Source organism: Mustela putorius, unplaced genomic scaffold, assembly GCF_011764305.1.
Source record: "Mustela putorius furo isolate JIRA1106 unplaced genomic scaffold, ASM1176430v1.1 tig00000139_pilon_pilon_pilon, whole genome shotgun sequence".
NCBI classification, from domain to species: Eukaryota; Metazoa; Chordata; class Mammalia; order Carnivora; family Mustelidae; genus Mustela; species Mustela putorius.
In genome coordinates this window covers 6,783,926-6,917,623 of record NW_025421293.1, presented here as the reverse complement: position 1 = coordinate 6,917,623, position 133,698 = coordinate 6,783,926, and the positions used below count along the sequence as shown (strand labels likewise).

Genomic DNA, 133,698 nt, shown 5'->3' with positions numbered 1-133,698 from the left:
CTGGAGGCACCACTCGCTGGAAGTCAGACTCTAAGGGTGAAAATTAGAGCCAGTGATTCTGTCGTGGAAAGAAGGGTCATCTGTGATGCAATGATTCTCGTTTACAAAGTGTTTCTTCCTGTTTTCCACATCATTTTACAAAGAGCTGTTGGGTTTGGAGGGTTCTGCCCCCTAAAATGCAAATGATCCTTTTCTTAAATCCCTCTGTAATGTGTGTGCATGTGTGTTGGGCGGAGGGTCGGTAATCAGACCCTGGGATTTTCCTAGGCGGTATTTGAGTGTCTTCCTGAATTAAAAGGTCTCGTTCTGGCTCTCAGCAACGGCCTCTAAAATACGTCTTGAGAGAGAAACGGATTTGGCCTGACATCCATTCACCTCTCTTCCTACAGCTGTCAGAAAACTCGGACCGGTTGACATGAGTGGAATTTTTCTTTCATTTGGTTAAATGTGTCACTGTCGGGTAGGGTGGTGACAGATGGGAAAATCCTATGTAGGGCACGCAGGAAGGACTGTGAGGGGCCGTCTGGCACAGGGGCTTGATAGGAACCCATCTCGCCCGTCAGTTAGTCTCTTAGTTAATTATTCGTATGCACTTCCTGAAAAGAATGTTCCTGTATGAACAGCTCCCTAGAACAGCTCGGTCTGGTGGACGCCCATCAGGGGCCAAGTGAGCTGCACGCGGGTGAGGACCCCGCGTGTGTGGCTGGTCCTGTGGCTTGGGGGGGTGGGGTGGCCGGCTACAGTCCCCGCGACCACCTGACCGGCTCCGGCTCCAGCGTGCGGTGTGCAGCACGCGGTCCACTCTCCAGCGGGTGTGGCTGCGGGAAACTCCCTCCTCCCCACTCCAGCCACCTCACCCCTGCGGCCCTGTGGCCAGACAATGGGATACCTGTTCCCTCTCCCCGCAGGGTGTGCCCTCCTGGCCTCTCCCCAGCCCTCCACAAGGCCCATGGCCCGTCCTGGGCATCCTTTGGGACTCACCCTGGGGACTCCGTGCTCGCTTTGGGCCAAAGCGTGAGTACCCAAGGACCGAGTACTCGAGCAGGCCGGGCACCTGTTGTCCAGACCCAGGGACCAGAGAAAGCGCGGCCGTGTCGTCCGCCCGCACCACCGGGGGAGAAGGAAGGGGGTGGTGAGAGCGAGGGATGCCCGGGCTTCCCGCCCCCGCCGCTGCCGAGCCAACCCGTGTTCACTGCGGCCCACGGCGCGCCCGCGGAACCGGAGAGATGCGCACCTTTCGCCAGTTTCCGCTCCCCGGCTTCCGGCCCGGGTGGTCCCGGCCAGCAGGTCCGCGCCACCGGGGTCCCCCAGGAGGGGCAGCGAGTCCCGCCCCGCCCTTTCCCCCCTCCTCCCCTCCCGGCCTGCCAGGTCACGTGGCCCGTGGCGGCCCCCATGGGCCAACCACGTGATGGCGGCGCGCCGTTGCCTTGACAGCGGCTGCGGTGGCCCGCGGGGGCGGGGCAGCCGGCGGGGGCGGGGCCGGGAGGGGGGACCCGGCGGGACGCGCGGAAGGAGGGAGGGGGCCGTGCTCAGCGCCCCGGCCGGGCCACGGGGCCACAGGGCAACGCGGCCACGCCGCCCGCCGCAAGCCCGAGCCGGAGTGGAGCCGGGCGGGCAGGCAGAGCAGCTCGGTGAGTGCTCGCCGTGGGGGGTTGGCGGGGTGGGGGGGGTACCCCGCCCTGCCGGGGGACGGAACGGGATTGCACCGGGAGACTGGGGCGGGGGGGGGGGGGCGGGGATGGGCTTTCTCCTGGGCAGGCTCGGGATGGGGTGGCTGCGGGCGTTGGAGGGTGGCCAGGTGGCCCCAACCCCATGGGATCCTGACGGGGTGCGGCGCTGAGAAGGCTCAGAGGTCGGGGACAGGGGCGGAGTGTGTGTCTTGCGGCTACTGAGGCTTCCCTAGGGGAAGGGACTCAGATGCATGTGGACGCCTCTGGGAGACCCCTGTGGGGACTCTGCGCCCCCTCTCCCCCGTGGGTGTGACAAAGACGGGAGTCAGAAACAGACTCGCCATTGCTCATGCCCCAGATGTTTAAAGGAAGTTAAGACAGGCAAACCCCAAACCTACCCCCTGGAAGAGATTCAGACAGGCCTGCCAAGGAGAATAGCTCATCTTCAGAGAGTCACCGTTATTCTACAAGAGCTTTTTTCTCTAACCCGTATATATGAAAAAACAAAAATCCCCTGCAAAGTTCAGCCAGGAGAGCACCTTTTGGAGCCTCTGCCACCTGACCGAAATGTCCGGTTCCGTCTTGCCCCATACCCCGTCCCAGAGAGTGAGGACCAGACTCTGCCTTCCTCTCCCAGGGGTAGGGGTAGGGAGAGGAGGCCTGGCGCAAGGTGGGACGCTGGGGCTGGGACGGTTTGGATGGGTGGGAATCCGGTCCGGGCGGCTCCCTCAGCAGGAAGTGGCCTTCCTATCCCCGGGACCCGCAGGCCTGCCCGGAGACCCAGACTCCAAGCAGACACACGGCGCGCCTTTCCTTCGACTCCCTGCCACTCTGAGGACCTGTGCGGGGCTGCGACTGGCTGGCCACTACCCAGAGGCCCCCGTCGGCCCTCACGGCCCCCAAAGCCCTCTGCCTCCACTGTCCATCTTGAGCCCAGCCTTCCCCCTGCATTTCCTGGACCCCTTCTGCAGCCAGCTGGTCTCCCTGCCACGGCCCCTGCCTCTCAGAACCCTCCCGTGCGGGCCGCATCTCATCTTTGAGGGAGGGTCCCTGTTTGCCAGGGCTGCCTTTACTAGGTCTGTTCTTGCTCCCCAGCAGGGACCGTCTCCCTGAGGCCAAGGCAGCCAGCCCCTCCTCTGCTCCTTGACCCTCCCCCCTCGCCACTAAATCAACCTTTAGCTCACTGGGTGATAATCAACCCCCGAAGCTGCTCCCCCACTGGGAGCAGCGGAGGGGACCCTCCCCACTTCCATCTCTGAGGCCTGAGTACCAACTGCAGCCTGACCTCAGAGCCGGGTAAGCATCTACTGGACGGAGTGCAGAAGACGGACCCTCTGAGCGGGCGAAGCCTGTGACTTTCACCCGTCCACTCACTTCTGTGATGTGTGGGAGAAGGAAAAAGAAAAGGAGGAAGGCGCCCCAAAAGAGAGAGCTCTTGCCCACCTCCCGGACCTTCCCACAGAACCCTTTTAGAGATTGACATGGATAGATCCAACTTGGCCCCTTCCCACAGCCACGGACCTTGGTAAACAGCCCGTACTCTCTGTCCCCCCCAACCCCGGCCATGCTCCCTGGGACCTGGAAACACTGATCTGTTCATAGTAGCTTTAAGTAGGCTTTCGGTGGGGCCTGTGGGGCCCTGGACGTACAAGTAATATCTGATGCCAGGCAAGCTGCGAGGTGCCTGTGCCCTTGAAGTCTGCCCTACAGATTAATTAGAGCCGAGCCCGGCGTGCTGCCGTGTGGGCCGGCCCCTTGGGCCATAGGAGACGGTCAATCCCCTATTTGGATTACTGGAGATTTGGGTTTAAATTCACAAATCTTAGCAGATTGGTCCTTCCGATCTTCGTGCCATGTTATTGTCAAACCAGATACCTACCTGGGATGACCGCAGTGCCGCCGGCCTCCGCTGCTTTGTGGAACCCGCTCCTGTGGGTCGGCTCAGTTTTCCTTTTGCTCACCGTTTCCATCAGAGCATTTCCCGAGTATTTCCGGGGGGTGAACTGCGCCGATCAAAATTCAAGTTGGATTTGAGAAATGAGCCCCGGCGTGGAAATGGGTATTTCATGGTTGGCGCCTGGGCGTTGAAAAGCGGTTTTGAGTCTTCGGGTCTGATATTTTGTTTCTGAGCCCTGTTGGGGTAGAGATGTCCCCCCTGGAAGATGCTTGGGGTCCGAACGTGCAGAGGTCATGTCCAGGATCACACCGTAGGAGCCAATCCCGGCCTAGTGACCGGGTCCTAGGATCGGTGTACAGGCCGTAGCTCCCTATTCCCCCAAGAGAGGAACAATTTGGAGGATTCCTTCCGTGCTTGTCCAACCACAAGCCACACTTGCTTGGAGCATTTCTGACGCGGGGGTGGAAGCCTGGGTCATTAGCTTTGTGGAGGCACGATGGATGCAATGTGGGTGGCTCAGGGCAGGGGGTGTCCTAGAAATGCCCTCCTGACCTTCCTCCCCTGCAGATGGGCCCCACACACAACACTGCCCCTTGTGAAGGATGTGTACAGCAGGTCCCAGAGAAGGTTAACTTGCCCAGTTTCTGGCTTTTCCAGGTCTCGGGGACCCTCTGGGATGCCTGAGAGTGTCTCTCTCCTGCCCCCAGCCTGGCTCCCACCATGAGCGCCGAGCTCAACGTGCCTGTGGACCCCTCCACTCCCGCCTGCTCTGAACCCGGCCACAAGGGCATGGATTACCGAGACTGGGTCCGCCGCAGCTACCTGGAGCTGGTCACGTCCAACCACCACTCCGTGCAGGCCCTGTCCTGGAGAAAGCTGTACCTGAGCAGAGCCAAGCTGAAGGCCTCCAGCCGGACCTCTGCCCTCCTCTCGGGCTTTGCCATGGTGAGTGCAGACCCGTGGCGGCACCCGCGGCCTGCAGGGTGGGCTTCTGCTGTCAGACTCCTGCAGCGCTCCAGGGAGCAAAGAGCTCTCTCTGGGCCCTATTGGCTGTCAGGACGGACCCTTAGGAAGTCTCCCCAAGGAGTCCCCAAGCCCTGGAGGCCACAGAAAACTGCCTTCTGTTTCTTTTTCTTTTTTTTTTTTTTTTTAAGATTTTATTTATTTATTTGACAGATCACAGTAGGCAGAGAGGCAGGCAGAGAGAGGAGGAAGCAGGCTCCCTGCTGAGGGACCTGGGATCCCAGGACCCTGGGATCATGACCCGAGCCGAAGGCAGAGGCCTTAACCCACTGAGCCACCCAGGCGCCCTGAGAAAGCCCCCTTCTGACATTCCCACAGAGCAGTTACCTGGCAGGGAAGTGGAGCTCGACTGAAACAGCTTCAGTGCACAGGGAGGAAAGTGCCCACGTCCACCCCAGCCGAGAAGGGAAGTCGGAAGGACGGAGCGGGATTGGGATCGATTGGGGTTCGCTTGGGTTAGCCCGGCTCGGGACACAGATCACCTCCCCCGCCGTCCCACATGTGGCCTCCTGGTGATGAAGCAGAGTCCCTGGCCTGCCTCCAGGCTCTCAGGCTGCAGCTTTCCTTCTGAGTCATTCCCCAGGACAAGAGTCGCTCTCGGGCAGAACCGCGTGCCCTAAGCCAGGGTTCAGAGTATGAGCACAGGAGGGACCGCCCCTCTTTCTCTGTTGTATGCTTAGAGGTCCTATCTGGTGGGAATAATGTTTTTCTTCATTTAAAATTTCTTTTAAAAAGATTTTGTTTATTTATTTGAGAGAGAGCGTGCACGCACAAGCAGGGGGAGCTTCAGAGGGAGTGGGAGAAGCAGGCTCCCCACTGAGCAGGGACCCCCCCCCCCAACATGGGGCTCGATCCCAGGACCTCAGGATCATGACCTGAGCCGAAGGCAGATGCTTAACTGATTGAGCCGCCAGGTGCCCCAATTTTTTTTCTTAAATGTAAAAAACAATTGTTATTTTTCCAAAGCCCAGAGCGTTTGTTGTCAGGTCGGTAGTACAGAAAATAAGCCGTCAGAATGAGCCACTGTGACCGGGTCTGTGGCCGGGGCCTGCTCTCTCGCTGGTACAGGCCACCCTGGGAAAACCTGTGTGGCCAGGGCGTGGCAGAGGCCACCAAGCTAGAGGCTAGAAGTTTGGGTTTAGACCTGTAGTTTAAAGCGAAGGCTTCATTTCGGTGTTGCATGGTATTGATTTACTTATTCTTAACGTAACTTCAGAAGGGTACACTCGCGCGGGGCACAACGTTGGTTTAGAGTGATTTTCTTCCTATGGTTTCCATAACGAGCAAAAGACAGAATGCTTTCTCAAGCTTCCTTTGAAGGGACACGTGTGAGAAGTATAAACAACACTATGAAAACGAGAGCTTGTTTTCTCCACCATGGAATTATAGGGTTGCGTTACGCTCGTCTGGCCCGCTCTTAGGATTATTTTTGGGCCTGTGGAAAACAAACCGTGGGGAGAATCATGGATGTCGGGTTTCCTTCATGTGGGGGACCCGGGTCTCACAAGTCTTTTCCTGTCTTCAATGTCTTCTTAAACCCTGGCCTTCCGGACACTTGGATCTGCAGACTTAGAGAAGCTCCGCTGTTTTCCCAGCCCACAAAAGGGCTCACCCACAGAAGCCTCCAGAACCACTCATTTAAAATTGGAAAATGGGGTGGAGCGGGGCGCGTGAGTGGCTCAGTCGGTGATGTGTCTGCCTTCGGCTCAGGTCACGATCCCAGAGTCTCGGGATTGAGCCCCGCATCGGGCTCCCTGCTTAGCGGGGACTTCTGCTTCTCCCTCTGACCCTTCCCCACTCTCAGATGTGAGCTTTCCCTCTCTCTCTCAAAATAAATATAAAATCTTAAATAAATGAAATCAGGAAATTGACCCTGTTAGGTTATAATATAAAGAGTGGATTCTGGAGGACGAGTATGAGACTGAGTGGCAGCCCGTAGGGTAGGAAATTGTCTTAGAATGAAAATAGTGACCACAGGGAGACAGGCATGGGAGGGCCCGGATGCACCCACAGGGTGCCGCTGTCCATCCCTAGCTTGGCGATGGCGGTCACCCTTGCCAGCAATAATTCCTTTCTTCAGCATTTACAGAGCGTCTCCTCTGCCTGCACGTGCTCCCTTAACGCAGTCTGGGCTACATTTCAGGAGCTGTACCGTGCCCTCACCCTCCCTTCTAGAAGGTTCCTCTCAGGGTGGCTGCCACAGCCTAATACACACCAGAGAGTCAGCCGTAACGGGGAAATGGAAGGCAGTAGAAACAGCGGGGTGCAAAGACCAGCGGTGGGGACAGCAGCTGCCGACCCAATGGACTAGTGTAGACCAGGTCAGGATTCGGAGAGTGGCTGAGCGCGGGAGAAGGCAGACACACACACAGATGGGCAGAGAGCATGTCAGCCGCAGACACGGTGGCCCACGAGGGGCAGGGCCGAGCACAAGTGAAGGGGCAGTTTGCTAGGTGGTCTCTCCCTTCGTGTTCTATATCCCCTAATTAGAAGTGCAAAGCTGTTCTAACGGCAAAGCACTTCTGCCCGCGGTGAGCCTGTTTTCTTCGGGTTTATCCTTCTGCAAACACACAGAACCAGTGATCCGAGGCCCCCTCATAAAATCTTTGCATAAACACATTGAAAAATGACCTTTTGGCCCTTTCTCTCTTGAAAGCTGAGCAAAACTGGTTTCTTACTGTAGGCCTTTTACTCTTACCTCGGCGCCCTCTGTGGTTTACAACCTCCTCTTGTTGAGCCATGTCCTTTGTGGTAGCAGGAGCCTGCCCAGGCCACAGGGGGCACTGAGAAAAGACCCGTCCCTCAACTCGTGTGGTGTGGCAACTGTCTGTATGGAGCAGTGACCACTTCTGAGTTTCTGTTCAGCTGTGGTCCACTAGGACTGCCTTATCTTCTTTTTACCTACCAAATGTTCCATCTCTGCTGAGACTATGAGTCACTCACTCTAGGAGGCGGTAGTTGCTGAAAGTTGTGAAATCTTTCTTGTAAAATTTTTAAAACGGATGGCTTAGATCTCGGAAGTAAACACAGCCTTCCTCCGGCTTGGTTCCACCTTCCCTCCCCTTTCCTTGACTGGTCTGGTTTCTTACCTCTGGGTACCCGGGTGAAGGCCCTTGGTGAGCCCTAGAGTCCTTGCCAGGCCTGGACTAAACTGTTCCCTGGGGGAAGTCCACAGTGCCGGGCCACAGAGGGAGCCATTCTCCGTGGACTGGGTTCTGCCCTGGGGGAAGCAAAGCAGGAGCCCGTGTCCTAGTCTGAGGTCTGAATGCCCTTTAGGCCTTGGGCTGAGCAGGTCCTGCCCTGCTAGCTATAGGCATCCACTGCCACAGAAGTAGGCTGGGGCTTCTGGTTCCCTCTGAGGATTTTCCTTCCTTCCTTCCTTCCTTCCTGAGAGAGAGTGGGCACATATGCACATATGCACATGAGTTGGGGGTGGGGGAGCAGACAGAGAGGGAGAATCTCCAGCCGACTCCCTTGAGTGTGGAGCCCGGATGTGGGGCTCGACCTCACGACCCTGAGATCACCACCTGAGCTAAAACCAAGAGTCAGACGCTCAGCCAACCGCACCACCCAGGTCCCCCTTTTTTCTTTTGTTTAAAACTCATTTGGGGGCTGCCTGGCTGTCAGTCCGTTGAGTGAGTTACCCTTGATCTCAGGGGCGTGAGCTTAAAAATTTTTTTGGTTCAAAAAAGATAACAAAAACGGTTTTTATTTTATCAAAGTTCATACATGCTGGCAGTTTACAGACGAAGGAGCGCCTGAGGCTCTAAGCTGCCTCCGGTCCCCGCCGCCGCCGCCGCGGTGACTGCAGGCCCCTCCTTTCGGAACAGCTTTCTCCAGACTGCGGTTTCTGGATTTATCCCTTTCAGGCCTTACCTGTTGGCCTTGTCTCCCTTTGACTGTGGGTGATGACTCAGCTCTTTGCCCAGCCCAGCCCCCTTCCCACAGCCCCTGTCACCTTCGCCCTCATTCCGGTCACCATTCCTGGCCTTGGAGATGCGGGCTTCTCCCTAGGACGTCTGTCTCCACTGCCTGATATGTCCATGTGAGGCTGTCCAGGTTTGTAGCTCAGTCTGGGCCGGCCAGGAGCCCCCAGCACCACCTTTCTCTTGTTACCCTTTGAAAGTGCGTTTTTTTACAGGTATTTTATAGATTTTATTTTTTTATTTGACAGAGAGAGAGAGCACAAGCAGGGGGAGTGGGAGAGGGAGGAAGCAGGCTCCCTGCTGAGCAGGGAGCCCTACACGGGACTCGATCCCAGGACCCTGGCATCATGACCTGACCCGGAGGCAGACACTCAACCGACTGAGCCAGACATCCCAGTTTTTTATTGTTTGAAAACAGCATTGTTTGGCGGCTAAGCCAAGCCATGGGTTCCCGAGGAGCGTGGCCTCTGTCCTGGCTCAAAGCCCGGTACCCGGAGAACCCCCTGCATTTGGTGCCAGGAAGGCCCCCCGGAGGGGTGAGCCCCGCCGTTCCCCACCCTGTGCCTTCGAGCTCCTTCCTCGGTGGGAGGTCCTTTAGCGCCCGAGAAAACAGAAGCTGAAGCGTGCGCAGGGCGAGGCGGGCGCCCCCTGCCCTGCGCGGCCCCAGCCCAGCGCCCCCCTCCCCGCTCCCCACCCTCCCACTCTGCCTCGCAGGTGGCCATGGTGGAGGTGCAGCTGGAGACGCAGTACCAGTACCCGCGGCCGCTGCTCATCGCCTTCAGCGCCTGCACCACGGTGCTCGTGGCCGTGCACCTGTTCGCCCTGCTCATCAGCACGTGCATCCTGCCCAACGTGGAGGCCGTGAGCAACATCCACAACCTGAACTCCATCAGCGAGTCCCCGCACGAGCGCATGCACCCCTACATCGAGCTGGCCTGGGGCTTCTCCACCGTCCTGGGCATCCTGCTCTTCCTGGCCGAGGTCGTGCTGCTCTGCTGGATCAAGTTCCTGCCCGTGGACGCGCGCCGCCAGCCCGGCCCCCCGCCCGGCCCCGGCGGCCACACGGGCTGGCAGGCCGCCCTCGTGTCCACCATCATCATGGTGCCCGTGGGCCTCATCTTCGTGGTCTTCACCCTCCACTTCTACCGCTCCCTGGTGCGCCACAAAACCGAGCGGCACAACCGCGAGATCGAAGAGCTGCACAAGCTCAAGGTGCAGCTGGACGGGCACGAGCGCAGCCTGCAGGCGGTGTGAGCTGCGCCCCTGCCCCACCCCCGGCCCAGGCCCAGGCCCGACACTGCCCACTGCCACGCGGATCCAGACCAAAGTCTTACCCCCATCCTCGCGCCGGGAAGCCTGGCCGGCTGGGCCTCCCGCAGAAAATGGTGACCTGGAGAAGAAAGAGAGACTCTGTTGCTAACAGCTGAGAGCAAAACCGCCCGAGGCCTGGGGCCTGGGGATGCCCTGCGACAGGAGACGAGCGTCATGGGCAGGCTCGGCGCTCGGGGGAGGGCTGAGGGTTTCAGAGAAGAGACTGCGCCGCGCCACCTGGGGTGTGGGTCTCACGGGCCACCCTGCTGTGAGGAGATGGGGTGCAGGCCCACAGCTTGGCCTGGTGCTTCCCTCCCCCATCCTGGGGGGATTCGGTGGCCGGGCTGACAGGGGAGTGCAGGAGCTGGGGTCCCAGGTCCGTTCAGCGGGCGCGGTGGGCGCTCAGCCGGGCATCGGACTGGTCTCGCCCCCGGGAAGACTTCCAAGGACGGAGGCCTGGCTGGGCCAGGAGGTGCGTCTTTGGGCATCCCCTGAGAGATGCCCACCTACAGAGAGCTTTAACTGGGTGCTCTGGGGCACACTGGGCTCAAGTTCTCTCTGCCTAGCCAGCCTGGAGCCCTGGGCGTATTGACCCAGCAGAGTCGCCAGGTTGGGGAAAGGGCTCACAGTCCAGAGGCCTCCAACTACAAACTGGCTTCTGAGCCCAGGTCAGCGGCCCCTCCAGGCTACAGCTGCCAAAGGCCCTTGCCAGAGAGCGGAAAATGCTTCCTATCTCCCCCAGGAGGAGGGAGCATGTGGCCTGGGGGCTTCCTCTCTAGACAAGGCCCATTGGCCTGACCTGGCCAAACGCCAGGCCTCTCAGCCACACGTAGGGCCCGGCTCACCCATTTCCACGGCTGCGCGTGTAGGGGCGAGCATACGGCACCCTGAGCTGCTTTCCAAACCCGCGCTTACCGCATCGGCCCGCAGCAGCCCGACAGGGAGCCTTCCTTGTTTCCGACATCGGGGGACGTCGTGCTCTGAGGCCGTCTCTGGGGGGTCTGGGTGGCCCATGCCGAGAAATCCCGGCTGGCCTGGCTGTGGCTGCAGGGAGCGTGACGTACCATTGAGGACATAAACCTTAACACATAACCAAAATGCCATGGGGCTGTCTGCGAGTCGTGCCGGGAGTCGCCGTGGTAAGTCGGGAGGTTATGGGAGTCCGGACGTTGGGTTCCGTGGAGCCAGACGAGAGCCTGGCGTCGTCCACGGGCGCGGCCCGGCTGTTCCGCAGACCTCTGCCCGTGCTTGCTTGCTGTCTAGTGCATGTCTGTTCTGTGCCGCAGCCTTGTTGAAAAGGCTTGTCTGGCTTCGTGTGTATTTGCTTGTCAGCGTTGCTGTAAGACGGCTGCTCAGCGCAGGCAGGCTCCTCCCCGCAGTGGGGAGTGGGCAGCAGCCGCATCCTCTAGCCTGAGCCTTCGGAGAGGGGCCGTGCTGGCCTCACTTCCCCGGGCCATCAGGTGCCCCTGCCCCAAGTATGCCAGACGTGCCTGGCTTGCCAGACTGGAAAGCACCCCCAGAGCCAGCTGGGAGGCCGGTGGTTAATGCCTGCTCCACGGACAGAGCTGCTGGCCTCACCACCTCGGGTGGGACACTGGGTAGATGCCACATGGGTAGCGAAGATGCCGCATCCTGTGTTCTTAACGCTACTTAGAACCTCGCTCTTGTTCCTTTGTCTGGAGTGTTCTCCCAGCTCCCCGAGGCGTGGGGCAAGCAGAGTTTCTGCGGGACAGAGAGGACCATGGGTCTGGGGACTGGCGGTCAGTGTGGAGTCTCAGGGTAGCCCCAGAGCTTTGGGGGAGAGGGGAGGGTCAGCTGCAGTTGGGAGCTGCAGACGCAACTCAGCAGGCGGGCTGGGGGACAGGGGAGGGCGTGAGGTGCCCCGGAGCCAGCGAGGGCCTGGCCTAGTTTCCTCCGAGCGGAGCCTTCTCGGTGCTCCCGAGCGGAGCGCCCGCGGGTGCGCTGAGGCCCTTCCCAAAGTGGAGCACGGTCTCCATTTAGTACCTGGCCAGAACACTCAAGTGTTTCTATTTTAGAAACTGCGAGGGCAGAGTGGATTCTAGCGTCTTCTAGGAAAGTCTGGTGGGGCTCAAACCGCGTTGAGTCGGAGTGCTTCAGGGCTCGTGGCGGCGGTCACCTGTCACCTGTCTCGCGCTGATTGATTGATTATGCACGACGCTGGGCCTCACGTCCGCTGAACATGACCCCTGGCCTGTGCGTGGGTTTTCCAGCAGTTGCCCGGGATTGAGCTGAATAAACAAGTCAATCTGTGATGCGTCCTCTCTCTTCTTGGCAGAGCGCCGTGGCTGAGGTGACAGGCGGGAGCCCCTGGTGCTCCCCCACTCCCCCCCACCCCCCCGCAGTGTCTGGTGCCTCCCAGAGGGCAGACCCATGCTCCTGAAGCCCCTCCTGCCTCTTCCAAATTGCTGGTCACCAGCCTCGCGTCTTAACAGTTTTCCCAGGCGAGGGCAGTGACCCCTCTGGAACGGGGAGGCGGGGTGCCCAGGCCCAGACATGCTGGGAGGGTCCCTCCAGGTGGGGCCCCAAAAGAACCGGGCGTCTCTGCCTGCTCTTCCCCAGAAGGCTCCCGCTTTTCTAGAAACACAGCAAGGGACAGCCCCGCGGGTGGCTGAGCACCCGCAGAGCCCATCTGAACAGGGCCTGCTTGACGGTCCTCATCCACACCCTCCAGGTCAGGAGCCACTGAGGCTCTGGTCCTTCGGTGGCGTCTCCTCTGTCCCCAGGTACCTGCGGCTCTGGCGTCAGGACAGGGACTCTCTCCTGCAGCCTAGTGACCCTTTCGAGAAGCTCCCAGACATTTCGGTTTTGTAACTGTTCCCCACTGAGGCCCCGTCTAGGAAAGGACGTCTGTCTTTTATTATTTTTAACTTGCAGGCGCTTCAACCTAGAGGCTCCTTAGGAGTCAGGTGTGCAAACAGGGACAAGTTCTGCCCATCCAGCCGGGGGGGGTGGCCCACCTGCCGCTGCCACCCAGGAGGAGGACTTCCCAGGCCCCTGGGTCTACAGGAGAGCTGAGCTCCGCAGAAGCCGGGTCCAGCAGGCCCCTGCACCAACCATCTCCCCGGGGAGTGCAGCCAACCCACAGAAGGTGGTCTCGACTCACATGCCTCCAGAAGGTGGCGAGGTAGGGTCCGCGGAGCCCTGGGCATGGGCCAGCAGGACAAGGGGCACAGGACTGAGCCAAGATTCCTCACTGGGCCCATTTAGAACCCGCAGACCCCTCTTCCCAGCCCTTGATAACCGCAGCACCCCCATAGTTACTGGGGACACAGTACAGACAGGTTCTACTTGAGTCTCAACAGGAGTGACCCAGAGGATGCTTCCCAGACCCGAGCGCCCCGCCCGCCGGGACCAGCCCCAGCTGCAGCAAATGGCCCTGAGTCTCCTTAACATCTTTCAAAGTAGGACAGGCTGTCGGCTGTGCTCTCCGTCCGCTGTGGAAGACGACGGGGCAGGAAGCCAGCCTCAGACTGGACGCTTCTGTGTTCGTATGTTCCCGTAAGGCCCAGCGCTCCCCCTAGCCTGAGGCCGCCAGACCACCGGGACAGAACGGTCTGTATGGCGTGTCTGGTGTGGACGCAGAGCGTGGGAACGCAGTAACGGCCACCTCAAATACAGGGCTAAGCAGCCACTATACTCCTCAGCCTGTGGCTGAGCCACCCCGCCCGGCCTTCCCAGCCCCGTCCCAGTGGGTGGCACGAGCGGCGGATGCCGAAGTGGGCACACTGGACCTGATGGTCTTCGTGTTGTAGCTTCAAGGACAAACCCAACCTAGAGTCACCAACTTGACCACGACACGATGCAGCATGTCCCGAGGTGGCTCCGGGGGCCGTATGGACCATGGCATGGAGTGTGTCCTGAGGGGTGCTCTGCCCCTGTCAAAGGTCTGGCCAGCACTGGGTGATTCTGGGGGCAACAGGCTTCTTTGCTGAGTGGCTCTCCCAGCCTTCACGGGCCTCCCCCCGCATAGACCTGGGGGTGCATTTCCCACACAGAAGTGTTGGCGGAGGATCGTGCAGGCTCCACACAGGGGTGCTCCAAGGCCTGGCCTGTCTGGGAGCAGACCCCCAGGCCTGCAAGCCCACTGAGCTGTTCACACGCAACAGGACTGGCCAGGGCCCCAGCCAGGCCTGCATCTGAAGCCCAGTGAGGAACCCAGAGCAGCGTTTGTGCGGGTCACAACTCCGGGAAGGAGCCGTCCTCCACCCTCCTGCTCCAAGTGAGCTGACCCCGGGGACCCCCCCGCTGTGCAGCTGGGCTCAGTTCCGCCACTAGAAACCTAGCAGCCTTTCCTGGGCGATGCCACTTCAGACAGTGCGTGGTGGCCAGTGACTGCCCTCCCACTGCCAACAATTCACAGAAGGTTCTAGAATGACTGAAGACCAGCATGGACCATGAACCTTTCTGGGCTCTGACAGGGCCCTGGTCCCAAAGTCTGGCACCGAGCCTGTGGCTGGCGAGCGTATCTGGTCTTAGGAGCAGCAGAAGAGGGCAAGCCGCCCTCTACGTGAGTATCCCGCATGGCACCAGTGTCCCCCTACTTTTTCACAGCATGAGGCAGGGGAGGAAGGTGGGACCAGACTCTCTGGAGATATCTCTGCCTCATGGCCCCCAACACCTCCGGGGGGATCAAGCGTGACAGAGCCTGACGCAGAGGTGGTCACCAGCTCTGAAGGCTGAAATAGTAACTTTAGGTGTGTCGATTCTGCTCTCCGACTCGCTCCCCAAATGAAAGGACCGGAGAATGGGGTTATCAGGGAACTTCATTGAGAGAGGGATCAAGGAGAAAGCGTTTTTAGGTGGTACTAACAGGTTTAAGTTCAAATGACCCCACTGCCCTCCAACGGTGACAAGCCAGCCACACAGGTGGCCACGGGGTAGGTCAGACAGGACTGACCCAAGGCCCGGTGCCATCCCGTCCGGCTCCCAGGCAGGGCCCACATCGTGTCGTCGCGTCAGGATGCTGCGCCGTCTTCTCTTCAAAGCTACTAAGCTGGGGAGGAAGCGCCCCCGTGCCGGGCGTCCCGGCCTGAAATCCTGGCAGACAGTCAAGCCCGGAGCCGGCGCCCTGGCCAGGCCCGGCCCCAGCTCCCGGCCCCAGCTCGGCGGCTCACAGAGGTCTCCCCTGGAAGGACAGGGAGATCTGCAGGAGCTCCTGCCCCAGCTCCTGCTGCCGCCCGCCGGGCCGGAACTCGGCCGACAGCTCCCTGAAGGTGGCGCAGACGCGGCGGGCCTCGATGTGTCTGCGGTGGATGGCGTGCTTCCACTGGTGCCGCGCGGCGCCCGAGAGCACGAGCAGCGAGCGGCGGGGTAAGGGGACGGCCACCTCCACCTCCTGGCACAGGACGGACCTGCTGGGAGCCATCACCCCTTCCACCAGGGCCTCCGGGAAGCCAGAAGGGGCCAGACAGAGCAGCAGGCTGCCGGGCGCCTCCCGGGACATGGACAGCACAGTCGGGGACAGGAGGTTGAGGCTCACCAGCCGCTCCCCCCACAGCCAGGCGTCATCCAGGTGGGGGTCGATGGCCGAGCCCCGCTCTGGGCAGTAGTCCAGGTTACACTGCTCCACGGGCCGGAAGTCCTCCAGGATGGGGTACAGGCCCATCCTCCGCACCACGTCCCGGCTGAAGCTGGGGAGGCCGCTGAAGCCCGCAGTCTTGAGCTTCTGTTTCCGGAAGTTGACTTTGGGGCCATAGTCCTGAAGGGTGAGGACAGAGAGGAAGTGGAGAAGTGCCTGAGTTTACAGGAATGGCTATCACGGGCCAGGTCTGAAGATCTGACCGCGGAGACCAAGAGAAGCAAAAATGCCTGGCTCTGGACCAGGATGTGCTCCCAGCGGGGGCGGCCGGCCCCAGCGGTAGACACTATGGGAAGAAACAAGGAGGGAAGGGGGTGTGAGGTGCCGGGGCAGGGGCTGTCTTAGGCCGCGCGCAGGCAGAGAGGGACACAGAGGACCTGCGCGCAGGCAGCGTGTTCTGAGCCGCGAGGCCGACGCAAGACGCAGGAGCCGCGAGGGAGCGTCAGCCCCAGGCAGCCTCATCACATGGTCAGAGCTGGGGATCCCGGGGGTTCAGAACCAAGACAGAGAAGTTCCGCTCCCAGCTACACACCCAGGGCTGGAAACACGGCCATGCAGACACTTGCCTATGGGTGTTCACGGTGACACTGGGACACAACAGCCAAAGGGCCGGCACAGGCCGGTGTCCGTGATGGGACAAATGGATGAAGGCGTGGGGGCAGGTCCGCACAAGAGGGCCATCTGGCCACAAACGCCAAGCGGCACTGTCGGGGGGGAAAAGCTGACACGGAGGGCCATGTGTTCTATAATCCTGCTTACGTTGAGATGTCCGGCACAGGCAAAGCCAGACAGAAAGATCAGTGGTTGGCAGGGGACGGGGAACAGGGAGCGACGGCTCCTGGGTACAGATGTCCTTTGTGGGTGACGGGCAGGCACTGGAGAAGGCTGCACATTCTGAACAGAGCGAACTGTACATGTTAAATGAGCGGATTTTATGGTCTGTGGATTCTGTCTTTAAACAAAAGCAATCGTTAGGGAGGAGGCTTCCAGAACACCCCTCAGACTTGAGGCCCAAGGGATTGAGCATTTATACACTGACTCCTGCCCCTCGGGCACCCCCCCCAACCCAGTGGCGAGTGGGGGTATCCGGTGCAAATGTCTTTCTCCTTCCAGCTTCAGTGTGTCAGCGTGGCTGGGCGCCCCCGGCAGCGGCAGGCGGAGAAGGAGGCTCGGGGTACAGCGCACACAGAGGTGTGACCTAGAGCGTCTCCGGAGCACAGAGGCGGCTTACAGGGACCCCACAGAGCAGCGAGGGGAGCGGAGGTTGGGATGGGGGCCTGGTGGGTTTGTAGCGGAGCAGTGGGTCCATCTGAGGAAGGGGGTCGGGGTCCCGGGAAGCTCCAGAAGGAATCCCAGCGGCAGAACTGGGTGGGGGCAGTGGGGGCAGTGGGGGTGCGGAGTGCCGTGTTCTCGGATTCCGGGCATGTTCTGAAGGAAGCAAGTGGACAGGGAAGACCAGGCCAAGGGAGAGAAATCTGGAGAGCTGCACGGTTTCCGGCGCGAGCAGATGGAAGGGGGAATTTGCCGCGCTGTGGACACTGCGGGGGCGCCGGGATGGGCCAAGACTCAGCGAGGGTCTGACGAACACGGGAAGCCAGCTGGAGACACGAACGTGGGAGTCGCAAACACACGCACGGTGTCAGAGCTGTGACTCACGGAGACCGGCCAGGGAGCTCCGGCAACGGAGAGGCCCCAGCGCTGGGCCTGACAACTGGCCGCTGGGAGGGGGTGCGGAGGCCGGGACCCAACACGGAGGCAGCGAGGGCGTGACGCGGGAGCAGGAGGAGACCCAGTGAAGACAGAATAGACGACACTACGGAGAGGTTAGCTGCAGAGCTGGGAGGGGGAGCTTACAGGTGGTCTGGGGGAGAAGATCCAGCTGAGGTAAGAATGACGTCGAGGACAGAGGGGAGCAGGGTCGGACAGCACCTCGGAGTTCGAAGGGGGCTTGGAGAGAAGCCTGGCTCCGAGGTTGAGAAGGGCACGGCCCGCGCGGCTTTCTCGGGGTGGGGGGTGACGGGGGAAGGTCCAGAAGGTCCAGTCTCCCCAGGGGAGACGGATGTGACCGCCGGAGCAGAGCAGCTGGGCGTGAGGCCAGCAGCCAGAGGAGTTGGACTTGCCCGGGGCTGGAGTTCAGCGGAAGGAGCAGGACAGTGGGGGGCGCCAGGGCACAGGAGCCCCAGAGGAAGTGGTGTGATGATGGACAGGCCTGAAGTCACTGAGAGGGAGGGAGGGAGAGCAGGCAGAGTACTGCCGGGAAGAGGCCAGGACCTGGGGGTCGGATGGGGAACGGCTTGAGTGGGAAGGTGAGCTGCGGCCTCTAAAAACCCTGAGAGCAGAGCATCAGTCTGCCCTACGGCCCTGCCGCACCGCAGCCGGTGAGTCTGGTGGGAAGCGGAGAAGGCCAGGCCTGCCTGTGCCCCTTCCTCCAACACACGCCACACACTGCTCCCCTGGCCGCCCAAGCCCCAGGGTCAGGGGCGCGCACCCCCTAATGGCCCTGGGGTGCTGTGGCTGCAGAGAGAGGCACTGGAGGGATGTGAGCCAAGGGGTGTGGGGCGAGGAGTCGGGAGCAGGATGACTCCTCCCTGACCAGCCAGCCCGTTCCTCCCCGCCTCCCGAGGCCTACCTGCTTCCTCCGTCCAGACTGGGAGAGCTTCCAGGGCTCCCGGTCCATCAGCTGCACCATCTCGGCTTCCTCCTCCCGGGTCACAAAATCCTCTATCACCGTCACTCCGGGGAAGGGGAAGGCCCAGCCTTCAAAGTCAGACTCCTCGGCCCCCACGGCCCAGCCAGTGTCAGAGTAGTAAATGAAACGGTGCGTTTTCTGCAAAAGAAAGAGGAGGGACCTGGAGCCCCTGAAGCCACACTGGAAAGCAGCTGGGGTCCAGAGGGAGGCAGAACCCCTCCCCGCCTGGGGCTGCCTCCTGGGAAGGGCCCTTTGCCTGTCCTTTCTCACTCTCCTCATCTTATGGGGAAGAGCATACACGTAACTACTGTCTGCTCTCTGTTTTAAAAATGAGGTGACTCAGCCCAGCAAAGTTCAGGAATGAGCCTGAGGCTGCACAGCGGGGCGCTGCCTGGGAGTCCACACTGCTAGTGTCGCTGTGGGGTGTCCTCCGGCCTCCCTGGCCATGGCGGGGACTGAAGGAGAGGAACCCAAGGCTGTCCAGAGGGCGAGCATACTGGGCAGCCAGAGGGGAGATGCTGTCCCCACGGTGGGGGTGACTCTGGGCTCCGCCCCCCTCTGCGGCTGCAGAGGCACTGCCTGAACTTTCCTTCAAAAGAGCGAACTTGCCAGCCATCCTCGAGGAGGGCCCAGCGCACAACCTCCTGCCACCTCAAGTTTGGGGCAAAGGCCACCCTGGTCCCAGGCAGCCCCCAGCCAATGACTCCGCACAGGTCTGGCTCTTTCTACCTGACTCGGGACTCCTCTCTCCATCAGTCTGCTCAGGGGCTCCCAGCTGGACTGGCCATGACTTTGTCCCAGCTGCATGGCAGTCTGAGGTCCGCCCTGTCCAGTTAATCCTCCTTTACCCCAAACCTCTTACATTTCATGGCCACTGCTGCCCACCCCGGCTGGGAACCATCGCGTCCTCCGTCTCCTGGCACCTCACACGGAACACATTAAAATCGGGGATCGCCCTGTACCTTCTGCTCATCTCACAGCCAGCAAGTCGGGCTACCCCCACACCCGCGGGCACGGGCTAAGTTCAGACTCTCGGCACTTCTCAGGCTTTCCTTGTAGCCAAAATATACAGGACATAAAACTGCCATCGTCACCATCTTTAAGTGTACAGGTAAGCGTTCAATCCAGTCACGCTGTCCTGCACCCATCCCCACCTCTCTAAAACTCTGGACTCAAAACAACGCTTTGCTCTTTTCCGCAAGCCCCAGGGACCCACCATGCTACTTGCTGACTCTACGAATGTGATTCCTCTACAGGCTTCCCGGAAGCGGAATCCTGCAATATTTAATCCTCTCGTGAGGGACCTTTCACTCAGCATAATGACCTCAGGATCTGTTCATGTCACAGCAGGTGTCAAACGCTCTTCAAGGCACATAACATTCCATGGGACACAGGCCACGTTTGTTTACCCGTCCAGCCACTGCTGGACACTTTCACTGCTTCCATGTCGTAGCTACTGGGAACCACGCTAGGAACCGTGCTAGGAACGGGGGTGTACAGGTCTCTCTTCAAGGGTCTGCTTTCGAGTCTACCCAGAACTGCTGGATCACATGGTAATTCTACTTTTCGTTTGCTGAGACATCACCAGATCACTTTCCACAGGACCTTCCAAGCTTTCACCGGGGATGCTGTGGGAGTTTCTGCACTGGCTTCCGAGATCCCATCCCTTCCCATCTGCCTCCCCACGTCCTGGGACCTTTCCAAAACTCACCCCTAACTTCCTCTAAAACCCTGAGCGGCAATCCGGGGCCCTCAGAACAAGTCCAGCCTACCCAGCCACCGCACACGGAGCCCTCTGGGTCAGGGCGGCCGGCCCCTGAAGCGTCACGCTCCTTCCAAGCCCCGGACCTGCCCCAGGCCTGGTAGTACCCAAGTAGTCCCCCAGCGGGAACGCCCTTCCCGTCCCCCACCCCAAACCCGACAAAGGCTCTGGATCCTTTTTCCTTAATTAATTGGAATTAATTTCCTCCTTGACCACTTCCGCTCAACGGTGTCTAGGACACTTTGCCCTGCCTGGTTTTCGGCGTCCTCTTTCTTTTTCCTGGTCGTCTCCCCACTCCGTGAGGCTCGCAGCCCCGGACGCAGGGGAGGGGGCGCGGGGGAGGGGCGCTACGTGGAGGTTTGCTGTCACACTCTCCCCAGGACTCAAAGGGGAGTTGTGGTCGGATGGCACCCACTCCAAGCCCACCCCTCAAAGCGCTCATCTCATCCTGCAATGCCCCCACAGCGAGGGCTCTTGACAGGGGTTGATCCGGGGCCCGTCTTCGAAGCCAGTCTGGGCCTCAGTTTCCCCGTATGAAGAAGGGAGTTGTGGCACGGCCCCTCCCCCAGCCCTCACCTGCGGGGGGTGCTGCCAGGGCGGGTCACCTCCGTGCTGCCGCTCGCAGATCAGACAGGTCCGGATGCCCTTGCAGCCGCATTCCCGGAGGACCTCTGGGGAAGCCACCGCCGCAGCCGCCATCGTCCCGTCTTGGCGACCAGGGCGCAGGCGCGGAGCCGCGGGGGCCGCTGGGAGTTGTAGTCTGCCCGGGGGACAGGAGGTCCGCGGGACCGCTTCCTTCCGGTCGTCGCGCGGCACCGCCTCCAGAGTTCCGCCGGGGGCGGACGTTAGCGTCTGTCTCCAGGAGGCACGGACTCGGCCGGACGCCGGTACCGCTAACCGGCCAGCGCGGGCCGTGCCTCGTCGCCATGGGCCCTCTGTCGGCGCGGCTGCTCATGCAGCGAGGGCGTCCCAAGAGCGACCGACTGGGGAAGATACGGAGCCTGGAGTAAGAGGCGGGACGGGGGACCACGGGGGTCCGCGGGGTCGCGGCCACACAACCCGCCCGCCACCCGGGCCTGGGTCGCCGGCCGGTCGGGAAGTAGGGCTGGGGCCCTTGCCCACTCCTTGCCCGGCCCCGTTATCGCCCTGTCGGTTAGGCGGAGGCTCCGACACTCGGGCCGAACGCTGGGCTCCCGTGAAGAGACGGGCGGGCTGGGCCCCGAGTGGCCTCTCCCTGGAAGGGCTCCCGGCTGTGGGGGAGACAGCCCTGCGGCAAGGGTGTAGAGCAGCCGGTTGAGCTAGTTCTTGAGGCCCTGGGCAGCACGGAGGAGCCCCCTTAGAGGATCGGGGAAAGCGTTGGGCGGGGGGCAGCTGTAGACCCTTGTGAAGTGGTTACTGCATTTTAACAAGGCGCGGCTGTGCGCGCCAGAGGACCTCTGCCGTACAAGCCTTCCCAGGCGCCCAGGACTGCCCCGGGTGTGAGGCCTGCCCAGCCCCCTGAGCCCTCCGTGTCTGCCCCCACCCAGCTTGTCGGGGCTGAAGCTGCTCTCGGAGCACTTGGACCCCAAGCTCCTGAGCCGCCTGACGCAGCTCCAAGAGCTGGACCTCTCCAACAACCAGCTGGAGACGCTGCCCGCCAACCTGGGCCTGTCGCACCTGCGCGTCCTCCGCTGCGCCAACAACCAGCTGGGGGACGTCACTGCCTTGTGCCAGTTCCCAGAGCTCGAGGAGCTCAGCCTGGAGGGCAACCCCTTCCTGACTGTAAGTGGGGGCCCCCCACCTGCCCCAGAGCCAGGGCCCGCACTCCAGCAGGGCTGAGCCACAGCTTGGGGGGACGCTGAGCCGCTCTCCCTCATCCCCCAGGTCAGTGACAACCTGAAAGTCTCCTTTCTCCTGCCCAAGCTCCGTAAGGTCAATGGCAAGGATGCTTCGTCCACCTCCTCTCAGGTGGAGAACCTAAACCGGGAGCTGACCAGCCGGGTAAGGGGGCGGACCCACGTCTCTGGAGCAGGCCGGGGGGCCTTGAGGAGCGAGCGACAGAATGGACATTTGGAGGACCCTGAGGGGGCGTTCCGGGGGCTCTCTGCCCTGACACTGAGTGGCATCTGCCCTTCGCCTGACCATGTTGCTTTGAGCCTGGCTGTGGTGTTTGGCCTCTTTCAAGGAAGGTCCTGCTCTCCGGGTGTGCAGGCAGGGCCCAGCCAGGGATCAGAAACTGTACCGAGCTGCTGCCGCCGCCTCCTCCTCCTTCTCCTTCTCCTCCTTGGGGCTGCTACGCGTGTGTCTGTGCACGCGCATTCTGTGTAGGTTTGTGCACACTGCCGCTAAGGCTGTAGTTCAGGGAGACTTCCAGGAGGCGTTGAAGCGGAGATACCTGTGCCCGTGAGATGGGAGGCAGGGGCGCCACGGAGGGTCCAGGAGGTCTGGGGTGGACTGGGGTTGAGTCTGGTCCCTCTTGTTCCAGGTCACAGCTCACTGGGAGAAGTTCAAGGCTGCACTGAGCCCAGGCGAGGAGGCAGAGAAGGCCCAGGCTGACTTTGTGAAGTCTGCTGTCAGGGACATCCGTTATGGGCCTGAGTCCCTCAGCGAGTTCACCCAGTGGCGGGTATGAGCGCTCCTGCTGTGCTCAGAATCTGTTTCCCCAGCTCCTCGATTGGCTCCAGCTGCCCTGGAGGCTTCTGGCCGTAAGGGGTGGTAGAGAGTGGGGTGGGTCAGGGAAGGGAGACTTATTGGTTGGAAAGGCCCTTTCCCGGGCGCCTGGGTGGCTCAGCGGGTTAAAGCCTCTGCCTTTGGCTCAGGTCACGATCCCAGGGTCCTGGGATCGAGCCCCACATCGGGCTCTCTGCTCAGCGGGGAGCCTGCTTCCCTCTCTCTCTGCCTGCTTGTGATCTCTGTCTGTCAAAAAAAAAAAAAAAAGAAATGCCTTTTCCCACCTCGGGAAGCAGAAGTTCCCTCTGCCGCAGCATTTGGGAGAGGGGCCTGGGTCCCCTAGGACTGTATCTAGTTCCCCAATGTCCCCACCCCACGTAGGTGCGGATGATCTCTGAGGAGCTGGTGGCCTCTGGTGGGGCCCAGGTGCGTGAGGCAGACATCCCGGAGAGGCCTCCGAAAGCCCCAGCTGCCCAGGAACCCAGGGTAAGTGTGGTACTTTGCAACTCCCAAGGACTGCCTAGGGAGACTGTAGGGAAAGGGGATGGGGCGGAGGGTCCTGGAAAGAAGCCCAGGAGACGGCCCCTGATGCCTGAGCTCGTTCACACTAACTCTGGGCCAGCCCTTGCTTTCCGCCCCCGTGAGAGGGTGCAGGCCAGCCTGTGATGCCGAGGAAGGAAGCGCCAGGCAGATGGGCCCGTGGCCCCCAGGCCCTCAGCCCAGCCCCGACCCCCTCCACAGGCCAGGCCGGTGGCCGTGAAACGGCCGGACGACGTCTCACTCAGCCCGTCTCCCAACAAGCGGGTGTGTACCTCCTCTTCGGTCTGCGTGGAGGGCAGCGCCCCGGGCTCTGATGACAGCCGGGTAAGCCAGCCGGGGGGGCAGGGAGCAGCCGGCAGGGAGCACAGGCTGGGGCAGCTGTGACGCCCCCTCTGCCCCCACAGCCTGCGCTGGACCTGGAGCCCCTGCACTTCCTGCAGTGTCACAGCAAGAACAACAGCCCTCGGGACCTGGAGACCCAGCTCTGGGCCTGCGCCTTTGAGCCGGCCTGGGAGGAGGGTACAGCCACGGCGGGCAGGCAGGGCCAGGGCGAGCACCCCAGGGAACCGGCAGGACCGGCTGTCTAGACGGGGGGCCCAGGGACGCTATCTGGAGGGGGCCGCCTCGGTGGATGGGGGTCCTGGGAGAGAGACCGCCCCTGGAGCACCGTCAGGGCCAGGAAGGACAGGCTGCAGGGGCGGACGTCGCAGACGATGTGTTTACTGAGGCTGACCCCTCAAAACAGGGCACGCGGGGGCCACCTCCCAGACGGTGGCCACGTGCGGCGGGGAGGCCGTGTGTGTGATAGACTGCCAGACGGGCATCGTGCTGCACAAGTACAAGGCCCCTGGCGAGGTGAGGGCCCGGGGCTGCTCCCGTGGGGCGAGGGGGCAGGGAGGGGGCGGCAGATGACTTGGTCCTGCTGGTTCTCGCTTCCACCGGCCGGAGCTCGCTGGCAGGCGCAGCTCTGCCCCTTAGCGACCCCACTCTCCCCTCCCCCCCGGCTCCCCATCCCCACCCAGGAGTTCTTCTCGGTGGCCTGGACGGCCCTGACCGTGGTGACGCAGGCCGGCCACAAGAAGCGCTGGAGCGTGCTGGCGGCCGCGGGCCTGCGGGGCCTGGTCCGGCTGCTGCACGTGCGGGCTGGCTTCTGCTGCGGGGTCATCCGGGCCCACAAGAAGGCCATCGCTACCCTCTGCTTCAGCCCCACCCACGAGACCCACCTCTTCAGTAAGACCCTCTCCCACGTCCCTGAGGGGGCCCCAGCACCCTGTCCTGCAGTCCGGGACGGGAGGGAGTGTGCGTGGCTGGTGAGCGTCACCACGGCCACTGGGGTCAGCTCTGGCCAGGCCAGACGCAGTGTGGCTCGGTGGACGACTGACCGGGCTTTAGCTCCTGCCTTCTCCCCTTGACCCGCTCTGTGGCCTGGAAGCCGGGTGGCTGGGCCACCCTGTGACCTGGGTGCTAAGTGTGCCAAGCCCAAGAAGGGATGTGTGGGCCTGGCGCGGGCCGTGGTAGCAGAGAGGTAGAGACTGGTGGCCCTCAAGTCTTCCGCCTCCCAGCTGTGGCCCTGCACACCTCGGCGGGGGCGGGTGGCCTTGCGACCACGGTCTCATCCTGGGACGGAGCCTGCTGGAGCGAACGGGTCTCCTCAGAGTCTCCTCTCCTCTCCACCACTCAGCGGCCTCCTATGACAAGCGCATCATCCTCTGGGACCTTGGGGTGCCCAACCACGACTACGAATTCCAGGCCAGGTGAGGCTGGGGGCTGGGCAGGGGGCGGCCAGGGCGGCCAGACCCCCGGGTCCGAGGCCTCACCACCTCCTCCCCGCCGGCAGCCAGCTGCTCACCCTGGATGCTACGTCCATCCCTCTGCGCCTCTGCCCCGTGGCCTCCTGCCCAGATGCCTACCTGCTGGCCGGCTGCGAGGGCGGCTGCTGCTGCTGGGACGTGCGGCTGGACCGGCCCCAGAAGAGGAGGTGAGGCTAGCCGGGGAGGCCTTGAATGCCAGCCTCCGAGCTGTCCAGATGCCTGACCCCCAGCACATCCGCCCCGGGGGTGGGACTCAAGCCCCGCCTCATCCCGAGCCGCCAGGGGCGGCTGCTTTCAGGGGCCTCTTCATGGGGCTGGCCTGTCCCCACCTCCCCTAGTCTCTCAAGGAAAGGTCGGTGCCCTGATCCTCACTGCTGCTTGGCTCTGGGACCGGGCCGGGGCAGCTCTCGGAGCCGTGTTCACTTCACCTTGGAGGGGCGGTCGGGGAGGGTCCGGACAGGGATGAGGCCCGGGGAAGGCTCCTCTGTACCGCCCGGAAGGCTTGGGCCCGTGCTTAGGCTGGCCCCGTGCCCTCGTGCGGCCCACGGCCTTACAGAAGGTGGCCCGTTACTGCCCCCAAAGCGTGGTGTCGGGTGTGAAGGGAGGAGAGGGAGGGGACGAGGAGAGGGGACGGGGCGGGTGGGCCCGAGCCTGGATCCCAGCGGGGGGCCTGCGGGAGGGAAGGTGCTGGCACAGGGGCGGTCCCGCCAGGGAGGTCGGGCCCAGCCTGGAAGTGGGAGGACGCGCCACAAGATGAGGGGGCGGCTCGGGCCTGGGGACACGGGCTCCATCTGCTGGGGCAAGACTGAATCTTGTCCCCAGTGCTGTGGACAGTCTGGGAAGACCTTCAGGGGCCGGGTGACAGCAGTGAGGCAGCTGTGACGTGGGGGCAGGTAACAAAAGCGTCAGGCCCAGCGGTGGCCTTTGTCCAGCCAAGTGCCTGTGTGGGCCCTGCCACAGCTGGGAGTGAAGCCCCAGGGCTTCCCCTGCTCAGCGGCTCAGGCAGTCTGAGCATGACCCGGTGGCGGTCACGCCGCAGAGGTGTCTGCTTCTCCTTGTGTTGACACGTGGCTGCAAGCACCGTGTGACCCTGCGTGCACCTCCGCTGGAGACCGTGCAGCAGCCCCTTGTTCCCCGGCCCTAAGTCCCTGCCTTTCCAGACCCTTCCTGTCCCGTGCCAGCCTGCACCCCGGCCGTGCTGGCTCCGTGGACGCGTCTCCTGGCGGAAGCGGAAGGCACATGGGCGAGGGGGGACCGAGCGGCTTCCAGGTGGCTCAGCAGCACCTTCTGTCCCGCAGGGTGTGTGAGGTGGAGTTCGTGTTCTCCGAGGGCTCGGAGGCGGCGGGGCGGAGAGTGGACGGGCTGGCGTTTGTGAACCAGGATGTGGTGGGTGAGTAGGCCCCGCGCGGGGGACAGCCTGGCCTCCTGGGAGCCGAGACAGGCCCTGGAAGGCCTCTGGCGGCGGCTTCTCCGGGGGCTGGGGGCTCCTGAGGGGGCCCCCCCGGGCACCATGAAGTGTCTGGAGAGGGGCCCCCAGCCAGCTCTGTTCCCTCCCCCAGCCTCCAAGGGGAACGGCCTGGGCACCATCTGCCTGTGGAGCTGGAGCCAGACGTGGGGGGCCCGCGGCAAGCAGTCCTCGCTGGCGGTGGTGGTGCTGGCGCGGCTGCAGTGGTCCCCCACCAAGCTGGCCTACTTCTCGCTGAGCACCTGCCCCGGTGAGCCCCCGCACCCCGCTGCCCCCTCCCCCCCTTTGGCTGTGCCCCGCCCGGCCCCACGTCTCACTCTGAGCCTCTGGCAGATGAGGGGATCGTGCTGTGTGGGGACGAGGAGGGCAACGTGTGGCTCTACGACGTCCGGCGCCTCCTGAGCCAGCAGGCGCCGCTGCCCGCCGCGCCGCAGGCCCCGACGCAGGTAGGTGCCCTGCCCAACCCCCCACCCGCTGCGGGGGCTGCTGAGCAGGAAGCTGGAGCCCCGCCCCCCTCTTTTGCCTCCCAGATCCTTAAGTGGCCCCAGCCCTGGGCCCTTGGCCAGATGGTGACCAAGACCATGGTGAACACGGTGGCGGCCAACCGCACCTGTACCTACCTCACGGCTCTGACGGACTCCAACATCGTCGCCATCTGGAAGAGACAGTAGCCAGCGCGGGGCTCCGGCCTCTAGGGAGGTGCACGAGTTCTAGGGACCCGACTTAACTTATTCCGCTCCGGGGCAAACGACCAGACTGTTTTTATCGGGGAATATTTTTATTAAACTCTGCTGTGTAAGAAGGCTGGAGGGCTGCTTGGGGCCCCGGCTGGCGCGCCGACGCGGTGGGAGGCCGAGCCGCGAGCAGAGGCTGCCTGGCTGCCGCCCCCACGCCTGGCCTGGGTTCCCGAGAGCTGGTCTAGAAGTTCAGTCCCACCAGCTCCTCAGCCAGGAATCCGGGGTGCAGGGCCCGACCACGGCCTCCGCGCACCCCATGCACCTGCTGCCGCCGCAGCACCCGGCCAGGCCTCCTGCTGCTCTTTATCAAGAAAGCAAAACAAACCGTGTGTAGGACATGCCAGTGGGGACGGGCTCACCAGGATGTCCCCAACCTTGGGGAAGCTGCTCTCCTCTACTGGGAGCTGAAAAAGGTTCCAGCGCAGGGTAGGAGCCGGCCCAGCAACACTTCCCGCCGCTACTCGATGCCTTCTTGCTTGTCTTTAATGGCCACCTGAGGGGACAGGGGCGGCGTCCACTTAGCTTAAAGGACCACGGTGAGAAAGCAGCCCCGTGGCCCTGCGCGCCCCCTACCCCATATGCCTGAAGGGCAGGGGCCACTAGTGAACATGGACAAGCCGGGGTGTCCCTCTACACCCAGGTCAGACTCTGATGCCCTCTGCGTGGACAGGTGTGACCACCCCCCACGGCCTCCTTAACTGTGGAGCACCACCCTGGGACAAGCTGCCCCCTACACAAACACCCCGGACACGGCCAGGCCTTACCAGAGAAGGCTCGGGGAAGCAGGCCCAAAGGGCCGCAGGAGCCCCTGGAGCAAGCACTCCGGTTCCCACCCGTGCCTGCACCCAGCAGGCCCCCAGCCTTAGTCCCCTACCCCTCCCTTCGTCCACGTCCTACGGAAGTGCCTCCCCCCACGCCCCCTAGAGCTCAGGACACTCTCCACGGGCTGTCCGGGCTGGGGGCACGAGGACAGCGCAGCTCGGGGCAGACCCAGCGCCGCTCCCCTGCACGCCCGGCCGCTCACCCGGAAGCGCTCCTCCAGCAGGGAGAGCTCGCTGATGAGGTCCGTGATGGCATTGGTGAAGGCCTCTTGCGGGCTGTAGTCCGGGGTGGTCTGCACCCGGATGATGATCTTGTGCTCCAAGGGGTGGGGGACTTTGTAGCCGGCGAACAGCACCTGCGGGTCCTTGAGCAGCTGTCTGTCGGGGGGAGTGACACGGGGTGCTGAGCCGAGCACCCGTGGGGATGACCAGGCTCTAACCAAGGCCTCTTCCCACTGGGTTGAGGCCTGGAAGCCAGTACAGCTGGGGGTGCTGACCCCAGCGGGTTCCCTGCTCTTGATTTCCCCCCAAAAATCTACCAAGTAAAACATTTCAAAAAAGATCTCATGGGGACGCAACACACACACACGCGTGCGCACAGCATCCATGAGGATCAAGGACCCCACCCCAGGCAGCCCGAGTCTAGTAGCCAGACAAAGCCCAGGACGAGCGTCTGACAGCAATAAGGGCAGCAGGCGGAGAAGGCTCGGCCCTGAGCAGGTGGTGAACGGAAGCTCTCCGGGCAGCACCGGCTGGCAGCTGCCGCCCACACCCCTGGGGCCCCATCTGCAAGGCTGGCAGCCTGCATCTGCATACCATGCCCTGGGCCCATGGGGTCCTCCAGAGCAGCTCGGTCAGCAGTAGGCACCATGAGGGAGGTCCCTTGCATAGGTGGGGACACGGCTCCCAAAGCAGGGGAGCTGCAAGGCCCTAGAAGGGTCAGGGGGCACCACTGGCGTGGCTCAGAGTGGGAGTCACCCAGACAGAAGACGGCCGACCCCACATGTACACCGCGGAAAGACCCGGCTTCACCCATGGTGTCTTCAGCACAGAAATGACAAGACCTTAGACCAGAACAGCGACCACATCACCAACCTCCTAGCTGGTCAGGGCTACACTGGTGTAAACACGCACCCACCAACCCACATCCGCTGTCCACCGGGGCACCCGCTAGCCGCAGAGCCTCTCCCACCTTCTCCCCTCCTCCCAATAACAGCCCATCTCTGGCACATGTCTGTGTGCGCCAGGTGTCCCAGAGATCATCGTCCCGAGGAGGGGTGGGTGGCAGCACGCCCGGACTGTCCCTCCTGCTCCTCAGCACAGAAACACAAGCAGGCTCGCATCTCTGTGGCTTGCCCCGGTAAATCAGACACATGGCGGTGTGATCGGATCGAGGTCAGCGTCATCTCGGAGAGAATGAACTGGAATGTGGGAACTGCCAGAGCAAGCCCCCAGACCTTCCTGCAGCTCAGAGACTGCGGGAAATCTTCCAGAATGTGTGTTTTGCCTCAAAGACCCCCAATAAACGCTTTCCTAGAGCCGCTGACGTGGAACTTACGATTTAATGATGTTTCCTAGCGTGTGGTCTTCTTTGTTGATGGTGAACAAACAGGCATTGGGTACCTTGGTGTCCTTGTTAATGGTAATCCTGGGAAGAGGGCGAAGCAACAGGTGAGGACACCATCTCTTCAGCCATAAAGACCTCTCGGACTCAGAGCAGCAGAGGGGCTACACCCTGATTCTGCAAGACCCTCACCTGCTCTGGACTGCTCCTTGGCACCACTGACATTTTAGGGTCGGTAATTCTATTCTGTAGGGGGCTGCCTTGTACACCGTAGGATATGAGCAGCGTTCCCCGGTCTGTACCCACGAGCAGCACCCCTTTGTGACTATCAGAACTGTTGGCAGACGTTGAAAAAGTCCCCTGGGGAGCAAAATGGCCCCAGATGCCAACCACTGTTCTCAAGGACGACAAAGATAGACCACAGAGCCCTGCACACCAGGCTGTTAAGAAAAAGCCAGTGTTGGGGCGTCTGGGTGGCTCAGTGGGTTAAGCCTCTGCCTTCCACTCGGGTCATGATCTCAGGGTCCTGGGACCGAGCCCTGCATCGGGCTCTCTGCTCAGCGGGGAGCCTGCTTCTCCCTCTCTGCCTGCGTCCCTGCCTGCCTGTGGTCTATCAAATAAATAAAATCTTAAAAAAGAAAAAGCCAGTGTTTCAGAGGGTCTTCTTCGTCCTGAGCCCTGGCCTAAGCACTTTCAGTAAATTACCTCGTTAAGCTCCCCTCGGAGGAAATCCCGTGATTGAATACAGCAGGAAGCCTGTTTACCAGAGAAGGAAAACCGGCCTCGGGCAGCTTAAGTCACTTGCCCAAAGACATGGAGACGTTAAGTGAGGGAGCCGGGCCCAGGCGGAGAGGCCAGGGGACCACATTCCCTTGCTCGCTGCAGGCAAGGAGCCCCCGGAAGCTTCTCACAGGCCAGTGAGGATCGGCCGTGAGCCGGAGAGCCAGCCCTTGGCTGCAAAGGCGGCGGCCAGGAGGCTGCCGGGCACCCCGGTTCCCATACGCAGCGCCACTTCCCGTGGGCGCAGGCAGTTCCCGAGCCTCTCCGCGCCTCGGGTTCCTCCTCTGCTGCACGGGGCCACTGACCACCGGCCCGCAGCGCCGGCTCAAGTCCGCAGACACAGTAAAAGCTCCTTCCGTCTCCCCGCTGTGGGCGAGCCCGAGAAGCCCTAGGCTCCGCCCGCGACCCCCGGCCCACCCCTCGCCGGCTCCACTTACTTTTTCTCGCCCTCGAAGAGCAAGAACGACTCGAAGGCGGGAGGCGCGTTCATCCTAGCGCCGCACCAACCTCCAAAGCCGAGACAGCCGCCACCACCGCCAGCAAAGCCCTATACCACCACCTCTTCCGGGTTAGCGACTGCTTCCGGGTGGCGGCTCCGCACGCCCCTAACGCCCTCCCCACCCGTGAAGTCCGGCTGCTTGCCCCCTAGCGGCTCGGGGGATGTACTGCAGGCGCGAGAAAAGCCCGGGGACGGAGGGGGGCGGGTGGGTCTGCGCATGGGTGAACCCGGGTTGCGTCTACGCGTTCGCGGCCCCGTAGCTGTGCTTGGGGCGCCGCTGGCAGCGCCCGGGACTGCTCTGTGCGCGGTGCGACGGCCTCTCTCCGCTCCCCGTGATCCTTCTTTGGAAATGTGCCCTTGGAACACCCAGCGCGGGGCCCTCAAGTGGAGAATGGAGCCGCAGCGCAGGGGGGCCGGCGGGGGAAGCCTCGTGGGCGTCCGGGCCCCGTGCGGGCCGGTGCGGATAAACCCCCTGCCGAGGCTGCCTGCCACCAGAGGCCCCTTCCTCCCCGGCCGTGTTGTCGCCGGCTTGCCCAGTGGGCATGTGGCCTGATGAGCCGCTTGTCCGGCAGTCAGCGGGTGAGGGCCAGGCAGGTGCACCTGGCGGGGAGAGAGGAGCTGGGAGGGCCAAGCGCAGGAGCCCGCTGGGAAGGCGGGTAGTCTGCAGACTAGTTTGTCATCAGGGCCCCGCCGCGCTCTCTGAAGGGGCTGGGTCTCCCACTAGCTGCTGGAGCCACAGCAGCTGAGGATTCGCGAAGGAAACCAGAAGCTTCCACACCACTTCCTGAGAAGAGCCATCCCCTACTTAAGCCTTGGTCCCTGGGCCAAGGAAGTGTCATTCCCCCGAGACCCACACCAGCCTTGACTCTCCAGGCCAAATGATGGGAGAGGGGGGCTCTTTAACTGGGAAGGGACAGAAGGCACTGAAGGGCATGGTGCCCTAGGGCTGGAATCTCCACCCTCCGGGCCATCCTGACCAAGTCTGGGCCAAGGATGCTATTAACTGGGCTGGCTGGGGGGAGGGGGCCTCACTCTCTGCCTGGTAGAACCCAAGGGGGCAGCGGGGGGTACACGGACAGCAGGGACAGTGCCAGGCACTTGCTGTAACCCCTCTTCAGGCTGCAGTGGCCACCCCACGCCAGGACCCTTCTGGAGGAGAGGGTGGAAGGTGTCGCCAGGGTGGCTGTGTGCGCATCCCCATCCCAGGTCCGGCGGCAGCCCCATAAAGGCACGCCTCTCTGCCCCTTCATGTTCTGTACTAGGGTGCAGTAGACCCTGGGGTCTGTACTTCCTGACCACAAGGTCCTGGAAACCCAAGGAGGGCTTGTGTGAGGCTCTGAAGAAGGAGCCAGAGAACAGGGTGTTGGTGATGGGGGAGGGGCGGCGCAGACTCAGCAGCCCCAGAGCCAGGAAGGGAAGGTGAGGCACGTTCAGGCTCTACCCTGTGAGGGATGGAGCAGTGGGACCCAGGGTTATGGTGGGGACAGCAGGTGGGGGGAGAAATGAGTCCCCCTGTGACGTGGGGGGGTGGGCAGACAGGACACACAAAGGCCAAGGCAGCAGTGCTGGTCGTTGGTCACCCCCAAGGAGCCACGGGAGTCCCCAGGCCCAGGCCCTCCACCGACCCCATCACAAGACCCCAGAGCCCAGCAGTCACAGCAGGTTTATTGTCAGCAACAGAGCACCGGCGAAGCTCTCCCAGGGCGCCCAGCCAGTGGCTGGAGGGGAGAGGGGGCGAGGCGGCCAGGAGCTAGGAGATGCTGAGGTCAAGGCCTGGGCGCCTGCGCTCCGTGTTCCCTCCCACCTCTCTGGGTCCAAGAAGCATCAGTTCCCCTGGGCTCGGCCCATCCTAGGGGTGGTTTCTTGCCAGGTCTGCCCTGGGCAGGAGGGAGGGTCCCTGGAGAGTCTGGGCTAGCGCCAGTGGCGCCCACAAGAGCTGTGGGGAGCAGCTAGGCTTCACAGAAGAGCAAGAGCGTGCTAAGTCCCCTAGAGACTTCGGGCAGTCAACGACGGGCCTTCTGGACCCCCAACTCACCCAGCCCACGACAGCCCTAAGCCCTGCTCCCCCAGGAGTGGGAGTGAAGAGCCGAAAGCGCACCGGGGGTCTCCAAGCACCTGGCAGGGGGCTCGGCGAGGGCACGGGTTGGGGGGGGCAGGCCTCACGTCTGCAGTGGCCCGGGGTGGCGGGGCTCCGAGGGCGGCGGGCCGGCCGAGCCAGAGCGGTGGGCCTCCTGGAGGTCCCGCAGCACCTGCAGAAGCTGGGCCAGCGCGTCCTCGGGGGCTGGAGGCAGAGGCACAATGAGGGCAGAGCAGTCAGGGCCAGAGCTCCTGGGGGGTGCGGCCCCATCCACAGCACCCCAAAACAGAGCTCAGGCCACTGTGGGAGCCCAGCTGGGAGGGACCTACCTTCCCCCGGGCCGGTGCGCGCAGAGCCTGCCTCCGTGCCCGCACTCAGCTCCCGGCGCTTCTCCCTGCAGGGAGGGCAGAGCTCGTGGAGCCCTTGCCAGGCCGCGGGGCCCCATGTGGGCCTCCTGAGCGGAAGGGATTCTGGGAGGGAGGAGCTGACCCCTTCAACCTGGGGGGAAGTAACAGGGGCCCAGGTCGTGGTCCCCTGGCCACCTGCCACCTGCCGTCCGCCAGCCTCCTCGGGTCTCCCCACCTCCGCAGTGGCGGGCCGGCGGAAGGCACTGTGGAAACCAAGTTCCAACCACATCACTCCTGTTTCAGAGGACCCTGGGGAAAAGGGCCTGAAAGTCCCCAGGATTAACTGGCCGTGAAACGACTTTCCTTCTTAGGGGAGTAGGAGACAATGACAACTTAAGCACGATTCCTAACCAGGGTTCACCGGAGATCGCCGAGCCCTCTGACGTACAATCCTGGGAGCTTCCGTGGAGGGAGAACCGGCAGCCACGGGGACCCCAGGCTTGAAGCTCCTTACTTAGGAATCCCACTGGCTTGGTCCTTTGGACGGTCTCCCTGATCTGTTTGGGAAGGGCTGTGTCCCTCTGCTGAGATCTAACACGCTCCTCCTCCCTCAGATGCCTTCTGGGCTGTGGGGTCGGTCCCTGACTCGCTCCGCTCATTTGCTAACTCAACCCTGACTGCAGGAGAAGACATCTGGGTCATTCCCAGCCCGGCGTCCAGTGATCCGTTACAGCCCCAGGCCACTGCGTCCGGGGACCAGAGGAGCCGGTGGCGCAGAAGGGCCGGGCCAGACGCTGCGGGACGGCAAGGAGGTGAGGCCGAACGAGAGGAAAGGTGGCCAAGCGGTTCCACAAGTGCGGAGGCTCTCCAGGCGGGGGGCTGTGGTCAGGCCCACGGCACTGGTCCCGTGGCGCGAACCACCTGAACCCAAGGTGGCCTGGGTTCGAGTCTTTGCTCCGCCGCTTCCTGGCTTAAATGGGGGACACGACTGTGGGTCCCCAGAACAGAGCAGACAGGGTGGTGGCTGTATCTGGTAGGTGGAGGATGACGTCCCCGAGCCAGGGGGCCAGACAAGGGGTGGAGAGGGGTGACAGGAGTGACCTGGAAGCTACTGGAGACTGCGGCTCCCAGGGGAGTGCGTGGTTCTCGTCTGACCCCCTGAGCCCCAGAAGGGTTTCTGAGGACGAGATAACACCCTGGAAAAGCTGACAAGGAACAAGGACAACAGCCACCACCCCTCCAGGACGCAAGCATGGGGGTGGCGACAGAAAACCGCCCCGATCCCAGCGGGCTCAGAGAAGCAGGGGGCTGCTCGGAGGTGAGCCCACACAGCACTGCACCTCCAGAAATTCTGAATCCGTGGGGGAGGCCGCAGGCATTCTGGTTGTTTCTGAGCGGGAGCCAGGGCCGAGACCAGGCATTAAGCAGCTGGCTGGGGGCAATCCCTGTGCTCCCAGGGCACAACGGGACGGCCGGACGGGCTGGGAGGCTGGGTCAGCCCAAGGCCGGACACAGCCGTGGCAGTGACCCGGGGCTTCTGTATCCTTGGGCCTTCATCCTCAGGTGAGCCTGCCTCCTGCCGCAGAGACCTGAGTGCCCCTCCCCCGGTGCGGGGGTCACGGGCAGGAAGCGGCCAGGCCTGATGTGCAGCCGGAGACCAGCCTCTCGGCCCAGCTCCCGCCCTCTCCCGCCACACTCCCCGGGGCCACACAGGCCTCCTCACCGCAGTGCGGCCTCCACGCCCAGCAGGTGCCGGTAAATGAGCTGGGCCTCCAGGTCATGGTCCAGAGGGTCATTCCACTCCTGGAGGGTCACCCGCGACCGGGTCTTGTCGCAGCCCAGATCTGGGGGCACAAAGAGGGCAGGGTTGCAGGCAGGCCCCGTGAGAGCTTACATCCAACCTCGTGGCAGCGTACGTGGGGACACTGCGGCCTGCAGAGGGACAGGAATGGGCTCAGGGGCCCCAGGAGGGCAACATCTCATCTCTGTCGGGTGCAGCCCCCAAGCCCAGAGATGCACAACGGCCGAGCACGGGGGCCGCACAGGAGACAGCCCGGGGGGCTGGACAGCTTTCCCGGTGGCTGCTGGCCTGGAAGGAAGGGAGAGGCCTGGGACCGTAAGGCCATGGGGACGGAAGCTGGAATGAGCTGGCATTACGACCTTGGCAGAGGCACTGCCCCCACCCCGAGAAGCCTCCGGTTTCTCCTCCATAGAATAGGTTACCGGACCCTGCCTCCTAGTGCCCTAGGGAGTGCCCCCAGCCAATAACAAAGGCCATCGCCACCAAGGTCAAAGCCAGTGGCTGCGGGTCAGGTCACCCAAGCAGCGACACTGGTGTACAACGCAGCTGCTGTCCCCTCCCAGACCCAGGGCCGGGCTGCAGCAGGTGCGGCGGCTTCCCAGGGACTCCCCATGTAGCAGGCTCCAGGGGCCGAGTCTCTTTCGAGACCAGGGAACAAGAGTTTTGTAAAGCCGATGAAGGTAAGAGAAGGAAGGTCCTAACTGAGCTGTCCCACAGGAAGCCAGCTGACGACATAATGCCACTTAAATGCAGAATCATTAAAATTACATAAATTAAAACAAACTTAAGTCTCAGCTCCTGGGCCACACTGGCCACACTTTAAGTCTGCCCACACCTGTTCGCGACAAGCACACGCACAGTTCTGGGCACCACAGCCACCATCACGGAAAGTTCTAGCAGCAGCTTGTCTCGGCCGTCCCTCTGGTGCCCGGGGACCGCCCCCACCCCCGCAGCTCCAGCATCAGGCCTCCAGGTGGGAACGTGAAGCTCAGGGGCCCTCCAGTGCCCTCGGCAGCAAGGAGTCCCTACGCTGTGTCCCTCAAAACCCTGGTTCACAGACACCTCCCTCCCTGGGCAACAGAGAGTCCCTGTCATGTGAGCGAGGGAGTGCTGTGTTACATAGCATGACGGATGGCACTCCAGCTCGTTTCCAGGCCTCCTCAGAGCCTTCGATGAACACACGCGTGGCACCCACACCAAGCAGCATTTCCCAAACTCCCGTTCCGGAACCCTTCCCGCCCAGAACCCCTGCAGGGACTGACCTGCCACCAATGACTTCCCCCAGGTGCATAGGTGGCCTCCCTAGCCGGGCCAGCCAGCCAGGGCTTGGAAGCCCCGTGCCCCGGCCAGGGTGCCCAGATGCCGTGTGGGGGAACCCAGGCCTCCGCTCCCACCTGACTTGTCCTTCTGGTGGCAACAGCTCCACTTGTCCCCACGGAAGACGCCAGGGTGGTAGGAGCCCAGCAGGCCGGGGTTGCTGATGCTCACCTTCCGCAGTGCAGACAGCCACTGGTTCAGCTCATTCACGCACTGCAGGGGCATGGGGGGACGTCAGCGGTCACCTTCTCCAGGAAGCCCGCCCTCCCTTCCTGGAGCTCCCTGGCACATGGCCTGATGAGCAGAGCAGCAGCTGGACGTCAGCTGCCACTGCCCCCAACGGCCATGCCTTGAGCAGTGTACAACCTTGCCAACCGTACAGGGTAGCCACCATTTTACCCTGTGGCTCTGGACAGTCCCTGCCGGGGATAAGCCAAACCCCTCTGATTTCAGCCTTCCTTCTTGCTCCCCGTGTGCTGCCCCTAGACGTTTTCCCCTTCACGATGCCCCTGTTCAGAGGCCACCTGCCAGAGGCCCTCCCACCCACACTTGAAAGAGCAGTAACCCCCTAATGAATGCTACTCGGTTCCCTCCCTCTCCCCCTTAGTCTCCTCTGTGCCCTTCAAGGCGCTGCCACCATCTGACATGTGAAATATTGACCTAGCAGTCAGTCCGCCTCCCTGGGAGACAGCCCCAGGAGGGCAGGGCAGTTTCACCTGCTGCTGAACCCGCCCCTCCACAACCCGCGCCTGGAGCCTTGTGGACGCTCTGTGAATACTTCTCAGATGAATGGGTGAGCTAATGCATAAAGAGACGAGACTTGGACAGCATGCACCCAGAGCCACACGCCTGCACAAACATGACGACTGCGTGTTGGTCGCACCGCAAACACACAGGCACCAACAAAGGTACTCACAAAACCAGTGTCTCACAAACATGCACAATGTGTGACGCTCCGATTGACGGGAACGTACACGTCCTATACCAGACCACGCAGACCTTAGGCCCAGGGAAAGCCACGGGCACAGGGCCCCAGGACCCCCAGAGCCCAGGACACACACACACACACACACACACACACATCAGATCTCATACCTGCTGGGCCTGATACAAGTGACAGGGGGCAGTAGGCTCACCAGGGCCTCCTTCTAGCTGCACCCCCCTCAGCGGCCATTCCCCCAGCAGCCCTCCCCGAGTGCCCCCCCACGGCCCCCACCTTGCACTGCAGGTACATGGTCTGGGCCTTGCCCGCATCGTCCTCGTAGATGACCTGCATGACATGCGAGCTGCCGAAGCTCTTCTCCTCCACCTTCTCCGCTGCCCGGATGTTGGCTAGCTTGATGAGGGCACTTTTCTGGAGTGGGCCGAGACAGGGAGACTCAGGGTCCAAGCTGGGGCCACTCTATGTCCCAGTTCTGGGCCTGAGTCTCCCCTTCTACAGCCTGGGGAGTTAGCATCAGGGACCCGGCTCTGTAAGTGACCCCAGTGACTCTGTGAGTGACCCAGTGACCACAGAGCACCGGAACTTCCTAGCTGTTATAAACCCCTCGGATCCCCACTTGGCCGCCTCCTTCCTCACCCACCTTAGAGCTGGGCGTCTTGGCGAAGCTGAGGGCCTCGGTGGTGAGGGAAAAGTGGAGTTTCTTGAAGGAGGACATGAGGTGGCCCTTGCCCTTGGTCCTGTGGATGAAGAGCGGCCCCTCCTTCACCGGCGGAGCCTGCAAACTCAGGGTCCGCTGCAGGTCCAGCTCTGCCGGGCCGGGGAGGGGGATAAAATGTGAGCCCAGGGATGTAGTGGGGGGGTGGCCGGAGACTCGAGGGGAGGGGCACAGGCAGCAGATGGTCAAGGCCATGCAAGCGTGATGGAGAGGCTGTGGGTGCGACCCAAGAGCCACAGAGATAAGATAGGTGGGGACCTGGGCCAGAGGACAGAGCAAACTGGACGGGGAGGCTGTGGGCGGGGCCGTGGGCGGGGCCAGTGTGGGTGGGGCCCCTGGGCAGGGGCGGGGCAAAGCGGGAGTGCTCACCCTCCTTCTCCCCGATGTCCACCAGTTTCGTGATGAAGTCCTTCAGCTGAGCCACGCCCTGGCGCACGGTGGGCTGCAGCGGCTCCATCCAGGCCTCCTTGGCTCTGGAAGCCGGCGTGTCCATGTTGCCCACGTTCTGGACCGCCTGCAGGGGACAGCAGCAAGGGCCAGGCTCTGCTGGGTCAAACCCCCCCACGCTGCAACCTCCCCCACCCCGCCACCAAATCGATGGCCACTCGCGTAGGAGAACCCGAGGCAGCAGCGGCACAAGCTCTGCTCACGGGCCCGGTCCATCCGCCCTGCGGCTCGGGGCTGATCCGATCCCGGAGTGCGAGGCCTTTCGGGACCGGACGGTTGAGGCTACTTGAGACCAACCCGCTGGCCTTGCTCGGCAAGTTTAGGAGAAGACTGCTCCCCTGGGTACGCCGGTCCCAGCCTGGCGGCAGGCAGCTAAGGGCCGCCTGGGAATAAGAGGCCGATCTGGGGGCCAAAGGGCCCGCGTTCACACACACAGGCTCCGGGCCCGAATCTCCTTCCCCGCAGGGACCCGCTTCCATGCCCATGGGCTCGGGTGACCACGAGAAAGCGTTGTCCAGGGTTAAGTGCGGAGCCACGGGCGACCCGGGAGCCAGTCGGGGACACGGTGCCGTGCGGGCCGGGCCCCGCGGGCACCCACCTTGGCCAGCAGCAGCAGCGTGCGGCTGGTGCGCGCGTCCGCGTGCCGCTCCCGCAGGTGGAAGAGCTTGGGCGCCATGATGGCGGGAGACAAGAAGCGCAGGCACAGGAAGCTGGTGACGGCGATGAACGGCACGTTCTGGGGGGCGCGGGAGAGCGGGGGCTGGGCTGCCCGCGGGCCTTCGGGGCTGTCCCGGCCTCTGCCTGTCCCCCTGCCCCACCCCCACCCCGCCTGCAGTTCTAACCAACCCCCCCAACGCCGCTTCCTTCCCTCCGCCCGGCCCCACCGGCAGGGGGCGCACCTCGTGCTGGGCGCCGGGGAAGCGCTCGCGCACGCGCCGGAAAAGCTGCCGGAAGGTGGCGCGGACCACGGCGGGGCAGGCGCGAACGGAGCGGCTGAGCGCGCTCAGCAGCGCCCCCAGGTGGATGCGCAGCGTCTGCGCGCTGTGCTCCAGCACGTCGGCCTCGGTCTGTGGGCGGTGCAACCCGGAGCACCTGAGTGGATCCCGCAGAGAGGATGGAGGTCAGCGCCCCTGCACCGGACTCTCGCGGGGGCTCCCGGAGACAGGCGCAATAAGGCGTCAGCAGAAGCGGGGACAAAGGCAACGCACAGGTGGGCAGAGCGACGGAAAGTAGACCCGGGCAGAGGAGCCAAAACATCCACTTGCAAAGAGGGCCTGGCACCGCCGCCCCCGCCCCCGGGGATCACATCCGGCCTCACCCTACGTCCTTGACCTCCACTTTGCTGGGGTCCAGCTCCACGTACTTCTTCTCCTCAAACACCCTGTCGATGATGGGGCCCAGGACGCCGTGCAGATACCGCATCCCCACCACCTGCGGGCCAGGGAGGGTGGCATTGGTCCCACCTCCCGCCTCCAGCTCCCTGGCCGTCTCCCTGCAGCTGCACCCCCCCCCCTATGCGCCATCTGCCTGCTGTGTCCGCTCAGGGTAGAGCCAGGCCCACAAAGGGGACAGCGAGACCAACCGCAGCTGCGCGAATGAACACACGAGTGGATGCATGAACTTCTTTATCTCTTGGCCCTTCTGAACCTCGGTCTCTTCATCTAGGCAACAAAGATGTATACCACTCAACCTCACCTTCAGAAAAGACTCCATGGACTTTGAGGCAAGAGAGTTGCTCCGGAACAGGGTGTTAGCCTCACCTGTGAGCAGAGGTTCCAGTGGGTACGGGGTTGGGGAAGGTAGGACCACGGGGCTGGGGGCCCTAAGCTGGCCCCTCTGTAAGGACCTTCCTTGGCCCCTCCCAGCACACTGCCCCACCTATGCCTTTTGCTCATTCCTTTGCCTCCTAATTGGACCCAGCAGCTTCCTACAGGAAGCCTTCCCAGATTTCTCTGCTCTCAGCATCTCTGGAGTCCTTGGCTCCCGCCTGCCCTCTCCACCACACCCTCAGACAGGCCTCCCCCTCCCAGGCCTCACTCGTGCGACCCAGCTCCAGCTGGAAGAGCAGGTCCAGGAAGTCTTTGGCCAGTCCCTGCCCCAGGAAGAGCTTGAGCAGGTTGGTGGCCACCTCCTGGCGGCACTCTGTGCTCGTTGTCTCCTCTATAAGAGGTATCAGCTGCCCTGGGCCCTGCAGGAAGCAGCAAGGAGAGACAGGGTTGGAGGGCCCACAGGGGAACCCAAACCCTTCACTCTGAGGACCTCAGAGGACCACGGGGAAGGAGGGATGCTTTCCCAAGGGTTGGCAAGGGGCCCTGGGTACTCGCTAGTTCCTTACCGTCCTGAGAACCGAGAGCTTTGCTCTTCAGAGCGGGTATAGGACAGGGAGGACTGGCCTGCTGGCCCCGGCCCCTCCCACCTTCCCCCGGGGCCCCCTCACCTGGGTGCCCAGCTTCACCTCACGGCACAGCAGCCGCACCAGGGGCTGGTAGCAGCCGGAGGGCAGTACCGTCTCGTCCCGCAGCCGCACCTCCAGCTGCAAGGAGCCCAGGCTGCCCCTGGAACGGGCAGCCTGTGACCTCTCCACCAGGGACCCAGGCCGCCTGCGCCGGGCCCCTCCCCGCTGGCTCCATATTCCCTTCTCTGGGCCAGCCTGTCTCTCGGCTCGTACCCTCCACCTGCCCACCCCCTGCACCGCCCAGCTCCCATTTTTTCCCCCCAAGCTGCTTTCCTTCCCTGCTGGGCAAGCCCTTCCTGCCTCCAGCCATCTCCACCGCCTGGCTCCGTGCCCCCTCTAGACCCCTTGGACTCCGAGCTTGACCCATGCAAACAGGCTGGGCTGCCCAGCCTCAGATCTGTAAACTCTAAGAGAACAGCTCCTTCGTGTACACGCTTTAAGCTGGAAGCAAGTCCCCGACGGTTTTAACAACCTGCCGGGGCAACTGAAGCTTGAGCAGGCTGGAGAACTTGCCATAACAGATCTAACTGCCAAGCTCCCCTGCTCGGATCCCTCCTGGTGGGTCCCTCCTGTTGGGGGTGCTGACCAAGCCTTAGCAGTCTCTCAGCACCCCCTCTTCCAGAAGCACAGTGCAGTTCACTAAGTTTGCTGCTCAGCACGGCCTCATCCCCAGAAGCCCTCCAAACAGCCCTGGGCAGGTTCTCTGGACATGCCTTGCGGCTGGACACAGCCATCTGCCCCCGCCCTGTCCATGGTAGGGATGGGGGGGGGTGTCTGGGACTTTCTGCAGAGAGACGGAGCTGAACCACCCACAGTGGGGGACACTGCTGACCTTCCACTTCCCGGTTGAGTGGTGGGCAAGGAAGCCAGAGAGCTTCCTTGATAGGTTGCCAAATTTAACCAAAATAAAACTACAAGACGCCCAGTGAAGTTTGAGTATCTTTAGCCTAAGTCTGTCTCCGACACCGCATGGAAGTACCACACGGAAAAATGATTCACTGTTTGCCTGAAATTCAGCTTTACGTGGACATCCTATATTTTATCTGGCAACCTCATTCCTGGAAAATCTGAGGGAGGGTCAGAGCTCTGGGGACTTGAACCCTGGTATGAGGTCTGCTGGGAAAGCCTTAAAGGGAAAAAGTCTGATGGCCTGTTCCAGAATCTGCCAGAAGGTAGAAAGCAGGAGACCCGTAGTGCCTTGGAGCTTAGAGGACAGGGCCAAGTCCAAGGCTGTGAGAAGGGCCAGGCGGCAGTACTGGTCAGGATAACAGAGTCTGGCCCTGAGGGCTGGGGTCTGCCCCCGACTGCCTGCTGGAGCCAATTGTCAACTCTCCCCGCACCCCCGCAAGCCCCCTGGGGCCCAGAGCCCACCAGCCCCGCGGCCAAGCCCAGGCACTCACTCTCCCCGCCGACTCTTGGACTGGTCGGGCTGCAGCCGGAACCAGCCCTCCTCCTGCTGGGCCGCCCACAGTCTCTGGACATTGAACACCACCTGGGGAGTAAGGCAGAGTCAACTACTGTTCCTTTGGGGGGAGTCCCTCCTCGGGGTCCCCGATCACCAGTGGCTGGTTCTGGGGAGTGCCCCTCCGGGGCAGTGGGGGGCAGGGGGAGACTGGGGGTGGTGCCGGAATGGAGGCAGGTGCAGCCCGAAGGAGTGGGGCACTCACTCTGCCCAAGAAGTCATTCCGGCTGACAAGGTCCCAGTCCCAGGCTTCCACACACACCGCCTCCGCGGCCCCCTCTTCCAGATCGAACTCAAATGTTTCATTCCAGCGTGGGTAGCATGATTTCTTCACAATCTGTCCAGAACGGGGCAAGTAGAGGTGGGCTGACCCCAAGGGGGGCCCTAAAGCAAGGCCCAACCAAGGGTACAGCCGCCCCAAACACCCCACTTGGGATCCCTGCAGGGGCCTTGCAACAGCAGAGGTGTAACCTTCCTGTCCAAACCCCTGCTCATTTCTCAAGGGGGAATGGAGGCCCAGAGTGGGCAAGGTACTTGTCCAAGGCCACACAGCACAAAGGTAGCAGCAGACTGCACTGAGAAACCAGGCCTCCACCCCTGGCCCACCCCAGGGCTGCGCCCACCACCCTGGCTGTTTCCTGGGGCAGAACAATGCCGGGGGAGCTATCGGATGGTGCAGCTGAACCCCACACCGGCTGTCTTGGGCCAGGAGGCCAGGAGTGAAAGGCAGCTGCGGCTGTAGGGGTTGGTGACAGAAGAGCGGGGACCTGCTATGCCCCAGGGTCACCCGGCCTTTCTTAAATGTCTTCTGTGAGACCACAGTCCCAGCCTGACCGCCCAACTGATGAGGGCTCCCCGCCCCCCTCAGCCCCCTCACCGAGGTCTCCTGTGTCCGGCCGTTGTAGCGCACTCGGACGAAGGGGTCAGATGCACCGTTCCGGTCCTTGGGGGCCAGGTCCCTGGGAGGGAAGCAGGGCATCCACTTCTCACACTCTGTCCCCAGACTGTCACCTGACCGCTGTGGGGTCACCCCCAGGCTGGGTTCATCTGTGCCCAGCGCCTCTCCCCGGGACACTGATTCCCCCAGTGTTCCCCCCACAGGCCTCTACGGGGCACCCACAGAAGACCAGGCCCCCCACCATGGCTCCTCTGGGTTGACAGCCGCAGGCGGGCTGTGAGCTTATCGTCTGCTCTGGGGAGCAGGGAGGCAAGTACACCGTGGAACAGCCTGGGCTGTGTCCCCCACCCGGCTCCCCGATTGCCAGCGCAGCCCTGAGCCGGGGCCATCTCTCCAAGCCTCGGTTTCCCCTTTGCGGAGTATAGAAGATAACCCCCACGACTGAGATCACGGGCTTCTAGAAGGCCTGCCCCACAGTGGGAGAGGTGCGTCTTGGGGAGCAGCCCTGCCAGGTCATCCTGCCAATACTCTGCAAAGCCCAAATCCGCTCACAGCACCCCAGCACCCCGCTCGGAGCCCTTTGTGGGGCAACAGCAAAGCCCGCCCCTCTTCTTTTTACTGTAAATACTGTTTTCTGCTCTTCTCTGTATTTTTAGTTTAAAGCCTCCCGTGCCGGCTTTTCCTGCCTCCTCAGAGCCAAGAGAATTCCAGGACATGAACTTGAGAATCTGCCCAGAAAGATGAGAAGAAACGTTCTTTCTGCACAGACAGCTTCTCGGGCCTCCCGGAATGCCAGTGGGGTCTGAGCGGGGGAGGGGGGGGGCGGTGGCGGCCGAGACCCCCTCCCCCCCCCCGCTCATGCTCTGCACAGAGGTCTGGACAGACGGCTCCTCCCGTCCAGGCCCCTGCTGAGTGGAGGCCAGGCTGGGCCAGCCCCCGCGTCCCCAGGAGTGTCAGCAGCACAGCAGCACGTGCGTGTGAGCCCGAGGGCGGGAATGGCTGGGTGTGAGGGTGTGATCGGCCCCTGCCCAAGTGCACATTCTCCCGCTGCCTCCTCATCCCCACTCCAGCCCCAGGACAGGGAATCCGGCCGGGGAGCCACCGTCCCCACTTGCCGGAGAGAGATCTTCCCCCGGCCCTGCTCCCTCTGCAAGCTGACAGCCCTCACCCCCTCACCCCTGCGGGGACCGGCTCCCCCACGGGCACTGGCCCGGCCCTGCCCTCCCACCCCAGAGGCAGCCAAGGGACCCTGTGGAGGTGGCCCGGAGCCACAAGGGAAGAAGCTCCTCAGGGAGCACGTGTGACTCACACTCAGGCCCCGACAGGAGGGGAGCCCGCAGCTAAAAATACCGCGGATGGGGAGGGGAGGGAGGCCTGTCGTAGGTGACTCAGGCCCACCTTTCTGCCCGAGTCACTGTTCCTCCTGGAGAGGACCGCACCCCACCCCCGCAACACACACACACACACACACACACACACACACACACCTGGAGAGGACCGCACCCCACCCCCGCAACACACACACACACACACACACACACACACACCAGGCCAAGTTCATACTGTAGTTAAACCCCAGGGGAAGCCCAGGCTTGGCACGCGGGCTGCACGCGCAGAGCTTGGGGTCCCCTCTCCCCTGCCTTACGATGCCCGAAGTCCCACCATTAGAAGATCACCCTGTCCCTTAAGAGACATGGCGTCCTCGGCCGGGTCACCCAGGAAACGCCTTGAGGTCAGGCAACCTCCCCAGCCCGCTGGCCCGCAGGGGCCTCTCCCGTCTCACCTGGCCTCCAGCACAGAGCAGCGCAGCCGACCCGCCGGCGTCCCCGGGACCACCTCAAGGCGCAGGTGGATCTCGCCTTGCACCTCCTCATCAGGGTCCACCTCCGTCAGGTGGGCCCAGCCGCTGAAACCTGTGGGACCCACGGCTCAGCCCTGCCGGGCGCCATGGCGCCCCTGCACTGGCCGCTCAGGGTCCTCTCCAGCTCCAGGGGGCAGGGGCCATCGTCCCCAGGGACAGATGGGGACACAGTCTCAGAAGCTGAGCAGCGGCTCTTGGAAGAAGCTTGATGTGAACCCAAGTCCGGCGACCCCTGTGTCCTTCCTCTCGTGCCCTCTGCCCCCGAACCTAACTTGTGATAGAACCACTTTCTCTGGCCTCAGCTTCTCCATCATAAAACAGCAGCTCTTGTCTGGGGCTGCTGGAGGAGGGGCCGAGCGCAGGTGGGGAAGCATTAAGGGCCCAGCATCCCCTGGGCCACTGGACCCCGAGGGGCCTGCGGGGGCCGTGGGCAGGAGAGGCCTGTGGGCCTGGCAGGGGCCCGAGAGTCTCCATGAGTCAGCAAAGTCCCCCACCCCCGCATGCCCGCCCCGGCCTCACAGACAGGAGCAGGTGTGTGCCGGGAAGGCCCGGGAGGAGTCACAGGGGCTGCACAAGCCAAACCTGAACCGCCCGAGAGCTCCAGGTCGGAACCCTCACTGGCAGCCAGGAAGCCAGCCCAGAGGAGGCAGCAGCTACCCCAGGTCCCACAGTGAGGATGGGACAGGGCTGAGCTCTCAAAACAGTGTCAGCATCCCAACCATCATCCAAGGGGCCTAGCCCGGCTGCAGGCCGACCACTCAGGCTTAGGGCCGAGCCGCCCCAGGGGCCCAGGCTAAGGGGACACCAAGGGTACAGGAAAAGCCAGCCCGATGGCAGGAGGGGTTTCCGCACCTCCGCAAGCGTGGAGAGGCTCCTTCTTGTGCCTGCAGAGGCCTCAGATCCCAGCACTGGCAACCCCTCTTTGCCCTAGGGACATGCATTTCCAGCAGGGGACAGAACGGGGCCCAGGACATTGAGGCTAGGGGGCAGGAGATGGGCCAGAGGCCCTTCTAGGGAGGGCACACATGGCTTTCCCTGAGCACGGGCTGTGAAGGAGCCTAGAGGAAGCATCTCTGAGTTGGGGGAAGGCCAGGGACGGGGCCACCAGTACCGGGAGACAGGAGGGGGCCAGGGGAGGGGAAGCAGGAGCAGGCCATGGGCTCCCTCCCAGGAATCTTACCCTTTGGGTGAGCAGCCAGGGTGTCCCTGGTAAGGCAGACCTTCCCGATAACGTCGTCCCGACTGGAGGATGGAGAGGGGGCCAGAGCTGGGCAGGGCTCCACAGGGAGCCTGGGAAACCACCCCACCCCCAACCACCCCACCGCCCAGTTCAGAGGCCCTGTGGGAAGCAGAGAAGCTGACACTCCAGTCACTTGCAGGAGCCGATCCGAGCAGGACCCGTGACCCTCCTGCGGGCCCTGCATTCTGGACACGCTCACGGGCATGTGCTAGGTTGCTACACACGGACGGACACACGGGCTCACATATATGCCAAGTTCGTCCTGGGTTCCCTAGCTCGCACGCCCCCAGGCACAGCCCAGCACACCTGTGCCTTTACTCCCGCATGTGCACGTGGGGGATGTGGTGTGAGCGCTGTGAACACCCCCGCCCCCGCAGACCCCGGCTCGCTCAAACCCGGAGCTCTTCCAGACCCTCCCAGGGCTCCCCCCCCCACCCCCGCTCCAGGCCACAAAGAGGACGCAAAGCGACCTGCCGGCCCGGCAATGACATGGGCCGGGGGGTCAGCTGGCAGGGTCGGGGCCCCCATTTGAAGGGTGGGGCACCCACCTGAGGGCGTCCTCATCCATGACGTAGAAGGCCACCGCGTGGAAGGTGGGCGGCAGGTGCACCTGGTACTCCTCGCCCCAGAATGGACACAGGGTCTTCCACACAGTGGCTGTCCTACAGCAAAGGAGCCTCAGTGCCTGGCGGGGCCGCCTGCAGACCCCGGGCCCGCCCACGGGATCTGACGATTCTCCTTGTCCTCGACCTCACTGCCCACCATCAGCCGCTCCCTCCTGACCGTCCCCTCTGCCCTGGGAGGGGCGCAGGGCTGCATCTAGCAGGCCATTTTCCATTTGGGGAAACTGAGACCACAGGGGGCCATAGCTAGCCTCAGGTCACATGAACAGGACGGTGGCAGAGCCTGACCCAGAGCCAGACCCAGGACAGAGTCTTCAGCCCAGGGGACTCAGCAGGGAATGCTGGGGGGTTGGGGAGCCGAAACCCCCAAGGTGGGCCAAGGACCCGGAAGAAAGCTCAAATGATCACCTTGACCCCAAGCACTTCTCCGACAGGCCACTGGAACGCTGGGGCCTCGGTTTCCCTGTCTGTCACAGAGATAATCAGAGCCATCCTGCCCGCCCCCCTCTTGGTATCGTGGTTTGCAAAGAATGTGGAAGAAGAACCTGAGGTCCTATTTGCAAGGGTGAAGAACCACGAGCCCGGCAGCCTCAGCCGGCCGTCAGCAACGGGCACTTCGGTGGGCAGAACTGCGGGGCAGCTCTGGTCACGAAGTCCAAGGTCGAGGCCAGAGACGCAAAAGGAACGGGACCTCAAAGAGCCTGCCCAGAATCGTGGAGCCCAGGGACAAAAGCACGTCCGGGGAAAGTGGCCCTTCTGGGAACAGGCTGGGGCCCCCTTGCCTGAAGCAGCCTTTCTGGGGTATAACCACGGTGGGCATCTCTCAGGGCACAGGAATCCCAAGGGAGAGCCAGGATAAGAGAGGGGGACGAGCCTCAGGCTTTGGGGTCAGCCAGATTTGGGCTCCAGTTTGACTTTGCCAACTCCGAGGTACGCGACCCTGAGCAAGTTAGCCTTTCTCGGTCCCCGGGTTCCTCCTCTGTAAATGCAACTTAATCATAACACATCAAGCTCCTTGCAAGTTATAAATGGGCTGCAAAAGGTTTAGCACAGGACCCGGCGGACCACACTCCAGAAGTGACAGCCGCTGTTGCTAATCATCACCCTGTCCCTTCCGAGGGCCGTAAAGATCACAGAAAGGAACAGCGCTGGCGAGAGGCCCTTGGATCCACGGCCTGGATGGACGTTCAGGTCAGTAATCAGCAGGAGTCAGAGGTGGATTTTCTCACCTCCCAGCAGGTGCGTCAGGGCAGGGGGCCGGCCTGGGGATCAGCCTGTCCCCTCCCCTACCCGGAGGATGTGAGCGGGAAGCGTGGGGAGGAGCAGGTGCTGGGTGGGGGGGAGGGGCCCATACCGGATGATAGGCTCATTGTCCACCTTCACGATGCAGTAGGGGTCGCTGCTGCCGGTGCTGCAAGACACAAGGGCAGGGCGGGGCTGACCGGCGGCCAGCGGCAGGTGGGGAGAGCGTCGGAGCGCCCAGGGGCTCCCAGGCAGCTCAGCCCTCGGGGACCCCAGGGAACGGACGATCAAGTCTGAGGCAAGGAGGCCTGGGCTGGGGTCCAAGGGCTCGAAGCGTGTACCCCACACCCCTCATCAGTCTGGGAGGCTGGTGGTGAGCAGAAGGCAGGACCCTGCACGAGGGGTTAAGGCCGTTCCTGCCTGCCACCCCTTTCCCCTCAACGCCCTGCTCTGCCCCAAGGAGGACAGAAACAGCCCCAGGCCAGGTCCACAAACCCCATCCTCAACACCCAAGTGGGCGCCTTGTTCTCTCTCCCTGGAGCCTTTGCTCCTGCTGTCCCCAGCCTCTCAGAGCCCGGCCCCGTCCCAGAGGCAGGGAGTAAGGTCTCCTCTGCGGGCCCGATGCCTGCAAACCCCCTGACTTTCCCTCCATCCCAGGACTGCTAGCGATGCGCTGTCCTCAGCTGCCACTACTGCCCCACACCACCTGAGGGAAGGGTCCCTTCTGTGTCCCCGGGGTCTAGGACAGGGCACAAGACAGGGGGCCCGGGGGGTGTTTGCTGGAAAAATGAACAAATTTAACAGGCTGGCCTCGAGCTCTTGGCCATCTGGGAAAGAAGGAAGAAGAAGACGAACCTGGGACTGCTCAGGTGCCCTGGTCTCCCTGGTCTCGGTTGGTAGGGGGTTCCTGGGGTGGGTTGGGGGGACATTCCCAGCCAGGCCTAGGGCTGGTCCCAGGCAAGAAAGGGGGTAAGGACTGTCTCCAGGAGTGCCTTTCAGGCGCAGTGTCCATAAAAAGGAAATGATTTGCATGTGGTAGGCTGGGGAATTCAAAGCCCCAGCTCTCATCTCCAAAGGGGCTCTTCCTGCAGAGGAAGCCCCGATCTCTGAAGGTCCTCCTGATGCTGACCGGAAACTGACCTGACTGGAAACTGACCAGAAACGTCTGCCAGGACTCGGTTCCCCACACAGAGCAGTGGGGCGGGGAATGACCACCCACAGGGTGGCTGCCCCAGGTGCCCGGTCTGACGGGAGGGCCCGCCCATGACAGATGTGCAATTCTGCCAGGACTCGGTTCCCCACACAGAGCAGTGGGGCGCGGAATGGCCACCCACAGGGTGGCTGCCCCAGGTGCCCGGTCTGACGGGAGGGTCCGCCCATGACAGGTGTGCAATAAATGTTGGCATGGCCCTAGACTCCCTGCTTTTCTGCCTGCTACCCCTTTCCCTGTCACTTAGGAGCCCTCTCCACCAGAGAGCCCCTTGGGAACACCTCAGCTTGCATCCCATCCCCCCAAATCCGGGGGACTCCGGACCTCCAGCAATCAGGCCCCTGTGCACTCCCAGAGCCGGGCTGGGTAGCAGCCCCCAGCAGCTGCATGCATATTTGCACAAGGAACTGGGAAGGAGGAAGATGTCCCTGTGCTCTGAGAAGTAGCGGGGTGCGGCAGGGGTGGGGTGGGGGTTGGGGACGGGCCTCCTCTCCCCTGCCTCTGCCTTCTGGCCTGGCAGCCCCGTGAGCCTAGCTTTGCTATGGTGCAGCTCTCACTCAATGAATGAATCTCTGAATGAACCGTGAGATTTGGGCTTTGGGTTCGGGGCCAGGTCATGGGGTGGGCAAAGGCCCAGAGGCAGGAACAGAGCTGGGTGTGCAGGGGCTACGAGGAGCTGGTGGCTGGATCAGAGTGCAAAGGGGACAGCGTCAGGAGCAGGCTGAGGCCAGAGGCCCACCCATGATCCCTGGTCAGCTGCGGGGATCTGTGTCCCTGCCTAGTGCCCTCTTGTCCTGATGAGGCCCCGGGACTGGTCCCCTGCCTCACTTCCCCTTCCCCAAGCCTCTTGGGGAAGCCAGCCTGGCTACTTGCAAGTCCTCTATATTTAGCCCCTTGGCGGTTTCCAGGCTGTGGAAGGGGAAGGATCAGTGTAAACCTTGAAATAGTCCTCGGCCCATCCCCAGGGCCACTGGGCGTGGGAGCCAGTCGGTTACCGGTCATTATGAGACTTAGCTCCTGTCTGGCTGATCCAGGCACGCAAAAATGGGAGACAGTGGATGGCAACAGAATGGGAACAGGTGGGCTCTGAAAACGGTCAGTGACAGGGAGCACAGCTGTGCTCTGTGCCCTTAAGAGAACTAAGAGCCCATGAGTGGAAATGGCAGCTGTGATGATGTGTCCCTCCTCAGAACGGTCTCTGTCAAGATGAGTCACTATGGAAAGGTGGTGAGATCCCCGTCCTCAGAGGTGTGCAAGTCCTGGCTGGAAGGGAGGCTGCTCAGGAGACAGGCTGATGAGGCACAGTGAGGCAGGCGCACCCCCTTCCCAGCCTCCGCCCCCTTCCCAGCCCTCTGACACCCAGTGAGGGCCTCCTGGGGTCTCCGAACCCCTGCTGTCCCTGAGCCAAGTGGTTTGTGTCGCATTTCCAAGGCTCAGTCCCCACTGAAGCCCATGGTAAGGCTGCAGCCTCGGCCCAGCTAGGATTCTCAGCCTGTCAACAGCAGTAAGAGTGGGTTTGAATCCCAGCTTCTCTCCCTAAACACTATGTGGCCTTGGCAAGGGACTTACACATCCTGAGCCTCAGTTTCCCCTTCTGCAAACTGAGCATATCTGCCTTGTAGAACTAATGCAAGGATTGAACGGAAGGGTCCTCCACAGCCCTTAGTCTCCTCTGCCATGGGCCAGGAGCCCCCCCAGGGCTCCTGGAATGCCAAGACGAATGAGTCACGGTTCCTACCCTTCATGGTCACACAGCATGGTGGCAACTGCTACCAAGAGTGTGCTCCTGACTCTGGAGGGCACAAGACAGGGGCACGAGCACCAGTGCTGCTGGAGGGCACAGGGAAAACCCTGGAACGGAGCCTAAGTTTGAGAGGGGTCCTGAAGGATGAACAGGAGTTTTCTGGAGGACTCCGAGTGGGAGTGTCTGAAGACAGAAGCCCCTTAAACCTGTGCAAAGGCAGGGCTCGAATGTGGGGGCCTGGGGGGGAGTTAGAGCTGCATTTAGGAACCAGATGACAGGAAGCCCTCTGACCAGAGGCTTCAGGAGGGGACAGAGGTCAGCAGGCAGGGGGCCGGGCAAAGAAAGAGATCCTGAAGGCTAAACCAACAGGACTTAGTGGCGACCCCCCCAGGGATGGAGCCCCAGGGTCCCCGGGCTGGGCCGAGAACCTGGCACCTTGGCTCCCAGGGAGACCCAGTTGGCAGCTTCACTGCCCTGGGGCTAGGGAAAGCCTAGAGCCAGGCACTAGGGCCTGCGGGGATGGGGAGGGAGGTGACAGACGGAGGGGCTGCTCCTCCCAGCAGCCACCAGCCAGAGGAGGCCAAGCTGACCTAGTTAGCAGTGCCAGCCTGGGGGGGGCTGCTTAGAGCCTGGGCCAGGAGGCTGAGACCCTCCTCAAAGCTCATCCGCCTGGCTCTCCGCAGAGATGGCTTTCCCGGGGTCCGCCCCACCTAGCCGCGAGACCAGAAACCCACCTGGAGATGGCCTGCCCAGCCCCGCCCCCCTTAACCATTGCCATAGCAACTGCTGAGCCTGGCCTCACCAGGCCCAGGGGGCCTTGAACTAGAACTGCTCAAGGCTTTGAGTGAGCAGGCAAACTCACAGGGGCCACTGTCCAGGTGAGAGAGACGCCCTCGCCCCGGCCTCCTGCACCCCGCCCCATTCGCCACCTCTTGGCATCCAGGAGCAGGCTGAGGAACCCTAGGGGGGCAGGGGAAGGGCATGGGGGGGGCACTCCAGACAGTGGACTTTGGACCCTATGCAGCCTCTGGGCTCCCCTTCCCCCATACCCTGCTCCAGGAGGCCAGTGCACCTAGAGCCTTGTACTTAAGGTTTTTTTTGTTTTGTTTTGTTTTTAAGGATTTCAGGGGCATCTGGGTGGCTCAGTCATTAAGCGTCTGTCTTTGGCTCAGGTCCTGATCCCAGGGTCCTGGGATCAAGCCCCACATCAAGCCCCACATCAAGCCCTGCATCGGGCTCCCTGCTCGGCTGGAAATCTGCTTCTCTCTCTCCCACTCCCCCCGCTTGTGTTCCCTCTCTCGCTGTGTCTCTCTCTATCAAATAAATTAATAAAATCTTTTAAAAAAAATAAATAAATAAGATTTCATTTTTAAGTAATCTCTACACCCAACCTGGGGCTCTAACTCACAACCCTGAGACCAAAAGTCCCATGCTCTACCAACTGAGCCAGCCAACATCCCTGTGCTTAAGGGAGTTTGACCTCCAGTCTACAGAAAGGGAAACTGAGGCTTCAGAGCTAAGATGCTGCCTAAGGCTGTATACAAGCGTGCCAGGGATGAGATGGGGAACCTCAGCTCTGGGACTACTGAGAAAGGCGCTGGGACAAGGGGCTCGGGAAACCTCCTCAAATCTGGCCAGGGACCAGGGAATGCCCTAGATGTCCACGGGCGTTAGGAGCTCTGGACCCAAGCCCTTCCTCTGCCATTTAGAGCCAGCCTTTTCAGGTCTCCCAGCCTCGGTTTCCTTATCTGTAAAATGGGATGATGAGAACTGCCTTGCTAAGTCCTTGTGACGAGGTAAAGCCACCGCAGGGCTCAGATAAAGCCCAGGGCACAAGGAACAGCTGCTCCCCGGCCACCCCATCTTTGCACGGTCCCAGCCTCCTGACCTACCGGTTCACGCCTCACTCCTGCGCACAGCTGGAAGCCCCGGGACAGGGGGACAGGCCCGGCCCCCCGGGGCTGGTTTCAGGTGCACACTCTCGGGTACTAAGGTTCCGGAACTAACGAGGAAGACCCCTCGGTTCCCAGGGGCACCCCCACCCCTTCCAGCCACACTCCCGCAGTTCACCGAGACATCTCCCTGCGAGGTGCCCCCCACGCTCAGCCCCTGTCCTATTAAAGCCCCTTCCCTTCCTGAGCGCCGTTCGCTGGCTCCCTGCTAGCTCAGGCCCCTTACTGACCCCCCCGTCCGCTCCCCTGTCCACGGACCTTCCTTGTCCCCCTGCCCCACCCCCGCCCCGTGCTCGCAACAAATCTTACCGTCCCCATTCCCTTCCAGTCCCCCACGGCGGCCACACTCGCCACACCCTCGCCGCTGCTCCACTTGCGGGCGGGCCGTGTGGACCCTAGAAAGGTGAGGCTTAAGGAAGGGGCAGCGCCCCTCCCCACAAAGTTGGGGCCCCCACCCCGGGCAGCGCTCACATGTCCTTGGCGGGCAGGTTCTTCCCCTCCACGATGCGGATGGACAGCGAGCTGCGCTTGGCCATCGCGGGTCCGCGGCGCGGGGTCGGCGCCCGAGGGAGCCGGACCGCAGGGTCGCGTGCAGCCGGCGGGCGCGGGACTGGGCGCCGCGGGGGACGGGCCGCGCAGGGCGCGGGAGGTAAGCGCGGGGGCGGGGGAATCGCTTCCACTACATTCACCCCCGCCCCCGCCCCACGTGCGGGGGCCTCAGCGCCGGGGCTCGCCAATCGGCGGCCGGGGCTCCCCCTGGGTGGGCGGGGCCGGATCGGGTCGCGGCGCTCATTGGCCGCCTGGGGGTAGGGGCGGGGCCTGCGCCCAGGGCTGTTACCCTGCTGGCTCGCCGCGGGCGGGTGGTCACAGTGGGGTGAGGGCGCGACGGTCGGCGCTCGGGTGGCCTGTGCCACCGGTACGCGTGGGCGGCAGGCGTGGTCCCAGAGTGCCAGTCTCCAGGTGCAAGGGGGCTACGGGTCCTAGTATGTGCTCAGAGGCGTGGGCCGGGGACTCGCGCGGCGGACCGCCCTGGCCACCTGAGCCTGGCGCGTGGGACACCCCGCGTGGGTGTAAGATGAATGAATGCACAATCGCACGCACTTAGCAAACAGTATGTCTGTTTGTGTCAGAGCCAGCTGGACCCAGAAGGAGGCATCGAGAGTCAGGGCAGTTCAGAGTTTTGGGGACCGCGCTTTTGAGTTTGAAAGATCGGGTTTATTTTGGGGACCCTGCCCCGGAGGAGGAGGGGTCTTTCTCAGTTGTCACCTCACTTAGGCCTCCTGCCTCCCCAGCCGTGGGAATTTGGATGAGGCGCTCAGGTTCACAGAGGGAAAATCACTGGCTAGAGGTCACCCGTTCGGCGCCGTCAGAGCTAGGCTTGGCCTTCCTGCTACTCCATGAGCACGGGCCTTTCCGTGAGGGGCACCATTCTTCTCCCAGACTCAGAGTCCAGAGCTGGGTTTCTAGAAGCAACCCCTTCGTGGTTTTCTCCCAGATGGAGAGGTCACAGTCCTGGGGCCGGCCCAGCCACAGCTGGCCCTAGGCATCTGTCTGCCCCAGAGGGCACTGCCCCAAACATCACTGCACACTTGGGTCCCAGACCCAGCTTCTCCACTCCCTTGCCAGTCACTCACTCCGAGTGGCTTTCTGATCTTCTGTGAGCTGAATCCATTTCATCACCTGCAAAGAGGGAGCAGTGGTACCTGCCAGGGACATCCAGGAAACACTGTATGTGTAGGTGCCTAGCACTGGTTCTATTTTTCTCTTACTTTGTTTTCTTTTCCTGTTTTGTTATGTATACAACACATGCACACTTGGCTAAATGCAAAAGATGTTGAATGTTTACCATGTTTTCAATGGTTACTTAAAAAAAAAAAGTGTGGGGGCACCTGGGTGGCTCAGTGGGTTAAGCCGCTGCCTTCGGCTCAGGTCATGATCTCAGGGTCCTGGGATCGAGTCCCGAATCGGGCTCTCTGCTCAGCAGGGAGCCTGCTTCCCTCTCTCTCTCTCTGCCTGCCTCTCTGTCTACTGTGATCTCTCTCTGTCAAATAAATAAATAAATAAAATTTAAAAAAAAAAAAGTGTGCCTGGCTGGCTCAGCATGTGACTCTTGGTCTGGGGATTGTGAGTTCGAGCTCCACCTTCGGTTTTTTGTTTTTTGTTTTTTGTTTTTTTGTTTTAGATTTTATTTATTTATTTGACAGAGACACAGCAAGAGAGGGAACACAAGCAGGGGGAGTGGGAGAGGGAGAAGCAGGTTTCCCGCCAAGCAGGGAGCCTGATGTGGGGCTCAATCCCAGGATGCTGGGATCATGACCTGAGCTGAAGGCAGAAGCTTAATGACTTAGCCACCCAGGCACCCCAGAGGTTACTTTTATTTTTTTTTAAGAGTTTTTATTTATTTACTCGACAGACAGAGATCACAAGTAGGCAGAGGCAGGCAGAGAGAGAGGAGGGGAAGCGGGTTCCCTGTGGAGCAGAGAGCCCGATGCGGGGCTAGATCCCAGGACCCCGGGACCATGACCTGAGCCAAAGGCAGAGGCCTTAACCCACTGAGGCGCCCCTAGACGTTACTTTTAAAAGATGCTTTTGGGGGTGCCTAGGTGGCTCAGTCAGTTAAGAGTGTGCCTTCTGCTCAGGTCGTGATCCTGGGGTCTTGGGATTGATCCCTACATGGGAGGGGTCCCCTGCTCAGTGGGGAGTCTGCTTCTTCCCCTCCCTCTGCCCCCCACCCCCGGTTCGTGCACTCTCTCACTCTCTTTCAAATACGTAAAAAAAAAAATCTTTAAAAATAAAAATAAAAATAGGGACACCTGGGTGGATCAGTTGGTTGAGCCTCCGACTCTTGGTTTCGGCTCAGGTCATAATCTCAGGGATGGTGGAGCCCCACGTGAGCTCCCTGCTCAGTGGGGAGTCTGCGTGAGATTCTCTCCCTCTCCCACTGTCTCTGTCTTTCTCTCAAACAAATAAATCTTTAAAAAAATAATAAATTTTTAAAAATTAAAGGATGCTTTCAGAGCATTTGGCTGACTCAGTTGGTAAAGTATGCAACTCCTTTTTTTTTTAAGATTTTATTTATTTGACAGACAAAGATCACAAGAAGGCAGAGAGGTAGGCAGACAGAGATGGGGAAGCAGGTTCCCCACTGAGCAGAGAGCCCGATGTGGGGCTCGATCCCAGGACCCTGAGATCATGACCTGAGCCAAAAGGCAGAGGATTAACCCACTGAGCCACCCAGGCACCCCAATGCGTCATCTCAGGGTTGTGAGTTCAAGCCCTACACTGGGTGCTAGAGCCCACTTTATATATACAATAAAAGTAAAAAGTAAATAAACGTTTTCGATAAAAAGTCAGTCTCTCATCTCTCCCAGTCACACACATTCCCTCCCCCAAGGCACCCACACGCCCCATTCCTCGCACAGCCTGCTGGAGACATTCTCCGACTACAGAGCGAGAGCAGACATATGGGTCTGCCTTTTACATGCAAATAATGGCTAACGGGTTCTGCTTACAGTTTCTCTTACTTTATCTTGGAAAGCCGTACATATTTATACATTAAACAGATTCTCATTCTCTGCCAAACTGCCCCATTTTCCAGTGTGGGGATGCACCCCCATCCCTTCCACAGCTCTGCCGTGCGTGGATGGGCTGTTCCTTTCACCAGACAATAGCCTGGCTCACACATCATTTCGTATGTAAGCAAATGCAGCCAAGGATAAATTCCTAGAAGCGGAATCCCTGGGTCAGAAGATCTGCCTACACAGGATGCAGGTTTCTGGCCACGGTGGTGGTTCTGAGGACACAGGACCTCCAGGAGCGTGCTGCCTCCCCCTTGTTGTCCCCAGCATGCCCCATTATCAATCTGTGATCTTTATCTGCATCATCCATGGGAAAATAATTGTTTCTCAGGGTACCCAAGGCTATGTCTTTAGGTAGTTTATCAGGGACATCTTCAGTCTTCATGGTCACTGAGATTTGCCCCCTCTGCCTTGCCATTCTTCAGGCGCGTCCCAACCCCCGGGTCACCTGGAGAGTGAGAAGCGGCTTTGTTGGCTTCTTGGTAGATGGGGTCTCACTCCCTGCCTCCCCCACACTGTGGGCTGTTATGGAGACCTGGTTGGTGAGTGGTGGACCACAGAGCTTCTGCCAAGTCTGATGTTTGGGGGTGACGCAGGCTGATCTCTCTCCTACCCTGGAGACCCACACCCTCAAGCAGAGCCAGGGAAGCCCAGGCTGGGCTCTTTTGTCCACTTCAGGATCCAGCCTTGTTTACCTCCAAAACTGGGGAGCTCACCTCCTCCCGAGGCGGCTCTGTCCATCTTCAAACTATTCTAGCTGTGAGCCAAGCCTGCCACCGCCCCCTACCCCACTAAAGTCCAGAGTGGACTTTTGGAGCCTAAACCATAGCTGTTCTCTCCAGAGCCTTCTGCCTACTCAGCTCCAAGCCAGGCTTCCTTCTCCTGCCATGAGTTCTAGATCCTATGCTGACCTGGTCATTGTCCCTAGAAAGCCTCCAGTTTGTCACAGGCCTTTCTGGAGTGTGGCTTCTGGAGAAGGGTTGAGCCTCCCTGCTGTGCTGTGCTGCACAGAGCAAACACGAACAGACCAAACCCTCCTTTTGTCCGGGCACTAGACCTTTAATGATGCCACCCACAACCCCCTTAGCTTTTTTGGGCCACGCTGCTCTGGTTTCTGGTTCCAAGCAACAGAAACCAGCTCTGACTAATTTAAACAGAAAGGGATTCTTTAGAAGGCTATGGAGTGTGTCACAGATTCTCCGGGAGGACAAGAACCAGGCCCAAAGGGTGTACCCAGCCAAGAACAACGCCTCAAAGCAAATGCCAAAAGTGGCTTTGTCAGGACACCCCTGGTTCTGGCCCTAACCACAGACCCCTTATTTCAGGCCGACACCGGACGCAGGGGTATTGCTGTCACAAGTACCTCTCTGTGGCATCCCCCCGGCCCTACCCCATCAATGCAGGGCTGAGAAGGCCAGTGACAGCGCCATCGGCACCTGCGCTGGGAGGGCCCTACCTCCGAAGATGGGGCAGGGGAGAGGGAGGACAACCCTGGATAGAGGAAGGGGGTTCAGGTGCCGTCACTCCCTTTCCCCTGAGCTTCCCATGGCATCTCGGCGGGGGGGGCTTGGCATCCAGCAGTGAGCCCCACTTTGCAGGAAGGCAGAGGCTCTGTGGGGGCTACAGCTGGCTGGCCTCCAGCTCTGCCTTCTGCCCTGCCATTCTGCCCCCCTCCCCACCTATGGTCCCTGCCGCAGACTCATGAGCACTGCCCCCCCCGACCTCCCAGCCACCACTGCCTCGGTCTTGGCCATGCACCCTGGGAGCACTGCCGCTGAGCACTGAGACTCCCCGGGAAGACCGTGGCCAACAGAGAGGATTCAGCCAGGGAGGCCAGCCAAGCTGTCAGCGTGTTCCCAGAAACCAGTCTCTAGGGAGGGGTGAGTCAGAGGGCAGGGCCGTGAGGGGAGCCCAGCCCTGGCTCCATCCCCCAGGGTCCAGACCCTTCCTCTGTGGAGGACGGCACAACAGACCCCTTTGTGGGGCCCTTGTTTCTTTTCTTTTTTTTTTTAATTAATTTTTTATTTTTTATAAACATATATTTTTATCCCCAGGGGTACAGGTCTGTGAATCACCAGGTTTACACACTTCACAGCACTCACCAAAGCACATACCTTCCCCAATGTCCATAATCCCACCCCCTTCTCCCAACCTTCCTCCCCCCAGCAACCCTCAGTTTGTTTTGTGAGATTAAGAGTTACTTATGGTTTGTCTCCCTCCCAATTCCATCTTGTTTCATTGATTCTTCTCCTACCCACTTAAGCCCCCATGTTGCATCACCACTTCCTCATATCAGGGAGATCGTATGATAGTTGTCTTTCTCCGCTTGATTTATTTCGCTAAGCATGATACACTCTAGTTCCATCCATGTTGTCGCAAATGGCAAGATTTCATTTCTTTTGATGGCTGCATAGTATTCCATTGTGTATATATACCACATCTTCTTGATCCATTCATCTGTTGATGGACATCTAGGTTCTTTCCATAGTTTGGCTATTGTGGACATTGCTGCTATAAACATTCGGGTGCACGTGCCCCTTTGGATCATTACGTTTGTATCTTTAGGGTAAATACCCAGTAGTGCTATTGCTGGGTCATAGGGCAGTTCTATTTTCAACATTTTGAGGAACCTCCATGCTGTTTTCCAGAGTGGCTGCACCAGCTTGCGTTCCCACCAACAGGGTAGGGGGGTTCCCCTTTCTCCGCATCCTCGCCAGCATCTGTCATTTCCTGACTTGTTGATTTTAGCCCTTCTGACTGGTGTGAGGTGATACCTCATTGTGGTTTTGATTTGTATTTCCCTGATGCCCAGTGATATGGAGCACTTTTTCATGTGTCTGTTGGGGCCCTTGTTTCTTATCCTCCTGGTTCACTCGGTCCTTTCCTCAGCCACCTGCTTATGGACTCAGCACTCATTGAGCGCCTGCTGTGTGCAAGGCCCTGGTCCCTGCCCTCGAGGGGTTCACAGTCCAAGGAAAGAAATGGGCATAGAGGGGTGGGTAAGTGCTAGAGCCGAGAGATGAATGAGGAGTACCGGGGGTGGGGGGGAGAGTATGGGGGTGCTCAGGAGATCTCACAGAGAAAGTGGCGTTTGAGCCAGGTCAGGGAGGACGAGGAGGTGTGTCCGCTATGTGGTCGCAGGTGGGAAGGTAATGCTCTCCATGCGGGGAGCAGCCTGAGCCCAGGTGCGGAGGTGCGAGGAAGCCTGAAATGTTCTGGAAACATCCAAGAGGGCAGAGTAGGAAGCGAGGGTCCGGGAGACTGGGAAAGCAGATAGGAAGGGGCTGACGGACGGCCTCGACTGTGGGGAGAGCTCTGACGGTTTCCTGGGCAGGGTTTGGAGCAGGGGAGTGACGTGGGTGGACGTGGGTGCTGGGAATACACAAGGCTGACGTTCTGAAGTGTTAGCAGGGGGGTCTCCTGCCCACCCTAAACGTACTGTGCCCCCAGCCCACTGGCTCAGTTGAATGGAGGGTCTCCGCCCACGTATTTTTAGGGACGCACAAAAATGTTTTAATTTCTTTTGAATCAGACGAAAACGTGCATATAATAGTGATTAACACGAGACAAAAGAATCCAGCGTGGGTGGTACTCACCATTATAGCAAAGCAGCGGAAAATACACGGTGCGATCCTGACCCCCGCCAGTCCGAAGTGCCCCGGGCTCAGACAAGCCAAGACGGGGGCAGGTTTTGAGTTCCAATTCACAGCTGGCATGTCAGGTTGGAAGAAGAACGTATTGGGAGTTACAAGGTCTGGGTCTTCCAGCTTCTGGGGAGCCTGGGAAGGGGCAGCAGGACCAGCTCCCCCTCCAGCTCCCGCAGGGATGGGGCAGGAGCCTTAGACAAGGATGAGCCCCTTGTGTGCTATCCTAGGTCGGGGCTCAGAGGTCATACACACCGTCCTCACTGAAGTTAACAGTACCGGGCTGTGAGTTTGTAAGGTCGTAAGAGAGTAAAGTGGACATCCCAAAAAAATAATAATTACGTGAGGTTTACACATATATCAGATCGTCATATTGTACACCTAACACTAACACAAAGTTCTAAGTCGATCGTATCTCAAGAAAACTGGAACAATGGGTGACTAGGGGGCTCAGTAGTTTAAGCCTCTGCCTTCGGCTCAGGTCATGATCCCAGAGTCCTGGGATCGAGCCCCACATCGGGTTCTCTGTTCAGCAGGGAGCCTGCTCCGCCCCCCCCCATCTCTCTGCCTACCTGTGATCTCTCTATGTCAAATAAATAAATAAAATCTTAAAAAAAAAAAAAGGGGGGAGCCTGGGTGGCTCAGTGGGTTAAAGCCTCTGCCTTCGGCTCAGGTCATAATCCCAAGATACTAGGATCGAGCCCCAAGTGGGGCTCTCTGCTCAGCAGGGAGCCTGCTTCCTCCTTCTGTCTCTGCCTGCCTCTCTGCCTACTTGTTATCTCTGTCTGTCAAATAAATAAATTTTTTTAAAATTTAAAAATAAATTTAAAAAATAATTTAAAAAAATAGTTAAAGAAAAAAAGAAAAGAAAACTGGAACAAAATGGATTAAAATGCACCCATACCAGTCTCCTCAAAAATTTAAAAATAGGGGTGCCTGGGTGGCTCAGTCATTAAGCATCTGCCTTTGGCTCAGGTCATGATCTCAGGGTCCTGGGATCGAGCCCCGCATCAGGGTTCCTAATCTGCAGGAAGCCTGCTTCTCCTTCTCCCACTACCCCCTGCTTGTGTTCCCTCTCTCACTGCGTCTCTTTCTGTCAAATAAATAAATAAAGTCTTAAAAAAAAAAAAAAGACCCTGTTTCCAGTTCTTTTTTTTTTTTTTTAAGATTTTATCACAAGCAGGCAGAGAGGCAGGCAGAGAGAGAGGAATAAGCAGGCCCCCTGCGGAGCAAAGAGCCCAATGTGGGGCTCCATCCCAGGACCATCATGACCTGAGCCGAAGGCAGAGGCTTTAAGCCACTGAGCCACCCAGGTGCCCCTACAAACAGGGTCTTTTTTTTTTAATATACTTTTTTAAGATTTTATTTACTTATTTAAGAGAGAGACGTGAGAGAGAGCATGAGCGAGGAGAAGGTCAGAGAGAGAAGCCGACTCCCCATGGAACAGGAAGCCCGATGTGGGAGTCGATCCCGGGACTCTGGGACCATGACCTGAGCCGGAAGGCAGTCGTCCAACCAACTGAGCCACCCAGGCGTCCCTAAAAATAGGGTCTTGAAAAGATATCTGCACCGCCATGTTCACGGCTGTGTTACTCACAATAGCCAAGATTTAGAAGCAACCTTAATGCCCATCAACGGGCGAATGGACAAAGATAATAGGATACACGCGGACACGTTCACAATCGCGCAATGCAATATTATCTTGCCCTGCAAAAGACGGGACTCCTGGGGGTGCCTGGCTGGCTGAGTCGGTAGAGCATGTGACTCTTGATCTCAGGATCCTGAGTTCAAGCCCCAAAATGGATGTTAGTGTTTACTGGAAAAAAAAAAAAAAACCAAGAAAAGAAAAGGAGGAAATCCCGTCATGTGCTACAACATGAATGAAGCCTGAAGCCATCACGCTCCGTGAAATAAACCAGTCGCAACAAGGCAAACACCGCATGCTTCCTTGTACATGGGAGACCTAGTCGTCAGGATCTTAGAATTAGAAAGTAGGATGGTGGCTGCTGGGGCTGGAGATGGGAGGAGAGGCAGACAACTTGTTGTTTGGTGGGTAGAGAGTTTCAGTTTCGCAAGATGAGAAAGTTCTGGAGGTGTGTTGCACAACGGTGTGAATGTACTTCTCACTGCTGAGCCCTTTCCTTAAAAACTCATTTGGATGGGGGCGCCTGGGTGGCTCAGTGGGTTAAGCCTTTGCCTTCAGCTCAGGTCATGATCTCAGGGTCCTGGGATCGAGTCCCGCATCGGGCTCTCTGCTCGGCGGGGAGCCTGCTTCCCCCTCTCTCTCTGCCGGCTTCTCTGCCTACTTGTGATCTCTCTCTCTCTCTGTTAAATAAATAAATAAAGTATTTTTTTAAAATGCAGATATACCCCAATTTCATGTGTGTATTTTGGTCATAGGAACGTTTGAAAACGATGTTATAACTTAGCTTCTGGAAACCATTTGGGTACCAATCACTGCTGTGACTTGCTGCTGGCCTGGATTTTTCTACAAACATCACGCATTCTTGGGAATCTTGGGAATTTTTCCCAAGTGAGAAAATGTGACCTACAAATTGTTTTCGTGCTCAGGGACATGCTTTGAAACACTAAATGTAACAGTAAGGGACGCTGACATGGTATGACATTTAGAAGAAATTTAAGTAAACTTTTGTGATCTTTTTACATTTGGGGGTTTTCTTTTATTTTTTCTTTTTTTATTTTTTGCCCCAACCAGACCATGTGCATTTGTGCATTTTCCTGAGTTGGAGGCCCCAAGCCCACTGTCGCTTGGAGACAACTGTCGCTGCCCAGAAGAAAGGCCTTTTGGTGACGCCCTACCATCCTCCCCCCTGAGGCTGTGACTGCTGGTGCCTGTCCAGTCCACTAGGAGGTGACAGGCCGGGGTATTACGCTAAGGTATTACCATGAAGGCATATTAGAGAAAGTGGGTCAGAGGAAGGAGCAGGGAACTGCGAGGCAGCTCCGCAGTTGTGCTGAAGGAGGTGAGGACAGCCCCCACACAAAGGTTAGAGAGGCCCAGCTGCACCCCCGGAAATTCTGGGCGCAGGACCCTGGACTGAACTCGGGGCCACCGGGAGCCCTAGCAGGCTGTGGGCTGGGTGGCAGCAGTGGGTTAAGCCTCTGCCTTCGGCTCAGGTCATGATCTCAGGGTTCCTGGGATCAAGCCCCGCAGCAGGGCTCTCTGCTCAGCAGGGAGCCTGCTTCCTCCTCTCTCTCTGCCCGCCTCTCTGCCTACTTGTGATTTCTGTCTCTGTCAAATAAATAAATAAATAATCTTTAAAAAAAAATAAAAAATAAAAAATAAAACCAAGGCCCACAGTGAAGAGGGTGGGTCCTGGAGAAACGACGCTGGGTTCAAAACCTGAATCCGCCGCTCCGATAGGATTTGCTGTGTGGTTCTGGGCAAGTAACTCTGTCTCTCTGGGCCTCCCTTGCCTAATGTATAAAGTGCGCCCCAGAGAGTGGCTGTCCCACTCATCAGAGCGGGCTGAGGTCACCAAACCTCGGGAGGCACCTTCTCATGCTGAGCACACGAGGGCCATTCTCTGTCATCCCCCATTCCTGACTGAGGAGACCTCAGAGTGAGCCCCGGCTGTGTGAGGGCCGGCCCTTGTCACCCCGGGTCCCCTCCATGGAGCTGCCCCCTCTTTGCACGGCCCCCACCTCCCTGAGGGGACCGAGAAGAGACCTCCCTCAGAGAGAAAGACAGAGAGAACTAGGGGGAGAAAGACAGAAGCAGAGAGAGACCGGAAGTCAGAACGGGGAAAGACAGGAAAAGGGGGAACATCCTGACCCCTGGACTGAGGGAGGGGCAGAGGGAAGGAGAATATTGTCCCTCCCCAATTGTCCCCAGGGACTCCTTGCTGATGGGGGGACAACAGCTTGCAGGCCTCTCTGGGCATCCCCAGGTGGCCAAGAATGGTCTTGGGCAGAAGTCAAGGTGAGCAGAGGCAGGCACAGGGCCGGTGACAAGTGTCCCTCAGGTGCCCTGTGTGCATGGGGATCCCAATAGCAGCAAAGGGTGGCTGCCAGCAGGGAGCTCAGAGGCCCCTTTCTGTTAACCCCCTCAGCCTCCACCCCTGTGGGTGAAAACTACTTTTCCGCCTCCCCAAAGTGGGAAACTGAGGCATGGCAAGACAACTGAGAAACCAGGAGCTTCCGGTGTTGAAAGCTGCAGGCAGGGAGTGCACAGCCTTGGGTCCGGGAGCAACCAAAAGCACAGCCTTCCTATGGAGGGTAGAGGTGTTCCTGGTGGGCTTCCCGGAAGAGGTGGCCCCAGGCTGGCCTTGAAGAAGTGGGGATGGGGCCAGGAAGTGCGGGTGAAGGCGCCAGTCTCAGGTCTCAAGCAGGGACAGCCCAAGGCTGCGGGGAGAGCATGACTGCAAGGAGACCCCGGCTCAAAGGGCCCTGACGGGGCCTCTCCGGGCTCCGAAGGGTCAAAGATGTCGTGTGAGGCAGGGACTTGGCGGCAGCCGGAACGTAAACCTGCTGTGGCTTCTGGCGCCACCGCCTCCCTGCTCCAGCTCGGCACAGGCCCAGGCCGGGCTGACAGGAACCAGGAGTCCTGGGGGACCGGACGTGGGGGCAGCTCCCCGGTCTGGGCCCGACTCCCGCGCAGAGAGCTCCCGCACACCCTTCCCGCGCCAACGCCCCTCCCGGCAGCGCTCCCCATCACCCCCTCCTCCACTCCTCTAACTCAGGGGGCCCTGGCCTCGGCTCACTGGGGTCCCCTGCCCTAGCCAACCCCAGAAAGACCCCCACCAACCTCCTATCTTCTGTATGACTTTCCCCCCTTCCCCTGCTGGACCCCACACACTCTTCCCGACACGGGCAGCCCGCCGATGGGTGAGGAGGGCGGGGGGTTGGGGGGTGGGGACCAGCTCCTGTCAGGGCAGGGCCTCCGCCTGCTGGTCTCTACGTCTGTGATGCTGATCAGTGCAGACTCCTTGGACGCTTACGAGTAAACACGGACCCTTTCTCAGGCAGTAAAACACACACGTCTTAACTGTACAGCTGGAAGGATTTCTACGCATGCTTACACCTGGGTAACCCTCCCCCAGGCCAAGGTCTAGAACATTCCCAGCCCCGAGCTGGCTTCCTCGTGCCCCGGTCCAGTCCCTGCCCCCCACCATGGACAACCTCTGTCCTGACAGTGAGTCTTGCCTGCTTCTGACCTTTATCTGGATGGAATGTCACAGAATACAGCCTCTGTGCCTGGCTTGCCACGATCTCCTTCTCCCTTGGCCCGTGCAGGGCCCCCTGTGCTGTGCTCAGCCTGGGGCTGTCATGGATAAGATGGCCATGAACGTGAGTCCTTCCCGTGTCTTCTGCGGGACCCTCGAGCTGTCTTCTCTCGGGGAAATACCTTTGAGCAGCATCGTGGGGTTCTAGGGTAGAATCCTGAACAGGTCAACTCTAAAGGCCCCGCCCTGGGCATTGCACACCTGTCCCCACTTCTCCCCAGTGGACCCACCAGATGGCCTCTCCACCTCCCTCCAACGGCCCTGTAGAGGAAACTTGAGCTATTTCCACCTTGTTGGGCAGAACAGGGCAGCTCTGATCTCGTCCCCACCGTCCTGTGGTCTAAGGGCCCCCCCGCCCCCATCATAGCTGAAGGGCCCACAGGATTGGTCGGCAGACACAGAGCCCTTCCTTACCTCGAACGGGACACAAAAATCTTCCCTGAGCATCTCCTGTGGCACTTCAGGACAGTCTACCTGGGGTCTTTCTACTTGGGGTCTGTCCCTCTGTCCTGGCCACCCTCCCTCGCATAGGACAGGCACTGTGTCTAAGCTGTTCCTGCCCCCAGAGCCCAGCACACGGCCTGGGGAGGACGACAAACATCTGGGGACAGAGAGGAAGGTCTGGAGATGAACATCTGCACCTTGGGGACCAAGCCTAAAGATGGAGACTAGGGGTCCAGTCTGCTGCTTTCAATGTCCTGGGTCCTTAACGCAGGCCTGGCATCCCTCCCGGGTCAGAGCTCCTTCTTCCCTTCCACCTGCCAACCAAGCCTTAGGCTCACGGCTGGTGAGTTAGGGACCGCCAAAGCTGTGTCAGTCCACCTCCCAGCAACCCTGGTTGGAGCAGGGGAGCCATGGGGAGAGAAGAGGTCTCTGACATTTTTGGAGACTCCCCAGTTGGAGGGGGGCGTGTCCCCTGGCCAGTGGGAGGGGCCGAGCAGTGGCCCTAGGGACACGGGCAGTCAGGTTCCGTGACCAGAGGTGCCCTCGCCCACCCCACCCTTGGCCTTCAGCCCAGACCCAGGTTCCTGACTTCCCAGAAGTGCATCTCCTGAGTGGAATTCTGTGCTTTGCTCTCATTAACCTCCTGAACCCTGCAGAAAGTGGTGGAAACGCCCTGCTTCCTCCTCCCACTACGGCAGCTGGGGGTGGGAGCCAGGGGAAGGTAAGGGGACCGTCCAGGCTGCTGTCCAGATCGGAGGCAGGGGTGGGAGGGCTGGGCACCCCGTCTCCCCTCCGAGAGCCCTGTGGCTCAGCTCTGAGACCTTCTCCCCCCAACCCCTGAGCTGGGTTTCCTCCCCTGATGGCCCTCACCATGCATCTATTTCTTCATTTCTAAAATGAGCCTATCACGGCCTTGCCTGAGGATTTGGAGGTTCACATGTGAATTGTTTGGTAGATACTTGGTAGTAGGTGCCGTGCAGGAGTCAGCCGGTCCTCTGACTCACGGTGCCCTCCGTGTGTGGTATCCGATGGGCTGGGCTGGAGGGGCCGGGGGTGGCCGACAAGGCTGTGCAAGTTTCCCGTCTGTTTCCACCACTCCCCATCTGTCTCTCCTGGCCCCTTCACCCCACCAGGGGTGGATGGGGTCCCCCCGCTTTGGGAGCAATCAGGAGATATTCTTGGAGTCCTTGAGATTTAGTCGGGGGACAAACTTGCCGTGGAAGGGGTCACAGGTGGCCACAAGGAAAAGGTCGACATTTAAGCTGGGCTTGAATGACGGGGAGGGTTTGGGCTCCCCGTGAAGGTGATGGGAGGTGGGACTAGCAGCAGGAGAGCAAGGGACACATCATGTGATGTGTGAGCCCTTGGCCCGTCAAGATGGCACAGGGACCTTGGACGTGACTCTGGGCAGCTCAAACCCTGCCACCCCAGGAAGCAGAGATTTTGGTCCTGTAACAGCACGTCCCCAGGGGGACCCCAGGAGAGCCTGCTTCTTGGCCTGGGACTCACCAGTGCGTCCTGGGACAGTGGAGGAGTCCTTGGCTGGACTGTCCTCCTGGAGAGAGGCCTCCCAATTAGGTGGCTGGGACCCCAGAGAGACCCGTCTCTCAAGTGGGGTTGCATTTTTGTGCCCCAGGATGGAAACACCCGCGAAGAAGCTTAAGTTGGTGGGGCCAGATGCAGAAGCAGCCCACGCCCGGACTCCAGGACTCGCGGATCCCTTCCTCTCCAGGGCCTCATCGCCCTTCCCACCTGCCTGGCTTCGGGCACACCCCTCGTGTGAGCCAGCATTCCCAGCAGAGCCCTAGGTCCCACGCTAGGAATGGGGTACAGATGCACACTTGCAGGGAGTGGGGGGCGGAGCCTCCTGATTTCCCATGACTGTCCATTGGGCCACCTGGGTTCCTGCTGTAGGGGACAACCGGGGTCTGGATGGGGGCCAGGGCATGGAGATGGGGAGGTTGGAGGCTGCAAAGGGCCCTGGGAGCAGGGCCCGTGGGCGAGGGGCTCCGAGGAGAGGCTCTGAGATCATGACCTGAGCCGAGACCAAGAGTCAGACGCCCACCCGACTGAGCCACCCAGGCGCCCTGGAACATCTTATGTTTTTGTAACATGTTCTGGTCAACCACACCTGAGGCCACGCTGATGGGATGACCTTCATGAGAGGCTGGAAGTGGTGAGTTCCATCACCAACGGCCAATGATTTCATCAGTCGCGCCTCCGTGAGGGAAGCCCCCACAAAGACCCTAGCCGATGGGTTCTGGCTTCGGAGAGCTTCTGGGGGGGCGGCCCCGCTGGGAGGGCGGTGCGCCCCGAAAGGGCATGCAAACTCCATGCCCCCGCCTCCCCCACCTCTCCCTGTGCATCTCTTCTAGTCTGCCCCCGAGTTGTAGCCTTTATAATAACCCGGTAATGGCAAGGAGACTATTTTCCTGAGTTCTGTGCGTCCTTCTAGCAAGTGACCCAGTCCGAGGATGGGGTCATGGGAACCTCCGCATCGTAGCGGCGTTGGACAGAAGTGGGGGTATCCTGGGCACCCAGTCCTTGATAGCGCTGTCTGAAGTGAGGGGACAGTCTTGGGGTGCAGTCCTCTGGCTTCTGGTTTGGTGAGGTCAGCTGGAGCCACCAGCGTGAGGGGTATTTCTCCCCTGTCCCCCTCCCCCCTTCTGGAGGTTGAGTTCTTTTATCTACAGCCCCTAGGTCTGGGGGGCAGACCCTCCCCCAGGACTCCTGCTCACTGGTTCTGGAAGCACCACTCCCTCCCGTGGGCCCCTCGGGTACGGGAGGGCTGGGCAGCCCCGGTTGTTGGCTGCCTTAGCACTCTGACCACACCTTTGTAAACATTTCCTGCAGCGTGCCATCTGTCTCCTGCTAGGCCTGACCCTACAGGACATTGATTTGTGCAGTGAGGAACTTAGTCGCCCAGCTCAACCCTCCCTTTTTACATAAGGGGAAACTGAGGACCAGAGAGGGTAACCAATAGGTCCAGAGTCACCCAGCCCCGGGGTTAGGGCTCATGGCTGCTCCAGAAAGGCTCTGGCGAGGCCAAGGCTGACCTAGGCAGGGCGTGGAAGCCTGTTTGTCCCCCTCCCCTCCCTGCCTTTCCCAGCCTGACTCCCCCATGGTCACGTGAGCACTTCCTCCAGAGCAGGACCAGATGTGTCTGCAAGGGCTAGTAAACCAGCGAGGGCCATTCACACCTCCCAGAAAGAGGCACCTGGGAACCCAGCCACTGCCTTCCTTCCCCGCCTCCAGCCCCCAGGGCACGCAGCACAGGCTGTCCTCCAGCTCCCTGCCAACCCTTACCCTAACCTCAAGCCACCCCAAACCTGCCCATCCACCAGCCCCTGGTGGCCCCAGGGCCTTTGCATATGCTGTTCCCCCCCAACCTGAGCACCCTTCCTGCGTCACCTGGCACAGGGCTGCTCCTTCTCCAACGCTACACGTGCCCAGAAAGCCTCTCCTGAAGCCCCATCTGGATCTCTGGTGCCAGCGTCCCCGCCGTCCTTGAAGGGCTGGTGTCCCTCTCCTCCCCGTACAGCACGGGGCGTCTTGAGGGCAGGACACTGTGTGGGGCATCTCCCGCCTTGGGGAGCCTGGCACAGAGCGGGGCTGATGGTCACAAATGCGGGACACCCCAGCACTCAGTTTGGAGCCAGGGTCGGCTTCACCGACGTACCCTGCCCCCCACGCCCAGAGTGAGCCTCTCGGGCTGGCCGGCAGCTTAGAGGTTCTGAGCCCTCCAGCCAGAGGGGCAGCCACAGGGAGGACGCTGGGAAGATGGGGCAGCCAGTGGCAGACATACGCAGCCTCCCAGGGAGGCTGGGGACAGGGGTTCAGGGGGACTGCTCAGCCTCTCAACAACTCAGATGGGCTCGGGGATGCTGGGGACATTTATTTCTGACAAGGACAGACCCAACTGGGGGCAAGGACCCCCTCCTCCCACCCTCACTCAGAAACGCTCTCTTCCCGGGGCTCCCGAAGAGGCAGGATCTGTAGCCGGGACCGGGGCGGAGGCTGAGGGGCAGACGAGGACCCCTCAGGAGCCCCCCGTGGCTGGAGGGCTGGTCACGTGGTGGGTGTCATATCTTCTCACGCACACCGACTGCTCTGGGCCCGAAATGGGAGTGGTCCCGCAGGTGTCATAGCTTCAGGGGAGGGGAGACAAGATGAATTTAGGGCTCACGCCAAGTCCTACAGCTTGGAGTTCTAGGCATAGGAGCTTTGGGGGAAACTGAGGCTCTGCTGCTCTCTTGTCTTCCCCAGATCCAACCCACACCGGCCTTCCCCTTTCCTCTAGGAAGCTGCAGGCACCGCCGGTTCACCAGGCCCCAGCATCCGAGCTCCAGATGAAGTTTGGAGGCAAAACTCAGGACTTGAACTAAAAGCCATTCTCGCCTTGGATGTATCCCACTGGGGTGTCGGCGGCGAGCCCCCCCACTCGCAATTCCGGCTGCCGCCGCCAGGGGGCGAGTGGGGCGCGCTCCAGTGTGGACACGCCCCTGCCCCCACTGTCTCCCGCGGGGCCACGGGCAGGCGAGAGGGACAAAGGAGGAGTTCAAGCCTGCGCACACACACCCGCCACCTGCGGTCTTCTGGGGAGGGAGGGGGAGGGACATAAGACGTGGTTCCAGCCAGAGACCCCACCCCTCCCAGGGGGCCGAGACCCTGTCCACTTACCAGGTGTAGATGAGCAGCGCCAGGAGGGCGGTGAGGAGGACAGCCAGCAGGACAGACAGAATGGCGATGATGACCACGGTGCCCGCGCTTTGGGGCCCTGGGGCAGCCTGCAGTGCCTCAGCTGAGGGGCGTGAAGGGGGCGCCCCAGGGAGGAGAGACTTGACCTGAGCAAGGGGACCTGGAACAGCCTCCAGACCCACCCTCCCTCTCCCCAGCTTGGGGCGCCCAGCACCTGCAGACAGCTCAGTGGTAGTGGTGCCTCTGATGGGGGGCTGGCCCATTCTCCCCAGCCCAGCCCAGCCTTGGGAGCCCCTGCAGGCCCCGCGGCCCCCAGCCCCAGTGTTTGACCTCATTTAGCACCCCCCCCCCATACCTTGCTGCAAGCGGGTCTCGCTGGACCACTCCGTCTCAGCCACAGGTCCCCTGTCACTCATTACCAGGAACTTCACTCTGAGAAAGAGACCCAGGATCGGGGGTGAGGCCTCTGGCCCCTGGCACCTGTCTGTGTGACCCCTTGACTCCCAGGGCCTGGGGACTACGGGGAAGAGGAGACAGGACCTAAAAGCCAGCCTTAGAACCCTCCAGAAGGGGCTCCAATTCCAGTTGTGACATTTCCCAGCTGTGTACTCCTGGGTGCCTCCTTCACCCTCTCTGGGCCTTTAAAGTCCTCACGGAGGAAATGTGTGTGTGGAATGGTCTAGATCCCCAGCACTCAGCATCCATGACTCAAGCCCCGAATGAGGGGAGATGGGGCTGGGGCACACCCTGTCTGGACAGAGAAACTCCACCTGCTGGGTCCAGAAGGCCTGTGGGGGTTGAGGCTCAAGTGGGGGGCCCTGGCTGGAGAAAGAAGGGAGACTTTCCCCCAAGACCTCCCTGAGGACCCCTGGGAGCTGCCCCAGGCTGAGGTTAGGGCCCCCAGGCTGAGGTTAGGGTCCCGCGGTAGCTCACCGGTAGGGGCCCGGGCCTGGCAGCGGGGCGTTGCAGCCCCGTTTGGCCAGGGAACAGCTGGTGTCGTTGCCAACGCGGAGGACGCGGAGCTGGTTCCCAGTCTGGTTGCCCGGATAGAGGGCCCGGTGGGCCATCAGTGTGAGGTAGTAGCCCCTCCGGGGGAAGTCGGCAGGGGCTGGGATGTCCTCAACCCTCTGTGGGGCTGTGAAGCTCTGGGTGGCTGAGGGTAGCCACCCGTCAGATGGCGCGGGCTGCCGGGGGCAAGGGGTCCACCCCCTCCCGCCAGGCCAGACAGCCCTCCTGCCACATCCCACTCCCAGACCTGCCTCCCCTCCCCCCATACCTGCGGCTCCTCCCAGGCTTCCCGCCCATCTCACGGAGGGATAACCAAGGCCTGTGCCCCCGCAGCACCCACCATGGCTGTGGGCCACCACCAGCCAGATGGCGTCCAAGTCAGAGATGTTGAGGCGACTGAACTGGCCCCTTGGCTGCTCCAGCGTGAAGGTAGACTGGGTGAGGGTCCCTGCCAGGCTGGGGCTTGCGAGCTGGGGCACATAGCGGATGTGCTCTGGGGCAGACAGAAGGGGCTCAACAGGACAACCAAGCCCCCACAGCCCAGTCTGAGGGAGGAGTCGTGGTCCTGGAAGCCCCAACCTGAGGGCCCAGTCTGAGGGGGAAGGCACAGACCGGATTTGGGATCCCTGATCTGAGGGGGGCCTGGAGGCTTCTCCCGGAGGCTGTGGGCAAACACTAATGCGGAGGGCTCCCTAACAAGTCTGTGCCCGTGGGACACGGGTGGGTGGCCTGAGGCCAGCCCCTGCCCCCTGCCTTGCTGACTTACTAGGGTTAGGCACTGTGGGAGGCCAGGAGGGAGGTCCTGCTGCACCTGTCACTGGGGTCCCTGCCTAGGGTGGGGCCTGGGGAAGGCTTGGAGGCACAGGAGGCCCCGCCCCCAGCAGCGTACACAGTCCTAGGGAAGGGGTCTTAGGCCTCGTTGGAGTGAGACTCTGATTTTGGGGAGCCTGAGCCTAAACCCTAGACTGGACTTGACAGGCTCCAGTGACCTTGAGCTCTGGCACTCCACCGCCTCCCCCAGGATCCGGGCTGGTTTGCCTAAAGAGAGGATTGAGGGGCTTGGAGGCTGAGGGGTCACACAGGAAGTTTCCCACCAAGACCCCAGGCCCAGACGTGCGCCTCCTGGAGGTGTCCTGGCTGAGAGGGGGGGATTTCCTCCTCCCACCCCGCCCCAGGCACCTTCCCCTTCTGGATCTTCTCTCGCCCCGGGGCGGGGGTGGGGGGGTGGGGGACAGGGGTGTGGGGGGGGCGGGGACTCAACTTCGGTGCCAAGAAGGCTCCCCTGAGGGCACTGCCCCTCCTCTCTCCAACCCCCAACACTGAAGGGCAGCAGAAAGGGGAGGCGGCTTTCCTGCCAGTCTCCAGAAGCCTCTCCCTCTTGGTATGATTCATTTCCATTTCATTCTGCTCCAAAGGGTCAAGGCCAGACCTCTCCTTCCTCAGAGCCCCCGCTTCTGTCCCTGAGGCCCTGGGGACCCTGCATCCAGCAGGCACTTACTGTCCACTTAACGACGGAGAAGGAGCGGGGAAGCCCAGATGGGGGGAGCTACCCCTTTAAGCGCCTCCAGTTTACGAGCCCACAGTGACCTGAACCCCAGGAAAGCTTCCTTGGGGGGCGCTGTCCTTGTCTTTAAGTCTCCCCTCAGGGACAGGAAGGAAGGGAAAGAGGGGAGGGGGGAACCGGTGAGAATGGATGGGGGTTCAGGGTGCGAACCCTAAAAAGAGGGAGGAAGCATTGTCCACTCTCCCGTGGGGACAGATGTCTGTCTTGTGACCTCTCTGGTGGGCCATCTCTCCTGACCCACCCAGGACCCAGTCCCCCGACTTGGGGCTCGGGAGGTGGCTGGGGGAGGTGGTCTGTCTCCCGAAGCCAGGGGCACGGTGCCCCGGGCCCCTTTACTCACCCAGGCCTGTCCCTTGATGGAGGCCGGCCAGCAGCAGCAGCAGTGGCATCAGCGGCCAATACTGACCCCGACTGAGGCCCACGGGCAGGCCGAGCATCTGACCGGCTGCCTGTCCCAGCATCTGTCTCCAGAGTCCCAGAGCCTCGACTGTCGGCTAGGGGATGGAGGAGTCTGCTTCTGGTACTTTCTGCCTGCTCCTCCCAGGTGCCCCCTCTCCCCAAACAACTGGTTGGACAGGTTCGGGGCAGAATCTGCTGGCCCTACGGATCTGGCACCCCAGGGAGGGGTCTGAAAGGAACAATCAGCAGCTGGGGCCCAGGACAAGCCCGGACCCTCCCAACCCTGACTCCAGGAGGGCCTGGCCAGGGAGGGCCCCCAGGAAGGAGGCGGTAGCTCCCGGTCCAGGGAGCCCCAGTGACAGCCCTGTCAACAGTCCCAGCCCGGCACCTAGAGCGCCCCCACCCTGCACCCCCTACCCCCCCCCCCCCTTGCTGAAGGGAGTTACCCTCCAGGGGCTTGTCCAAGTTCGCCCAGCCAGCGTGGGGGCAGAGCCTGGATGGGGCAGTCACACCCAGAGGCAAGCTCTGGGGCACTCCCTGCAGCCCGGGCTCTGGAGAGGGGCTCCCCAACACCACCCGTCTTCCTCTCTTTATCCAGGGGACCCACTCGCTCTTCTTCCTCAGCTCTGGCTGCTGCCAGGACAGGGCAATTCTTCCCAGGACAGAAGCGTCCCAGATGGGGTCTGGGGCCAGGAGAGGGGGTGGGGCTGAGCGCCTACTGACCGTCTTTGACCCGGATTGGAGCAGGGGTTCCCCTGCCCCGAGCACCAGCCCTCCTCAGCCCAACCTCTGCCCCTGGCCAGAGCCAGTCTCCTAAAACCCAAACTCCTTTGGGGACTGCTTTAAAAAACATTTACTTATTTATTTATCTAATTTTTTTTCTCCTGAATATTTATTTATTTGAGACACAGAGAGAGAGAGAGCACATGAGCATGAGTGGGAGAGGCACCGGGAGAGGGAGAGAGAGAGAATCCCAGGCAGACTCCACACTGAGCACAGGGCCCAATGCGGGGCTCAATCTCGTGACCCCGAGATCACAACCGGAGCTGAAACCAAGAGTCAGACCCCTAGGCAATTGCAGGACCCAGGCGGCCCTCAAACACATTTTTGAAACAATTATAAATATTCTCGAGTTCTTATAATGCATTTACATGCTATTGGATTGCCAGCCCACATACCCTATTTTTTTTTCCCCCAGAGTTCTTACATGATGCCAATTACCTATTATGGTGAACTTCAAAAGGCTTAAACACTCCCACCTGCTATGTAATTGCCTGCTGGATTTTTTTTGGAAGATTTTATTTATTTATTTGACAGAGAAAGAGAGATCACAAGTAGTCAGAGAGGCAGGCAGAGAGAGAGGGGGAAGCAGGCTCCCTGCTGAGCAGAGAGCCTGATGCGGGGCTCGATCCTAGGACCCTGAGATCATGACCTGAGCTGAAGGCAGAGGCTTCACCCACTGACCCACCCAGGCGCCCCAAGCCTGCTAGTTCTTTGTGACTACCTCTACTAGGACATGCCCGCAGAACGTTTCAGACTTTTCAAGATTTGAAATCACTGCATTTCCATTTGTGATTGGCTCAGCGCCTGGGAAACGGGGGGCCAAAACCAGAGCAAAAGCTCAGGGAAGGCCGAGGAGGGCAGGGTGAGTCCGGGTGGGCGTTGGGCGGGGGGGGGCGGATTGTCTGCCAAAGGGCCACCGAGAGGACCTCTTCAAGGCTTCTGCCACTCAGTCAGTGTTTCCCCAGGCCCTGCTACTTTGCAGATCCCAGTGACCTTCAGTCCTACTTACCCCAGGGGCTGGTGCTGCAGAAACGCCCTCTGGTTGGCCTCGGCGCGTCCCCTAAACGCGCGCCGGACCCCGGGCCGCACCTCCGTCTTCCAGTCGCTGTGAGGTCACGTGCTGTTAATCTCAAGTGCATCCTCACTGCATCCTCACTGCGTACACCTGTGCCCTGCTCCTGCTTCGGGCCCTGGCCCTCCCATACTCGCGGGGTGCAGAGATGGGAGAAGGAGAGTGGGGGGCCCAACCTGAGGGTCTGGGTCAGACCCAGCCCTGGGAGGGCTTTAAGTCCCCCGCTTTTTATTTTTGTAAACTTCTTTTTTCTTAAGATTTTATGTATTTGTTGGACAGACGAGATCACAAGCAGGCAGAGAGGCAGACAGAGAGAGAGGGAGAAGCAGGCCCCCCGCGGAGCAGAGAGCCCCATGCGGGGCTTGATCCCAGGACCCCGGGATCATGACCGGAGCCACGGTCAGGCTCCCTCTCTCTACCTTTTAAAGGCATTGAGAGGGGCGCCTGGGTGGCTCAGTGGGTTAAAGCCGCTGCCTTTGGCTCAGGTCATGGTCCCAGGGTCCTGGGATCGAGCCCTGCATCGGGCTCTCTGCTCAGCAGGGGGGCCTGCTTCTCCCTCTCTCTCTGTCTGCCTCTGTGCCTACTTGTGATCTCTGTCTGTCAAATAAATAAATTAAAAAAAAAAAAGGCATTGAGAGCGGACATCGTAACGGGGAGAGCTTGCTTCATCTTCTTGAAGGCGACTCATCTCCTGGGCTCCCCAGAAGTGGGCAGGGCGGGCATTCTGACTGATCTCATTACACAGATGAGAAACCAGGGCCCAACAGAGAGAGAGAGAGAGAGGCCCTTCCTGCCGCCCGGTGGAGACTGGCCCCAGGTCCAGGTCCGGCCTTCGCAGGACTCTGTCCCTTTCAGATCTGTGTTGCCCCGGCGGGCCGGTGGGAACACGGTGGCCCACACTCTCCTGCTCTGCACGTGGCCCTGAGCTTTCTTTTGTATTTTCCCTCTTCCTGCCCCTGTCCCTCCCTCTCCTGCCCTACCGCCAGGCCCCCTCTGTCCTTGGTTTGGTGTGTGTCCCCATATCACTCCCCTGGGGCTGCTGGGAGATACACGGTGGTCTTGGTCTGTGGCGCCCCACACAAGGAGCCCAGAGGGGTATCTTGGGTTCCCTCAAAGAGCTCTGCCGTGGTAGACGAGAAATATGCTTCTGTTTTTCATAACGAGCCCCTCTCAACCACACCTGAGTTTATGTCAACGAGGTGACATTTGGAATGCTCCCAGGGAACCCCAGGATGGGGGCTGGTGGCCCAGGGAAGCAGCCTGAGGAGAGGACTGGAACTTTCTGCCCCTTCCTTCCTACTCCCAGAGACAGGACTTGGGCTGGTGGTTGAATTAATCCCCAGTGGCCAATGGCTTTGTCGATTATGCCCACATAATCGATGAAGCCTCCATAAAAACCCCAAAACTGGGATGCCTGGCTGGCTCAGTGCATAGAGCACGTGTCCATTGATTGTGGGGTCGTGAGTTCAAGCCCCATGTGGGGTATCGAGCTTACTTTAAAAAAAAAAAAAAAAGGCAAAAACAAAACAAAAAAAGCCCAAACTAGAAAAACGTACCAAAAATATTCTTTTTTCCCCTAGTGATTTGAAATGCCATTTTTCTCATGCACCAAGGACAGAGGCAATTCTCAGCTTAGCCCAGGACAAGCTCCCATACGTACCAGGGGTGTCCGCAGCCCACGCGGGGTACCACCGGCTCACTTTGTCCTGCCAAGCGCAGGTATGAGGTCCCGATGCAGGGCTGGATCCCAGGACCCTGGGATCTGGACCTGAGCCGAAGGCGGACGTTTAACGACTGAGCCACCCAGGCGCCCCATCAGGGCATTTCAGCCACAGCAACTTTACCCTACATGCTACTCGACCACAGAATACATGATTTCCCCCAGCTCTACTAACTGCCTGTATTGTTATCTGACGAATGCCTCTCTTCTGTTAATGGTAACTCCCGCACCATGTCCCCAGCGCCGGGTCCGGGGTCTGGCACCGTAGCTGTGCTCAGGGATGACTTTGATTGCGAATATTGTGCCTTCCCTGCTCTGTGGACCCGGCCAGTTGGCCCGTGGGTACCATCTTGCTTTACGGGATTGGACTGACAACTACCATGTTGTGGCCTCAGGGTAGAACCCAGCTTCTCTGCTGTGTCCCCGCTTCCTGGTCCAGTTGTCCCCAGCCTCAGTGAGTCCTAGCATAAAGGGTGCGGGCCCAGAATGTCCAGAGGGACTGGGTGGGGTTAGGGGGGCATGCCAAGCCCGATCCAATTGTCTGTTCCCAAGGACCTACTTTGCCTTGTACCTTTGGAGTGACTCATGGGACGAGGTAGGCCTTCCGCCAGCCCCCAGACACAGAGCAGCCGTCTAAAGGCTCCCAAAGGCCCACCCAACTCCATGTCCCCAAACAGGCCCCAGCTCCGTGGCAGCCATCACAGCCTGTCCTGTGGAGGTGCACAGGGAGAAGTGGGGCCCTTCCAGGGGCGGCCAGGCTCTTCTCCGCCCTCCCCAGCAGAGCGATGCCCCAGTTAGGCAGTCTGGGGTTTCCTGGCACAGACGGCGGGAGTGCAGGTGACCCAGGCCCTTCCCCCGGCACCAGCGTGCCCTTGGGGCCACTCCCCGAATGCTGACAGAGACCCCTCCGCGCCAATATCAAGGGGGAAAGACCCCAGAGTTCATTGATCCCACCCCGGTCCTGAATCTTTCTACTGCATGGTGGTCCAGCCCCTCCCAGGTCTGCTTGAATACCCCTCAAGACAGGCAGCTCACCACCTACCAGGGCTCATTAAAGCATCCCATACCTGCAATCATAAACCAGAAGGCTCTTTCAGTAGGGGAATGCCTCCTTTGAGTGGAATCGCACAATTTGGGGGCCAAGAGGCCAGCGACCCGGGCTCATTCCTGACCCACCTAAGCCTTGGGTCAAGTCCTCCCTGCTCTGGGCCTACATCACCCCAGCCGGACACAAGGCAGCTGGAGGTTGGAAAACTGACGCCTTTTTAGTCACTATGTCCAGTGCACCTGCTGCACTGTTTACTGAGGGGCTACTATGTGCCAGGACTGCTGTGGGCAGAAGCTCTAAAGGCAAAGTGGGGGCTGGGGAAGGGTGGGTACCTTACCCACTCCTCCCTCCAACAGGCCATCAGAAGACCCCACTCAAAAGAGGTACCCGGGGATGTCTGATGACCTGAGCCCCCTCTCAGCGCCCCATTCCTCCTGCCCATCCCCCCCACCTGTACATCATAGCACTCTGTGCCTTGGGGGGCTCTCCCACTGCCCCGGCCCCATGGATTTGGGGCTCAGTCAAGGACGGGGTTCCAGGCACAGGGGTCGGAGGTCAAGGCTGAGCCTGGGGGTTCCATGAAACACTCGTGGGGGCTCTGAGCCGAGCAGAGGGAGCAGGGCTGGAGACCAGGAGGGAGACGCCAGGATGACTAATGAGGCATTCCTCTCTGTCCCTCAGGGAGAAGAATGGTTGTCAAGGGCAACACATGCTTTCCCGTGGGTAACTCTAGCCTGTGTCACACACAGGGAGTGGGGTTTCGGGGAGGAGGACTGGATGGAGTGTCTGAGCCTAGGAGCTGCGAGGTCTTCACTCATTTTGTGGAGGAGAAACTGAGGCCAGAGCAGGGCTATCTGGTAGGGCTCCCCCAGTAAATTCGGCAGAAAGGACAGTCCTGGGCTTCTGTTTCGTGCTGGGGGCTCTGCCCTGGGAGTCAGGGGCGTCCAGGCTGGACGCAGCGCGGGGTTGGAAGGAGAGGGACATGACATGGTTCTAGAAGCTTCTGGCTTCTGAGGGGCTCAGGGAGGCCACCCAGGAAGCCGGGCCAGGGACAGTGAGCAGGCAGACCCCGGCCTACACCCAAGTGCTCTACCTCCACGAATGTTCTCGCCCACCGGGCTGTATGGTGGGGGGATTAGTCCTCTCGAGCGGCTGTAGCTCAATGCCGTAGACCGGGGAGCTCCAACAAGACTCGGGGTGCCGGGCCGGCCCAGTCGGAAGAGCCTGCCAGCCTTGTCCTTGTCTCGGGGTTGTGAGGTCAAGCCACGTCGGGCCTGGAGCTTATTCAAAACCAAACACCAAGTATCTGTTTTCTCACTCTGGAAGCCAGTGGGCAGGGTTGGGTTCTCCAGAGACCTCGCTCCTTGGCGACCTCACGGCTGCCCAGTGGCGGCCTGGTCCCATGGTCTCTTTCCTCTGCACATGCACCCCTGGTCCCCGTGTCCTCACCTTTTTTTTTTTTTTTTTAAAGATTTTATTTATTTATTTGACAGAGAGATCACAAGTAGGCAGAGAGGCAGGCAGAGAGACAGGAGGAAGCAGGCTCCCTGCTGAGCAGAGAGCCCTATGCGGGGGCTCGATCCCAGGACCCTGAGATCATGACCTGAGCCGAAGGCAGAGGCTTTAACCCACTGAGCCACCCAGACACCCCCGTGTCCTCGTCTTTTATTGAGACACCGGTAGGATTGGATGACGTCCCACTCGAAAGACCTTACTTAATCTCCCCTTTAGAGATCCTACCTACCTCCAAATACAGGAGCATTCTGAGGCACTAGAGCTTACAGCTTCCACATAAGAATTTTCCACAATTCCGGCTCTCAAGTGCATGTGCCTCCTTGTGTGGGGGGGACACTCCCTAAGGACAGGGACTGGATCGGAGCCCTCTGCATGGCCTGGAGGGGGGAGGTCTCTGGGCTGGGTCCCCGGGGCCATTGTCCTTCCCAGAAGTGGGGACTCCAGGAACCGCCGCCTCAGCCCACAGATCACTCCCCCCTTCCCTGCGAGGGAGCGACGGGGTGGGGTAGGCAGGCTGCAGAGGGAGGAGAGAAGTGTGACAAATCCAAGGGCTGGACGCTGGGGAGGCCCTCGCTCCCCCCCACACATTGGCCCTGGGGGCCCTCCTAGAAGGCCGACAGTCACGGAGCCCAGCAAAGTTCCAAAGAGCCCCCAGTGTGTAAAGCACATCCCCCATCCGCCTGGGGCCCAGCCGCCTTCCTGGAGGGACAACTGTCTGTCCAGCTCCTGCCACTCCCTTCGTATGTCTGGGACACTGCCTTTCTGCTCCGTGTCCTCCTAGACCCAGCCCTGGAGAGTTCATGAAAAGGTGTCCCTCCTCCACCAGGACCCGGTCAGCCCCTCACCCACACCCAGGCCCGCCTGCATGGCCCAGGCTCCCAGGCAGCCGGGCTCCCCACCAGCCACACACCCACCGCAGACAGAGGAGTGGGTGCCGTGGCGAGCCCTTCCGGCCCAGGCCGCGGCCGCCATGCCCAGCTTCTGGACACGACCAGCCCAGAAGCTCCCACCGGGGGACCCAAGGAATGCAGTTTCTCCTGCGCTGGGATTTCCAGCGTGATCTCCAACCCCAGCTCCCTCGGGCTTTCCAGGAGCTTCCTAATCTCTTCTAGAACATTCCTTCCCCACTGAGCTCACCAAGGTTGGTTCCTGCTCTTTGTGGCTAAGAACATGCCGGGGCCTGGGGGCCGGAGAGGGGTTTCCAGGCCCTGTGGAGATGGTTTCCTGGGTGGGTGAGAGACCCCACTTCTCCCACCAGTGGAATGTAGTTCTACCCAGTGAAAAATGATTAAGAAGCGATTTATCCAAATGAGAGGAACAGCGAGTGAGGGGACCCATGACAGGCAAGTACATGTCGGGGCTTCTGGTTTTCTTCCCCCCAAATTTTGCCAGTCACAAATTTTTGCTGGTCACGGGGTTTTTCAGGATGATTCAAATGTTCTGAAGTTGGTTCTGATGCACAACTCTGTGAACATGCTAGAAATCAGCAAACTGACCACTTTAGGTAGGTACATTGCACGGTATTTGAATTATATCTCAACGAAGCTGGTATTTTTTTAAAAGAAGGCAAAGATTTATTTGCCTTTTATAAAGTGGTCAGTCAACAAACGTTCATTAAGCACCTGCTGGGGAGCCAGGCACTGCGCGAGCTTAGCGCCGCCACGGAGAGCAAACCAGACACACGATCTCCATCTTGGAGTTTCCAGTCCCATGGGAGAGAGGCAAAACTCACCCTTTTAAATGTCTAATCATAAAATAGAAAACATGCAGCAAAGGGAAAGAACAGGGATCCCAAGAGAGCTGAAAGATCAGGAAGAGCTTTCCTGAAAAGGAGACACAGGAGCTAAGGGATGATCTGGAGGAGCAAAGGAGAGAAGTGTTTTACACTGAGAGGGGAAAGCAAGTGCAAAGGTCCTGTGGCAGGAGGGCTGAATAGACACCCATGTGTCTGGAACACAGGGAGCAAGGAACAGATCAACAGGGTCTCAAAACTGAGACCCTGAGATGGTGAATCTAGATTCTAGTCTTGCAGTGGGAAGACTCTGCAAGTTTTGAGCAAAGGTGGACACGATCAAGTTCAGAGTCCGGCCCCTCTGCATGCTGGGAGGAGGCTGGGTGTGGAGGTCAGGAACACTGATGTGGAAAGACAGCTAGAGACGGGGTGGCTGGCTGGGGGATTGCAGAGATGATGGGCAGGAACGCGTGGTTCGGAAGCAAAGAGGAACAAAGTGAACCCAGAGGGTGAGAGGGAGCGGTGATGCCCCCCTCCCCCGGTTTCCACCTGCTGTCATCCTGATTCCTTTGATTTTTGGCCTCATGAGTCATCTGTGAGTCATCACCCCCACAATCTCCGCTGTTTTTTCCTTTTTTAACAATGAACTTGTTTTTAGCCACTGGATTTGAAGGCCTTTCCTCAAGTACAGTCCTGGGGATAATTTAAAAGGCCATTTAATAAAAGATTCACCATGACATGGCGGTCATTACAGACTGTGTTCGAGGCTGTCACGGGCTGACCTGCGCAGTGTGGGGTTCAGCTGGCGACCCTCTCTGGAGCATGACTCGGGCCTGGTCTTGTCTCCCCGGGGCCCAGTCGGGTGGGGCCCATGCTGGGCCATGACCAGTCCTGCTTCCCCTTCTCTACGTGGCTTCTGCGACACCCTGGCATCTCTGCCGCTACAGCCCTGAGCCGGAACACCGCCATGCACAGGGCTCCCAGGAAAGCCTCCCGCTGACCTGGGGTAGGCGGCCATCCATGTAAAATGTTAACTTGTGAACGTTCTTCCAAACTCCCCCATTTGCTAAGGTGGCATCCCCAGAACCCCCTTTTTTGGGGAGTCTGCTCTGAGGCAGGCTGGGGGACAGAACCCCTTGTAGGACATAAAGCGCCTCCATTTTGCAGTCACAGACACACACACACACCCCGAAACCCAAGAATGGCCTCTCCTGTGGCGTCTCCTTCGTCTACGAAGTCCTGTTCCACCTCCCGAATATTCTGGAATCCACCTCCTCCTCTCCAACTCCCTTTGTCTGCCCTGGTTCAGGCCTGGTTCCATGTGCCTAGAACCCCAGGCCAGTCCCCCTCATCCTGGCCTCCAGGCCCCTCATCCCTGCTGCCAGCCGCTGCCCCCACAGGGTGAGCCCTTTTACCCCTGGACTCCCCGACTCTCTCTCTCTGCCTCCCTCCTTCCGCCCCTACTTGACTCACTTCCATGTGCCCCTCTTGACGCCTCTCCGAGGCCACCCTCGGGAAGCCCCCTTGACCTCCAGGTGGGGTCGCTTTCTTCCCCTGGGCTATGTGTTACCCACTGTGCTGCGACGTGTGCCCTGGGCACACATGGGGCATGGCTGGGGCTGTGTCTAGGATCAGTATAAGCCACGAGAGGGCCCTGGGACACATAAAAGCCTGGGGCGGGGCAATTCCTGTTCCTGCTCCATCCTCCCGCCCCGGGCTGGCTCATTCCTGTCTTCCTCCTCACCATACCCCCCTGGGCAGGCCCCAAGCTGGGTGTCCGGGCCGTAGAGCGCCTCTCCCTCTGGTGTTGGAGCCAGGCCTGGACAGGACAGTGGGAGGCCGGCTCTGCCCGACAGAGCTGGTGGGGGGGGGGGCACTTTGAACCCTTCTCCGATTCCAAGAGCCCCAGACGGTCCCAGGTTCCATAGCAGCAGAATTTCAAAAGTGGCTGCCCCAAAGGGCTGGCTCCCATGGTCCATGTCACCCAGGACCCTGGAGCCTGAGCTCCTGACTGCATATGAATCTGCTTCCGCCTGCACCTGGAGGAGGTCTTGCGGCTGGTGGGGGTGGACAAGTCACGGAGCCCTGACCTCCGGGGACCCCACTGAGTGGCAGCAACTCTTCCGCTTTGGGTCACTGCGGCAGCCCGCCAGCCCCCGGTGTCCCGCCGCTCTGTGAATGGGAGTGCGCATGTGCGGGGCTGGACGGCTGCGGCGCGTCGGCGCCCCCGTGTGGCCACAGCAAGAACCACCGGCCTTGCCAACAGCCGGACGCTAGCAGGGAGGGGGTGAGACCCCTGCACAGGACAGAGCAAGGCTCCCTGCACCCCGCTCCCGGAGCCCGGAAGCTCCTGGTCAGGGCGGCCTCTGCACATTACCTCTAGCCTCTCCCTGATCCTCCCTGGGGAGGGCAGAACAGGAAAGGCAAAGGCAGGGCCGCTAGCATTGCTGATGCGGGAAACCAAGGCAGAAGAAAAGTTATTAAATTTCCTTACTAACCACAGCGCACTGAGAAGTCCTCGAAAGGGGCAGAGTGACATTCCTGTGGGGACTCAGCTGCCTGGATGTTGACATTTTGCTAAGGGCAAAGGGCAATCTTAGCTTGACCCCCCCAGGACCCCGTAAGTCTACTTTACACGTAAAAATTCATCTGGCAACTTCCTTTATCTCTAAACCCTCAAGATACACGTTGGCAATCATCCTCCAAGCATATGACGCACAGAGACATATCGAAGAATCTCGTGACAGTTTTTACTAAACAGTAATAAATGACCTTTTCCTAACAACAGCTAGCCCCCTCAGGACCCTGGAGACCTTGCTTCCAAAATTCCTTAGAGACTTAGCTCTCCCTAAGCCCTCCCAACTCGAAAGTATCTATAACGGGCCACTCCTCACCACCCCGGTGCTGCTCTCCCTGCCCATGGGTCCTGTCCCTGTGCTTGAATAAAACCCCCTTTTTGCACCAAAGATGTCTAGAACCCTGACATCTGTCCTATATCCGTGGGACTGTAGGCCGGGGTGAGGAGGAGGGTGCAGGGGCTGGGAATGACTACCACGTCCTTGTCCCCACACTGGCCACAGCCACGCACGCCCCAGCCACAAGGGCCAGGCTAGGGGCTGAGGCTGGGGAGGGGGTCCAGGCCAGGCTCACAGCCCACGGGCAGGGTGGCGGCTTCGCTTGGTGGGATGTGGTGGGTCATGTAGCGCTTCCCCATGAAGGAGCCAATTCTCAGCTGCTCCGGGGCCTCCTCCGGCCACCACAGGCTGGAGCTGGATGGGAAGAAGAGGCAGCACTGGGTCCCCGGTCCTCCCGCAGTCTGGGTCCCCGGTCCTCCCGCAGTCTCTCTCTTTCCTTCCTTCTAGAAGCAGCTGCTGGCCCACCTCCTCCAGGTGGTTGCCCTGACTACCCCAGTATCAGGTCTCTGAAGTGACTGAGGGCTCCTTGGAGAGAAAACAGGCCCAGGAGGAGAAAGGCCGGGGGGGGGGGTGCCCAAGGGCAGAGTGAAGGGCAGGGCAGAGGGAGGTGACCCCTTCTCTGAACCTGGCTTCCGAGGAGCTGCTGGGCCACCTCCCTGCCCTCCAGGGGAGGCAGACTGGGGGTGGACATTCCTGGAACATCCCTGGAAAGGGGGCGTCCCAGGCGCTGGGACCAGTGAGAAGGGAGGGGCCCCCCAGGGTCGGGCAGAGGCCCCGGGGCTATAAGCACTCACAAGCGTGTGGTGGACGCTGCCAGGAAGGCCAGGAGCAGGAGGCCGGCCAGGGAGGAGAGGACAGAGGTGATGACGATCATAGCACCACTGCGTCGCCCTGGCCACGTGTCGATGGAGGCTGGCGACTTCCCTGCGCACAGCAGCCGCTCAGAGGCTGCCCCGTGACCCCAGGGCAGTCCCTTCCCCCACCCAGGCTGCCTCTCAAGGCCTGGGAGCCTCCAGAGCCAACCCTCCTGTCCATCTCAGCCAGGCATCTGTGCCCTGCCGGCCTGTACCCCCCATGGCCCGGCCTCTTAGTCCCACCTTCTAGGCTGTTCCTGCCATTGTGCCCGCCCACGGCCCTTAGCTGCAGCAGACCTCAGGACCCACCACGTGACTGCCCTGCTCCCTGGAGCCTGGCGGTTCAAGGCCTTCAGACGACAAGACCCCCACCCCCTCTGCTTCCTCTCCCCTCCCCCACCAACACCCCGGCCTCTGCAGCCTGCCTCCCAGGTGTCCCTCACAGCGGACACTGGCCTCCCTCATGTGCAGGTTCCTTAGCCCGGTGAGTCCCGGGCCCTGCTGAGGGAAACTCCCAGAACCCACGGCCCTGACTCTGACCCTGGCCTCCTCCATGTCCTGGCCCTTCTCCACCTGCAGGGCTTGGCCCAGGGCTGGCGTTGGAGGGGAAGGCTGCTTCTGCCCACGACTGGGCTGGGACCTGGGCACCTGAGTGTTGACCAACATTTGAGCATGGACAGACCTGTTGTCTCTGCCATTGAGGCTGACCCGGTGCCCCACCTCCCCTGCACAAGCTTCTGCTTGGGGGAGGGGCTGGACTTGGACCCTGCGTCCAGGTCCCTGGGCTCCCTGGTGTTGTGGTGGCAGGGGGTGACTAGTCGGCAGGGGTAGGCAGGAGCCAGAGCAGTCCCCCCACCCCCACCCTCAGCGCTACCTTGGTGAAGAGCGATTGGGTCGGACCACCTGGTCTCGGCCTGGGGTGAGCTACTGGCGTCCATCAGGAGGAACTTCACCCTACGGAGAGGAGAAGCGGGGAGGTCAGAGCCCCGGCTGCCTGCCCACAGCGGCCAAGCTCCAGGCGGTTCTGGGCCAGGCTCTTCTTGGGGGGCTCCTCTGAGACCGCTCTGACAACAGTGACCCTGGCCAGCAGGTCCCAGTGTGTCTGAGCCACTGCTCTCCAGAAACCCCATCCGGTTTTAGGGGGGCCCCAGTCACTAACTGTCACATGCAGAGTCCTCAGGGTGACTCAGCAGGCCAGATGGAAACGGCTGGCCAAGTGTCGTCTAGGAAGCCAGACAAGGCCCCCCGGTAGGCTCTGGCACCCTAAGCAAAGGTCCAGGGAGAGAGGGAGGGGTGAGGTCAGGGTGCGCTCTGAGCCTGGGATCCCGGGGAGGAGGCGGGCTGAGCACGGAGGGCACCAGAGGCTGCGCATAGGAGCTCAGGTTGTATCTTTGCTCCAGGAGGGGAGCCCTGAAGGCGTCTGAGCGTGGAGGGACCCAGAAGGGCAGGCACGGAGGGCAGCCAGCTCTGGTGGCTGCTGGGGGTGGGGGCAGGAGGCGAGAGGAGGCCGAGCCAGGAATTGGGCAGGGGGGAGGGGGGAGGGCAGTGCTGTCGGGTCGGGGCGGGGGGGGCAGGCAGGGGGCACAGGGGGGTTGTGCCTGGAAGGGCCAGTCCCGCTCGCACCAAGCCCACCTTCCCTGTGCCCCGAGCTGGTCTTCTCGGCCTGCTTGGACTCCCTGAGGACCCCGGGCAGCCGCCATCTGGACACTTGGACACTGTGGCTGCCCCTGCGACCCTGGCAAAGCCTCGCCGCCCTGTGCCTCAGCTCTTTCACCTGAAAAAGTGGGTGCTGGTCTGCTTGCTGGGGGCTTACATTCCTGCCAGATCTGCCTGGGGGCTAGTGACTGCAGACCAGCGCCCCCACCCAGTCCCCAACTCTGGGCCTGAGACCCCCAGCCTGTCCCCACCAGCCCTGTCCCGGGCAGGCCTCCCGGAAAAGCCGCATTCTGCCGGCCCCCAAGCTGGGGTGAGCGCTCCTTGACCCCACAGAGGCCTAAACCAGAGCTCGTGAAGGGGAAGCCTCTGGGGAGAGGCTGGGAGAGGCCGCTCACCTCCCCCTCTCCCCCAGCACAGCCCCTGTCTGTCCTGGGATCCAGGCAGGTGACCCACCTGTACGGTCCGGGGCTGGGGAGCGGGCTGTTGCAGTAGGGCGGCTGGAGGAGGTCAGCAAGGCAGCCGGGGTCATTGCCCACCCGCAGCAAGGGGATGTCCCTGCCGCCGCCCGCGGGCTCCTGACAGGGCAGCTGGTCCAGGGACAGCGGCAGTGTCATATAGTGCCCCTCCGTCAGCAGCCGTGGGAAGGCTGGGATCTCAGCTCGCGTCTGTGGGTTCTGGAAGTCTCTGGAGGCTGTGGGAGAAAGGGACAGACAGGTGGGGCTAGGGAGCCTAGGGAGCCTAGCCCCTTGCTGGGTCCGAGGCCCCCCAGAACCTGGCCCTCCGTGCCTCAGGGCCCAGAGGCTCCCTCCAGGCACAAACCAGGTAACTTGGTCACCCTCTCAGAGCTCGGCAGGATAAAGCCCAATGCCTGGTCCACCACCGTGGACTCTCCTCCGCCACCCCAGACCCACACCGTGACCCACCGTTGCTGAAGGCCACCACCAGCCAGATGGTGCTGGCAACGCCGGCAAGCCCGTCCAGGACACAGCGAGGCTGCTCCAGGGAGAACGTGGTGGCTGTGACCTTCCCTTCTAGGTCCCAAGCTGTTATCTGTGGTGTGTAGGGGATCAGCTCTGTGGCCACAGAAATAGGCATGAGGGTCCTGGAACCTGCTCTCCCCTGTTGGCGGGGGGTGGGGGGGGTGTCCCAGCTCCTTGGATCCGGCCAAGTGAATTCATCCCAGGACCCCCACTCACCCAGGCTCATACAAGGCAGGGGCCAGACCAGTGCCCCGGCGAGGAGGAACAGCCGCGATAGGCCAGGCTGCCTCTGGGGGAACCCCATGATGGCCCCCTGAGCTCGCCCTTCTCCCACATCCACAGCCTGGGGCTGATCTGCTTCCTCCTGCCACACCCGCCCCCAGCGCCTGGAGGAGCTGGTTAGTCCTGCTGCAGTGGGAGGCTGGCCTGGCCGAGGTCTGGAAAGACCTGAAAATGTAAATGCGCCCCACCCTCTCCCACTCACCCAGCCTACCCTAAGGGAGTTGGGCAGGCCTGCAGCGTGCTTCGGACCAGGGCCCAATGCCAGGACCGAGGTGGATGCCCCGCAGACCTCCAGATGCCAGCCAAGCCCCCCAGAGTCCCATGTCTGAATTGGGGTCCCGGCCAGCCTCTCTGCCCCAGAGAGGACCCAGTCTCTGGAAACGTGGGCACAGGGCCACATGCCTGAGATTCCTGCACCTCAGGTGCCAGGAGCCGCCCTCTGGCCTTCTGTCCCCACCCAGGGAGTGGGAGCAGGCTGCGGGATGCAGAGGCCCTACCTGACCCGTCCAGCTCCAGCCCCGGGGCCAATCTCCCTGCCCTCCCTGTACAAGGCCAAGTTCTCTCGGCTAACGAGAGTCCGGAGTCAGTGAAAGGCCCTTTGACAGCTGACAAGCCTCCCACTTACATGACTCTTTTTGGTTCTATTTTTTTATAAGATACAATTAAAAAGAAAAAGATAATTCACATAAAACTCATCCGTTTAAAGTGTACTGCTCAGCGGGCTTTCACAAGGTTGCGCAACCACCACCACTCAGTTCGGAACGTGCGGATCACCCCAAGAGCACACGCTGTACCCATTCAAAGTCCCTCCCCATTCCCTGCTCCCCCGACAACCAGGCATCTGCTCTCAGCCTCCACGGACTTCCCTGTCCTGAACACTTTGCATGGACGGAATCACACCAGTGGCGAGCTGGGGCTGGCTTCTTCCCCTTAGTGTCCTCTTGAAGCCTGTGACCAGCCTCTGTTCTCAGGGTTCCAGAACTTTCCCTCCACTGTACGGAGACCAGGCATTTTGTTTCCCGGCTCCTCAGTGGAGGGACAATTGGGCTGTTGGCTGTTACAAATGACGTGTTCACGTACAAGTTTTGTGTGGACCTGTTTTCTATTCTTGGATACACGCCTAAGGGTGAAATCGTTGATTCATAGGGTAACTACCTTTTTTTTTAAATCTTAGTTTTAAGTCATCTATCTCCACACCCAACATGAGGCTCGAACTCCAGATCCTGAGATCAAGAGTCACAAGCTCCACTGAGTGAGTCAGCCCGGCCCCGCTGCTGCAAAATTCAAATTTATAGATGGAAGAAAAATGCTTTAACATATAATATACTAATCTTTAGACCAACACACAAAATAGACTTTTAATTTTTTTTTTCTTGTGGAGAAAAGGGCATGGAGGCAAAAGTCCCCCTGGCCCACTCCGGATGCGGCCGGTTTCCCTGGAGCCCAGGGCCGGGGTACTGGATCCTCCTAAGAGGGTTGAGAAATTAGAACTTTTTGAGGATGGGGTCAGGGGCCAGGGCAGCAGCCCAGCTCAGGGCGGCGGGGTGGGAGTGGGGCTCTCGGGCCTCGCGCAGCCTTGGTCACCAGGGCATGTGGGTGGACTGGGCAGTGGGCAGGCTCCCTCCTGCTGGGACGCAGCAGCACACGCGCGCGTTTGCACACGCACAGCCTCTCCGCCGACAAACACACCAGGGCCTGCTGACTTTGGCTATAGGGCATTTATTGCAAACACAACATCTGAGGTATGAGAAGCTGACCCGGAACCACGGCTGCCCAGGCTACGATGGGGCAGCCTCGCCACACCCCACGCCGGGCCCCCCGGCACTACGGACCCAAAGCAGCCCAAGGGCGGGGCCCCACGCTCTGAGGTAGCTGCATCGTAAGCCCCCACGAGTAGAACTCCCAGGCTTGCCCAACTCCCACGCGGATCCAGGCCTGGAGGGGAAGAGGGGGCGAAGGCAGGCCCCCGACAAACACCGCAGCCTCCGAGGAAAGGCACCTTCCTGCCTGCCCATCCCGGGGACAGCCCAGCCGGCAGCGCGGGGAGAGGGCGGCTGGTGGCGGGAGGCAGGCAGGTGGGGCAGGGTGGGGCCCGGCCAAGCTTGTGTGGGGGGTCACTGCTGCTCCAGGCAGTCCTCGGTCACCCCCTGGGCCGCCAGCTCAGCCAGCACATTCTGCAGGTAGTTGGGGTCCGGGTAGCCGTGGCCTGTCACGTTGCGGTCCATCTCCGTCTTGTGGTGGATCTCGTTCCACACCACCGTGTCCGTCTCTCCCGTGGTGCTGGACGTCCCCACTGTGAAGATGAGTCGCCTCTTCCAGGCCACCTTCAACAGCTCCAGGACCTGCAGTGGGGGAGGGGAAAGGGGGAGGGGCTAATGAGCAAGCACAAGTCTGCGTATGGATTTCTCACAGGGGCCAGGGTGGGGGGGTGGGGTGTGAGGGGGGCAGCAGGGGGCCAGAACCCACTGGCCGCTCCCTTCCCTGGTCTGACCTGCCCCACCAGGGGGGACCAGGGCAGGCACAGCGGGCACCTGCCTGGTCTGCTCGACCTGTACTGTGAACTGCTGGCAGGGCCCAGGCTGGCTGCTCTCCTAAGTGACCCAATCCAAGTGAGCCCCATCTGCTGGGGTCCCCAGCCTCCAGCTCCAGTCCTGACGCCCCTCCCAGAACTCCCCCTGCTGACCTGATGGCCCAAGAGGACCCCCCACATCGGAGGGGGCCGCCTTCTGCCACTCAAGCCGCACCTGGGGCCAGGCTAACCCTGCCCATAGTCCAAGTCCGCGAACCCGCGCCTCTCCGCACCCCACCCCACTCAGCTACCCGCAGGCTGCGCTCACAGCAGCCAGAGTGAGCATTTTCAAACCCCCCATCAGCAACACCCAGGGTGGCCTAGGGGCACCCGATGCCCCACTGCCTCCACACCGCGCTCTGGTTCTCCCCCAGAATCTTCCCGGCCTCCAGCCAGACCCACCGGCTGCCGCTCCCAAGCGGTTCCGTCTGCGGGGAACGCTCTCCCTCGTCCCCGTGCCCGAGGTAGCTCTGCAGCCTGTCCCAGTCTCCCAGTCCTCCCCTGTCCCCTCCTCCCCCCCACCGCCGCCACCCACCAATGTCGTCACGCTAGCCTGACCGAAGGGCAGGTGACCTGGCCCGAGAGGTTGCTGGAAAAGGCCTCCCCTTCAGTCATCTCTCAGGGGGAGCGTGCCCAAGGCACAGCGACCCGCGGGAAGGAGGGGCCGGCACGGCCAGCAGCCCCAGAAGAACAAGCAGGTGAGCAGGGCAGAGCTGGCAGGGCCACCAGGCTGGGCCCTCCCCACCCACCCACCTGCTCCAACCGCCCACAGGCAGCCGGGCCCCGAGCAGCCGGGGCGCCCTGCCTCACCTTGCGGCCCTGGGCATTGTCTGGAAGGTAGCACTGGCGGGGAAATCCCCTGGCGGTGAACGGCTTCCCAGGGTTGGGGTGTTCCGGGCCCTGCAGGAGGAACACAGACACTGGGCCTGGGAGGGTCCTGAGAGGTGCCCAGCAGCCCTGCCCACCCTCTGCCTCTCTGGCCGGGGCTATTTGTACACCCGTGACTATCCCAATCCGTGGTCACAGACCCAATGTGACACCGCCTCCCCTCAGCGACCCCCTTCCCTGACCCCGTGACACTCGGTTTGGCATCAGACGCTCCTGCTAACGCCCCACCCCTCCCTGGTGAGACTGGGCTCTGTGGCCATGATGGCCACGACTCCTTCCGGACGCCCTCACCCCTCGCTCGAGATGGGCCTGCAGTGGGGCGCGAGGCAGGGACCGCAAGCAGTGCGGCGACAGTGGGAGGTCCCTGCTCCTGCCCTCTGCCGCTCAGAGGCACACCACACACACCTCCACACTCCCCCTGCTCTGGGGCTCTGAGGCTGTCAGGGAGGTTTTTAAAATTCACTATGACCCACTGAGAAGAAATGGAGGGAAACCGCGGAAAAGCATGTGATTGAACAAAACAGGGACCCTCCGCCTGTCACAGACGAGCCCCCGTGGGTCCTGGTCTCCACTGCCCTGGACCTTGTCCACCTGCCACCAGTTCTGAGGTCAACCCGGGCCCAACCAGGAGGGCCTAGGACTCCTATCTGGGTCTCTAGTGGGACCCTGGGACCTTCTGCTCGGGTTCCTGTCTTGTTCCTGCCATCAGAGCCGGCACCACCACACCCAAAGCAGGCCTGGGTCTGGCCCTTGAGCTGGCCTCCCAAGCTGGCCTCCTGCCTGCGGACACCTCCCTGCCCTGGGGGATCCCCCGTTATTCAGCCCCCAACACAAGCACTGTTCCTGCTTTAAACATTTGGCCTTCTACCCAGTACAAGTCGAGCTACGATGTCTCCGCCTCCAGGATGCCCTCCCTGCATTAGGAAAGGGCTGAAGGCTACCTCTTCGCTTCCGCAGCCCTAAGACCTTGTTCTACCCCCAGACAGTGGTGCCTCCTGGTTCCTGAGAGCCTGAAATCAGGAGACTGATGCCTCCCGACTGCCCCAGGGACTGGACTGCTGGGAAAGGGGCAGCGTAGGAAGTAGAGTGCCGCAAACCGAGAAGGGCCCATTCCAGAACGGTCCAAGGAGGCTCCTCTCCTGCCAGGGCCCCTTACCTGGATGCCGTGAGGAATGTTGTAAACTATGAGTATTGTCCCACAGTCCTCGTGGCCGGGGAGGGACACTTGGAACTTGAAGACCTCCATCTTCCCCCGGGGCTGGGTCCCAGTTTTCTCTCCGTAGATGGTCTTGCAGGAAGGACACTGCAAACTTCCATCCTGAGACCGAGCAGAGCACCACAGACTGAGCCGGTGGCCCCGAGAGAGCGTCTAGCATGGCCCCTGCCCCACAGCAGGTCCCCGGCTCGTCCCCCCATTCCCTCCCAGCACAGAAACCCGACCGCCTCCCTGGAGAGATGGTTGGCACAGGGGCGAGGTACCGGGAGACCGGCACCGAGTAGGCAAATCGGGTTGGTGCACAAAAGTCTTCGTGGTGGAACAGGTTTCAAACCCAACAAAAGACCCCAGGCCCAGTCAACTGCTGGCATAGGCCCCCTGGCTGGCGCAGGGCGGCCCAGGGGGTGCTGCAGGAGAGACCACACCATGCCCCGAGGTCTGCCTCCCTGTCCTCCCAACCTCTGTCCATTCCGGCTAAGTGCCACCAAAGGACAGCAGTCAGGGGTCACTTGCCACCTCCAGCCCTCCAGCGGCCAACCTCCATCCTGCCACGGGTCCGGGTCCACAGACAGCTCGACGCTGCCTCCGAGAGTGTCCCGGGCCCCCCGCAGAACAGCAGCAGGAGCGGGAAAGGACTGTGGGCAGGTGACCCCGCTCCCCCGGGGGCAGACGCGCGGGCACCTTGTTCCCGGTACAGTACATGGCCAGCAGACACAGCAGGTGGAAGGCATGGCTGCACTTGGTAAGGCGGCCCACGGCCACTGGCCCAATGGTCTTGCTGTCGGTCACGTCGCTGTAGCCGGACACCACAGCCAGCTTCTCCATACAGATGATGCAGTCCTGGAGGGAGACCAGCACAGGGCATGCTCACTGACGGCCTGCTGTGCCACAGGGTGTGGGGGAGGGGGTCCTAACAGGAAAAGGCCTTCGCTGCCGAAACACCAGGATTACGGGCAGTCAGTCCTTCAGTCAGCTGCTCCAAAGGCGGGAAGACAGATGAGTCACCAGGATCTACGCCCTCAGAGGGCCTGTCACAGCAGAGGGGACGACAGACGGCCACAAGCACAGGGGCCACAGGGGCCGCAGGGGCCTTAGCACTGACAGCAGCACAAGCTGAAGACAGCAGACACCGGCCGGAAGACAGGAAACAGCAGGGCAGGAAATGGAGAAAGCAGGGCCACAAAGCTGGCTGTCACAGGGGAAAGGGACAAGGTGGACAAGGACGGGAACGGGCACGGCAGGGAAAGGGAAGAGAATGTTCTGAAGCAGAAACCAGATCCCAAAGGTTCTGATGGCCGAGCTTGGGAGCAGGACGTTGTCTCCATGTCAGGGGACCCTGCCAAGGGGTGTCAAGGTGTGGCTACCAGCACTATCACAGCTGTCTGGAGGCTGTCCAGCTGGCAGCCTGGGGGCCAGGAGGCTGGTGCAGAGCAGGCCAGTTATGCCAGGGGTGGGAGGCATAAGGTGAAGGTAAGAACAGAGACTGGTGTGCTGTCCCCTGGGGGCACAGACAGCGCTGGAGAGAGGGTGGGAGACATGGGGACAACCTCCAGGCTACTAACCCTTTACCAGCCAGAGCTGCGGGAAAAGAGGGCGGAGGCCTCCGTGCTATCTTGGCACAACTGCCCTTTAACCCATGACCCACCCCACCCCTCCCCGCCCCAGAGTCCTTGGAACTCTCCACTCAAATCAGAGACCAGGGGCACAGCAGCCCCCAAAACACAGCTCAGCACAGAAGCTTGAGTCCAACCGAAGCTGCTATGAGGGTCTGGCAGGCCCCGCTATGACAGCAAGGCCAACCGGTTCTCCCCATAGCCAGAGGAGCGGGACCGCTGTGGGGACAAAGCCTCTTCGCTTTTCCCCAGCTCAATCTTCGCTTTTCCCCAGCTCAATCCTCGGAGAGCGGGGCGGGCTCTCCCATCCCTGGTCTCCAGATGGCACAGGGCGAGGGCCACGCCCGGTGAGGAGCCCCGCTCAGAACCACCCTGCGTGAGCGGCGCAGCTAAGATCAGAACGCAGGCCTCTGAGGCCAGGCCGCCTCCCCGTGGGAAGGCCTGCCTCCCCCAGGCCGCCGGGAGTTCACACCGCAGGACCCGGAGCACGGCCGCACGGAGCGGCACCTCGGTTAGTGCCCGCCCAGCAGAGAAAAGGCCGCTACCCTCCTCCGGAGCCGCCCCTCGTCTGCAAAGCAAACCAGAAGCAGCACGGCTCCCCCGACACATGCCTCATCCGGGGCCGCTTTCAGCTCTTCCGTGTACTTCTTTATCACCTGCTCTGGCTCCGGCTTTGGAGTCCCTCCTGCAAGAGAGAAGAGCGTCAGCGGTGTCCCGAGGAGGACGCACTCGGGCCGCGGAGTCCAGAGAGGAAGGAAGACGAGGGAGAGGCCAAGCTGCCAGGAGGGACCCGGAGAGGCGCGAGCGTACAAGAGGACAGACGCGGCGTCCGCGCGGACGCTCGGAGCTCGGCCGGGCAGAGCCCTGTGGGTCCACCCGCGGGAGGCCTGGCCCCAGGAGCCCTGGAGGCGACGCACGAGGACCAGGGACAGCTGCCGGGCCCAGCCCTCAGGAGCCGCGTCCTGGGCCTGCACCGCATCCCCGCGCACATTCGCTCGGGAGGCTGGGCCCAGGCTCTTCCGAGGACACACAGAGAAGTCAAACGGCAGCTTCGACCACAAATTGTTGTGGAGCGTGTCCCGGCACCACGGTTTCACCCAACCTCCGTTACTCCTGTGAGAAAGCCAAGGCGAGAGATGGTCTAGGAGCCAAACATGCAGCGGGTGCCTGCCCGGCGGGCGTCTGTGTGCACGCCGACTGGGGACGATGCCACACGGACATGGTCACGACAAGCCTTGGTTTTCTCTCGCCTGGCCCTGACTGTGGGGTCTCAGCGACACGCCAAGTCCGGGAAGGAGCCCCGATGCAGGAAGAGGGGCGCCCCGGCCACCCCACTCTTCTCGAGACTGCCCACGCGCCCAAAGCTGGGAGGCTGGCCCGCGCCGGCACCAACCCTGAGCCTGGCCCCACACGCGCACCCCCACACCCCCAGAACGAGAGACTCCCCCAGCCGGGGAGAGACCTGGGCAGACCCACGGCTTCTCCAGCCAGAGGCAGCGGCAGAATGACAGAGAATGGCAGCAAAGCCGTGCGGGAGCAGAAAGGATGGCCAGGGAAGACCAGTGCAGCCGGGGAAAGCTCCTCTTCCTGCCTCGGGGTCGCTGGGCAGGTCCCGCTCTGAGCCTCTGTCGCCAGAGGGACCCTGGCCTGAACTTGAGCTCAGAGCCACTGGGTGTGGCTGCCAAGACAGACAAGCCTGAGGGCTCCACAGCCAAGGGCCCTCAAAACCAGGGAAGGCCAGGGGCCACCAAGGAGGGGAGCAGAGGCTGGGAGCCGGCGACGTCGGGTTTGATTCTGGCTGTCACACAGGGACCGAAGCGTATCACCTGAACCTCCCCTCACCTAAAAATGGAGACGCCATACTGACCCAGACCGTGAGTGCTGTGAGAGGCAGCTACAGACAAAAGAACACCACCCCACCAACACAGAGACAAGCCCCCGAACTTCTCCCCAAAACCTCACACCCCGACCAATGCACCTCCACCCACCTCGCACACATAACCCCACACAAACGTCCCCCACCCTGACACATACACCCCCCACCCACACAAACATACCCCACCCCCTCAAAACACACACATACACACACACACAACAACCTCCACACAAATGTACTTCCATCCCTTCACACACACCCCCCACACACACACATCCCCCCATACTCGTAACACAGAAACGTGTCTCACACACACACACACACACACACACACACACACACCTTTCCCCCATCACATACAACACATACACACAGATTTCTAGGCCACTGACTGGTCACTGGGGAGAAAGCCAGGCCAAAGCACAAGGACCACCAGCACTGGCAGCCATCCCAGGAGCTATTCAGAGTGAGAGGAGAAGCATTTCAGAAAAGCACAGCGACCCCAGGACCCCATCTGCCAGGACTAGCCTCGGGCCCACCTCTGGTAGGGTCTGGCTCAGCATCCTTTTCCACGCCACTTGCCCGGACAGCCTTGTAGAACCCAAGGTAGCCCAGGAGCCATACTTCTCTTAAGGGGGCCAGCCAGGGGACCACCAACCCCAAGAAAGGGACATCTGAGCCCATGAAGGATGAGTGTCTGCCGAGAGCCTGTGTTCTTCCCAGGCAAGTCGGAGTGTCTCGGGAAGCTCCGGGCCCGCCCTGCCCAGCTGCCGGGATGGGGTGAGGTGGGGAACAGGGTGTAAAGCCCCGCCACTCCCCGCCACCTGCAGGGCTGGGGTTAGGCAGGCAGTGGGCACGATCAGAGCCCCCCATGCCAACGTGCTGGGCGCCTCATGTGTGCTCTTCTCATTCCGTCCACTACCAACCTGCGAAGCAGGAGATGCCAGCTCGCGAACGGAGACACCGGCGTGGGACATGAAGCCAGAACCAAGACCGGATCCCAAGCCGGCTGGGCCAGGGCCGTGCTCCCTGCTCACCGCACCACACTCAGGGTCACAGGGCTTTCCGTGCTCTGTGCGTCTCCAGCCCAAAGACGGAAGCATCAGCTTCCGAAATGGCAGGTTTAGAACTCACTACCCACAGGCCCCTTCACGTTAAGTCTGGCTAAAACCCGCAGCACCTGCCACGGTTCTGAAACCCCTTCCTCCCCAGCCATGTGATGGGCTGGGCAGCGCCACTGCGGGACCCCTCCAAAGTAGCCCTTCGTGGCGGCCAGACAGGTCCGGGGCCCCTTCTTGAGATGCATGCTGGCCCTGCTGAGAGGGACAGTCACCCCCATCCCGAGCTGGCCTCAGCCCACGCTTGTGTTTATACGGTCACAGAGTCCTAAACAACAGGGCCCTCACACTCCAGCTGTGCCAGAAAACAGGAGCTGAACTCTGGGTTTTCCGGGGAAAGTGGCTTCCAGGGCCCACCTCCGCGCCGAAGGCAGGCAGAAGGGCCACTGAGGCCCTCCCCTGGGGTAAAGGAAGCAGAGAAGGGCCGTGGGGGTCAGAGAAGAGCGATCGATGCAGGAGAGTCAGAGGCAGCAAGACTCGGAGGCTTAGCAGAGGCCAGAGAGCACTTGTGAGCGGGAACTACCTTTCATGGGCATTTTCCTCAATCTCTTAACTGAGCTGTGACTTTTAGAGGCCAGACAGGAGGCGGGAGGGCTGGCGGGCTGGGGTGCGCGGCTAAGACACACAGGGAGTCCAATGGCTGACAGCAGAATACTCGTCATGCCTACACGGGGTGCGAGATCAGACATGCAGAGAAGGGAGAAACGTTAGAAGGAGTCATTCGGCACGTGACGTCCACAAACCCCGGCTGAGTCCAGGTGGCACCGTGAACGGCCAGCAGGACCCACGGATCTTCCCGAGGAATCGGTCGCTCGAGGCTCGAGGCACCAAAGCCCCAGGCCAGGAACCAGGGAAATGCCCGGCTCATCAGATCCCCACAGGGGTCTGTCCGAGCCACCAGCTGGCCCACACTGCCGTGCGGGGAAGGGGGCGGGGCGAGGCCTTCTGCTTCAGCGGGCCACGATGCCATTCCAGGCGGGAGCTGCCGGCGCCAGGTGCTAGGAGAGCAAAGGGGTGACGTGGAAGGACTCGGGCAAGCTACGGAGACACGGACAGAGTCTCGTGCTCAGTCCTCCCCGGTGCTCCCCCTGGCCATGCCCTCTGGGCTCCTGGTCACCCTCCCTCCAGTGGGGTACTATCTGCTTTCCATCTGGCCCTTCTAGATGCTTCCGGTGCCATTGCTAGGGTGGGTGAGCAGGAATGCTGGCCTTGGGCCTGCTCCCCGACAGGCCTCCCCGTGGCCTCTGCGGCTGCTCCTCTGGAGCAGCAAAGGTCTTGGGCTGCCACTCCCGTCTCCGCCCTCAGTCCAGGCTCAAACAGCCTGCTCTGTCCTGGAGGGCAGCACCGTGGGCACACCCACAGGGGGGGGACTCACTCCTCAGCCTGCTGTTTCACACACACCCTAGGCGGACCCTCACCGCCTGCCGCTCCCTTGGCACTCTCCGAGGCCCTGGTGCTCCCTGCAACACAGCACGGTCTCCCACAGGAGCCGCAGCTCCTGCCATACCCTCGGCCTGCCTCGCTGTGCAATCTCCCCGCCGTCCGTCTTGTTCAGTGACACCTCCGCCACGGGCTGAGGGAGCCTTTTCGAGCACTCAGAATCAGGCTCGGGCTCTGGGTCCCGAGGGCAGCCTGGGGCAGGAAGTGGGGACCCTGGGTGGGCCAGGCAGATGGCGCTGTCCACTCTGGAGGTGATGCAGGCGGGTAAGGGGAGACCTGCCCCCATGGCCTCTAAGAGCAAAGACTCCAAGTGGCGAACATGCCCAGTCAGGGACAGAAGCAGAGGCCAGCCAGCAGCCTGGGCAGCACAGCGGAGCGGGGCGCACTGTGGCAGCCACTCGCAGCGGACCCCAAAGCACCCACCAGAAGAGCAAGGCTGCACGCCAGCACCTGCTCATCGGGCCACGCAATGCCACCAGCGTCTCCACGTTGCTCGCTCTGAGCTCAGCAGGGGGTCTGAACTAAACGTCAGGCAGCCCGCAGGACAAGCAGGCGCGGGAAGAGGGCCGGGGGCACAGCGATGGAGGGCACAGGAGCAATGCTTGCTTTAGCTGAACCCTGGCCTTTGCCCTGACCGTGACCTCCTCCCCCAACACTCTCTGCTCCACTTCCGCCAGACCTCTCCCCACGCGTGAGCTAGGAGGCAGCCCTTCCCTGATCACCCCACCTGGAAGGGCCGCCTCCCCTCCGCCTGTGTCCTTTACCCTGGTTAGCTTTCTTACTCCCGGAAAGGACTCGCATATGGGTGTCGTGACAGCTGTCCTCCCCGCGCTGAGCACCGAGGGCAGGGCCCGGTCACAGCAGGGGCACAGAATCCGTCTGCTGGGGAACCCACATAACCCCGAGTGCTGCCGAGTGGCCTCGGTGAGGCCAGCATGAACAAGGCTTCCGCCCTCGTCAGGGCAGGGCCCACCCCCGAGTTCCAGTCCCAGACACAGAAATCTTAACGGAGAAGCCTGCAGAGCAGGGGCCCCTGCTCTGCAGGTCTGCCTTCCTGGGAGCAAGTGTGAGAATCCCCCCAACACCCACACTCCACAAAAACAGCACCAAACGGACAGGAGCTGGGTGGGAACGCTAAGAGCGGGCTGTCACGTCTTCCCAACAGCAGGGCTTAGGGACAGCCACCCCCCAAATCCCAACATCCCCAAATAACTATAGCAGCCTGCACAGCCACAGCTGTCTTGAGAGGGTCCCACTTATCCGCTGGACCCCCAGAGAAAGCAGCCCCCGCGGCGGCCAGATGTGCGAACACATCCTTTCGGACGCCGGGAGTTGGCCCACGCCCAGCCTCTGACCGGTCTTACAGAGCTGCCTCCCAGCTCCACTCGGCCCTGGCTGCCTGGCCTCGGGCAGGCTGTGGCAGCAAGAAACGCAGACACTCCAAGGACAGGGCTGGGCCAGGCCGCAGCCAGAGAGGCTGTCACCCAAGGCCCTGCTGGCCTGACCTGGAGGCGGCTCCTCTATGACCGTCCTCCGCCCGCACAGAAGGGTACCCAGTCCCTCCAGAGCGTCACCCCTGGTTTGTAAACCCACCCGCAAAACCCTCCCCATCCACCTCATGGCAGCCTGAGTATTCCCGAATCCACAAATCCCTCATGGCGGCTCAGGGAAAGAAGACATTCTCCAGACACTACTTCCTGGGCTGGCTCGGGATGTCTCCTTCCCTGGCACCTCAGGCTCCCACCAAGAGGTCCAAGGCAGAGCCTGTGTTAAGAGAAGGCGGCATCTGGCCACGGGCTCCGATCTCCACTCCTTGCTGGCCGGGACCCTGCTCCCCAATCTCCGAGGTCTGTTTCCCCAGGGAATAAAATGGAAGTTAAAAGACCCACCTACCTCCAGGATTGATATATGAGCCAAGGGGACAGGGGACATGGAGGACACCCTGGGATGCAGGCTAAGAGGTCCTCAGCCTCGGGAGCAGAGGAAAGGGAACGAGTGCTACTCCATCCCGGACCGCTTTTGAGCTGCGTTTAGGAAGATTTTTATAGCGTCTGTATTTAAGCCTCAGCAATTACAGAGCTGAATGGAGCTCAGCCACGTGCCCGCCACGCCTGGTCACCCACAGCCTCTCTCCAGTGATCACCACCCCACACAGAAGCCCACAGGAAGACCTAACTGGGCAGGAACTCTGCAGTCACCACATCTCTGCTCACCGCTCTCTGCCCCAGCAGAGGGCTGACGGCTGAGCGGCTGAAGCAGGGTCTGGAGGGCCTCACTCTCCTCTCCTGGCTCCTACCACCCCCATGACTGGTCCCTCCATCTGCCTCCAGGGCCCCTCCCGGCATCCCACCCAGTCCCTGTGAGCTCACACACCCACCCCAAGAGGGCAGAGGCCACCCCAACACACCCGAGAAGGCTCTTCTGAGCTGCACATCCAAACGCCCACTGCCCCCACGACCCGGCCCCGCTACAACCTAGCAGCAACCCTGCCCCTCCCCATGTTCCCACCGGGCTGGGAAGCGACACAGTGTGACACTGCTGACCACCCAGGTTCTGGGGCCCGGAATGCCTGGGGCTGAGTCCCAGCTCCGCCAAGGGCTGGTCAGTTGATCATGAGAAGTTTCTGGAACTCTCTGAGGCTCAGTTTCCTCAGGTATAAAATGGGAATGAAAGTTCCTACCTCGAAGAGCTGCTACTGGGAAGAAATGCAGGAAGATACATGCAAAGCCCCTCCTGAGTGCCTCAGGAACATCGACAGCCGCACACCGGGCCTCAATCTACTCCTCCTCTCTCGAGACCCACCTGCTCACCAAGTCAGAAGCTCTTACCTCCACCACTGCCGAGGCCTGCGGTCAGACCCTGGCTGGCTCCCCTGAGCCATGAAGTCACACTCTGTACGGGTTTCCCTGCCCCAGGCCTGTCCCCTTGAACCCCCTGCGCTACCACAGTGACTCACTCAACACACAGACTCGGGTTAGCTCAGTCCCCTGCTGCAACCTTGCTACACTCCCTTCTATGACACCTGGCTTTTCCCACTTATTAAAAACTTTCAGTAACTCCCTAACCTATAAAAGGAATTTTAAAAACAGTTCAAAAGCATCTGGTTAACAAAAGATTTACATGGACGCAAAGTCACTTATTCGAAGCAGAACTCCAGCCAAAACAGCTGAGTTCCCCAGCGGGCCCCTTCAGGGAAATGGATAAAGCATTTCAGTACAGACAAGTGACGTGAACCATAATTAAAGTGACAAAGGGGGCGCCTCGGTGGCTCAGTCAGTTAAGCGTCTGCCTTTGGCTCACGTCATGATGCCGGGGTCCTGGGATCCAGCCCAGCATCGGGCTCCCTGCTCAGTGGGGAGCCTACTTCTCCCTCTGCTGCTCCCCCTGCTTGTGCTCGCTCGCTTGCTCTCTCCTGCCCTTTGCCAAATAAACAAAATCTTTATGAAAAAAATAAATCAAATGACGTGGAAATTTCAAAGATGGGGAAAGGTCCACACCAGGGGACCCACTGTCAATAGGCAGGTCGCCCCCCGAGAGACAGGCTCACTCACTGAGGACATGCCATCGCGGAAAAGAGGCACCGGCCCGCCCCGGGAGCCTCTGTGGCTTTCCGTGAGAACGGAGAGGGTAACCAGACGCCCGTCCCACAGTCTCCTCCCCTGCCCGCAGATTCTCCCACCGCCTCCGTGTCTTGCCCCTTCAGACACAACCTGTTCTGGAACCCAGGACCCAGCAGGGTGCCTACCTGCGAGGGCTTGCTGGACCCGGCTGGGCTTCGACATCTGCACAGGCACCGAGGCGGGGACGCTCCCAGGGCTGCTCACAGGACCGCCGGGGAGGGAGGCACTTCGGGAGAAGAGAGAACAAAGCTGAATGTAGGAGCCAACTTAGCGGAAACAAGAGCCAGAGCCAGCCCGACGTGCGAGTACGCTGGTGCTGCCGGGGACCCTTTCCAGCTTCACTCCACGCGGCCGCCGCTGTGTGAGCGAGGACTTCCGGTTTTTTAAGGGGTTTTTTGTTTTTAATGAAAGACCGTGATACCTAGAAAGAGGAGCAAAGAAATGTGAAGTTCACCGCTCTCCGACTCCAATTAACCTAGAAAAGCTGAACACTGAGGATGTGAAGCCCAGAGCCTGGCCCACAGTCACGGTCACGGTCACGGTCACGGCCACGGCCACGGCCACGGCCACAATCAAGTCGGGAGAGTCAAACTCCAAGCCAGGCGGAGAGGCGCACGGAGCCCTGGCAGGGAGAGCATCGGCGGGCGGGGCCGGAACTGTGACGGGAAAGAACCCTGCTGGGGGTGAGACTCGGCAGTTGGCAAAGCGATCAAGAAGGAAGCCTTAACTGTCAAAAAAGTGGTTTTTTGGGGGCAACTCAAACTCTGAAGACAATCCTAAAAGAATTTTGAGCTCGCTAGCTTTGTCGGAATGAGGGCTCTATGGTACCTGGAGAGGGGAAATCCAGCAGAAACCACTCTAATGTGTACTCCAGACTTGTATCCCCAGTAATATGACCAATCAGCATCAGCAACCCCAAGAAACAGCGCTCTGAGGACGGAACACCTCTTTTGGGGTTCCTGCCACACGACATAACCTCAAGCATGAGAAAGCAACCAAACAGGCCCAAACTGAGGTACATTCGACAAAGTAGCTCTTCAGAAGGGTCAAGGTCATGGGCGATAACGACAGCGGAACTCCTACTGAAGGGAGGGTGGGGAGGAGAGGACAGCTGGGTGTGAGGCGGGATCCCACAGGATCCCGGGACAGAACGGGGAGCAGCAGTGGACAAACAAGGCGAGAATCGAGAAAAGTCTTGGTTAACAGTAACATCCCCCCGATGGCAACTGTCTGGCTTTACAAGATAAGTCGAGGAAGGGAGTGATGCGAACTTGCTGAACTATTTTTGTAACTTTTCTGTACATCTAAAATTAGTTCAAAATTAAAGGGTTTGGGGGCATCTGGGGGGCTCAGTTGGTTAAGCGACTGTCTTCTGCTCAGGTTACGATCCTGGAGTCCCAGCATGGAGTCTGCGTCCGGCTTCTTGCTCAGCAGGGGGTCTGCTTCTCCCTCTGACCCTCCCCCACTCTCATGCTCTCTCTCTCTCTCTCAAATAATAAATAAAATCTTTAAAAAAAAATTCAGTTTTGTTTTTTTTTTTAAATGAGGGTCTTGCTTCCCATAAGTATATTTGGGTCATTCATTTGGTTTTAAGCCATTATATTTTTCAAGTGATAATGAATCTACACCACTGTGGTTTGGGGGGAGCACCCCCCACTGGAGAATGGTTGGTTTAGACCACCTGAGATGCCTGGCAAACAACCCCTCCGCCGCCAACCTGCCACCCCAGTTCCTGTGTCTTCTGGTCCATCCCTGCCCACGTTAAAGATGGCGCCATGAGAAGGTTTATGAAACCCTTTCTCGCAGTCCCTACACTGGAACTCCCCAAGGACAGGGCTGGGCTGCTTTCCTCTGTCCCACTGGCCTAGCCTGGAGCCAGGATGGTGCTCGGGAAATGATGGACAGCTCCGATCTGCTGTGCTGCCCTCGCAGCCGCCAGCAAACCAACAACCTGCCTGGTCTACAGTGAGCGCTTCTGGAAGCTGCCCCAGATCCTTCCCCACCACCAGCCCAGGGGACGCAGGTCCTGCCGGTGGAAATGACATGGAGCTGGCCAGATGTGATCCAAACCAGAACCTTACACTCAGCTGGTGCTAAAGCTGGCAGCTCCCCGCCCCCCCCAACAGTGGCACAGGGCTGGGACCAGAGCAGGCACTCCCATATTTGTTTGAGTAGAGGTTGGTTTGTTTTCACTTCGGGATTGTTCTCCCAGAAGAGAATCACCTGTGTGGCACTGCCCAGATCAGGGCTTCCTGCCCTCCTCAGCTATTCTCAAGCCCAAGAAAACAAAAGACCTGACTCTGCAGAGCTCTGATAATGCCGCAGAAAAGCCGGGCGTGCAGAACACCTGCACCAGTGAAGCTTCTGGCCTCACTAAACCATCTAATTTGGAGCAAACCCTACCCACCCACCCCAAGCCTGTCTCTCCACTTTGGTTTTGTAAAGGTCAGTAGGGGGCGCCTGAGTGGCTCAGTGGGCTGAAGCCTCTGCCTTTGGCTCAGGTCATGATCTCAAGGTCCTGGGATCGAGCCCCGCATGGGGCTCTCTGCTCGTCAGGGAGCCTGCTTCCTCCTCTCTCTCTGCCTGCCTCTCTGCCCCTACTTGTGATCTCCATCTGTCAAATAAATAAATAAAAATCTTTAAAAAAAAAAAAAAAAGGTCAGTGGATCATCTCTGACAGTCTTTCCAATTCTCAGGTTCTGGAAAAGTGAAGGAGCCGCAGATGACAGAGACCCTCCAGGCATCCTCCATCTCCCAAGCCAGCTCTGCAGGGGACACGGAGCTTGAGCCCTCAGCCAGGGAGCCGGAAAGCCGAAGCCTGGCTCGACAACTCCCCCACGTTAGTGGGTTACTCATTGCTGGTCCAGAGGGGGTCCCAGAAGCGGGGTCCTCCTTTGCTGGGGGAGAGGCACATATCTGAAGGAGAACGCCTTAGGTTCCACCACCAAGAACTGGAGCAGAAAGCAGGCATTAAGGCTCCCACTGGGAAGCTCACCCTGGAACTGGGGCCAGGAACTGTGACTAAGGTCTGTGGGTCTCACACTGTTGCCACTTCCCCATCCCTCATCCCAGTACCTCCCCCAGATGCTTCCCTGCAGTCATGAGAGCAGTAAAAGGACACAGCAGTTCCCAAGATGGGGACTCTCAGGATGGACAGAACCTCAGATGTCACCGATCCCCCTCCACCATCCTCAAAGGGCCCAGACGACCAGAATGTTCCCCAACATGGGCATTATTTACCCCATGGAGTGCCCTTCTCCGAGAATACCTTCCAGTCGCAGCCTCCCCTGTTCGTGGGTCTATCTACTAGGCCCAACCTGGCTTTCCTGTCTGGGACTATCTCTAGGAGCTTCCGAATGGCGCTCAGGACATGAGACATGAGGACCTCAGTGTTCTACGGAGGCAGCACGTAGCAGTCCCAGGCAAGGGGCAGAGGCGGAAGGCTGGAGCAAGGAAACGCAATGCCTCCCACCAGCTCCGCACGGGCCAGCGAGCCAGCACCAGCAAGCAAGCCCTGCCGGCAGGTACCCTATAAGGAGCCCTAGATGTGCAATCTGGAGCTCCCCCCACCCCTTCCAGCGCCCCCTCTGCTCCGAGCTGCGTGCCCTTGGCCAGGTGGAGATCCCTTGCTGGGCTTCAAATTCTCTATCTGCAAGACGAGAATAATTCCAAAAGGTCCTCAGGGTGGTTGTGAGGCTTAATCTGCAGCCCAAGACCAATGTCCACGGTTACCCTGTTCTCAGAGCAGTTAAGGGGATATACTGGAAAGCCGAAGGTCCGCCAGGCACCCCCCACAGAAATCCCGAAAACCGTAATACTAGAGCAAGAGGCACTTCAGACTTCCCAGCCCGAATCCTTCATGTTACTTAGGAGGGGAAAGGAGAGACATGGCAGGGGAACAGAGCTGACCCAAGGGCCTACAGCCAGTCGGCACCCCTCAAGCCCCCTCGCCCTGGCACTCCGAGCCTGCAAGCCAGGCGGACAGCAGGAGGGAACGCTTCTGGAAGAACAGCAGCAGCAAATGGAAGCAAACTGGGAGAGCCGTATCCTAGGGCCACTCAGGGCGGGGTCACGCCTCCCCAGGCCTAGCCACACCAAAGCCGCAACAGACAGCCAGGCTCGATCATCACCTCCAGCCATCAAAACGTTAAGCCACCACACCCTCTACTAAAGAAGACCACGCATGACACATTTGGAAAGTTTTCTGTCCAACATCGTTAACACACAAGTTCTGGTGCTTAAAGGGATCAAGTTCAGCTACCAGGAAATTTTTTCAAACCCGGCAGCTCAGCGCATTACTGCCTACTCTGAAAGCTTCGCCGGCCACAGAGAAGTCCGACAGCCAGGGTTTTACCCAGGTTGAGCAAGAAGCGATCTGAAACCTCACGGCTTCCCAAATAAAAACCACATGGGCTCCACAGATTTTGCTCTCGCTCACTCTCGCATGTCCTTTCCGGTGGCTGCCAGTAAATACGGCTGCTTCCGAGGCTTCCCCAGCCCACGGTACCACCAGCCCTGCTGCCCCCTGGGAGATTTCCACCTAACTTGGCGGATGTTCACTCAGCCTAGAGAACTATACCAAGGCCCCTACGGAGACCAAGGGGTGAAGCATTTTGGTTCTCCTGGCTCTGCTGGGTCAAGAGGACAGGATTCATTTAGCAGCGCCCCCGCCCCGGCTCTCCAACACCTATAAGAAAGGAGTTCACAGAAGAGGGCCAGCCTACAACTAAGACATGGGGAAACCCTGTTTTTCCAAACAGGGAGGGATAGGCCCAGGCGAGTGAACGGTGCCTCTCCCAGCTCCTGAAAAGCTGGAGGAGAAAGATAACACCCACCTCATGAGGCAGGCCCCCTTTGAGATGGTTTCAACTAACAGAGCCAGCTGGCCTGGTTCCCTTCCTGGCTGACAACCAAGGCCAGCAGGGCAAGTAGCAACACGCACGGCCCAGAAGCAGAGGTAAGGCCGTCTGGCCCAGCCACCTTCCCCTCTGGAACTTGCCTGGCTGGTACCAGGAGGCCCCACTCTGGCAGTCTCCTGGGCCCTCAGGCGGGGGAGAGGGGACGCCAGGGAAGTATCGGGGGGACTGATGGGAGCAGAAAGCAACGAAGCCCATGAATTAAGTCACCTGGCTTGATCCCAGAATCCTAGCTCTGGAACTGTCTAGAAATGTCCCTCAAAAAGAATGTGTAAGAACTTAAGGAGCCCCAGCAGGCCCAGCAAAACTGACCTAGCCCTGCTTCAGAGAGCATGCTTTTCTCTGAAGGCTTCTGGCCAGCAGAGGGGGCCGCACGGGACGCCGGGTAGGACTGAGACAGCACAGAGCCCTGCTTGCTAACGCCTATGTGAAAATCCAGGGAGGAGGCCAAGCGAAAGTTCTGGTCACCCCGTTCCCAGAGAGACCTCTGGTCCATATGCCCTCGAGCAGCAGATGCCCAGGATGACAGCCTGGCCCACACCCTCCAGTCTACAGACTCCACCACACCCTCTCTCCGGACGCCTCTGCCTATCTCTCACCCCGCCTTTAAGAGAGCTTCGAGATATTCGTGGGTCCCTCATGGCCTGCTCTGCGCCCTGGGTTGAATCCCGGCTCTGCCACTTGCTGGGGGCCCTGCCAGCCTTGGTGTGCTCCCCGGGAAGCTTGGGACAGATGGCCTTTGCGAGGATTACTGCCGTCACTCACACAGCCCAGCTACACGCGCTCAGTGAACGGCGGTGTCGCCATGTCGTATAGAAGCCAGCAGAGTCCTCTGAAACCCAGCTTTCCAAGATGCCAGAGGCCCACATCAGCCCCACCCAACAGGGGGGCGAGGCAGAGCAGCCACAGGCCCGGGACAGGCCCCAAGTCCAGTCACCAGTCACCCTCTCAGAAACCAGCCCCCTCACCCTCCCGGCGAACGCTCAGCTGTCCTGGAATGTCCCCTAAGCCCAGCGCCTTCAATCACGCGCCCTGACGACGCTCCCTGTGAGGCGACAGGTCTCCCGCCACCCCAGGAGCAAGACCCCACTGGCCACCCCAGGGCTCCCCTGACTGTTCGGTGCCTCCGGTCCTGGTGGGGCTCTTTTCACCGTCCCCCTGCAGGCGCAGAGAGCTCCACGGGACACAGGGCTGACCGCACCAGCGTGCAAGCCACCCGCGGCCGCCCGCCACACCCCCGCCACGCTGCTCTCCGCTCAAGTGACCGTGAAGCACCGAACTGGGCTCCCAGCCTTCCCCGGGCCAAGCGGGCAGGGACTGCACCCTCCACATCTGCGTCCTGGGTGCCCGGCACAGAGGAGTCAACGAAACGTCCTCAGGCCCACGGCAGAGCTATGCGGCCCGCGGGTGCAGCCCCAAGGCTCTGTGTCAGCCCGGACTCCGCTGAGCGAATGAGACCCACGAGGCAGCCGCCGGCACTCAGGCACCGGAGCTCAGGCAGGCTCTGTGCAAGGCAGGGCTGTGGACGGCCGGCCCCTAGGCACCAGAAGCCACCGCAGGGACAAGCCAGGAGGCAGGGCCCAGGCCTGCAGGTACGTGGGCGCGTCTTCCCAGCAGAATAAAAGCAGAAACCCAAGCCTGCCGACAAGGCGCGCAGGTGGACAAGCTGACCCTCCACGACACGATACCTGGCTCCACCGGCCGCGGACAGTCCTGGGGGCTGGTGCTGCGGTGCCAGGTGGGAGAGGCTGGAGCGGTAGAGGGGCTGGCTCCCCAGGGAGGGTGGCACCCCACTCCAGGGGTTGGTGGTGTTCAGCCGGGGTGCAGACCTAGCCCCAGAGAGTGAGGGCTTGTTGTAAGGGGCAAAGGCCTGGTGGGCCCCAAAGACGATGGCGGTCCTGTGGGGGGGCTGGGGGACAGGGTACGCGGGGAGGTTGGTCATGGAGTGGCGGTAGCGGCCTGACACCGGGCCGGTTCCACCACCATTGAGGCACTGATGGCAAGAGCAGGCGACTGCCGTGTGGCCTGGCGGAGCGATGATGGTGGTCACTGGGTACGGGGCTCCCGCCTGGCGCCGCACACTGCGGCAGAAGCTTGAAGTCTTGTTGGTCTGCGTGTGGGTGGCGTAGTTGACGGTGTAGTTGTACCCCAGGGGAGCCAAGTCCACAAGCTGGTTGCCCTTGGCCACCTGCTGCTCCAGGAAGTCACACACACTGGCTTCGTAAGCCGTCCAGGAGCCATCGTCACTCAACCACTCCCAGACGATGCCCCGGCCAGGGGCCGAATGCTGGGGGAACAGGTGCCTCCGCACGGCCCGCATGGTGCCTGTTCGAAAAGGAGAAGGATACATGAAATGCGAACCTGCTAGCCCCCCCAAAACAGAAGGCATTTAAAAATTCTCTTCCTAGGGCGCTTGGGTGGCTCAGTGGATTAAGCCACTGCCTTCAGCTCAGGTCATGATCTCAGGGAGGGTCCTGGGATCGAGACCCACATTGGACTCCCTGCTCAGCGGGGAGTCTGCTTCTCCCTCTCCCTCCGTCCCTCCCCCCAAGCTTGTGCTCACTCAAACGCACTCTCAAATAAATAAAATCTAAAAAAAAAAAAAAAAGAAGAAGAAGAAGAAGAAGAAAAAAAAAACTGGGCCCACAGGGCTCTAGTGGCAGAACGGGGCCTGTGTTCCTCAGCAGGAGTCGGGGATGCTGGGAACTTGGGTCAAAGTACAGCTACGGCTCAGACTCCAGGGTTTTTCAAAAATATTTCTAGTGATGAAAAATATGCAGCCCCACTTAAAAAAAAAAAAAAACTGGAACAAAAACAAAAACAAAATTAAACCGTCCGTAATCCAGTGATCAAGACCAGCCAACCACACGGCTTATGAGGCCGCGCACTTCCTGCCATCTGGTGTCCTCTGCAAAGACACTTAGGGAACTGACGACCACTCTGAAATCTTTTCGGGCTGTTTCCTTGTATTAGGCCGTGAGTATTTCTTAGGTCTCTAAAACTTTATAAAACTCATTATTCATGGTTACATAAGTCCCTTCCATGGATGTCCCATTCCCTCTGATTTCTCAAGTAGCAACTATCAGGAAACACCCTGTGGTTGGCTTATATGCTATTAATAAGCCGAACCCGAAGATCACACAGGAAAAGAAGAAAATGAACTTGGGCCATGCTTCCAACAGCACTTGCCGAAAGATGACCACTACAATTCGCTTCCACTGGTCTCCTGACCTCTCCCCGCAACACCCCCCACCCCTGCCTTGCCTACATGGCAGCCGGAAGGATACTCTTCACCTCCAAATCAGACCAGGGCACTCCTCTGCCCAAATCTTCCCAGCGCTCCCCCTTTCAGCACAAAAGCCAAAGTCCCTTCAAGGGACAACCTGCCCTTTCCTTGGGCCTGTCTTCATTCTTTCCTGGTGATCCGGCCACCTGAGTTCAAACTCTGATCTCTCCCAACACTTCATGGCTCCATTCCCTGACTGACACCCACTGAGACCACATGCAATGCACAATTTCCACACGATGCATCTTGCTTGCTGCCTTGGCTCAGTGGACTGCAAACACCCGGAAAGCAGAGACCTCCCTCTGCACCCAGCTGACTGGAAGCCTTAGCCCGAGGACCCTGGCACAGGGATCTGAGTGGCATTTCTCAGTCCCAGCACCACTGACATCCTGGGCCAAGACTTCTTTGGCAAGGGGCTAGTCCTATGCGTCTTTGCAACATCCCTGGCCTCTACCAATCAGAGGTAGAGCAAGTTCCAGTGGCTCCCTGCCCCACATGTGGAACCATCAAAAATGTCTCCAAACACTGTCAAGTGTCCTGGGGCACAAAATCACCTCCAGTTGAGAACCGCTGGGTTAGAGGGACAGGGCACAGCTCTAGGGGGAAGTTAGTGGTTCCAATCTCTGAATATGGACCAAAACACAAAAAGCCCACCCATGAGCGCACGGGCGAGTGCAGTAACCCGTGTAACCAGGTCACACAGACACGTGCAGCGGCGGCAGGACTCGTTCCTGGGCCCTGCTTACTAGCATCCCACATCCATGCCGGCCTGTGGCGAGACCCTCGGATCTCTGCCGGTGGAAGCAGGCCTTCTGGGTTTGGGAAACAAGACGGGGGTCCAGGAGGGCCCCTGTGCGGTGCTCTCAAGGCACTCCCTACTGAGAAGTACCTTCTCCGCGCTGCGCCTGTACCATTCACAGCACCTGCCTCCCAAGCCGACGCGTTTCAGGGATAGGACGAAGCTGTGAGAGTCACTCCTATGTATAACCCCACCACGGGCACTCGGACGCGTACTAGAAGTGGGAAGTGTCTTACCAGTGTCCTGGCGGAACTGGGTCCAGCTGGGGAGGTCAATGATGTAAGGGGCCAGCGAGGGGTCGGCTTGGCCCAGGGGGATGCTGTGGGCCAGGCTCCCCACCCCAAAGCGCTGGCCTTTCTGCTGGACGAACTGCTGCTCGATGTAGCTGCAGACGGCGGCACTGTACGGGTGCCAGGTGCCCAGCCCGTCCTGCCATTCCCACACAGCCACCGCCACGGGGCTGGCGCACACCTGAGCCAGGGAAGGGCTTGGGGCCATGGCCATCTTCCCCAGGACTCCCTCTGCTTTCCCAAACGGTTTCAGACCACTCTGGGCTGGAGTCTCGGGGTCATCGCCCAGTGCTTCCGGAAGACCTGTAAAAAGGACAAACAGTTACCAACACACACAGCGTCCCCCGAGAGTCGGCCTTAGCGCAGGGGCAATAAAATCCTACTTTTCCCCCAATACCTTAAGAACACTGAGTCGAGGACCTGATCCCGGCTCTTTGCTCTGGCAGCGAGGAAGAATTCAGTCAATGAAGCATTCTTCCTGCCGCTTCAAACCTCCAGGGAGATCCAGTGGAGTGAATTCTGGATGCTAATCCCCAGCCAGCTACTTTTTACCAGTCATTTCCCTCTGACCTAACTACCGAGTGGATCCTTTTCTCCTGTGTTTTCATGAGTAAGCCCAAATCCCTCGAGCGCTGAGGCCGTGGCCACCCCTCACTTCCGCTGTGCAGTGGAGACTCTACTGTGTCCGAAGCAGGTGTGTTTGGGAGAGAGCTGCTATGCTACAGACATGACAGAACTGGGGAGGGGAGGGCTCGGGGATACCTAGAGGGTCAGCCACAGAGCTGGGACTCAAAGTACCCCGGTCCTAGCTCTGCTCAGGGCTCCAGGCTGTCCCAGGAGGCATCATTAGCCACAAAGGGTACCCTAGCTAAACATTACAATCTCACAGATGCTAAAGCCTGGCCTCTCTGCACCCCAGTCTGGGCCTCATGGCCACCGGTCAGGCCAGAGGGTTTGCATCCATCTCTGGAGATGCTCCTGTCCTGGACACCTCAGCCCATCCTCTGCCCTTGTCAAGCCTACTCAGCCTTGAGGCCCAGGCTGCGTGGTTCAGGGCTTTCCCTGGCCGCCCATCATGTAAGCTTCTCCCTTGCAGCACCGACCAGAACTCTGATGCCTACAGACACGCACAGGTAGGATGACGTTCCAGATCTTACTGCCTCTCCAGAGAGCAGCAAGCCGGGAGTCTGCCTTGTGCACAGCCTTACTACCAGCCCCGGCAGAGGCTTTGTCCTAAGTGTTGTATACATATTAGTTCAAAACACTGCTAAGTGGGAAGTAGCCCGCAGCTGTTAGGAAAAGAGTGCTACACGGTACTGCGGCAGGCCCCAGAGTACCAGGGGAGCAGGACCGATTTAGTGACAAATGCCAAATATACTTGTCTGTGTATGCCTAACAGGCAGACAAAGTGGTACTTTCGCTCTGTGACAAGGCTCAAAAAGAGGTCAAGGTCCTATTGAAGGGCACACAAATACAGCTAAGCGACAACAGAGAGCAAACCAGATCAGCCCAGCTCCAATGCCCACTTTCTGGACAGGAAAGCTCAGCTCATCTCTACCTCGGGCTCCATGTACAGGAGGAGGCAGGACAGAGGAGACTCCGTCTGAAGTCCTGAGCACCGTCAACTGTTACAGCACGATCCCCCCCAGCCCACAGAGCCCAGGGTTTCCAGTCACAGCATCTGCTCTGATTTCTACACAAACCCCTCACATACACTGAACTGTCTCCCCATTTTGCAGATGAGGAAACTGAGGCCCAGGGAGTGGCAGTGACTTCTTACACAGCTGGTAACAAGGCTGGGACCCTGGGCCTTTGCTGCTGTCCCTGAGATGGCACTGTACTACCAAGGTTTCGAGAAGGCCCAAGACACCTGCCCCACACGGAAGGCAGATCTGAGCAGTGCGTGAGAATGAACAGGCACTGGCTTACTCTACTCCCTGTATCATCTTGAACGAAGGTACCTAAGCTCACCCAGTCTGCTTTCTGCCCCCTGAAAATGAGGACACCAACATCTGTTCTCAGTGCTTCTCACTGGTGTTCCACCAGCTCTATACAAAGCACCCAGCACAGCCCCGGCACACGGCGGAGCAGCCAAGCCTGTCTTCCTCCCTTTCCCTGCCACCCCACCCCCCACTCCAGGACCTCCAACCCCGCCCTTCAAGTCTGAGGGAGGAGCCGTGGCCCGGGGCAGCACTGAGCACGAGAACGCGGGCGTTGGATGAGTCAGGCCTGCGAGAACTCTGGAGCACACCTGCGGGTGCCCGGGCGGCCGACTGCTCCAACGAAAGCACACCTCCCACTCAGGAGGATCAGACCTGGGATGCCCACGGGCGGGCTGGCTTATTAGTTCTGTGACTGCAATTAGAAGTCTCTGTAACCACATCCAGGTACAAATCACAGGCCTGGTTTCAGAGCCCATTAATCCCAAGCCCGGACTTTCCTCCTGGCACCTCCTCGCAGGCATCACTCATCTCTCAGGCAGCGGGGGCTGCGTGTGTATCGGCACACGTGGTATGTTCCAGCATGTCCGCACATCCCCAGATGAACCAACGCGCAGAACTCTGCCAGACAGCCTGAGAGACACCGGCTAGAAAGGCAGCTGAGGTTCCCATGAATGCGCCCGGCCGATACACACCAAGGGCCCAGCCTCACCCAGGCACTGCTGGGGTACTGGAGACCCGAGAGGAAGAGGACATGGCAAACTGCTGCTGTCCCCCATCAGACCACGGCCTCCTCCTTAGGTCCAGCCTAAGGCCCAGCCTAATTCTAGCAAGTTCCAGAACATTCGAAGCCACTGCCCACCGCCTCCCCATCTGTTCATCCTGGTGCTACATGTGTCCAGACTCTGGTCCTCTCTCCACCAAGGAACCCAAGTGAATGTGCCCATCTTCCAGACTCAGCCGCAGCAACTCCCTCTCCTGAGCCCTCTGACCCACACCCTCACCAGAAAAGCTACGACTCCAACCCCCACCCCCACCCCCACCCCACCCTGGGCGTCTTCCAGGCCTGTTGCACTTATCCCAACACGAAGGACTACATTTATTGGTTTCGGTGTCTGTCTCCCCACTGGAACAAAAACTCCCCGAGGGCAGAGCTAGGGCTGACCCGAAGCTGGGGCTTCAGCTCTTCAAATGCCCAATATCCCCAAAGGTCTGAAACACCAGCGGACAAAACAGAGGAGAACCTTCTACTCCCAGGGGCCTGGGGCACATTTGAAGTGAGGCCCGGCAACGCCCACCGGTTTTCCACTTGAACTCGGCAATTACAGGCACACAAGGGCCATGTCGAGGTGCCTGCTCCCTATAACCACCTCAGCCATCATGAAGCTGTACTTCAAAAACCTAATTTGTTTCGGCTCTTAATGACAGGGGCTATTGAGGGTGTCCTTAATTATGAAAATAATAATTACTATAATTGGCCATAGAAAAAAAAACCTCCATCTGGAACTAAACACCTACAATAAGGGACTTCTTAAAGAACTTACAGTATAACCTAATGATGGAATAGGAGTCCTCAAAGATGTTTATAAAAGGCTTACGGACCTAGGATAATGCACACGACAAACACGAAATACAGGACACAGAAAAGCACCCGCTCCACTGTTGGCCAAGAAGGTGTGTCGTTTACTGGGCACCTACTGTGGGGCACTCTGGTCCTCCAGGCTCTCTCATCCCTCAAACGCCCTTGAAGGTAGGGTGTGTCCCCCATTTTATAAGGGAGAGAACTGAGGCCAAAAGAAATAAAGAACTGAGGCACCTGGCTGGTTCAGTCAGAAGGGCGTGCGACTCCTGGTCTCGGGGTCATGTGCTTGAGCCTTACACTGGGGGTAGAGATTACTAAAAATAAACTTTAAAAAAAAAAAAAAAGAAAAGAAAAGAAAAGAAAGAAGGGAACGCCTGGATGGCTCAGTTGGTTAAGTGACTGCCTTCAGCTCTGGTCATGATCCCAGGGTTCTGGGATCGAGTCCCACATTGGGTTCCTTGTTCAGCAGGGAGCCTGCTTCTCCCTCTACCTGCTACTCTGCCTACTTGTGTGCGCGTGCTCACTCTCTCTGTGTCAAATAAATAAAATTAAGTTAAAAAAAAAAAAAAAGAAAGAAAGAAAGAAAAAAGGCTAGGGGCACCTGGGGAGCTCCATCAGTTAAGCATCTGCCTTCGGGCACACAGGGGACAGCGGCCAAGTCCCAGGATCCTGGGACCAAGCCTTACACAGAGCTTCCTGGGCAGGGAGCCTGCTTCTCCCTCTGCCCGCTGCTCCCCCAGCGTGTGCTCTGTCAAATAAATAAATAAAATCTTAAAAAAAAAAAAGAAGAAAAGAAAAGGTGTGCCTGGGTGGTTCAGTCAGTTAAGCATCTTTGGCTCCGCGGGGGTCCTGGGATCAAACCCCATGTCAGGCTCCCTGCTCAGTGGGGGAGCCTGCTTCTCCCTCTTCCTCTGCTGCTCCCCCTGCTTGTACACTCACTCTCTCTGTGTCAAAGAAAGAAAAGAGAAAGAGAGAAAATCTTTTAAATAAATAAATAAAGGCTGGGAAGGAACAACTCTAAAATGTTAACAGGAGTGGAGGAATTATGGTTTGGTTTGGTGTGACCCCTTTGTGTACCTGTAAATGTTCCACAATGGTCATATTACTTTTTAGGATGAACCCAAAGTTACTTTTTTTAAAGATTTTATTTATTTATTTGACAGACAGAGATCACAAGTAGGCAGAGAGGCAGGCAGAGGGAGAGAGGAGGAAGCAGGCTCCCTGCTGAGCAGAGAGCCCAATGTGGGGCTAGATCCCAGGACCCTAAGATCATGACCTGAGCCGAAAGCAGAGGCTCTGACCCACTGAGCCACACAGGCACCCCACCAAAGTTACTTTTTTAAAAAATATCAACAACTTTGACCATGAGAAAAATCTTCTTGCTTTCCTTCACATTCTCTTGCCGGATTTAGCTGCAAATCCTGTCCACGGGCGCCGCGCTGAGGCACAGCAGACTGCGGCTGTCCTACCGCAGACGCACTGTCACACAAAAGAAAAAAGTTACATGTGTCCCAGAGTCTTCCTATCCACAGAGGATTTAGAAGAGCTTTAGAACAAAAACTGAGCTGACACGAGAATCTTAACGAAAATCACCCTGCCTAACTGTGGGCCTCCAGGTGGGGAAATCACACAAGTGGATCCCACAATGGCTGCGGCCTTTGGGAAGCGGGCTCCGAGTGTGGGGGTTTTGGGTTCTTTTTTAAAGATTTTATTTATTTATTTGACAGAGAGAGACAGTGAAGGAGAGAATACAAGCAGGGGGAGTGGGCAGAGGGAGAAGCAGGCCCCCATTGAGCAGGGAGCCTGATGCGGGGCTCGATCCCAGGACCTTGGGATCATGCGCGAACTGAGCTGAGGGCAGCGCTTAAAGGCTGAGCCACCCAGGTGCGCCCCAAGTATGCTTTTTAAGGCAGTGCTCAGGCTGAGTGATCATCACCTTGCCAACATGTGAGGACCCCATTCCATTCCTCCAAAGCCCACCAAAATATGTACTGGCTTCATGCATGCCTGGGCTCAGTGGTTCACCTTCCCATCCACTCAGACACGGTGGCCGGCCCCCAGCCTCCACTGTCCCAAGGGGAGATGGAGATGGCGGTCAGAAGCCACGCACAGACAAGCGCGCCCCACCCTTGGTGACTTTGGGACAATCAGCTTCCCACTCAGGCGGCTGGATGGGTTTTCCCCAGAGTCTGATGAGCACTGGGAATCTATTTGCAAATGGGATGGCAAGCTGCCCACTGATATGTAAAATGCAAGAATGCGGTATGCTCTGGACACAGAAATGGCCTCCACGCCCACTTCTCTAGTGGCCCAGAATGCTCTCCTGCAGAACGGAAGAGTTCTGGGGAGCACGGACGGGAAGCCAGCGGCCTATTTCCTAAGCCGCCTCTCCTTCAGGGCCTTTCCAAGAAGCTCTGCCTGAAACTCAGGCACCCACACCCACCAGCTGACACGAGGAGAATGACCTTCCAAGACCTCAGGACAGCCCAGCCAGCCACCCGGGGCCCTGGCAGGAAGCCTTCCCACTGACCCGGGAGAGGCCACTCCTGCACACAAACACGGCTAAGAAATGTCCTACCTGACTAGAAATGTTGCTTTTAATGCAAATTTATAACAATGGGACATTATTTTTTTTGGCTATCAAAATAGTTTAAAAATTTTTTTAAAAAAAGCTTAATTTCAACAATTTGGTACCTGCCGGACTACACAGAGTCCTCCCACCCCTGGGAAGCATAAACCCTTTCCAGGAAAGTGTGCTAATATGTATGGAGTGGTTTAGAAATGTTCACTTGCGGGGCGCCTGGGTGGCTCAGTGGTTTAAGCCTCTGCCTTCGGCTCAGGTCGTGATCTCGGGGTCCTGGGATCGAGCCCCACATGGGGCTCTCTGCTCAATGGGGAGCCTGCTTCCTCCTCTCTCTCTGCCTGCCTCTCTGCCTACTTGTGATCTCTGTCTACCAAATAAATAAATAAATAAAATCTTTAAAAAAAAAAAAAAATGTTCACTTGCTTTGACCCCGTACTCTATCTAAGGAGATTGTAGAAAACCTCTGGCATAAAGATATTTGTCATATTTTGACCAGGTAAGAGAAGCGTACAGGAAATTCCACAGAAACCCACTGAAGTGTTTACACCGGCTGTCTGTCAACAAGAGGAACCGTAGAAGGCCTCTGGATTGACTTTCTTACCTACCTGAGCACTTCACATTTTCTAAAGTGGGAAAGTATTACTTCCGTTACGAGCAACATATCTCTTTCAAATGCCCAGCACTTTTTTTTTTTTAACATTTTATTTATTTATTTGACAGAGAGAGAGATCACAAGTAGGCAGAGAGGCAGAGAGAGGGGGTGGGGGTGGGGATGCAGGCTCCCCACTGAGCAGAGAGCCCAATGGCTGGGCTCGATCTCAGGACCCCGAAACCATGACCCGAGCTGAAGGCAGAGGCTTAACCCACTGAGCCACCCAGGTGCCCCTGCCCAGCACTTTTAAAACACCATAAATATAAACCAACCCCCCCCACGCCACCACCGTGACTTAGCACCATTACTCTGACAGCTGCTAACGACCCCAGGGCAGTTTCGCAAGCACACCTCCACGAAGTACCACGGCACCTCTTTGCCAGGACACATCCCCATCTCTGAGTTCCAAGCAAAGGCATAAAACAGACGATCCACGTCCCTGAACTACCGCAACAGGCAGGCACTGCAGAAGGGGCTTTTGTCTCAAACAGATGGCTCAGGCTGGTGCCACCCAGAGCACACCAGGTTTCTGAGAGACGGAAGGACGGGAATACTGATCTGTCCCTTACACATAGGGCTGCAGGACAGGAAGGGACAACTCCTCTTCTAGTGGATTCCTGCCTGAGCCCTCCAGGGGCAGGTCAGAGCAGAACCTTCCAAACAGGGCTCAGAAAGCCAACAGGTGGGGCACCTGGCTGGCTCAGTCGGTTGATTTCAGCTCAGGTCATGATCTCAGGGTTGTGAGATCATGCCCAACCTCAGGCTCTGTGCCGAAGCGGGGGTGGGGGGTGCTTTTTTGGGATTTTCTCTCTCCCTCTGCCCCTCCCCCTGCTGTCACTAAATAAATAAATACATAAAAATCAAGCCATCAAGGGTGGCCAGGGGGCAGGCCCTAGCAACCTTCAATTCCCTGGAGCCAACCTCCTCCACCAGCACAAGAACCACTATGCTGATCTTTCTCTGCTAGGAGCGAGGTGACCACTAGCAGCTTTTCAGGACAGAACCCTGGGCCCCAGACCTCCCCAGGGGGTCAAAATGGGGGAGCCGTGGAAGCAGTGGCAGGAGTTACAGCAATGGCCACCAACCAAGGGCTTACAAGGCACCACACGCTGAGCACCTTACACGGGTTCTTGCTCAAGCCCTGTGGTCCCAGGCACGGGTCTTCGCTTGACTCTACAGATGAGGACGGGAGGCAAGAGAAGATAAGCAACCTGCCCAAGAATCCACAGGCCTAAGGCAACCCAAATCTGTTTCCAGAGTCCACACCAAGACAGAACGGGTACGCTGATGCTGGACACGTCGGCCTGCCGGATAGGTTTTTCCTCGCCAACAGTTTCCAGGTTTTTTTGTTTTGCTGTTTTTTGAAAGTGAGCTGTTGTTTAAAAATTGGAATAGTCACCATTAAAAAAAAAAAATCCAAATTTCCAGCTTCTGGAAAGCAGAAAAACTGGCAACATTTGCAGTGCTGACCTAGACACCTTACCCCTCCAGCAACAGCCAGTTGAACCACTGTGGTGGCTGGAACACACTGGTCAGGTTACCAGTTACCATGATGCCCTGAGACAGTGTTCAGCAAGCTTTTCCCTACAAGCCGAAAGAGGACGGGTTCCAGGCTTTCGCAGAGCACTGGGTGTCTGAGGCAACTATGCAACGCTACCCCGAGAGTGGGAGACCGTCCATGGACGATGTGCAAACTAACTGGTTAGTCTATAGCTCCCCCGACACCCATCACCACGATGCCACCATCCTGGACCTACTCTCTGAGACAAATACTTCTCTGACTCCACTTCTCTGTCAAAAAGTAGGAAAGTGCCTCTCCCTCTACAGACACGTCTTTTCCCAGCAACTTAGGAGGAGCTACTGCTTGAGGTTCTCCACCCTGTGAAATCTTTCCTACACCCACTCCTGCCCACAGGCAGAAGGGGGCACTTTTTTTTTTTTTAAGATTTTATTTATTTATTTGACAGAGATCACAAGTAGGCAGAGGGGCAGGCGGGGGGGGGGGGGGGGGGAGTGGTGGGAAGCAGGCTCCCCGCCAAGCAGAAACTTGCAGGGCTCGATCCCAGGACCCTGGGATCATGACCTGACCTGAAGGCAGAGGCTTTAACCCACTGAGCCACCCAGGCACCCCAGAAGGGGGCTCTTCTAACAACCAATGTCCATGTAACATCTGAACCCAAGTGTCTACTGGCCCTCCACTAGGACACAGGGTCCTAAAGGCAAGGACTAAGGTCAGGAAAAGAGGTAGTAAACGAGACACAGAGGGGCACCTGGGTGGCTCAGTCCGTTAAGTGTCTGCCTTCCGCTCAGCTCATGATCCCAGGGTCCTGGGATCGAGCCCCGCGTCGGACTCTCTGCTCAGCGGGGAGCCTGCTTCCTCCTCTCCCTCTGCCTGTTGCTTCCCTTGCTTGTTCTCTCTCTCTCTCTCTGACAAATAAATAAAACCTTAACAAAAAATAAAATAAATGAAATAAACACGACACAGAACACTGACTACAAAAGAAAACAGCAACAAAATTTCACTATGTTAAAATTAAGAATGGTTCAACAAAAGATGGCTTAAATAAAGAAGAAAAAAGAAAACATTCACAATATGAACAAACGGATCAAAATCAAGAATCTGTAAAGAACCGTTACAATCAATAAATAACAAAACGTTGGCAAAAATCACGAGCAAATATTTCACAGGAAACACGTATGCCAACGAGCTTATTTTTATCCCATGTCAGGGTCAGGCACACAGAAATCACAATCCCAAAGATCCCGTTTTATACCCATTCCATCGGCAAAAATAAAGTCAGCCTGTAGAGAGTGACGGCAGGAACGGGAACACACACGCTGGTACAACCACTTGAGAAAACAGTCTGGCTTTGTCTATGAAAGCGGCGCCTTTATATACCCTATCACCTAGCAAAAAGTTCATATCCAAGAACACCTTCTGCACATGTGCTACAGATGTGCCTGGAAACGTCCAGAGCAGCACATTTGCAATAGCAGAAATCTAGGCACAATTCCATGCCCATCAGCGGGACATTAGATGCATGACTGTCCTGTATTCCCTCCGCGGATTACTCGGCAGTGAAAACAAATGAACTAGAGGACGACAGGCGATAATTCAGATAAATCTCAACAATGTATTTTTTTTTTCCCTTAGAAACACACAGGTATGGGGCGCCTGGGTGGCTCAGTGGGTTAAGCCGCTGCCTTCGGCTCGGGTCGCAATCTCAGGGTCCTGGGATCGAGTCCCGCATCGGGCTCTCTGCTCAGCGGGGAGCCTGCTTCCTCCTCTCTCTCTCTCTGCCTGCCTCTCTGCCTGCTTGTGATCTCTCTCTGTCAAATAAATAAATAAAATCTTTAAAAAAAAAAAAAAAAGAAAGAAACACACAGGTATGATAAAACTGCCCGAAAGCAAGGGGATACTGGTTAGCTCAGGATGGGGAGAAAGATCAGAGGATTACACGTATACTTTCCTTTCAAGCTTTTGGTTTGGGTCAATGGAATGCAGGGGCTGGCTACCTTCATTAAAAATCCCTTAGGAGGGGCACTTGGGTGGCTCAGAGGGTTAAAGTCTCTGCCTCCGGCTCAGGTCATGGTCCCAGGGTCCTGGGATCAAGCCCCACATCGGGCTCTCTGCTCAGCGAGGAGCCTGCTTCCCTTCCTCTCTCTCTGCCTGCCTCTCTGCCTACCTGTGATCTGTGCCTGTCAAATAAATAAATAAAATCTTAAAAAAAAAAATCCCTTAGGAAATAAATAAAAGCAAGCCACGCGTGAACGGTGATGAGTGTGAATTAACCCAGCTCTGTGTTTACCCAAGGTAAACATTAAAACAAACACATCTTATCCCAAGAACCAAGCAGTAGCCCTGGCACCCAGTTTCTGTGGAGCCCGTGGCCCCATTCCTGTTGGCCCCTTGGGCACCTTCCATGTCTGAAGCCTGACTCACCTTCCTTCCTAATTCTGCTTCCCCGCCGGAGTCCCTGCCCCAGGCAGTTAGGAGAAAAACCTGGATTTCTCGCTCTTCACCCCTTCCCCGATAGCCCTGCAGCTGCCATGGCTGCTCTGTCCTCTCTCCTCACCTCCTCAGCACCCCCTGCTGCCAGCATCGGCTTCAGACCTGAATGCCTCTCACCCTGGTAAGTATTCTCTTCCAGCTGGCTTCTCCAGCGATCCCTCCTGGTCCACCTGAGAGCCACGTGCAAGACCGAGTCTCCCGAAGTATACTTCCGGAACACATTTCAAGTTCCTTGGGTTGACACTGAAAGCCCATTGCGATCTGGTCCCTCCCTATCACCAGTATTTGCCAGCGCGCTTGCCTTCAGTACCCTCTTTTGGTCTGCGCCTCCCCTTCCCCAACCCAACTGTCCCCAACAGTTTAAGTGACAACGCCCCTCTCCTCCCGGCATATACCCAGCTGTCCCACCTCCGTGCCTTGGCTCCATGCAGAATTTGCCCACCTGGCCACTCGTCCTCCCCCTACCCATCCTTCCAAGACCCAGTTTAAAGAGCACAGCCAGGCGCCTGGGTGGCTCAGTGGGTTAAGCCGCTGCCTTCGGCTCAGGTCATGATCTCAGGGTCCTGGGATCGAGTCCCGCATCGGGCTCTCTGCTCAGTAGGGAGCCTGCTTCCTCCTTTCTCTCTCTGCCTGCCTTTCTGCCTACTTGTAATCTCTCTCTGTCAAATAAATAAATAAAATCTTTAAAAAAATAAATAAATAACAATAAATAAATAAAGAGCACAGCCATGGGTGCCCAGGTGGCTCAGTTGGTTAAGCGACTGCCTTCAGCTCGGGTCATGATCTCAGGGTCCTGGGATCCAGCCCCACATCGGGCTCCCTGCTCAGTGGGGAGCCTGCTTCTCCCTCTCTCTCTGCCTGCTGCTCTGACTGCTTGTGCTCTCTCGCTCTCTCTGTCAAATAAATAAATAAAATTTTAAAAAATGAAACAAAACAAAACAACAGTTTCAACAGCACGGCCATGATGCCTCAAGGCACCCAACGGAAAGAAAACACCCTCTTACCAACTTCCACAGCCCTTGTCTGCCCGGCACGGTTCTCCACGTCCATTCTATCTCTTCAAGGAGGCTATCAGCAACCTGAAGGCAATGTCTCATGTCTATTCCCCGTCTATCAGAAGCTGGCGTGGTGTAAGCTAAGAGTCACAAACAGCATAATCCGGTCTAATCCATCCCGTACTTTCCAGCCCGTGAGCTCGTTTAAAATGCCCTCATGGAATTCTGCTAAAATCCTGCTCCCCAGAGCCTTGGCACCGCCCACAAAACCCTCCACACTCAGCCCTCTGCCTACCTCACTGCCTCCTCGACCCCACGCCCAGCCCTAGTTGGCCCAGCCACAGGGAGCTACTTCCGGTGGCCTAGGCGCACCAGGTAACTTCCGGACTCTGCAGACGCCAACTCCTCTGCTGGGCTTCTCCCCTCCTTTTCAAGTCCTACCCCTTCACAACTCACCTTAAGCTATCCTCTTCCGGAACCTTCCCTCCTACCGCTCCCTGAACAAATGGGGTTAGCGGACCGGGGGGCTGGGGCTCTGCCCTGTGATTCCTCCTGCCTCAACACACAGCACACCGACAACACCTTGCCACCGTCTACGGTCCGTCTGTCTGTTCCACCAAATGATGACCTCCAAGGTGACAGAGCCCTTGTCGCTCATCAGGGTGCCCCACCGCTGGGTACGGGGCTTGACACAAAGGAGGCACCCAGTTGTGTTCGTGCAACAAAAGAAATACCAATGTCCAGTTCAGATGCAGAAATCATGACTTGCGTCCCTCACCCCGTAAAGCTATGCCTTGAGTGGAAACTGTGGAAAGCATCTTCTAGGACTGGTTAAACAGGAGAAGCCCTTGGCAAGAAAGCACTTGACTTTATTTGAGACAGTTGGCAATCAACACTCGACTCCCAAGGCCGACTTTCATCGCGGAGGCCTCAAATTCTACCCTCCCCGGGCTCCACCTCTTCTACTGAAAAACCAGACCCAGAAGCCAGCAATGAGACGTCCCCGTGGCTCTTACCTTTTCTCTCGGGAGGGCCGGCACCAACTGTCTCTTCTCGACGAAGACACTAGATCCTTAAGAGGAGTGACTTGTTTGAGTTCCCATCTTGACAGAAAACGCCAACCACAGAAACTGAGCAAATCGGAAAGCCTTGGGGACTCGGCCAGGCGAATTCCAGGGCACCTCTGCCAACAAGGAAAAAGATGATCGGGTTTTAAATTGAGAAACGGCAGTCAGTGAAAACGAATGCACAGATGTTGGGTCTGTGCGCCGCGGCTGGGGCCTGGAAACCACCGGATTTATTTTCCAACAGCCTGGGCAGGGCAGAAGGTACAACCAACAGTCTCCCTCTCTATCTGCTCAATAATCAAGGAGACAGAGAGGAAAAAAAAAACAACAACAAAAAAAAAAACGAACACATCAGCTCTTTCACGGGAAGGCGTAAACAGACTTCAGAATAAGCCAGCGTACAGTGTTAAGTATCCAGGATAATGAGCACACCAGAGAGGGTAAAAGTTGGCCCAAGGTCACATAGCGCATGAGCAGGAGACCTCGTTATCGTGAGCACGATGGTAAAGCCTGACTTTGGCTCCCAGAAAGTCCGCCTTAAAAGAACTCCTCTATTGACGAGTCAGGATGGCAGGCAGAAATATTCCGAGTTAATTCTTAACGGTCCAAGCGCCTGTGCACACACTATTTCCATTGTTACCGGCACTTAGGGAAGTGGAACCAGTGTGGAGGAGAGCAGCTGGCTGGAGGGGAGTTGGGGGGCGGGGGGGACCCACGAAAGGGCGGCTTCAGAAAAGAGCCTCTTCTAAACCCTCTTCAACATACATTATGCACCCCTCAAAAGCTAACCCAGGGCCCCAAGAAACAGGAGTTTCCTGGCGGGGCGACCCCTACTTGAGGCGAGGGAAGCGGAGTTCGGGGGCAAACTCTTCCGAAGTCCAGCCCCGGGCTCTAGCGAGGCGTCCACCCGGAGGCAGAGCCCAGCAGAACCCACACCGCGAACCACGCAGCTCGGTGGCAATATCCCTACCGCCCTCGACCCCCGCCCTGTGGGAAAAGGGGTACCCTCCTCGCGACCGCCCCAAACTCCCAGGGTCTGCGCCCCTCCCCCTTCCAGCCCTTCGCCTTCCACCCGGCGTCCACCCTCGCACCCAGCCCTGTCCCAAGCTGCCAGCGCGTCCGATTTCCCCAGCTCCCGCCTCCTGCTGCCCCAGCGCCGCGGCGGGTCCTCCCAATCCCCCCGGACCTCACCCCGGGGCTCGTCCCCGGCCCGGCCCAGCCCGCCCTCACTCCCACGCCCGCCCCCTTCCGGTCCCAGCTCGGCTCCGTCTCCCCCGCGTCCCCGGGACCCCAGCCCTGACGACAGGCAGGTGGCCTGCCCGCCCCTCTCACCGAAGCTGAGGAAGGCGAGGGGGCAGGCGGAGGGCACCGCCGCGCTCGGGCTACAGCTCGGGTTCGGCCTGGGCACGGCTCCGACTGAAGCTCCGACTCTGAGGAGGTAGCCAGAGTGAAACTCGGCGTCGCAGCTTCCTAGCGCTCGGGTGCGCGTGCGCAGGACGCGCGGCCTTCTGGGAAATGTAGTTCCGTGGGGTGGGGGGCGGGGCGGGACCCAACCCAACACGCACCTGTTCAGGTGTATGCATTCTTCCTTCTTAGTCTGCTCACTCACTGACTTCCTTCATTAACTTATTGACTCATTTTAGATAGTCTTTACCGTACATACGTGGTGCCAGGCCCTGTGCTGGGCACTGGGGATTAAAACATGAGTCAGAAACTTGGTTTCTCTCCTTGGAGAGCTTCATCTCTACTTGGGGAGACAGACACTCAAACACGTAATCACAGTTCAGGGGGATAAATGTGTTTAAGCACAAGAGCTGGAGCACAAAGGGTGTGGTTAATTTGGGGGGGCGCGGTGTCACGGAGACATCACAAAGGGGTCGGACGCCTGAGTTGGATTTTGAGGCACATACAGGATTTGTCAGATGGAGTACAGGGACGTTCCTGCAAAGGAAGAGAGTTGTGAAAGTGCTTGACGCATTCAGGAAGCAGAGAAACGTTCCCTGTGGCCAGGGCAGGAGAGGACACAGAGGGGCTGAGGACAGAGAAAATAGATTAGAATGCACCAGGATATGAGTGTGGGGAGCTGGCTGGGTGAGATCATGATTGTCTTTAAATGCCCATGCAAGGAATTTAGGCAACTGGAGCCAATAGGAAGATTCAAGCAAGGGAATGACAGCCAGCGCTGCAGTTTAGAAGGATACCCTGTGTGGTAGGTAGAGGATAGGTTTAAAGGACAGAGAAAGGAGTGGGGAGACCAATTTGGAGGCTGTTGCTGTAGTCCAGATAGAAGGCCTGAACCAGGATGGTGACTATTCTTCTGGGATCACAGACCTCCTTTACAGAGCTAAAGAAAGCTATTCCCAAAATATGCTCAGACAGAAATGTTCACACCCGTGTACATACAGGTCACACATACAGTCTTGCACACTGTAGTTTGGGAGTTTGGAGTTCTTTGAATCTTGGACTAAAGTTGAGTATCTTTACATAATGTCACTCAGATTTCATCAGGGATTTAAGGAAGAGACCTCTCCTTCCATCCCTACCCCCATCACTCAGTTCAAAACTTTATTTTATAGAAAAGCGGGGAAAAAATGGGGCACCTGGGTGGCTCAGTGGGTTAAAGCCTCTGCCTTTGGCTAGGGTCCTGATCCCAGGGTTCTGGGATCGAGCCCCACATCGGGCTCTCTGCCTCGTATGGAGCCTGCTTCTTCCTCCTCTTTCTCTTCCTCCCTCTCTGCCTACTTGTGATTTGTCAAATAAATAAAAGCTTTAAAAAAAAAAAAAGAAAGAAAAGGAAGCCAGAGAAGGGGACTAATCCACCCAAAGTCAGTGAAATGGGGGAAGGAGTGCCTGTGGCAGGCCCACTTCTGGGACCCTAGGCCAGCACTCTTCATGACCCAGGACCTGACTTTGAGGATATAAGCCTTGAGTCTGGGGAGGCACCAAAGTCAGATTCTCCCCCATGATGCCAGCCCTCTTTCTAGAACTGAAGGGTGACTTTCTAGCTGTGACTTACACTAGGTGACAGCAGTGGCTACAGGTTAGAAGGGGGACATTTCCTTTCTCTCAGAATCTCCGTATTCTGAGCCCAAACCATCTACATTTCCAAAGCACCTAGTATGTGGCAAGCACTAAACATGCATCATCTCATAGTAAATCCTCTCCATGAGGTAGGTACTAACATCATCCTCTTTTTTTTTTTTTTTTTTTTTTAGGTAGGCTCCACGCCCCACGTGGGGCTTGAACTCACAACCTTGAGATCAGGAGTCACACACTGTACTGAATGAGCCAGCCAGGCGCCCTCTCGTTATCCTCATTTTAAAGATGGGGACACTGAGACAGTTTAAGCGATGTGTCTAAGGTCGCAGAGCTAGCAACTGGCAGAGCTGGTCGTGTCTAAGCCCAGACTTGAGCAGCCCAATATGACTGGCCTCTTTGGGGCATGGTGGGGGTGGGGAGGGTGGAACAGAAGAAACGGTCTGAAGCATTAGAAAAGCCTTCCCACCCTGAAAAGGTTGGGACCAGTATGGGAGCCAGGGACAAGGCCAAGGTAGAGAAGTTTCCCAGAAGCAGGAAGTAGGACAGAGCCGGGAAGGCTGGGTGCGTGGAGTGTGTTCCCATGAGGTGGCGCAGGCAAGAAAAGGGGAGGGGAGGGGCGCCTGGGTGGCACAGCGGGTTAAGCTTCTGCCTTCAGCTCAGGTCATGATCCCAGGGTCCTGGGATCGAGCCCCGCATCGGGCTTTCTGCTCAGCAGGGAGCCTGCTTCTCTCCTCCCCCTCTTCCCCCTCTTCCCCCTCTTCCCCCTCTTCCCCCTCTTCCCCCTCTGCCTGCCTGTCTGCCTACGTGTGATCTCTGTCAAATAAATATTTTTTTAAAGGGGGGAGAGGGGAGTTTCAGTCAACAAGTTGGGTGTACGGTAGGGAGGCAAGCAAATCTAGACATCTGGGTAGAGATAGGGATTCGGGAGTCACAGACAATGTGATGGAGATCACCTGGAAAGACCACGGAAGATAAGAAAAGGTGAGTCCAGGGCTAAGGAACACTGACTTTTGAAGAACAGAGGAGAGCTAGAAGTGTCCAGAAAGCAGGCTGGACTGTGGGGGGGAGCCTGGCGTGAGCGTGGTGGCAGAGAATCAAGAAGAATGTCCCACAAAGGCGGCCCCCAGTGTGACAGACACTTCTGAGAGGCCCAACAAGGTAGTCTGCTGGGAGGGGTGCCTATTCCAGAACCCAGGGCCCCTGCCTCCCAGTTCTGGGCTCTGTCATATCTTGCAGTCTTCAGGAAATGCCCCCAAGCCTCCAGCTTTGCCACAGGAAGGCCACTGGGGACTGGACTGGTTTCCACAAGAATCATGGGCTCGAGCATGTAGATGCACTTAGAGGTCTGTGGCTGGGAAGGTTGTACAGTCCGGGAGTGCAGCCCGCTCTTCCAAGAACCACCTTTGTGTGGCACACATCAGGGCAGGGGGCGGAAGAGGCTGTACCGGCATGTGCAGAATGAGGCTGCTTACGTAAGGTCGCCCGTGACCGGATGTGCCAGGAAGGACACTAGCCAACACAGTCACGTCTGATGAGCAGGAGAGCAGGTGACTTTCAATTTCTTTGTCCTCTTCTTGCATCATTTGAGTGTGTCCCAAAGAATAGTTTCCTTTTTTATAACCTGAAAAGAAAGACTATTTTTATTTGGGAAAAATAAAGAGTTTGGGTCGTGAAAAGAAGCGAAATAGGGCAACAGCAAGAGGAAGAATGTGGCGGGGGAGGGAGAAAGGGCACGGACTTTAAATTTTTAGGTCCCGGGGAGTGAGTGTGCTGCATTCTGAGGCTGCAACGGGATGTCCATGTCCGAGGGGAGCCAGAAAGGAGGGAATTCGGGATTGGCCACTTGCAGACTGAACTTTAAACCAATGTCCGTGGCAAAGGACCGGAAGCAGTAGGGGGATGGTTAAATGACCTTGGAACATTAGTTGGAAGAATGAGGAAGAGTCACAGGAGCTAATAGAACGGTCGCCAAGAGCTATTGTTAAGTAAAAGAAGGAACTTAGAGAGCGTAGAGAGTGTGCACCTGTTTGTGTGCTTGGCTTGAAAAATATGAGCGTGCCCCTCCCCCCATCCATACACACACACACACACACACACACTACAGAAGGGAAGGTTAGGGATGCCAGGCAGAGTGCTCCTAGGAGAGGAGCTGCCACATTCCTGGCATTGGCTCTCTGTCCTAACAAAACCGTCTGCCCAGAAGGGGAGCTTTCTTGTTGTCATTGCTGTTTTTCATGTCTCAAAGACTGGAGCTTGTGCCATCGCCCATAGGCCTCCGAAGGCTCCCTAGCAACTGCGAATGACGTGGCCCGAGAAAGAATGTGGCTCTTGGCCACAGAATGGGGAGAGATGGTAGCCAAAGAAACTTAATTTTTTTTTCTTCCCCAGAAAGTCCTCAGACTCCACTCCAGGGGCCAGGGTTTACTGCTTCCGAAGGTTCCAATCCTGGAACCGGCCCCCAGCTCACCCGGGGAACAAGAAAAGATCAACGTAAATGTGGGAAAAGGCTAGACGCGGGGGCCCGGCCTCTCCGCTAAGGGGCTCGAGCACTTTCTGATGTTTTGCTTGGAAAGGCAGAATTTTGTTGCTTGGTGCCTCGGCTAATTGGTTTCCATCTGACACTCGGGGGGGGATTGTCTGATTAGAAGCCACAGCTGCCTGGCTCATTATTTCTGATTAATAGACAGCACCTGGCATCTCTGGGCAACCGTGCCGCTCAGGCCCCAGGTGTGACCTACACAGCCAACAAAGGCATGATGACTTTGCAGCCCCAGGAGTGAAGTCCCCTAAAAGCATTATCTTATGTCCGTCCTGGCCCCTTGGAACGTGTTTTGAACTGGCTGGTCCTTTTTGCTGGTTCCCTTGCTGCATAGTCTGAAAGAACGGATGTACTCAGCTAATTCATCCGAGAAGTTTGTTTTAACACTGGGCAATCTCACCTCTGCCCTCCGCCGCAGTGGTTCTCATTGTAAGTTAATACTCTGGCATTCTGGTTCGGGAGCCGGAGTTGCTCAAGGGCTCAGGGTGTTGTGTGGACAAGCCAGATTTCCTAAAGGCTGAGGGAAAGAGCCCCCCCCCCAAACTGAGAGACAGAGTCATCTTTCTGGTGGTGTCCAGCCTCCCCCCCCAAAGCTTCCATTAGACCCTAGGACTGCTTAGAATCTCTTGCTAAAAATGCCTGATATATCTAACACCCATCAGGCAAAAGTGTGAGTCTTAGACATGGGCAAAAAGACGACTTGATGTCCTCTAGCAACCTTCCAGATTATCTGAGTCTACAAAGGCCTGCCTTGCCTACTCTTTTACATTTTTTTTTTCCCCTTTAAAGATTATAGAGAGAGAGCACGGATGGGGAGGCAGGAGGAGTGGGGAGGGAGAGGGATAAGGAGAAGCAGACTCTGCTCTGCAGGGACCCCAACTCAAGGTTCGATCCCAGGACCCCAATATCACATCCGAGCCAAAGGCAGCCTCTTAACCCGTGGAGCCACCCAGGCACCCCTAAGGTATTCTGTATATTGCAGAAAGCCGGTAGTAATGCAAATGATTGCAAAGGATTCCCAGCCCCTCTGTGAAGATGCAATTGATTTCTGCCCTTTGGAGGAAACCAAGTTTGCATCTATCAGCAAATTCATTTCTACATTCCTGATTATCTTTATGTAAGTCTTCGGATTCTCCTTTGAACTGGTTTTCACATCTTGTGGTTTCCCTCAAAAAAGGAGTTACTGGGGTGGGGGGGGGAGCCTCTGCCTTTGGCTCCAGTCATGGTCTCAGGGTCTTGGGATCCAGCCCCGCATCGGGCTCTCTGCTCGGCGGGGAGCCTGCGTCCCCCCTCTCTCTCTCTGCCTGCCTCTCTGCCTACTTGTGATCTCTGTCTATCAAGTAAATAAATCTTTAAAACAAAACAAAAGGAGTTAATGGACCTTGGACACGTTTTCATTTTGTATTTGTGCAATCATGATTTGTACCCACCCTGCCCAGCCTGGTCCCTTTTAGCAACCTCCTGTCCTTTTTCCCCCTGGCTACCGGGAAGCCCAAAGGCAAAGTTTGAAAACCAGGAAGGATTGAGCCACAGGATGTGTGAGGTAGGAAGCTGCCCCAAACATCAGGGCAACAGTGGTTATAAGCAATGGAAATCCAGACAACCCTCAGGGGCTGGCTATTTTCTGCACTTTCCCAGACTTCCCCCGCAGACTGCAAGGCAGGGCCCTCTGCCTTCACCGCTGGAGGCGGCCTCTCCGGCCCTGCCCTGCCCCGAGGCCAGCTTCGCCCCTAGCAGAGGCCTGTCTAGAACTGGCTGGGGCTGACATCCGGGGTCACATTCTAGTCACACTTCCTCCCCCGCCACCAGATATAGCCACTTCCTGTTCATTCTGAGGACAGCAGAAGTTGAATGAGAGTTCCCAGGATGTTGCAAGACCCAGAAACAGGAGGGCAGATAACGGATGGGTGGTTGTCCCGGGGACAGTCCCCTCGGCATTATGTCCTGGAAGCTTATGGAACCCTTCTGTCCCAACACATGCTGGCTGGGGGGGTTGGGGCACGGGGAGTGAAAATTCTCTTGTCTCCAAAAGGTCTCAAATCTGGCTGGTCTAAGAATTTTGTCACCAGTTAGACCCCAAGACCTGACCTTTCACTGTGCACCTGCTCAAACTCAACTTTGTCTTACACTTCCCCCCACACTCTACTGGGCCCTTCTTTTGGTTTATTTCTGAGCTCAGGCAAATGAAACCCGAAACCACCCCTGGGGGGGGGGGGTGATGGGGTGATGGCAGCTGCCCAGACCAGACCTCCCACAGGCCCAGACCAACCTGACCTTTTTTTTTTTTTTTTAAGGTTTTTTGACAGAGAGACATAGAGAGGGAACACAAGCAGGGGGAGTGGGAGAGGGAGAAGAGGCTTCCCGCCCCATGCGGGACTCGATCCCAGCACCCTGGGATAATGACCTGAGCCGGAGGGAGAGGCTTTAACCCACTGAGCCACCCAGAGGTCCCACCATCCAGATGTTTTTGAGGGAAACCTGACTCTATTCCGTGCAGACGGCCCATGGGGCGGTGACCTCTGGACCCACCCACAATCACCTTTACCGACCGCGTTAGAGCACTAAAATCTCCACCCAGCCTCATTTACATAAAGCACAAGGTATGCCTCCGGTGTGTTTCCTTCAGGCGCATGCGTCAAGTCACGTTATACCCACCCTGTATAGGAGGGCAAAGTTTCCTCATCTAATCATCTTAGGTCTAAACTAAAAAACACCCTGCCTATGTCTCCCGCAGTCCCGTTTTCGGAAGCCATTCCGCCTGATGTCATTTGCTCAGCCTGCTGCCGATTGACATCCCAGCGTGCAAACCGACGTGGGTAAATTACAGGTTGACAGGAGATGAACGGGAGAAAAATCAGATTGCATTTTGTAGGAAGGAAGCGCTCCGGTATGTGGCGATCCCCAAGACCAAGGTGACATGGAGTATACAGGACATCTGAGCTAAGGAAGGGGGTGGGCAGGGTAAGGCAATTCACAGGGTAAGAATCACAGAGGTTTGGGGGCCCTGCATGGCTCAGTCAGCTAAGTGTCTGCCTTTGGCTCAGGTCATGATCCTGGGGTCTTGGGATCGAGTCCTGCCTCAGGCTCCTTGCTCAGCAGGGAGCCTGCTTTTCCCTCAGCCTGACGCTCCCCCTGCTTGGGCACTCTGACAAAATCTTAAAAAAAAGTTTGCCCCCCACACCTCGCCCCACATACACACACAGATGGGTCACTCAGATAAAATTTCTGGTAAAAACTCCCATTCTGGGGCGCCTGGGTGGCTCAGTGGGTAAAGCCGCTGCCTTTGGCTCGGGTCGTGATCTTGGGGTCCTGGGATCGAGTCCCGCATCGGGCTCTCTGCTCGGCGTGGAGCCTGCTTCCCTCTCTCTCTCTCTCTGCCTGCCTCTCCATCTACTTGTGATTTCTCTGTCAAATAAATAAAATCTTAAAAAAAAAAAAAAAA

The 133,698-nt window shown here is 59.3% G+C and overlaps 8 protein-coding genes and 1 long non-coding RNA gene across 25 annotated transcripts in view; 2 read left to right on the top strand and 7 right to left on the bottom strand.

Moving 5' to 3' along the window:
* LOC123390690 overlaps positions 1 to 1,371 on the bottom strand; it is a 4,624-nt gene extending 3,253 nt beyond the window's left edge. The window contains exons 1-2 of the long non-coding RNA XR_006605233.1: positions 1,235 to 1,371; positions 1 to 30 (exon numbers count right to left, since the gene is read on the bottom strand). The exon at positions 1 to 30 is cut by the window's left edge and continues 2,293 nt beyond it. This is a non-coding gene — a long non-coding RNA (uncharacterized LOC123390690). The remainder of the gene's footprint in view (positions 31 to 1,234) is intronic.
* The window catches only part of ORAI2 (ORAI calcium release-activated calcium modulator 2), a 17,949-nt gene extending 5,851 nt beyond the window's left edge, over positions 1 to 12,098 (top strand). For 2 of the 6 annotated variants that reach the window (XM_013061006.2, XM_004761604.3), the window contains exons 2-3: positions 4,275 to 4,512; positions 9,231 to 12,098. In XM_013061006.2, the coding sequence (XP_012916460.1) occupies positions 4,288 to 4,512; positions 9,231 to 9,770 (765 nt within the window). In that variant the 5' untranslated portion in view covers positions 4,275 to 4,287 and the 3' untranslated portion in view covers positions 9,771 to 12,098. Of the gene's footprint in view, positions 1 to 1,411; positions 1,632 to 4,224; positions 4,513 to 9,230 lie in introns of those variants that run through there. The other 4 variants (XM_045074994.1, XM_013061005.2, XM_045074997.1 and 1 more) reach the window with 3 other exon arrangements.
* A 2,495-nt stretch (positions 12,099 to 14,593) lies between these two features.
* On the bottom strand, positions 14,594 to 20,633 carry ALKBH4 (alkB homolog 4, lysine demethylase). Its single transcript, XM_004761610.3, has 3 exons — positions 20,454 to 20,633; positions 18,056 to 18,253; positions 14,594 to 15,546 (listed from the first exon to the last, which is right to left on the bottom strand). Exons 1-3 carry the CDS (start codon positions 20,574 to 20,576, stop codon positions 14,959 to 14,961), a joined length of 909 nt encoding a protein of 302 aa, XP_004761667.1. The 5' UTR covers positions 20,577 to 20,633; the 3' UTR covers positions 14,594 to 14,958.
* A 54-nt stretch (positions 20,634 to 20,687) lies between these two features.
* Positions 20,688 to 27,149, top strand: LRWD1 (leucine rich repeats and WD repeat domain containing 1). The gene is made up of 15 exons (XM_013061004.2): positions 20,688 to 20,883; positions 21,404 to 21,638; positions 21,741 to 21,857; positions 22,342 to 22,482; positions 22,908 to 23,012; positions 23,268 to 23,390; positions 23,471 to 23,585; positions 23,812 to 23,921; positions 24,089 to 24,296; positions 24,748 to 24,820; positions 24,904 to 25,044; positions 26,176 to 26,267; positions 26,437 to 26,592; positions 26,676 to 26,788; positions 26,873 to 27,149. Exons 1-15 carry the CDS (start codon positions 20,804 to 20,806, stop codon positions 27,011 to 27,013), a joined length of 1,950 nt encoding a protein of 649 aa, XP_012916458.1. The 5' UTR covers positions 20,688 to 20,803; the 3' UTR covers positions 27,014 to 27,149.
* Positions 27,102 to 30,837, bottom strand: POLR2J (RNA polymerase II subunit J). Its single transcript, XM_004761608.3, has 4 exons — positions 30,682 to 30,837; positions 29,459 to 29,548; positions 28,104 to 28,278; positions 27,102 to 27,572 (listed from the first exon to the last, which is right to left on the bottom strand). The coding sequence occupies exons 1-4, from the start codon at positions 30,732 to 30,734 to the stop codon at positions 27,537 to 27,539; spliced, it is 354 nt and encodes a 117-aa protein (XP_004761665.1). The 5' UTR covers positions 30,735 to 30,837; the 3' UTR covers positions 27,102 to 27,536.
* A 1,551-nt stretch (positions 30,838 to 32,388) lies between these two features.
* RASA4B (RAS p21 protein activator 4B) lies at positions 32,389 to 53,761 on the bottom strand. Of its 3 annotated transcripts, none has more exons than XM_045074993.1 (21): positions 53,549 to 53,761; positions 53,387 to 53,472; positions 48,284 to 48,340; positions 46,855 to 46,968; positions 46,247 to 46,308; positions 44,989 to 45,118; positions 43,185 to 43,266; positions 42,513 to 42,644; positions 42,246 to 42,337; positions 40,828 to 40,945; positions 40,428 to 40,578; positions 40,086 to 40,150; positions 39,709 to 39,821; positions 39,290 to 39,482; positions 38,989 to 39,126; positions 38,313 to 38,457; positions 37,869 to 38,035; positions 37,502 to 37,639; positions 36,363 to 36,498; positions 34,891 to 35,011; positions 32,389 to 33,024 (listed from the first exon to the last, which is right to left on the bottom strand). In XM_045074993.1, exons 4-21 carry the CDS (start codon positions 46,872 to 46,874, stop codon positions 32,775 to 32,777), a joined length of 2,253 nt encoding a protein of 750 aa, XP_044930928.1. In that variant the 5' UTR covers positions 46,875 to 46,968; positions 48,284 to 48,340; positions 53,387 to 53,472; positions 53,549 to 53,761; the 3' UTR covers positions 32,389 to 32,774. The 3 variants fall into 3 exon arrangements, with proteins under 3 accessions (XP_044930928.1, XP_004761672.1, XP_004761671.1); XM_004761615.3 differs by lacking the exon at positions 53,387 to 53,472 and adding an exon at positions 33,150 to 33,214 and having other exon boundaries at positions 53,549 to 53,725; XM_004761614.3 differs by lacking the exon at positions 53,387 to 53,472 and having other exon boundaries at positions 53,549 to 53,725.
* Positions 53,762 to 69,864: 16,103 nt separating this feature from the next.
* Positions 69,865 to 73,982, bottom strand: UPK3BL2 (uroplakin 3B like 2). Of its 2 annotated transcripts, none has more exons than XM_045074992.1 (6): positions 73,600 to 73,982; positions 72,036 to 72,287; positions 71,621 to 71,840; positions 71,043 to 71,119; positions 70,670 to 70,790; positions 69,865 to 70,137 (listed from the first exon to the last, which is right to left on the bottom strand). In XM_045074992.1, the coding sequence occupies exons 1-6, from the start codon at positions 73,718 to 73,720 to the stop codon at positions 70,029 to 70,031; spliced, it is 900 nt and encodes a 299-aa protein (XP_044930927.1). In that variant the 5' UTR covers positions 73,721 to 73,982; the 3' UTR covers positions 69,865 to 70,028. The 2 variants fall into 2 exon arrangements, with proteins under 2 accessions (XP_044930927.1, XP_004761674.1); XM_004761617.3 differs by having other exon boundaries at positions 72,036 to 72,188; positions 73,600 to 73,971.
* A 10,274-nt stretch (positions 73,983 to 84,256) lies between these two features.
* On the bottom strand, positions 84,257 to 88,630 carry UPK3B (uroplakin 3B). 6 transcript variants are annotated; one of them, XM_045074987.1, is made up of 6 exons: positions 88,418 to 88,630; positions 87,877 to 88,072; positions 87,407 to 87,644; positions 86,172 to 86,251; positions 85,238 to 85,367; positions 84,257 to 84,797 (listed from the first exon to the last, which is right to left on the bottom strand). In XM_045074987.1, exons 1-6 carry the CDS (start codon positions 88,613 to 88,615, stop codon positions 84,638 to 84,640), a joined length of 1,002 nt encoding a protein of 333 aa, XP_044930922.1. In that variant the 5' UTR covers positions 88,616 to 88,630; the 3' UTR covers positions 84,257 to 84,637. The 6 variants fall into 6 exon arrangements, with proteins under 6 accessions (XP_044930922.1, XP_012916479.1, XP_044930923.1 ...); XM_013061025.1 differs by having other exon boundaries at positions 87,877 to 88,003; XM_045074988.1 differs by having other exon boundaries at positions 88,427 to 88,630.
* A 1,288-nt stretch (positions 88,631 to 89,918) lies between these two features.
* On the bottom strand, positions 89,919 to 126,168 carry DTX2 (deltex E3 ubiquitin ligase 2). 4 transcript variants are annotated; one of them, XM_045074985.1, is made up of 11 exons: positions 126,011 to 126,168; positions 124,628 to 124,794; positions 123,621 to 123,695; positions 111,793 to 112,149; positions 109,160 to 109,796; positions 102,681 to 102,781; positions 98,019 to 98,159; positions 95,113 to 95,186; positions 93,570 to 93,728; positions 92,829 to 92,990; positions 89,919 to 90,557 (listed from the first exon to the last, which is right to left on the bottom strand). In XM_045074985.1, exons 3-11 carry the CDS (start codon positions 123,664 to 123,666, stop codon positions 90,330 to 90,332), a joined length of 1,905 nt encoding a protein of 634 aa, XP_044930920.1. In that variant the 5' UTR covers positions 123,667 to 123,695; positions 124,628 to 124,794; positions 126,011 to 126,168; the 3' UTR covers positions 89,919 to 90,329. The 4 variants fall into 4 exon arrangements, with proteins under 4 accessions (XP_044930920.1, XP_044930921.1, XP_012916477.1 ...); XM_045074986.1 differs by lacking the exon at positions 123,621 to 123,695 and adding an exon at positions 91,595 to 91,684 and having other exon boundaries at positions 126,011 to 126,167; XM_013061023.2 differs by lacking the exons at positions 124,628 to 124,794; positions 126,011 to 126,168 and adding an exon at positions 91,595 to 91,684 and having other exon boundaries at positions 123,621 to 123,701.
* Positions 126,169 to 133,698: the final 7,530 nt, after the last annotated feature.

Bases quoted from the DNA above. Each gene is read 5' to 3' on its own strand.
- ALKBH4 (XM_004761610.3), bottom strand. From the start codon at position 20,576: ATGGCGGCTGCGGCGGTGGCTTCCCCAGAGGTCCTCCGGGAATGCGGC. The intron at 18,254-20,453 runs GTGAGGGCTGGG...TTTCTTTTGCAG, and splicing joins CCTGGCAGCACCCCCCGCAG to AAAACGCACCGTTTCATTTA. The intron at 15,547-18,055 runs GTAGGCCTCGGG...CTCACCCTTCAG, and splicing joins AGTCTGGACGGAGGAAGCAG to GACTATGGCCCCAAAGTCAA.
- LRWD1 (XM_013061004.2), top strand. From the start codon at position 20,804: ATGGGCCCTCTGTCGGCGCGGCTGCTCATGCAGCGAGGGCGTCCCAAG. The intron at 25,045-26,175 runs GTGAGGCTAGCC...TCTGTCCCGCAG, and splicing joins GACCGGCCCCAGAAGAGGAG to GGTGTGTGAGGTGGAGTTCG. The intron at 26,789-26,872 runs GTAGGTGCCCTG...TTTGCCTCCCAG, and splicing joins CGCCGCAGGCCCCGACGCAG to ATCCTTAAGTGGCCCCAGCC.
- POLR2J (XM_004761608.3), bottom strand. From the start codon at position 30,734: ATGAACGCGCCTCCCGCCTTCGAGTCGTTCTTGCTCTTCGAGGGCGAG. The intron at 29,549-30,681 runs GTAAGTGGAGCC...CCCTCTTCCCAG, and splicing joins CTCTTCGAGGGCGAGAAAAA to GATTACCATTAACAAGGACA. The intron at 28,279-29,458 runs GTAAGTTCCACG...TCCCCCCGACAG, and splicing joins CTAGGAAACATCATTAAATC to ACAGCTGCTCAAGGACCCGC.
- RASA4B (XM_004761614.3), bottom strand. From the start codon at position 53,613: ATGGCCAAGCGCAGCTCGCTGTCCATCCGCATCGTGGAGGGGAAGAAC. The intron at 43,267-44,988 runs GTGAGACGGGAG...CTTCCCTCCCAG, and splicing joins TGCTCTGTGCTGGAGGCCAG to GGACCTGGCCCCCAAGGACC. The intron at 33,025-34,890 runs GTGAGGAGGCCT...CTCTGCCTCCAG, and splicing joins GGCGTGGAGGCCGCACTGCG to CCCCCGAGGACGCGCTGGCC.
- UPK3BL2 (XM_045074992.1), bottom strand. From the start codon at position 73,720: ATGCTGGGACAGGCAGCCGGTCAGATGCTCGGCCTGCCCGTGGGCCTC. The intron at 72,288-73,599 runs GTGAGTAAAGGG...CTTCCCCCTCAG, and splicing joins CCATCAAGGGACAGGCCTGG to ACTGGGCCCTCAGGTTGGGG. The intron at 70,138-70,669 runs GTAAGTGGACAG...CCTCCCCTGAAG, and splicing joins GCGCTGCTCATCTACACCTG to CTATGACACCTGCGGGACCA.
- UPK3B (XM_045074987.1), bottom strand. From the start codon at position 88,615: ATGTGGCCCTGTGCCCACGTTTCCAGAGACTGGGTCCTCTCTGGGGCA. The intron at 88,073-88,417 runs GTGAGTGGGAGA...CCCCGCCAACAG, and splicing joins ACTCCCTTAGGGTAGGCTGG to GGGAGAGCAGGTTCCAGGAC. The intron at 87,645-87,876 runs GTGGGTCACGGT...TTTCTCCCACAG, and splicing joins GGTGGTGGCCTTCAGCAACG to CCTCCAGAGACTTCCAGAAC.
- DTX2 (XM_013061023.2), bottom strand. From the start codon at position 123,666: ATGGACGTGGAGAACCGTGCCGGGCAGACAAGGGCTGTGGAAGTTG. The intron at 102,782-109,159 runs GTATCGTGTCGT...CTTCTCCCGAAG, and splicing joins TCCGCGGCCGGTGGAGCCAG to TGCCTCCCTCCCCGGCGGTC. The intron at 98,160-102,680 runs GTAGGCACCCTG...CACCCCGTGTAG, and splicing joins GGTCCAGCAAGCCCTCGCAG to GCATGACGAGTATTCTGCTG.